This window comes from Embiotoca jacksoni, unplaced genomic scaffold (assembly GCF_022577435.1).
Source record: "Embiotoca jacksoni isolate LCO1_2020_lvr unplaced genomic scaffold, fEmbJac1.0.p SCAF_29, whole genome shotgun sequence".
Taxonomy (NCBI): Eukaryota; Metazoa; Chordata; class Actinopteri; family Embiotocidae; genus Embiotoca; species Embiotoca jacksoni.
The window spans coordinates 2,531,034-2,675,212 of NW_027185380.1; the positions used below are offsets into that span (position 1 = coordinate 2,531,034).

The 144,179-nt window shown below is 43.7% G+C and overlaps 2 protein-coding genes across 3 annotated transcripts in view; one reads left to right on the forward strand and one right to left on the reverse strand.

Moving 5' to 3' along the window:
• The first annotated feature begins 18,918 nt into the window (after positions 1-18,918).
• fut8b (fucosyltransferase 8b (alpha (1,6) fucosyltransferase)) lies at positions 18,919-101,976 on the forward strand. 2 transcript variants are annotated; one of them, XM_069161786.1, is made up of 10 exons: positions 18,919-19,102; positions 62,901-63,504; positions 71,534-71,652; positions 72,747-72,909; positions 77,502-77,616; positions 82,099-82,336; positions 89,834-90,080; positions 98,539-98,715; positions 98,813-98,963; positions 100,069-101,976. In XM_069161786.1, the coding sequence occupies exons 2-10, from the start codon at positions 63,302-63,304 to the stop codon at positions 100,405-100,407; spliced, it is 1,752 nt and encodes a 583-aa protein (XP_069017887.1). In that variant the 5' UTR covers positions 18,919-19,102; positions 62,901-63,301; the 3' UTR covers positions 100,408-101,976. The 2 variants fall into 2 exon arrangements, with proteins under 2 accessions (XP_069017887.1, XP_069017888.1); XM_069161787.1 differs by lacking the exon at positions 18,919-19,102 and adding an exon at positions 19,152-19,705.
• A 34,216-nt stretch (positions 101,977-136,192) lies between these two features.
• LOC138205507 (zinc finger protein 664-like) overlaps positions 136,193-144,179 on the reverse strand; it is a 21,700-nt gene continuing 13,713 nt past the window's right edge. Inside the window, exon 4 of the mRNA XM_069161524.1 lies at positions 136,193-136,954. Within this exon, the coding sequence (XP_069017625.1) occupies positions 136,193-136,954 (762 nt within the window). The remainder of the gene's footprint in view (positions 136,955-144,179) is intronic.

A 144,179-nucleotide genomic window follows, 5' to 3' on the forward strand; every position in this document is an offset into this window, starting at 1 on the left:
AACTCGCAATCAGGGATTTCTTGCAATGTAATCAGATGAAACCGAGCACAGCCCGGTAACCTATTTGTAGCTGAAAATATATTCAGATTTGCAAAGATACATCATTAAGTTAGAGTTTGTAGATCACATATACCCTGTTTTAAAGTTACTTCATGACCGCATTTTAACATGTTTACAATTATGAAATTTTAGTTGACAATTAATCAAACGAGGAAAGGAAAGGAAAGGAAAGGAAAGGAAAGGAAAGGAAAGGAAAGGAAAGGAAAGCAATGTAGATATAATGACGTCGGTTACTTTAATACAGATGAATTGCTAAGATTGTCATAATTATGCAAAATAATTGCATACTGCTCAAATCCTCCGTGATCAGGCGATTTTGTAATAACAATCTTAGGTCATACAGGATTGTGCTGTAACTTATTGAAGCACTTACTGTACATGAAGTAATGTTCCTGTATTGATTAATGTGTGGCACACTGCTGCAGTAGCAGTGGCTTGTTTTTCAGCACCCATTATTACTTGTGATTGTCTCTCAACATTTGTAATGTTGCTCTGAAAGCTTACCAAAACAAAATTACACATAGCTAATTGATGTATTTGGCCTGAAACATAGTGACACTTGATCCTGTTATTATCACACATCCATACTTTTACTGTATGATAATAATAAACTGTTTGTCGCTAATGAAGAGGGGGATGTTAGTGAGTGGATGTGAAGTACGTATTGGGCAATATGATAATGATCACACTAATGATGAAAATGATATGACAAATGAAATACTGACGAGTAAAGGCACCAGCACTAATGAAACTCAAATCAGAGAGAATAAAAACTCGTGGCAGACAAACACTAATGGAGGACATTTTGTGTCTAAATAATCCTGCAAGTAAGCGTGTGCATGTCAGGGCAGCAGCACTCAAAGAATGTTCCCTCATCATGAAACAAACAATGTGCGGAGCTGAAAAGCAACCATAGCAACCATTTATCTCCACGCAATATAAATGATGGCATAAGGGTCCACATTAATTACACAGCTTCAAATCATACTTGTATTTAGCTAATTTCCCAGTGAATTACTGTCCCGATTTATCTTACAAATCGCATTCCAATTTGTCTCTCCTTTTGGGGGATTTATTGGGGTTTTGAAGCAGGCCCTATTCCTCGCGGATATGGCTCTCCAAGAACACAGATGCCGTGTTGTTTGCCTCGCCGAGAGCCTCAAACCCCCCACAGATGTGCTCATTTCCCCAGGCAAGGAGAAATGACATGCCTCTGTGCAGAATTTGGACATATTCCCCACTAATGATATAGAAATACTCAGCTAGGCAAATCTGCTGGGGACAGATCCTGTCTCATTTGGCAAGAATTTTGTTTATACTGTATGTATACAGTTCTAGGTCTCAAACTGTGCCCTCATGTCACTTTCAACTACCAGTGGTAATGAGGTTGCAATCTGAGGAAAACACCCCACATTGTGTCGTCCATAGAATAAAGTTCCATGGGTATTAATAGATGTGCAAAGAGTGAGCACACATGATCAGGAGAGCACAGGAACTGTGTCAAATTCAAAGAATAACCAAGGCGAACTGTGTCTAATTCGCCTCTCCTGCCATTGATTGTGGTTTCTCCAATTGTCTGTTGTAATTATTTTTGTTGAAGCACCGCAGAGAGCCGCTGACCACAACCTTGCCCTGGGACATGCTGCCAGCAGAATAATAATAAAGCACTAGAAGAAAATTGAGGCCAGTCTCTCCAGTCTCAGGTCTTTCATTCGACATGAGTCAGACAGCAGAACGCGTTTGTATCATTCTGTGAAACCTAAATTAAATCTAAGTAGATGAGAGCAGGCCCCCAGTACTCTGAGGACTTTGTTTCTGTGTGAAAGGAGGAAGGAGCAGAATTTAATATGGCTGAAACTTGCATTTGTGTTGGCAGTGTTGATTGTCTGTATGAGAGGGGTTTAAAAGAAGCTAGGCTGAACCAAACCACTGGAATGAGTTCTGGGGATAAATTGAAGGATTAAGGGGGAAAAGGGAGAATGGGGCAATGGGAAAGAAGTTTGAGAAAAGAGAGAGAGTGTCCTCAGTACACAGAGAGAAAGATGAGTGAGAAATGAAGATGAAGTGAGGCAGAGAGAGAGAGAGAAAAAAAAGGGAAGCTGTCAAGAATGTGTTGAGACAGAGGATGAATGTTTGAGGCTATAGCTTTTAAAAACTCCAATAAAGCCAGCTGGCGCCCGGCCGTATTGGAAAATGGAAAAAGGAGGCTTTGAGTGGCGAGTCCAGGGGCCAGTGGAGCGAGGCGGGGTCCGGCGAGGCCGAGCAGCGGGGCAGCCTTCCTTTGTGAGCGAGAACTCATTTACAATGGTTAAGGCAGGGTGAGCTGCACTTAGCTGGCGCCAAAAAAGAACTGCAGCTTTCATCTGCGGTCTTCAATCCATCATGTGTTTGTAATGAAACACTACGTATTCACAATATGGCGTTATTCATCACGTTCCCGTGGCATGAATATAGGCACACTTTGAGCATGTGCCTTGTCCTTCCACCGCGTGACTTCCATACAGCAAAAAGCTTTGCCTTAAAACAGCATGGGGTGAAGTTGTAGAGGGAATGAGCCTGCTGGGCGATGATATGACTAAGAAGATCCTCCGCTTACAGTAAACACCAATCCGGTAATGACTGAAGAATCCTGCTGTGCCCTCCCTGCTTGCTCCTCTCCACCTTCAACATTAACATCTTTTCTCAAAGTCAGCCAAGGATATGAAATGCATCTCGTTTTGTGTGTCTGTTTTCAACACATTAGGTGAGGATGTAACGTCTACGCCAGTGGTTTCTTATCATTTTTGTTATGTGACCCGTTTGAAGTAATGGTTCAGCAGTTTGGAGGAATATGCATATTTGCTTTATTTCTGAGGGTGAAATGAACTTTGCTAAGCATAAAGGTTTTAAGTAGTGAACAGCTGGAGTCTGTCTGCAGTAAAACTAATTAAAATGCTCTGTCTTGTTTGTTTACCCTAAATGTAAAAGAAACGAGAGAAATGTAAAAACTAAAGTGTTGTTTTTACATTTTTCTATGTTTCCGGGAATTCAATGCTGGCAAAAGTTGGTCATGGAGCTCCACAGGGATCTGTACTAGGACTCATACTTTTACATTAGGAATGCTTCCTTTAGGCAACATTATTAGGAAGCACTGGATAAAGTTCCATTGTTGTGCAGACTGCACCTGAGCTATATTTACCTCTGAAGCCAGATGAAACAAATCAGTTCTTCAAACTTCAAGCATGTCTTGAAGAGATTAAGGCCTGGATGACCTGTTCTACTTACTAATTCAGACAAAACTGAAGTTACAGTATTTGGCACCCATCACCTTAGAAACTCACTGTCTAACCATGTAGTTAATCTGGATGGGATTGCTTTGGCCTCCACTACTGCAAAGATTTTGACTTATAGGTCTGTAACAGATTTTTCCCTTTGACTGCATCGTTGAAGAGATGTTTTAGTTGTGTCCATATCATGCTTGCATTATAGTTTTCAAAACAATTGCTGTTAATGATATTAATTACTTTATATATATATATATAAAGCGACGGTGGTTCAGCCTTGTGTCATTGCTGAATAAGTCTATTGTCATGAAATTTCCATTATTATGTTGCTTTATTGACTGTGAAAGGGAGTGGCGATAGCAGTTCGTGGAAGGTTTGCAGTGGAAATGGCTTTGGTAGATGTGTCTTCCTGAAAGTGATTAGACTTGTGAGTTTTTTGTTGTCTTCCCTCTGAACAATCCCTGCTGGCTCCAGAGCACCAAAAAGACAAACAGCCAATCACAGTGCTTGCAGTCTCTACATGGTGTCTCTGTATCTGCCGTAGCCCTTATGCATTGTGAGGTGCTTGAAGAGGACTGGATTACCTGCGGCATAGCCTCAGAATCTACACCTGTTGCTATAGTACCCATGAATTATGAAACTCTTGAACTTTCCCTTTAAAATAATGCAATGTGTCCTTGTGATTAAGTGGCAACCCACCATAATATCACCCAGTGGTTTGAGAACTGCCGTTTTGAAACCTCCAGTCTGCCACTTTGTCTGTCACCACAAGATGTTTTAGAGCCAGAGGTGAATATATTAGGATGAGCTGGGGAGAAACAAGGGTTGGATCTATCCCAGCTGACATATACCAAAAACATAACTGCACCCAAAGCATGTCGATCAAACCAGGCCGGCCCCCAAACAGAGCCCATAGCCCCCCACAAATTATTTTCAGAAGAATTTAACTAATGACATCATATTTCAGAGAGAAGTTGACTCTTTTTTTTGAATGAGACTTTTTTGGATCCAGCCCCTAGTGGCCCTCGGTGGTATTGCACTTTCAGACACTTCCACACTGGCTTCACTTTTCAGACCCAGAAACTACACTGGCTTTACTTTTATGTGCACTCTGTGTTTGTAATGTTGAAAGAGGTTTTTTTGTTGTTGTATTTTCTAGAGGCCTGAGGAGGTGAAGTTACCTGGTATTTGATAAGCAAAAAAGCAAAGATTCATGTGTGGAATATAAATAAAATTTTGTGTAACGTAACAAAAATGTATACTTTCCCATCTCATTAATCATCTTCCTACCCCTCAGATTTATTATCATTCCTTGGAGGGCTCCAATCACCTGTTGGAAAACATTGCTACAAAAGTCTCAGGTATCGGCTCATAAAACGCTTTACTACGATGAGAAGCCATTCCCTTCGGAGGAAAGCCAGTTTATTTCAGGGGCATGAACACAGGATTATACAGGCCAAAATTATTTCCTAAGGGTATAATACATTTTTGAATATATTTAGCAAACAAGTAAATGTGTATTCTTCCTATCCTACTTTTCTGATGCTTTGGAAGTGTGGAAAAGTTATTTTGTAAAAACAGAGGAGAGTAATTTCTCCGTCACAGGCGTCCAAATATTTCTTCCACGGTTTCTTGGCCTCCTCACTGTGCATCTGCAAAAACAGAGCACGACAGGCTTCATCGGAGGAACTACCGTCACTGGCAGTGCAGTGCAGACAAGAGTGAAAAGGTGCTACATCCACAGGGAGGGCGTGAGTCAGTGGATTTGGCCAGAATTAAGAGCCAGAGCCCATTGAGAGATGGGGCTAACCTCGCCGCTGCCCATAAATCCCTACTGCTCTCATTATTAAGTGAATTCATCTTGTCTGAGGTCAGGATGTTTAGGCCCCCAGATTGCCATCCGGCTTTATTGAACGGTCTCTCTCTTCTCAGTCAGAGGGAGGAGATGCCCTTGCCAAACAAGGCTGGCGCGATGACGTCCTCCATCGACATCTTTACAACTTCATCCTCCACTGAGTTTGCATACGCTTACACAACATACTCTCACATTGTGCTGAGTCACAGTGATTTGGTACCCGGGATCTGTTTTGTTATTGGGTTGCAAGTTTGTCTAAATGTGGATTATTTGCCTTGCATATCCATTTGTCATCTGAGGTTCTTTTCTTTTTGGCTCCGAAATCATAATAAAATGACAGTCGGCCAAGTTGCTTTGATCATTTTAATACAACTGTGGCGTTACATTTCCGTGAATGCGGCAAAATCAAAGGCCACACACCTCCCTGTCTTTGTGTTGGTGCATTTCTGTGGGAGGCTCGTCATTATTCTGCTTAGCATACTCTTTAACATAGCTATCAGTGGGAGAGGAGCCCTGTCTCCAATCCTGCGGGTTAGCAGACTGAAGCCAGCATGGCCACCGTTGCATCCATGCTTGTCACTCTGGTCGTGTTATCATTAAAGGAAGGCAGATAGCAGGGAGAAACGAAACACGTGGCCACTCTGCTGTCGATTTGGCAGCTGCCTTCCCCTCCCTCTCTCTCTCTCTCTGTCTCTGTTTCTGTCTGTCTGAAATTGAAAGGTTTGTTTTTCCTCAGCGTGTAGAGTTCGGTGTGTTTTAAAATGGCTGAATGGTGTGATAAGCTTGGGGGAGGATTTCTTGGTGAGTGGTTTAATCTTGGGTCCGTGTACACTACAGGAAGGAAATCAGCGTGGTTTTACTTAATTTTCTGTTTGTACAAGCTCAGCTAGCCATTTCGTTAACTTGTAAAAATACAGCAAGGTTTTTTTTTTTTTTTAAATGTTGTGGCCAAGGTTTCTGCCTGTCTCATCTAAAGTACAGACGCATGCAAAAGCGTGGGGTCTTAATAATGTTTTTCATACTGTGACAGCAGATGCTATCTTTAAATGTACCCTGTGGAGTTAACTTGGAGGGAAACACTGTTATACTGTTTATTTTCACTGTTTCTTTTATGTTGGTCGTTGACTGCTATGTTTCCTGGCATGTTGCCGCCACCAGCTGTTAATGAGTGGACCCGTATGAAAAATAAGGAAGTTGATCATGGAGACACATGGTGGTGATACTGTTGGAGATATTAGCTATACACATTGACTATATGTATATAGGCTACATGTAGCGGTAGACATGCTAATCACCAGTCTGTTCGTCCATTTTTAGTGTGGTAACATATTTCTGTTTTGTTCCCCAGAACTTGCATCCCATCTTCAAGATTTTAGATTTATGAATGTGTCTCGTTTCCACCACAGGAACTGTTTCAGGAACTTTTCCTTTATTTTGAACAGGAACTTCCAGCGTACTTTTCCTTTGTCGCTGTTTGGTAGAACTGCTGCAACTTAACTTACGTACAGCTTCATTTTTAGTTCCTTGCTTAGACTCTGTGTTGCTTAGGTTCCTGTGACTTCATAGTTCCTGGAACTATTTTGTCAGAAAGGGTTTTTGGCCTCTATTTTCTTTACAGCATTTTTTTTTATTATTTTTTTTATAAATGCAACATTTGTGTTCACAAAGAGAAGATGTTTGATAGTGTTTCATCTATTTACTTGTACTTTATGTTGAACTCTCTCCGTGACATTGGGTATGAAAACTTTTTCTGGGGAGGATGTTTGCTATCTCGAATCTTCATCAGATACTGAGAAGAAGGTTGAAAGTCAAAGTGTCTTTATCTCTCACTCTCCTTAAGTCTTGCACACCTTCTTTGTCAAATACAGAGCATTCAGAATCACATGAAAATAAATACCTACTCACTACTTTCTGCATGCTTTGGAATTCGTTCATACAGTCTGCACAGGCATATAGTAAACGCTGATATCTGCCACACACATAGTGCACACAATATAAACGATATCTCTCCAACCATTCACTGCCGCCACATCTCCCATTTACAGCAAGAGATCTCCCAGATAACCCACTATCTCACAAATTAGAATAGTCACTCAGCCAGCTCCTCTTCAGCACATTCCTTAACGGCAGCAGATTTGTGACAGTCTCAACCACCAAGATTCAATTTAAATCTCCACTTGACATGCTGAGTATGAGATGGTGCTTTAGAACAATATTTCTTGCAGAGGTGACAAGGATTTACCACCAAGGCAAGTCTCGCTGCTGAGTACAGTACCTGATTTGGGAATGCCCTTATGTGCAGAGCTTGACCTTGCGCACTTGTTTTACAATGTAGTGAAATGGGTGGCATTTTCAAACTGAGTGTAGCTACTGATGAGTTTCATATTGTGCAGGTTTACTCCCTCATTAAGTCTAAATGTCAGGCGCTGCCACAGATGGAGGAGCTGGAGTCATTTAACCTAGCTTGTGACAGTAAACACAGGTACTGCCATCAACCATGAAGTTGTACAGGTACAACAATTTGGAAGCAGATGTCAGCTTCACCGCCAATACATAGCTCTTAAAATCACATACTATAAACCTTGGAACCTCTCAATATAGGTGAAAGTAATGAAAGTTCTTGACCTCAAGGTGTCGTGGAGGAGTGTGCAACATAGTCATTTAATCTGCCGGGCAGCAGCAGCTATGTGACTCAACTGCTTTTATGGGAAATAAAGGTATGAGTCACACAACAGAGATGAAATTGGAAATGCTGGGAAGGGTGCATTGAAAATAAACAAATGCTGGGAACTTGCCACAAGTCAGTAGAGTTAATGAACCCTTGGGAATGAATGGTAAAATATCTGACAGGCTACACAGCAAGTGTATATAGAGGGTTGAAACTTTGGATTGCTTCCAATTAAGGCTACAGCTAACATGATCAATTAATATATTCTATTGACTGGTTTTTTTTATTTTTTTTATTAGGTATTCAGAAAATTGTCAGAAAACCTTTAAAATTTCTCATTACGATCTCCCTGAGACCCAGATGTCGCCTAATTGCTTGTTTTCTTCAACCACCATAACAAAAGCAAACAATGTAGTGAACAAAGAAAAGCAGCAAATCCTCATTTGAGAAGCTGGAACCAGACAATTTGTCAATAATTAGAATTGTTGTGATGTCATTTTCTGTTAACTGATCAATTAGTTTAGGTATTTCAGCATTATTCCAATGTAGTTTGACATTTTTAGTCAATTTCACCTCAACTAGCTTGTCACACAAACACTGTCAAATCAATACAGGGAATCTTTTTGTTTGGACTAGAAAATAGTCTTCTCACAAAGTTTAATACCACCTTTAATTTAAGAGTAATTAGTTGAATAATTTAAAAGAAGTCTTTAAAGAACCCATTGCAACTTTTAAAATGTGGTATATATAATAGAATCATCTGCATTGAGGGGAAACTTTCTGGATTTAACGCTACACCAAGATCATTTATATATTTAGACCCATCTTCACTAAACCCTTTACATTTGAGTATTTTCTGGAGAAGACCATGATCCACTGCATTACGCTTTTGATAAATGAATAGAAAGTGCAGCACATGATTTTGTTTTAATCATTTAGAGTAGTAATAATATGATTTGTGACTGAAATGACTGCAGTAATAATGCTTTGCTGTCATCTAAAAACTGACTGAGTCTATTATTATTATTGTCAGACAAGTGCTTTAGCTGTTTGTTTACAAGGGATTGAATACTTAAGCCGTAACGGACTGTCTGGAAATAGGGAGATATTTATTTGAGATTGAGGGATCTCCACCTCTTAATAAAGAAAGGGACAAATGCTGATTTCGGTTTAGGCTGAGATTAAAAATGGAAGCACAAAACTATTCAAAGGCAACTTAATGTGGTATGTACACTGTCTATCAGATTTACCATCTATTTTGCTTTAATTTACCTTGAAAAGATCAGGACGACTGGGTGGTGATGACAATTTTAAAAACTTCCCAAATTTAGTGGAATAATTAAGGTTCTCCTTTATTAAGTTAAGGTGGAACTCACTTTTTCTTTTCTTTTTTCATCAATTTAAGCATTTATTTCTTAATACCTTATAATGTATGAAGTCTGTGGCATCATTACTTGTTTTGGCCTTGGCCCATGCACAATCTGTTTCTCCACTAGATAATGAGATAGATTATTTATGAGTTACTACATATGTTTTAATTTTGAACTGTTGTTTGTTCAAAACAACCAATTTGAAGATGTCACATTGATGCACCTTTTTCTACATTTCATGGAAATAGTGATTGATGGTGTGACAATTTTAAATGTTGAGTCTACTTAATACTAATCTGCCTACATCTACCTCAGAAATCCCTCCATTTTAAGGTACCACACGTATATGCTGCTACCATGATCAGAAAAAGAACAATTTTCACATGATTTGAAAAACGATAATGATGCTGGTGATAGTGGTGACGGCGAGCAGTGAGATTGGAAGAAGATCGAGGCATGGTGAGAGCAGCAGAGTGGTGGAGACTGCAGTAGGAGCTGCTGTGTTGAAGCTCCTCTGCTGTGTTGAAGCTCCTCTGCTGTGAGGCAGCTTCAGTGACACCTGCTGGTGCAGTCACACGCAGGAGAGGGCCTCCTGTAATCACAGTGTTTGTCTAAAGGTGACCAACAGGAAGGTGTCACATTCTCAGTCAGTTTAATCACAGGGCATATTTACATATCCCAGGAGGTGGCCTTAATGAGGTGATGTGCATGACATTTAAGAGAAGCATAAACAGGGAACGTGAAGTGCACATAATAAAACAAAGATTTTACAAGAGTGTAATCCATACACAGAGTCCAGCACGATACATCAATTAAATAAAAATTAAAAAAAAATAGCAATATGAATAGATGCTGCTGTGGACTGCTGTGTTTGTCAAACTGCACGGGATTGTGAGTACACAACAGACATGATCTCACACCGCCATCTAGTGTTTCGAAGGGAGTAAAGCCATAAAAGTAAATGTCACTGAATATTTACTCTCCTAAAGGTTGCTCCAAAAGCAGTTTGTTGTACATAAGAGCTAATTCTGATATTTTATGTGACAGCTGTTTTATAGCGGTAATTAGAATAAATGGGGACTCAGACTTAATATGCAGTAATTTGCTTGGGTCTGTGTGGTGGCTGAGGAAGCATTAGGAAAGGCCTGATGGATTCGGACAGCCCAGGACTGGACTGGGGCCCCGCAGCATAACAGAGGTTGAAGATATTTCTCATGGCAGAAGTTAAAGTGCTTGTTTTATAGCAAAAGACCAATTTGAGAAGATGTACTTTTATCAAGATTGAGGAGTCTGGTTTGCAGTTGTACAATGCCATTAAAGGCCTTTATTTTTTTTCAGCACCTGCATTCACATACTGTATCGACACAGTAACTTTGGATTTACTACATCTGAAAAAACCTTTCCCAAAAGTTACACCATGTATGTATATCTCGATAATCGTATGATTCCTGAAAGGCTACGTCCTCAGGCTGAGACTCAGCAGTCTGCCAACATCAAGTCACACAGTTCAATGGAAGAGTGAAGGAGATTATCTGTGATAATCTAGAACAACAGTCCCTGAACGAAGGACAATTCACACCTCAGTTCATGTGGCTCCAGTGACTCTCAAATGACACGTAACGACTCTCATGTGACATCAACATGTGGACCGACGTCAGAGCATGAAATACATGGAACACCAATGTAAAAACGATAAATAAATAGCCTTCTAATAAACAACCTTTTCATCTCAGCGTGTCACTTAAATTGGTTGAAAACGTGATTCTACTGTACTAATTTATTGATTAATTCATGATTATTATTTTTTTTTTACATCTTTGATTGCTTTTTCCAAACTTGTGTTGACCTCAATAACAACTACTTTAAACTCCATCCCTCAACAAAACTAACACGGAGTCATTCACAACTGGCCTTTCTTTAATTGACATTGGGAACTGGACTTGTGTTTTATTGGAGCGGTAAAGTTGGACAATATTTGCCCTAATTGTATGTCTGTCTATACTCAAAGAGCAGGCAGAATATCAGTCAAATCAAACTGGTTCATGAAACGAGTTTTAAATCTGTTGTGTTTTATCAGAATTCAGTTGAATTTATGTCTCACCATTAACCAGCTTCTTTTAAAAATTCAAATTAACTGTGCTTTGGGAAATGCTTATGCGTTAGTAAACAAGATGTCCCATTTAACTTTAGGGCCCCGAGGATCACATGCTGCATTTAAAAGCATTTATACCATGAAATGTGGCATGAAAGTCTTGACATGCAGATAATGTACCTAGGGGTACCAAGTGCCTTTCAACGCACAAAGTAAATAAGATTAAGTGATACAATATAACTGTATGTGAATCAGTATCCCAGTAATTTGTGATGCTTGGGGAAAATGCATCTTTGAGACTCGGGGGAAGTCTGTTGTGTACACTGGAAAACACATTTAATTTAACAAGGTCCTCAGTCACGTTGTATGCATTCTCCTATTGAGATATCAATATTATGTATATTTATTTGTACGTCAAATTAGCTGGAGTAATTAAATGGATTAAATAAGCAGACCATGTACGGTCTACAAATTCAATTAATAAAACAATATTCCCACATAACAGTCCATTACACATTATAACCACGCAACCTAGACAGCACACAACAAAACCACATCATCACATAAAGTAACTACAATTAAAACTTATCAGAATCACTGTTAACCAAATGTATTCCTGCAATTGTCGTAGCGCCACTTCCCAACAACCTTCTAGCCATTACAAAAATCCAATCATTGCTAAAAATCAACGACTGAGGAGTCTGAATGCGATTGTGTCAAGCCAATGGTAGCATTATGCTACGTCACTTCACCCAGCGGTGAAAATGTTGTTTCTCGAATGTTCTAATGATTAACAACTAATCTTTACGTCATTAAAAGGCGATTTATGTATGTTGTAAGTGTCGTCTGTAATAAATTGAAATTATAGATCTTTTTTTTTTGTAATGGAGCAAGTTGGGGTACATTCGTTAGGCCTTAATCTCTCGGGGAGATTACTGTCCACATCCACACAATGTCTTCGTACTGCCTGTGTGCAAAGTACATATTATGTTGTGAAAATGCTCAACTGTTAAGTCAATTTTCTGCTAAACTTCTTCATGAGCAACAAAAATGCAATGAGAAATGTTTCTATCTTTAAACTGAACAGATAAATTCTGTAAGCCACGAATATAATCATATCGTTATGATCCAATTTCCCCATCAGGTATTACAATGCTGCGTAATACACAGGCAGAGCTTCACTTATAAGCACCTGAATGTCAATACTGAATTCAATTAGCTGCAGCTGAAAAGTGGTCGGAGGCTCCCACAGCACACACCAGTGAATCAATCAGCGTGCATCTGTGTGTGATTATTTCTGTTCAATTAGAATACAGGTTTTGTTTTATATTCAAATCCATCATTTGCCTCACCTGCATAAAACAGACTGTTGCATCGCTCATTTAACCAGCAATGAACATTAAAGAGGAAGCGTCTGTTTGTTCTTTGCCGGACGAGACTGCCCTCCAAAAGAAAAAAGTTAAGCCAGCTGTAGCGTTCGTAGAGGAATAACAACAGTCTAGTAGTGTCTTCTCATCAAATGACCTTCGACCTGAAATAACCACGACTTCTTAACACTGCATTACCGGGCAGTGGCACGTAATGTGTTAAAATGACGTGCTGGTACCATGGAAACAGTGCAGATGGAAAGTCAGTATGGGTCCTTTGTCGTAGAAGCTGCAGGAGTATAAGCCGGAGGAGCGACACAGTTCAGATGACGTCTATATTGTGTGATGTGATTTCTTTCCTTGGTAGGTGGGGGAGGGGCGGCGGAGGGGGGGGGGGGGGTGTGAAGGGTTCAATACAACAATACTGTCTTCATCGGGATTAACGTCATAGCTACCATCAATATGAGCTCCAGAATCACACTCTGCAACTTCTCAGTGTTCTGAACCCAAACAAGTGTTGGAAAAAAAAAAAAAAAATCTGTATTTTTTTTTTTTTTTTTTTCAGCTTCTTCCTCAGTTTATTGTTGTTGACTGTTTCTTCATTTGCTTCTTGTTTTTAATTGTAAATCCGTTTTTAACCAGCAGTGACAAAATGTCCGAAAGCATTCATCCTCTGGTGAATAATATTTTTTTCTTCTCACAAAGGACGGAGATATTCTTGATGCTGAAGCTTTGGACACTTCATCAGACTCCACTCTTGAGTCAACATCATTAACAGCAGGCTGGACTTTTTGCTATCCACACAATTAAACAAGTCATAATAATACTTCTGTCATAGATTAAAAAAATAATCTCTTCCATTCATGCCATCAACTTCAGAGGCTGACGGGGGTTTTATTGGTTCTGACCTCATTCCAAAATCCATTATAAGTTTTAATTTGCATCTGTCTTACAAGCAACTCAGCCGTCTTAGTATTCTCATTACTTTTAATTTCTACTTCAGCACATACAGTACAATATTGTTTTAAGGCCTCCGTCATCTGAAATATTTATTTCACTGTTTTATTTTACACTTATTAAGAGCTAATTTATCAGCAGGCTATTCAAATATAGCTCGGTTTGCCTGGCATATTTAGTTTATGTTGTTTTAACGAAGGCCAGACTAGTCCATCCTCCCTCTGTTGCTATTGTTCAGTTCAGATTGTAGATCTCACTATTTACAGTCAGAGCAACAGGGTAACGGTCACTAGCAGTTGTCAAGTATTATTATAGTAAATCTATTTTTTACATTTTTTTTTTAAGAAAAAAGAAAAGGCGCCCCAAGTCAAGTCTGTGCCTCATTTTCCTGAAGAGTAATAATTGTGTGACCTGTCTGAAAGTCCCTCGTGACATAAATGCATTGTAATTAGGACCATGAGCACCGATGGTGTGAAAGAGTTCAATTAATTAAAAAAAAAATTGAAATAATTAAAAAAATTAATTGAATTAATTTTAAGAATTGAATTAATTAATAATAATAATAAATAATTCTGGCAACAGGAAACGAGAAAAAATGTAAACATTGTACACTGCACGCGTGCGAGGGACCGCATATCCCCGCTTGCAGTTTAAATTTTCTGAATATAATTCATGGAGGCTAATAGTTTGTCATCATTGTGATCAAATTAAAAATGAATCAGATTCAATTCACAAAGGCTACGGTATCAAAAATACAATGTTTTCTGATATGTTGGATCAGACTTAATGTTATATTTTATTGCCACTACTGCAGGTGTACAAACTTAGATTAATCCCCAACTTCATGAATTGTTTTGATGTAAAAAGATCAAGTTCATGTTCCTTGAAGGGAGAAGGGTGATACCATCCCCCAAATGTTGCTAAACTGCAAAGCTCCCCGGAATAGACTGAATCAGGGACGTTGCCGTTCCACTCGGTATCCCGCCGAGTTGTCAATACCCTGGAAGTGTACTACGGGATGCCGTGTCAGGGTCACGTTTTGCTCGCCTGTGTGTAAAAGTAAGGTGCTTTAGGTTTTGCCACAAAAAAAACACGTAGCTATGTTTTGCAAAAAAAAACTTTTCGGGTTTGGAAAAGATTTCATAAAAGAAATTGACATTGCTTTCTGAGAGTCTACGGAGAGCCTGGTCTCCTGGGTGAATGTCCTGCTTCCCCACTTAGACTTCAAAACTCTTTGTACTTTGTCACATGTCACTCCTCCAGGTGAGGGAAAATGTGACACTGACATGGTATCCGCTAGTAGACTCCAGTGGTGTATTACACGCATTGGTGAGATACCGGTCTGTCAACATGTTATGAATGCGAGATCTTCACTTACTCATCATCCAGGAAACCCAGTAAATAAATGCCGTCATTCAAATTTGGTAAATGTCACTCATGCATAAAGTGCGCTGTTGCACAGAATGTATTTTGGAAATGCTTTCTAAGTATCATGGCAATGCTTTCCTTCCCGAGTGCTGCAAATTGATATGGTAGTCATATTTTAGTGGTACTCAAATGATCTTTTAATTAGTCTGTTCCATTTTGTTTTGGTTTTTGGAGAGAGAGCCATTTCATAGCTTAAAGACTATGTGACTTAATGTGGCAACTCAGTGTGGTCACACTGGTGAACAAGGATTTTGTCCCAATGCTAAAAAATGACCTGTTTCATCAAGATTTTTTTCAATTACAAGAGTATGTTTTGTTCCAGTATACTCACGTGGACATAAAGAGGATACATGTGTACATTTCAGAGGTGTCAATTAAAAATCATTCCTGGTCGAACAATTACAAAACCAGATTTGATTTCGGCATAAAAGTACTATAAGATCCACCTATATTAGAATATAGGACAAAAAAGGTTAGTCCCCCCTCCCCCAGTGTGCTCAGGATTTACCTACGTAAAGCAGCATCTGACACTTGGTGCTACCCCGGCATCCAAAATCTGCCCTCTTTGCCTTCCCACACCAGCGCTACCTTCAGGTGAATAGAGTTCACATGCTCGCTTTTAGAAACTCCGTCTCAATCTGAAAAGGTCAGTAGAGACAAAAAAAAAACAAAGGTCAGGAGGGATCGACCCGCCTCTGCACCACGAGGACAACACTGATGATGATATCAGCTGACTCCCAGTGTGTGTGGTCGGCAGAGTTTGTGTCCTGGTTTTGGTTTTTTTTTTTTTTTGGGGGGGGGGGGGGGGGGGGGGGGGGCTAAGGACTGTGTGTTACACAAGACAGGTCCCCATCACAACTGAAATATTTCAATTAAAGTATGAAGACTTGGTTTGATGTTAGGTGTGTGTGTGCTGTGATTGTAGCTGAAGTCTCCAGGAGATGAATGTAAGTCAATTGAATGTCTTGTGTGGTGGGAATGAATGCGTTTGTGTGTGCTGCTGATTTTAAGAGCTGCTTGACGAAAGGTCTTCTGAGTCTTTCCTTCCTGTTTAAGCAAATTTCTGCCAAGAAAATGCTACAGACAGTTTTATCTGCTCCCCTCCTGCGCTGTGGCCTTTGTACCACACGGTGGCGGTACTGCGTCAGCTTTACGGCTCAGGACCGCGATGGAAGATGGAAAATATGTGCAACAAATGTGGGTGGGAGAAGGCTGTTATTGTGATTCAGCTCCTTGCCACAGGAGAGAGACTTCTCAGACGGGAAAGCAACAACACATGAAAAAGCCTCGGGGGCGTTATGAGTTTGACTTAGTGGCTTAATTCTCAAGTGAGACTGAACAGGCGGTGGGGGGATAAAAACACCCATAGCTCACAGAGAGTGGTACAGTAAATTACATGTTTAAGGGCAACAAATTACTACCCAAGAGCCTGTTTACTGTTTCACAGCACCCGTCCACTCACATTCACAGGCCTCCTCCTCCGTTTGTTTTGACTTGGAAACACACTTGGCCTCAACTGGGGTCAAGTAATGAAGATAAAAATGGTGTTTATGCATAAGAAATAGCAACCGCCATGATAAAACACCTAGAAAAGGTGTGTGAGAGATGTGCCTGTGTTGTGTCAATTGCAAGTTAATGAACTTCTGCTGTGTACACTTGACCAGATAAAATAAAAAAATTATTCATTTTTAATTAAAAAAAAATATAATCTGAACCACTACAGCGAGTTACTGAATAAGCAGGCCTTCGACTGCTGAGTGTGATTATGTGCAACCTTTACGGCAGCGGTTTATAGCTGTGTGACTGATGACTTGTCCACTCCAGTATGTTATTAACAACTGTAAATTAATGAGGTTTGAATCAGCATTATGTCATTTTGTACTGCATATAAATAATCAACTTCTCCAAAAGCGGACATGTACAGAGTGATTAATTGTATTATGTTAAAAGACAAGAAAACTTGTATTCAGTTCTCATACTCATCCTTTAAGTCAGTGGTTCTCAACTCGTGGGTGGCGACCCACTTTTGGGTCTTTGGGTCTATTTAAGTGTGTCGCAGATGAGTGCATGAAAAAAAAAAGTTTAACTTTTTATACAATGCAGTTTCGATTCTTGAAAATGTATCAACATTGACAATTTAAAAGTATGTAATTTAAATGTAATGTAAAAAAAAAAAAAGTGTTTGAAAAGCAGTTATACTTTACTTAAACACCAGCTTGGCCAATATGTTATTTTTCAGTTTACTCAAACTGTTACTTAAACCAAATATAATCGATGTCCAGAGTTCTTACTTTTTCTTCTATAACCTATATCTTCTGCATCTTTATGTTATTCTCAGTAACGTGTTGGTTCAACAACACCATATGGAGACACACAAAAAAACGATTTTCTCACCTATTCAACTTGTATGTAACCTTGCACAGAGTTTTGGTTTATTTGCCCGGGTACTGAGAAATCTGGTTCTGAGATTTCAGCCATCACAAATCACATCCCAATTCTCAACAAATGTAAAATATGAACACCATACTTCGGAAAATCTATTTTAGCTGAACTTAGAAATAACGCAGCCCGATGAGAATCGCGAGGTCTCCTCCACCTGGTGGAAAAAAATTTGCTTCATCTGTTTGGAAATATTCCCAGCTGCATTTAGTTTATTGAGCAAGATATAAACAATATATATAAAACCTATTTTGGCATTTTATCAGTCCGATGAGAAGGAATTGAAGTAGGCTGGCAATGTTTATAGGAAATACAATATGCACAGAGTAATCACTTGAGTGATGGAGCTGGGGAGCTGGAGGTAACATGATCACTATTGATATGAGTGATACTGATCACATTACACTGTGTAGGACATGTGGCTCCATCCTGCACCGATCAGCCAGTCAGAAGGTCGAGCAGACTGTCACGCTTAGCGGGGGAGTAGTGGCCTCCATCACCCGGTGGCACCTGGTCTGTCAGCCACTGAGCCCGACTGCAGTACATCAACCTAACACTGGTGTGCGCACTGCAGCTTCCACTCCTCTCGAGTCATCATCAGGGTCTGCATCAACCACAGTCAAGTCAGCCCGCGAGAGCGTCACACAATCAGGAAATCAGACCGCATCGCCTTCAAAATAAATGAACCAACGATTAACCACTAAACAAAAAAACAAAAAAAGGAGAATAGAGACTAGATTCAGAATGTCAGACACGAGTAAGGGAATGTTTATTTGTAAAGCCACTTTTAACACAGAGACAAGTGTTTTGCATAATATTACTAGAAGAGGAAAAATGAAAAAAAAAAAAAAAATCAATTGAAGCAGAGGTTGAATACAAATTGTGTCGTAAAAATATCCCAAAATATAGCAAAAGACAACAACAAAAAAAGACTTATTTGGACAGGTTTAGGAGATTTATTATAAAAGGCATTGCTTAGGCTGACTTTCAGTCACAGAGCACAAAAGTTGATAGACAGAAAATTATTTTGTCATATTTAAAAGTAAATGTAACAAAAACTGCTGTAATTTATAATTCAAATTAAAAAGATCAGCCAAACTCAAGTTCATTTCCATCGGTGGGGTCAAATGCACGTCACAATGTCGAGATGAAGTTTAAAAAAATGAATTATACAGAATTGTATGTTAAAGTTATCAGGTATTTAACTTAAAAATTCAAACTGAAAGCCTTTTTGTGTGTGTGTGTGTGTTCTAATTAAGTATCAATTAACTATTAAAGTCTGACAACTGCCACAGTCAAACTACATCTTACGAACTAGCACCCTTTTACATTGTTACTGCATTATTTTGAAAATCTGAGACCGGATGTTAAATCCCCCCCCCCCCCCCCTCTCCGCTCTGTGTTGACACCGGCCATTCAGCAGATCCCCACAGAGCACCCTCGACTGCCGAATTCAGAGACCCGGGCTCCCTCAGTTCCTGTTTCCGCCGCAGCCTTTCCTACTCAGTTTTCTGGAGCAACACAATCTCGGGCTGCCGCTGCGTCACACTCGGCTCCCGCAGCCCCGGTCGGATGCCTCTGGGAGCCGGCGTATCACGTCAAGGTAGGCGCTACTAACCCAGCTTTTGCAACGGCGGAAATGTGGCAGCGGCAGAGGCAGCGCTCAGCCTCCCCCCCCTCCCTCCCTCCCCAGATTTCCCCGCTCCATCCCGGCCTGTTGACTGCGTCGCCGATGGTGACCAAATAGCGGTCGACCCGTAGGCAGGAATTTCTGGTCCCGTTATGTGCGCGCCGTTACGCGGGTATCTCAGCTCGCCGTCGGAGGTGCCGTTGCGCTGATGAGCGGGTACGTTAACGTGCCCGCGAACCGCACCGCGTCCTCCTTTTTTGTTGCGTTGCGCGGCTCGAGTGTTCAAAACAAACGGCGCATCCGCGCAACGTGCGGACCTGAAACCCGCCGCCGGACCGCATAATTTGGCCGCGGCGCGGAGCGGGAATGAACACGGGCGATAAATGTGGCAGCCTCGTTACAGGCGTCAGCGGTGCTAGGCGCGTGTAGCCTCAATGCTAGCCGTCTTGCCTGCGTGCGTTTGTTTCCCGTGCGCCGTGGCCGCGGACGAAGCTCGCGCCGTTAAATGAGAGTGAAATGCGTTTGACCTCCAGCCTCGCGCACACAACGTGGAAAATAAAGAACACGTGACATTGGGTAGGTGTTTGACAAGTGTGTGTGTGTGTGTGTGTGTGTGTGTGTCCTCCAGTGTCTGTTCCTTCGTTGTGTTTCATGTGTGGCGGGCAGACAAAGCAGCTGCCTATGTGTGTGTGTGTGTGTGCGTGCGTGTACAGCACTACTGTTAATATGTTGGCTTGCTGTGTAATAATCAGCCATGAGTTTGTTGCCAGCGTCTGGAGGTGTGGTTCATGTATACTAAGGCCTGTGGTATGTGATTATGTAAAAAAAAAAAGAAGAAAAAAAAAAAAGAAAGCTTCATCTTCATCACATCAGGACTGTCAGAGGGAGGGTGATCTCCTCTCACACACACACACACACACTTACACACTTACTTTACAATGCTGATGATAATATAGACTCCATCGCCCACATGCGCACAGGCAAAGTATGTGGTTTGGTGTTTGGTGTAGCTCGACTTATAAGGTCTGGCGTCGGCGCTGCTGAGGCCTGAGGTTCAACTCCCAGCAGGGGTACTCATTAGAAGACGTATGCCTTCACAGTGATGTGAAAGCACCACCAAACGGCTTGTAATGAATGTACAACTCGCCCTGCAAACTCTCCCAGCATATGGATGGGTGCAATATTGACATGAGCTCAGAGCTGGAGCTCAACTCGGGAACAGTATATATATATATATATATATATATATATACACCATGGTGCTCTTTTTAAGCTTCTTTTGACATGACGGATTCGTAGGGAAATAAGTACACCGTCTTATTACTTTCTCGTGAAATCGATCTGCGGTGTGGGTGAAGTATGGCTGTATTATTTCATATCTCTCAATGTCTGCAGCTGTTATTACAAGACATATTTCAACTCTGTGAAGCACGCTGTGATTTCTCTTTCTTTGACAGCACATTGTCTCGCAATAAATTATGAGCTCATGGTGTTTGTCCGGTGCCACAATTATCCCGGAGTTTCGATCCATTTACAGCCAATATCCATTGTTCTCTCATTTGAATTGTGGTTGCTGACAAGGGAGAAACTCAACAGCAATGGACAACTAATGCACCCTTAATGTTATCTAATAAAGTCAGCCTTGGTAACTGGGAGCAGACTGATTGAGTTAGTAGCCCTAATCCTTTCATGAATAAGTAAACAGCTGTATATATTGCGGTGGCAGCAGCCTATGTCGCGGCAGCGGCGCCCGTGTCCTGGGTTAACAGTGGCACGAGACCGTGCCGCCTCAGATGGGACATCTGTTTAAATTCAGGGGCCAATTATTTTACGTAAAGCCAAGTGACTCATGGTTTTGGCAAAGTTTTGCTTTGATCGAGGCTTTGCCATTTTTGGATTGAAAAGGCGCAGCCGTTGATGGACTCTTTCGTACGAGCCAAGCGCAAATAATTACTTAAGGGTAGCTCATTCGAGGCCGCGTAAATTTGGATGAAGCACTTAAATCAAATAGTGGTGATAACACTCAAAGTAACCTCTGGAATTTCTTTGGCAGGTTTGAAGTTTTTTCCGCAGAGTGCCACCCTCGACCGGGTTGTTTCCGCTCGTTGGCTTGATTGCGTTGGACAAATGTTGCATTTTACCGACTGCAACACATGATACCGCATCTATAATACAGGAGAACGTGCTTTCTAGGAGAGTACCCCCCCCCCCCTTCCCCCTCCCACACACACCTTTACTTCAGCTGATCTATTTTCACTCCTTCCCCTTCTTTCGTTTCCCTCCCTCCCTCCCTCCCTCCCTCTCTCTCTGCCCTTTGTGCCTCCACCTTTCCGTGCCTCATGCCACTGTCTGTCTTCATTTTTGACTAATGAGTTCATTAAACATATTAGTGTTGCTCTGCCAAAGAGGTTGGATGTGGTGCGGTAAGCGAAAAAGGGCAGCGGTGACTCATTCGGTAGTTATACCTGCAACATGTATGCGTTTTGTCACATGGCGAGCACCTTTTTTCTTCTTCTTCTCCTTCTTCTCGGTTTGGTTTAGTGCAGCAAGCCGCCGCCAAGTGGAGTTCTATTTAAAATAGCAGTTGGATTTGTTTTTCATTTCAATTCTGTCTGCGATACCATCCTGTCACCTGCACAGCAAGCGCCTCTGTTTGCATGAAAAGCCATTCTAATTTCAAGCATCACAGTGTTTTGGCTCAGTGTACAGTGTGTGTATAATACTTGATATTGGCTTCAGTGTGCTGTGTATACATCCCCTTTTTCCCCCCCATATTGTCCCAGATATATCCTTTTTTTTTTTTTTTTTTTTTTTTAAAAACAACAAAAAAAACCCGTCAGACGGATGAGAGGAGAAAGCTGAATAGAGCTGTGGAGGAAACAAACAACGCATTTTTGAAGACGTGTTCCCAGTTTTTGGGGCCTCGCGCTAAACAAATACAATGAACATCGAAGTGAGGAGGCTATGCAAGACATGGCAATGCTTGTAGCGAGCTGCAGTAACAATGTTACCAAAAGCGGAAAGCTCATCTGGAAGCATTGTTTTGTTGGTATTGTTAATCTCTATGCAGGGCATTTCAATTCCAGACAATGTACTGTAAATAGAGCCCGAGCCATTGAAAAGAAGCTTTTGCTTTTGTTTCTCTCGTTTGAAGAAGGGAACGACTGAATTGATTATGTATAGATACGTAGACGCGCACATTTTTAAGTCTTATTCCGAGACTCGGTCCGTCAGGGGCCGGAAAGATAAAGAACGGCCGGTTCATGAATGTGGTTTCAGTGAGCGGCCTCTAGATGACCAGTGCTGGCATTTGTCTGGCGTTTTTCCTGTGAGGCTGCTGTTTGGTGTTTGTTTTCTGTCTCCTCTCGCCCCCCAGGGCTTTAAAAAAAACAAAACAGTAAAGAGATGAGAAAACAATAATGAACAAATTGAATGATTAATGAGTTAGTGGAAAATATAATGCGTGTGAATGTAGGGACTGTACATCCAACCACTTGCATGTCACGTGGGCAGCAGTCTCTACTTCCCCCCCCCCTCCACCTGCAGGATGCAGCCTCTCTAAAAGGCAAAATCTGCAGGAAAAAGACCTTTCTGCATCACTCTCCTCCTGCTGTCATCCTGCCGGAGGGACATTATTATCTGTATTGTAAGACGGAGTGTCTGTCTAGTGATTGTATGAGCCAATCACGGGGCGAGTGTGGGGCAGGTTTCCATGGAGAAAAGCGGGCCGGCCCGTGATGCTGCCGAAGCTCAGCTTGAGCAGGCTAGCCAGATCCGGGCTGATAGCTTTCTCCGGCAGCGGCAAAAGAAAAGGCCCCAGAAGGCCTGCCCTGCTGTCTGCCTGTCTAAATGTCTCGCTGTTTGTCTACCTGTCTTACTCGGTTGAATGTCTGAAGACAGGGCGGAAGGAGGGAAGTTCTGAATAGGAATTCAGTCAGACGGGGCACAATAGGAGCTCGGCCCGGTAGCCGTGTGGCATCGGATTGGATTTGTGCAGGAACTGGACGCAGCTCACACAATGCCTCAGCCACAGCTGTCTTGGATGGGTTTAGAGGATGTTCTGAACTTTGTGGAGGGTGTAGCTCTGAGTGTGCCCTGTTCCCGTTACTGTCGCTGTGACCAGTCAGAGATCCTGACCTGGACTCCCCCCCCCCTCAAAGAGTGTGCTGCCCCAGCTCTGCTTGGCCCTGCGGGGAGGCCAGCCGGCCTGCAGCGCACTCGCATCAGAGAGGATGTGTATTTGTGTGCGCGCACTCACTTATGTGTGCTTGCTTTTTGCTGTATCTCGGGGAGTTATTGCTGCCCGCTGCCTGAGCCGGGAAGTGGGTCTTACGACATTTCTTCTCGGCTCATTGGAGCCGTCCAGAAATAGGCATGTACCGATCCACATGCAGCACTGAAATTCCCTCCTTCCCCTCTTTTCAGTAGGAGGCACTTAACTCCCCCTTGTTGCTCAGCCTCCTGTGTGCCTTTGCATTAATTTGTGTCTCTCTCTCTCTCTCTCTCTCTCTCTCTATATATATATATATATATATATATATATATATGTATATATACATGTATATGTTTTTATTCTCGTTTATATTTCCGTGAATGCTTAGCTCTAACAACAGAATGCATGTTTGTAGTGCCTTCTCTGCACGAGGAACTGAATCCATGTGACACACAGTGAGAATTTTTAGCTCCTCAGAAGTTACTCAGGGCTTCACTGTGGGACACAAACAGCCCACCCAACCACCCACCTACATAAAATCCCCCGATGCTCAGTGCCCATGGCCCATCAAACAGCCTTGTTAGCCCCTCTGAGTCCACAGCTCAGGCCGGGATCAGAGCGGACACGGAGGGCTGCAGGGAGTCAGTGATGCTGCTGAAAATTCTCAGCCTTCCTGACAAAGATGCTCTCTGGGTCTATGCACCCTGCAGCGTCCAACTTAAAACGGGATCTAAACTTACTCCGGTCTCTAAGGACTCTTTCTAGCATGGGAGCATCCTGAAGGCAGAGCCCACACCGGTGGCATCCACGGACGGATGGGGACAGAGATTTGGAGTGGAGGAGAGGCAGATGGGTTTTGGAGGGAAAATTAGGAGAGAAGAGAGAGGTAGTAATTGGGACAGCTGCGCAGCTTGAGGCACAAGCATTCAGATCACCCACATCACCCCACCTCCCACCCACCCACCCCCCCACCCCAAACCCCCCCCCCCCCCCCCCCCCCCCCCCCCCCACTCTCCCAACCCCAAAAAATATTTCAAAAAAGAGAGCCAACGAGCCAGATGCTGGACATTAGGATCACAGTGACAATGGCCCAAATTCATTCTGCGGCCAGAACACAGACTGCACAGGCCCACAAGGACACACACACACACACACACACACACACACACACACACACACACACACACACACACACACACACACACACACACACACACACACACACACACACACACACACACACACACACACACACACACACACACACACACACACACACACACACACACGCGAATAAAAAAGACTATGAGCTCATCTGACAGAATGGGTGCATTTTCCACACTCTGGTAAAAAAGGTTGTGTGACAGGCCCTCCTCAGCATGGGGGTTTGTGGATATTATTCTGTTTTCAACAGCAGGCCCAAATTCCCAGAAGCCACTTCACCTCTCCGCACGCACGCACGCACGCACGCACACACACACACACACACACACACACACACACACACACACACACACACACACACACACACACACACACACACACAAGGACTACTGAATATTCTCCATTTAGCCAGTGGTATCTGATCCAGCTCCGGCCATTAGTGTGTGGCCTACGTGCGACCTCCACGCAGGTCCACAGAGGGTCCAACCCCAGCCTCCTGGAAAGTGGGACATGGACTAAGATGAAAGGCGCGCATTATATTTTATGGGGTTATTTATGTCACTGGTGCCGGACCTGCTTCCTGGAGGGTTTGTTTGTCTTGGTGAGGGGAGTGTCTGTGGGTATTTGCTGTTACACTAGTGATCCTCAAGGGATAAATCCATCTGTGTGACCTCCATTGAGAGGCCAGAACGGAGGGTCAGATACTCTGCATAGCCACTCCAGCTGGAAGACATTCAGTGTTTCACTTAGCCCCCCGATTGTCTGTGCCAAGTTCACGGGAGGTAAGGTGGCTAATGTGCACGTGCCCATCTTCATATCTATCAAAGAGTACACGACAAGTGCGCGCGGCATTTATAGTGTGTGTTAGCGTCGGTTGTCGGCGCTGGGCGGCGTCTGAGAGGATTGCCTGGGATCGTGCGGGATTGGCCTGATTGGATTTCCGTTGTTGGAGTGCACAGCATGAGGCGTGGAAGGAAGCAGGGGAGCAATCAGACAGCAGATCACACTGTGAATGCAAAATCTGCATCCAGGCACTGCATACACAAGAATTCCTGGCAAACATGTACAGCTATATATGTGGGAGGACCCTAAAGGGCGCTCTAGTGCCTCCCAAACTGTCCAAATGAAGATTGTCATGTCAGAGGGTTCAAGTTTGGACAATGCCTATGAATATATTTCAGATTTCAACACCTCAGAATAAAAATAAAAATAGAGACGTGTTTGAACAGCCTAAATAATGACTCAGAGAAATCCATTGTTGACCAGGATGTAAAGTGGCCTAAAAAGTCCAGAATCCAGGTCCAGGGTCCAAAAAGCTCTGATATGGGTCTTTAACCCACAGCTGAATAAAACAGCTTGTTCCATTGAGCTTGTCGAGCCTTTTTTTTTTGCGGGGGTTGTTGAAAAGCACTCTGGGAAATATAGGAAATCACTAACTGAAGTCAAATTAGATGAGGAAAGCTGAAGGAAAGTGGTACAACAACATAGTAATTATAACAATGGCAGAATAGCTGCTGCATTGCATTGTTCATCACATATTGATGATTTTCACTTTCAGTGTTTCTGAGGGTGGAATTCTTTGTAGTTCCTTCCTCACAACTCGCTGCTTTATGGCTGAGGTGGATTTTAATCGAGGACATCAGCAAAGAATCACAAAGAAGGAGGAGAGTCTTAACTAAATACCATACATGACCAAATTCAATCTTTAAATGGAGCCTTTTAGATTTAGTTTCACAGATTTAAGTCGGGCTGCATCCAGGCACTGACCTCCCAATTCAATATCAATTGACAAAACCGCAAATCAATTAGTTTGGATTCTGTTTATGTTGGAAACTTTTCTTTTTCTTCTATATTTAACAAGTAAGAAACACTGTTGTTTCCTTTGATTTAAAACCGTGCAAAGTGAACATTTTGTTCTGATGTGTAAACACATTTCTGCAGGACTGAATAAAACATTACACTTCTATGGGACAGACCGAATACAGGAGGACTGCATGATTTATCATATTAAAAAAAAGCAATCTCGATTCATACCTTTTATTTAATCTCATTTCTAAAAGACAACACTTCTGCCGCGTTTGCGTTTGGGAACATTTTACTACTTTGTTCCCTTAACAAATGACAGCGTGGCGTCACGCCACGTGACGCTGAACAGCACAAACTGGCAGAAAGAAAAATAAACTCGGTGAGAAGAAAACACACAGAAAAGTACTCGTGTTTGATGAGAGAAGACAAGAGACCCACGTTGATTGTTTTGATGTTCAGGGTCAGATTCATGATTCATTTAAGGTCAAAACAAGCGTTAACACCTCGTCAACAAGCTCAGACGGTGGGTGTGCAGTCTTTTTCCCATTTGTTTCTCGCGTTAATGTGATCTCTCTCTGACGGTCTGACTCCGCTAATAATTTCAATTTCAATGCCTTTATTTGTCATTGCGCGGCCGTACAACGTAAATCAGTGCCCTCCTCTCCTCTCCCCTTCCCTTCCCCTCCTCCCCCACACACAGTGGTACATACTATACAATAGTGCATCAAAAAAGAAGACATCATCAACAAATACCACACACACACTAATACATTCAGATCTTCATTAAAAAAAAAAACGAGTGTGCGGATAAAATTGTAATAGAATCGTAATAAAAGTTTTAAATACACATAGCCCACTTCCAGTTGTAATCGTGTAAACTGTGGTGGTTCCACATAGACAATAAATATGTACGTCACAGTTTACATGATACAATATGGCTAATGTAACCACCTACAGTTTATAAGCACACTCGCCTCTGAAATATTTCCATGTTCATTCTGCAAACTGAAGCTCCGCAGAGATATCAAGGAGCAGATCGCTGCTTGATCCTCCCAGTGAGTTGGCATTCATTTATACCAGGACACACGAAGACAAAAGAGAGTCCCACAGAGCTGGATCTGCAAAACGGGCACAAAGCATCTCGTCAGCATGTTCTGACGTATATTGCTGTTGCCATGCATTTGCAGAGTAGATTTAAGGTTATATTAACTTAATAGATGTAACTTGAAACGTTTCCAGGAGCTGGAACACAGTGAGAATGTCTCCCGTCGGAGATGAGATGCTGATGTCCAATCTCTTGTTGCTTAATGGTATTTCTGGGTATTAAGGAGCTCGTGTGCCAGAAAAGTCTCATTCCCAATGTCTCAGTTATTGATTGAGTTATAAAACAAATTTATAATAGTCTTGTTGCAGGCTGTGCAATATAAATATAATGCATTTTTTTTGATACTGCAATATCAATACGAGTTTCCAGCCCATGTACAGTGCAGATGGCAGTTATTTAGTGGGTCGCAGGGGCAGTTTACACAAGTAATGTGCATGTCCTGGTGAAAAGTAACACGTACTACGTTCAGGACAACACAGTCATCACTGACTGCTGGAGGTTTTCCATCAAAAAGGGGCGAAATTGACTTTTCAGTTCCACATCACTCCTAAAATATATAATTGGAGAAGTGAAAAAGAGTCTTGTGTAAACAGTCGCCTTGATGTTGAGGGTAAATGGAGCTGTTCATTTGGTACACTGCTGTGCCTCAGTTCGACTCCTCTTCCCGTGTTATACCTTCATGTCCGCTGTCTGTCATGCCTGACAGGAAAGTTGCGTCACAAATGACGTCTGACAAAGAAACTTCTTACCGCGTTGCATCTGGTTTTGAGGGCACTGTGCAACCTTGCAATACCAGAGTGTACTTTCCTTCTAACCGGGTCTACTTTTTTTTATTGAGTACAACCGTAATCATTCTTTGAGATGATATAATCTCGTTCTGCATCGAGATGGTGACTCATACAGTTTGTCTGTAGTTCTGCGGTTTGAATGTGATTTTACCAGCGTGAAACTTGTGTTGAAGCAAATATTTACCTCTCATGCCCTCAGAGGGGAAAAAAAAAAGAAGAATAAAACACCCTCAAACAATTGATGTTTCTCGTTTGCCCCTCTCACCCTTCGGGTTTGTCCTTCTGCTGGTTCCTACATGCTTTCATTTCTGATTTCAGCTTTTTGTCGGAGAGGAGGTCACGGGGCTAAAAAACACTGCAGCTGTAACATCTTGCGGTGCTATTTTGGCCGAGAAAGACTTGTGAACCCTGCAGGACCTCTTGTCCAAGTTCAACACCTGTGCTAAGCTTCCAATCAGACATCTTAGCTTTACCACATCAGCACTCTTTTTTTTTGTTTTTTTCTTTCTTGCGTACCTCGTTGATGCCCCCCGCTTCAGCATTTGTAAGAGTGGCAGCGCTGGCATTCACGCGTGGCAAAGCCCGCTCGCTAAAGCAGCAGGAGACCACTTGCGTCTGACGTATACCTGTCATGTAGCCGCGGGGGTGTTGCCTCGCACGGCGCCGCCTCCCACTCTTCCTTTCTTTTAATGCTGTCGTTGCAACCACCGCAACCCCGCTGCTCCTTGTTGCCGGTGCCGTCAAATGCAGAGTGGACTTTTAAAGGGCCCGTCTGGCAGACCCGTTCCTCAGTTCCAGCTGCGGTCGGTGGACGGCGATAACAACATGCCAGTCAGACGTAAGAGCCCCTAATAGGACCCAATGACATGACACAGCAGTTTGAGGCCTTTTTATGCTTTAGGAGCTGCAGGACAGATGGGGAAAGAAAGGGGAAGTGACTGACCACATCCCCAAATAAAAAGATGAAGCGGCAGGGTTTTGTGACAGAGGGCTGCATAGACAGGATGGAGTTAGTCTGAACCAGTGGGATGTTTCCTGTCTGTCTACATCGGTGGCCCACAGCTGGCTTTGACGAGGATCGAGAAGACACTCGTGTGATGTCAGCCACACTGCCGGGTTTTCAAATATGCATCTGTAAAATAGCTGCGTGACAAGCTGCTCCAGAAACTGCAAACAGCCTCTCCTCGCCTGTTTTAACAACAACAACAAAAAAAAAAAAAACCTTTCTTTGATCTTGTGACAACAGCAAAGAATCAAAGTTGGCACATCAACTCGGTGAGGAGCTTTAAACACCCAGAAAGGGCTTTGCCTCCTGACTCTGATAAGTGGAGTAAATGAAGGATTATTATAGATGAGTCCAGTGTTATGGTTGTCCTCCGACTCTTGATGTTTAAACAAAAAACTAAAACAGTGCAACCGCTCGAACTGCTGTGCTGTCACATTAGAGGATGAATGAGGCGAGCCTGTATGGCATACTTATTCTTTGTGCACAGATTATAAAACGTGTTATTGAGAGTTATATCGGTAACCTGTAGTTATAGTCTGCATTTCAGAGCCGGTTATATGCGCTCGGGAGCTACCTGCCTCAACGAGTGTGGAAGTCTTTACAGCATGGAGAGGGTCAGACAGGGTCAAGGTCAAGCTGCAGAGGTCAAGCTTCTTCCGTAAACTCTATTTGAAAGCTGACCCAACCACTCCATTGAAATAACAAAACGCCGTTCGCACTCTCCCTTTCTTTCTCTTATTATTTTTGTCTCCCCCCCCCCCCCCCCCCCCCCCATCTCCTCTCCCGTTCATAGCAGCATCATCCGCCTCACTCGGTCTTTGCTCTCCTCTGGCAATTGGCGCCCTAATTGAGGCACTCTTGAGCCATGTTTATCACCGTGGCAACGTTGCCCTGCAGATAATCATTGTCTTGTGGATTAGCATAACAACAGAGATGAGGCTTTGCTTTAATTCCACAAACACTGGACCGAGCTCCTTTGTGTCGGCTCGCCTGCCGGGCTTGTCTTAACTGGGATTAGAAGCATTGGCCCCCACGTTGCGCTTGTGCCCCAGCCTTCGCACTTGCGTGAACCCTCTTTGTGCCCTTGAATGTTTTTTACCGGCAAAACCAGGTAATCACGATTTTTACCTCACCGTTGTATCAGGCACGCCGCGCCCTACCTGAATGTTAAACTGTGGCACTTTGTTCCAAAACTTAAAGCAATGAGGTGGTGCCCCGCAGGTTTCATCCTGCCTCTCTCTCTTAAAAGACTGAAGTAGACAAGGCTGTTTTTTTTTATTTTTAAGCTAAACAAAAATGCCCAACTATGTCCAAGCTTCTTGTACTGCATTCACCATACAAAATAATGCACCACAGGCCTGTCAATCAAACAGGGCGCGACCTCAAAAACAAGGCTTTTTGATGCTTATTTTCTCATTAATGAGGGCATTATTTTCAAATGGACTGCCAGAAAACTAATGACCAAAACCAAAATAACGCCTAGAGATATTTTATTGACTGAAAATATTATGGGACCAGTTGAATGGGAGTCTCTGGAGCTGGAGGTGTTTTGGAGCCAACCTCCAGTGGCACTCGGTGGTATTGCAGCTTAAGGAGCGTCCGCATCGGCCTAATTTTTCACATATGGAAGTTACGTCCACTTTTATAAACAGTTTGGACTCGTCAGAGTTGGGGAAAAAGATTATTGGCAAACAGCAAGATAGAATTCATGTTGCACTTGGTTGTACTTACAAAACCGTGGCAGAACTGCTTGTGTGAAGAATAAAAACCAGCTTGGCAGAGATTCTGGTTACCCTCTCACCTCTGGACACCCGACCAAATCACTGCGTGAAGCATGGTGCAGTTTGATGCTGCAAAAAGCACTGTGATCCTTTAATCTTTACTGGAAATCATAAACTAACAGACACTCAACTTGAAAACATGGGGAAAAAAATGCTCCACATTACTAAATGATATAATAACCATGTCGTATTAACAGCAACATTATACTGGCATGCAGAACTGCCTGGCTGGTTTTATGAGGAGTGAGTCACAATTGGTAGGAAGTGGGTGGTTGGTGGCGAGTGCAGGGAGAGGAGGCAGGCGTGGAACAGGAGCGTGATGCGCTGTCCTGTCCTGATGTGTCGTCGCAGAGCACGAGGGGCTCCCGCGGTAGACTGGGTGGAACCACTTGTCTGTTCCCGCTGGCAGAGGGGAGCTGGAGAGCACGGAGACGGAGGAGTGAAGGGGTGAGGAAAGGCGTAGAGGGGAGTGTACGTGTGTGTGTGTGTGTGTGTGTGTGTGTGTGTAGATGTGTGGGGGGGGGGGGGAGGCGTTGACCCCGTAAACACACGAGATTAAGAGGAATAATAAAAAGGGTTCTCGGCAGTGCTTCACTAATATGCGTGGTAATTTAAAGACACTCTGAAAAGAAATGTCAGTGATGTGTGGGTGGGCACATTTAATGTGTGTGGGTGGGTGTGTGTGTGTGTGTGAGAGAGAGAGAGAGAGAGAGAGAGAGAGAGAGAGAGCGAGCGATGCACACATCAACAATCTCCATGGAGGATTCCTGTGGTAAGAGCGTTCTCGGCTTCTCGAGCAAACAAGTGGTGGGGTGTGCAAAAGGAATTTCAGGCCCGCTTAAAAAAAGATGACCACACCATTGCAAAGGGAGCTCCTCTGAACGATTAGCAGAGTCTATATGCTCTCGCCACACAGACATACCCCCCCACACACACACACACACACACGCTTCTTTGTCCCATTTATTTTGTGGGACTGTGGTTTCACACTTCTTTTTTTTCTCCCGTGGCTGACATTATCTAAGTATGTTATCCTTTGCCAGGCTTTTTTCTGGACTGATTTTCTGTGTTTAAAGCCACCAACCCACCAGCCTGCAGTGTGTAATTCAGTTTAACTTGCACCGTCAGTATTTGGCAAGACTGCGGCGGTATAACATAGCCAGGAGCTCCGGATAACATTTCTCATGTTGTGGATCCTTGTGATCATTCTTTGACCCATGATTGAATCTAATTTTTCAAGCAAAACAACGCGATTGAATCGAAATGCCCGTCGACCCGCCGCCGTCCGCTCTTTACAAGTTTGTGTGGGTGGGGTGGGGTGGAGGGGGGGGGGGGGTGAGCGGTGAGAGGCAGGCTGCTGGAGCAGGTGACATCTGTGACCCGGCACAGCAGTTGTGGATGCCGGACACATGCTCCCTTCCTCAAAGACTATACTGGCACCCTTTCAGCCTCATTGGTCTCATGCCCAACACGCGCGCACACACAGACACACACACACACATACATACATACACGCATACACGTGGTTTAAATCTGAATGAGTTCACTGTAAATTAATTCATTGTGAAATAAAAGTGATTCGACATACCTTAAGGGTAAGGAAGGCTGCCTAAAACAATTTCCCCTACAGTCTTTTTTTTTTTGTGTGTGTCTGTTACAGTAGAGAATTTTTCTGTTTCATCCACGCGAGGCAGTTGACCTACACTCTACAAGCTGCTAACAATTACTCTGTGAGCGATGACAGACTGCCAAACATCAGGATCATCGGCTTACAGAAAGTGACTCCTCGCTATGCACAGCTGAGAGCTGATACTAGGTCAGTTTTTCTTTTTCGCACAAAAAAAAATTCAAACAGAAAACCCATCTCCGGAACGGCTGCTGCTCTATGTGCGCGCGCACACACACACACACACACACACACACACACACACACACACACACACACACACACACACAGCACATACTGCACATACTGCACATGTGCATACTTAAATTAGAACTTTCTCCAGCTTCACAAAGTGACAATCAGAAGATTGATCATGCATGCTGAGTTATTAACCCATTATATTTACCAAGCCATTAGCTGCCTGATAATTGAACTGTTAATTAAAACAAAGGGCCTCAGTTTCCCCCCTGTTGAGTCCCAAACTCTCCTCACGGAGACGACGGCCGTTGTATACAATGCAGAGCAGAATATTAACTCTCCATTTACATTTCCTAGAATTGTCTCGTATAGTCCATTTTCAGATATTCACAACAATCTGCACTCAGGTTTTTGTCATTAGAAGCACTCCAGTCTTGCAATGAGTCAAAAGATATTACTCTTTCATTTTCCTTTTTTTTTTTTTGCAGCTCTACCACTCCACGCCGCCCATCCCTTCTCCTCCTCACTTCTCCCCGGAGGAAGTGCGTTTCTCCTCCCAGTTTCTCTCGTTGCATTCTGATAAAGCAGACTCTCCCTCTGATGTTTCTTATCTCCTCATCTCCTGCAGTAAAGACCGTCTCTGTTTGTTTTATGCTTCCTGCCAGTTCCCCCCCCCCCCCCCCCCCCCCCTACTCCTCTCAGGTGACGCCCGTTGCCTCGTCCCAGTACACAATGGATCAAAACTGCCAGAATAACTAAATGGTGTGCTGACCTGCCTCCTGACCCCTACTGTTTATCAAATTCTATCATATACTGTAGCTAGACCCCCCCCCCTCCCCCTCCACTCGCTCCACCCTATGAGGGGTATAGATTTGTTGCTCCGTATCTCTGGCAGCGCAGTACTCCGCTTGCTTACTGCCGTTGACAGAGTGAGTGTCCAGTGCAGGCTACGCTTGGCTGCGTCGGGCTAATGCTGCTGGCCAGCACAGATCCAGCAAACTAACAACATATATTACATCGGAGGCAGGGAGAGTGGTTGTACGGGGGTGGTGGTGGTGGAGGGAGGGGGGTAGGTCAGTGTGTGCGTGTTGGTACGCATACTCGCGTGGTTTTAAACTTGATTTTGCGCACTGACCTACGCTGCAAGAGGCACTCGACTCGGACTGTGTCGGACCTGCTTCAACCAGGCTCAAGGCCGCCACGGTGGAGTAACATCACATTCGAAGTTGCCGGAAGTAGAAAGAGTCAAACGCAGCTCGGCGGACAGATTCTGCATGCAGCCTTGCATTGTTTGTGCGGTCTGTAGCAGGGATCAACGTAACGCTTGGAAACTGGAACATAGATGTTAAACCAACAAATTGATCGAGAGGAGAATCAAGGAACTGTTTTGAGAAGATGTTTTTCCTTTTTTCTGGTCGGTCGCCAGCTGAGTATTTAGACTTGGACTTCATTCATCCCACAGTGGGGAAATTTAGTAATTTGATAATGGTGGTGGAATTTCTCTATTTGCTGACATTTTATTGACTCAACAAATAATGGAAACGGTAATAGTTTGAAATCGCTAAAGAAGTGAGTTGCAGATTTCAATTAAATGTCTTTGGGGTTTTGGAATAAGCAATAAGAAGACTGATATCACCTGAAGCCCTGAGAGATGAGTTTTTTTCACCGTTTTAGAACATTTAAAACACACACAAAAATAATCCAAAGACTTTTTTTAAAGTGGCAACTGGACGTTTCACTTCTCATTCTCACTTTAGTGTTTTTGGGGGGTTTTGTTTGCAGTACCACTGGGAAGAGCTCAAGTCTAAATTCTCTTCTACAGCCACACAGTGAAGCAAAAACCTTGGCAAAAGGAACAGCTGAGTGAATCACTGTCTGAGCTGATGGTTGACCGTAAAAAGATACCCCCTTTGACAAGCTAAGAAAATAGTGTTTCATAATTTAACAGTTTGAAAAAGCTGGCTGCAGGATGTTGGAAAACAGATGAAAACACAGGACCTGTGAGGTCTCTCGGTATAAACTATACAATTTCAACTAGTTACAAGAAAGTCTAATGAATACACAGAAGTTACTTTATAAATACTGGAATCCTTAATTCATGCATTTGTTTTCTGGCCGTTACGCCAGAACTCATGAACAGAAGGGGAGATTGTGGAGCATCCGTATAGGAAGCATTGTCTACTGTCATGGCTTCAGTTTTGTGTTCTATCAGAATCAGTATTTTGGCCAAATTCCTTTAACCTTTTCGCTTAATACATTACGAGTCTGGGCAGACATGAATGTAAACTGCAACTTGACTGGCTGGCAAAGGCAGACAACTCTGTAAGAATCGCGCAAGGAGAAAAATGTGTCATCATCCACGGTTGTGTTATAACCCTCTCTTCCCATATTTCCTGTCTATGTCGACACAGACTGTCAAGTAAAGGCCAAATCTCAACAAAATTAAACTGCTGGTGTGAAGACTGAGTATCAAGGTGTGTTTTATCAGCCCCGGTACTAATGTTACGGGCCTAGTCAGTGCACTCATGATGGTTTATTTCAGTTTCCAGTGGTCTTCAGTAGAGGCCCGTCTGCAAAGGATTTGATTGGTCCAGCCGTCCTTCTTTCCTGTGGCCTCTAATGCCCATACATGGCTTTTTTTTTTTTTTTTCTCTCTAGCCTCAAATGCCTCCTTCTCTGTGCAAGAATCCACTGAAATTAATTTTACAGCAGGTTTACTATTGGCTTTAAAGCCTGTAAATTCTGCCAGAGAAGGGCCCTTTCTTTAGAATAAAGGTGGTGAAGGATTGGAGCCTGTATTTTGACCACTTAGCTATTTCCCTTTTCATTCCACGACCTTAAGTTTGTAAATATATGGTTTGCTTTTACTTTCTCGTCTCTGGATTTTCCTTTTCCTGTTAAGCTTAAAAAATAATTAAAAAATAAAAAAAACGAACAAATCCTTTTCTTTATTCATATTCGTCATTCATTCTCAGATTTTCTGTGGCATGCAAATGCGAAAAGGTTCGGGTCCTGTGATTAATATCAAAGGAACAATAGTTCTGCTGAGAGATGCTCCCGTCAATATGATCTGACGCTCACGATATCTCACTTTCTCTCCATCTGTCACTGTCCCCTCATGCTTCCTTTACTTCTCACCGGCTTTTCTTTCACATGGCCGCTCATACAAACACAGGCGGCTGACGGACATGTAGAGTCATATCAAATCACTCCTGATAACCGTTGTATTCCTCGCGCTCGATCCGTTTATGTCTCTCTTTCCGGGCAGAGAGACGTTGGCGTGACCTCGTGTGTGTGTGTGTGTGTGTGCGTGTGCGTGTGTGTGTGTGTGTGTGTTAGGAGGTGGCCGGCTGCGCTCCCCGTCAGGTGCTCGGCCCCCACCAGCCCTCCAGATGGCCAGGGTGTCGGCACCACACCTTTGGCTCACATGACCCTCCCTACATCCTGCCAGCCCCCAGCCACGCCCCCTACTCCCTTTTAACGAAGAGCACGGTAACAAATTAAGTGAAAGATGACTTACACAAATTCCTCGTTAGCTTTCATCTTCTTGTTGTGGTTGCAGTTTAGGGATTTCTGGCACTTTCTTCATCTGAGGGCATTAATGCTTTGTAGTGTAAAGAACAACTTGATTAAGAGTCTTAAGCCAGAAGACTCTTAAATCAAGTTGTTCTTTATACTACAACTATTTACAGTTTACTTCAGATTTCATTTAGCTGTGTGAATGGAAACATCTTGAATTACGTGAAATATGTGTGGAGTCTTTGGCTTTGTTCAGACCAATCTTGTTCTTTTTAACAAAAATCAGATCGTTCACTGTCCCCATTGTTCCCAGCATGTGAACAGATCGGATTTGTTGTGTCCAGACAAGCGTAGAAATCGGATTGGGAACACATTTAGACCACCTCCAAATGTGGTTGAGTGTTTTTTTTTTTTTTTTATGTTCAGACTATCAAAAATCAATCTGGATAAAACCTGGATATGACCAAAAAAAAATGGATTTGGGCTGTGAGTTTGAACATAGCCTTCGTCTGATGACCTATAAACGGAAGTGAACCGAGAGGCCCGCCTCTCAAAAACAAGGCGCTCTCCTTTACCCTGAAAGCGCTTTCACAAGCTGCCCATAGATTGAATTGTGCTGGATGTGTCGGAAACAAAAAACTGAAAAAAAAACCACCTCGTATTTAATTTAAAAAACAAAAACAAACAAAAAACACAGATCATTAAATTATTCAGTCAAAGTCTGCAGAGGATGCGCGCTCCTGTTTTGCACAATGCCCCGTTTCACATTCGCACAGCAACTCAAATTCACCGGGGGAGTCCTGGAGGAACACCACGTTTGGTTCCTGCTTGTGCTACAGTACAAAAGGAGCTTCGCCGCAGCAGATTGGACAGCGTGTGCTTCGCTCGCGGGCGGAGTGGTGGTGGTGGTGGGGGGGAGGTTTACCCTCAGCCTGAACACATCTGGTCTCATTTCTTTGACTTGTTGCAGCATTCCATTTTTGAACTTTGATTCGGGCCACTTGTTCATCTTTTAGTTCTGTTCCCACCCCATCGTGACTTTCAGCCAATGTTGCTACAAGGTGCAGCTGTTCAAAAGATGCATTGCCGCTCGTCTGTCTGTGCTCAGCAAGCACCCCTTTTCATTAACGTTCTTCATTTACTCCGTGCTGGTCTCTGTTAATACATTCCTCCTTTCACCCCCTCCCGGTGAATTCCTCTGTGCCGTATATATGAACTCCCATTTGTTGTCCCTATCACGATCATCTCTCCCGCTCTGGCTTTTTTTTTTTTTTTTTTTTTTACTCCCCTCTCCTTCAGTGTTCCTCCTCTCCGCCATGTGCTCGGTGTATCCTCCCTCCCTCCTCTGTCTTCCTCCTCTCCTTGCATTTCTGTCTCTCCCCCGCCTGCCTCCGTCCTTACTGCAGGGTTGAATCATCCCCATTTCTGCTTGCCTTGTCACGTTTGGCCCCCGCGCGCGTCTGTCCGGGCGTCATCACACGGTGATGGCGCGAGCCGCGCTGACATCTCGCCGCAGCGCTACGGGCTTCTGATGTCCGTGACGCTGGCGCTGACCTGTCCCTCACTCCAAATCACTGACTTCATCAAAATGGGACACATTTCTGCCCCGGGGGCTACTAATTGTCGAGTATGATATGAGCCATTTTCATCCATGCCATTTTTCAGATTAGAAGGGGAAAGGAGACGAGGGACTTTCATATCTTTGTCCTTTTTTTTTTTTTTTTTTTTTTTCTTTTCCAGTTGCCTTATCAAAGACGTACTGCAGATGGCTGCAGATTTTTAGGCCTTTTCATGTAGTTCCTATCCTGCCGTCTCCTCACTTGGTATTCCCTGGCCGTTGTCGTAGAGAGGGACCGCATCAGCACTATTCTCTTCCGAGCTTTCCCCTCACGAGGGAGCTACCACTTCCCCTACGCGCTCCGCTTCAAACGCCGCACCGCAGATCACACGGCCGCATGTGTTTCACATGCGCTTATACATACTTCGAACAGCAGACCCTCCATCCTTGATGCACACAAATGAAAGCCCCAGCATCCCCCTTTGGTGGAAAATTGAGTCATGGTCCTTCTGCTCGCGTAAACTGACAGGCAAGCCAAGCGAAAAATTGAATCAAAATGTCCCTATATTAGGGACTCTGTGGGCATGAGCAGTGGCACTGTGTGATTCTGTAACAAGCACATGCAAATCAAGTCAAACCAACCCCAGGCTCATTAAATAAAACATGGGAGTAAGGACAAAAGCCTCCTTCTACTGTAACCCAGCATATTAATAATGAGCGCTCCCTCCTAATGTGGAGTGGAAGGATGTTATGCAGGTTGACATTATGTGGCTGAGTGCTTCTTCTGTATGTGCCGTTGTTCTGCAGACTGTGTGTGTGTGTGTGTGCGTGCGTGCGCGCGTGCATTCGGGTTCAGCATTTGACTTTTGGTGTCTCGAGGCGACTCCTTGGCTGCATGTCGCTCTGTTACACACTTTCCAGTCAGAGATTGCGGCACAAAATTTTGTTGCACTCAAAAATGTGCTGCGGCGTTATAACTCAAATGTAACGCTTCAGTGTTTTGCTCTTTAGTTTCAGCACATGTTGAAATATGCACAAAAAAATAAAAATAAATTTAAAAAAAAATGATGTGAACTGAAGTCTTTTATTTTGGACATTTTTAAGGCCCTTGAAGTGATATTTTGGAGCATCAACCACAAAATGTGACTTTTAATGTTTTGTTGTAATTCCAGAGCAAAAACTTGAATGTCGCTGCCAAAATGGGAATTTCATCAATTGTTAGTGAAAGCATTAAAAGTATTCATCCTTGTATAATTCTGGATGGATTGTATTACGAAAGGGAAAAACCAGTCTAACTTTTTTTCTCACCAAACACACTGTATGACCCTTACTACCTGTTAGGGCCTGATACCGAACTTCTTCGGTAATATCTGCTTTTTAAAAAAAATGAATGCCTCGTCATTCGGTACCAAATTTCGATATGTTTTTGTTTTAAACTTTTGCTCCATTTAAGCCTGAGTAAATCTCATCAGTGTCAATGAGTCACAGCGTTTCCCAATCATAAGCTGTACTCGGGCGTCCTGCCCGCGCGCTAAAATTTCCAGAGGCTTTTCTGGGCGCTGCCGGGTAGCTAGCATCTGCTGAGGCGTTTGAGGGAGATCTGTTAATTGCAGCCACAGAAGACGACCTGGTTTAAACTGCATGGAAACTAAAAATTTGTTTCGTGACGTGTAATGTAATATTTCCTCAAATTGGTAATAAAACAAGTATCTTTTAGGAACCACTATCGGTATTGGACATTTTTGATACCCAGCCCTACTAACCGCCAATCTCATGTCCTGCAGTGATAAATAAGGCAGCATTATGCACTGAAGACTGCTGTCACTCAAAACAACTTGGTGGCTCACTGCTACCGAACAGGCACACAGATTTTTACTGTTACATTGGAGGAGGAAATCTACCAAAAGGTGCCTTGAACAGAAGTTGTGTGTACATTGAGTGTTTCTGACCAAAACCAAAAATGCATTTCTGTCCTCGTAAAACATTTGCACAGACTGCTTTTGTTGGCACATCACAGCCACCTGTGGAGCGTTTGAATCGTGTGAAACCATTGGCAGGAATGTGCTGCATTACACACGTGCACGAGACAAACAGACAGGGATCCTCATAAAGAAATAAACTGCATCTGGTACCCGAGCTGCTTTGTTTGGTCAGTATCGGTGCCAATACCCGTCTGGTGGATCCGGCTGGTGTGTTTCTAACGTAGTATTCTATGTTTTTCCTTAATTTAGGAACCAGATTTCGGTCTAAAATAATTCAATTGAAAGATGGTAAAAAAGTCTTAAATGTTAATGCTTCATTTTTAATAAAGCTTAAATTCTGAGCTCAATAATAAAAGAACCCTAATTATATAGTACAAGTATTCAGGGGGCTGTTCTCATTGAACTTTTACGGTGCTGTATTGAGGTGTATCGTGTGTGTATGAATGACATATGTGTATGTATTTGTTCGCTTTGGTCCTGAGTTTGATTTGGACTCTATCCGGGGGAGTTGTAACAAACACTTGAGGGAGGTGGGCAGGGAGGGGTTGGAGGGGGGAGGGCGGCAGTGAGAGTCTGGATTAGATGCCTCCGCTGATCTCGGTGATCCCCAGCCAACGGACCGGGCCGTGGAGGGAGAAAAGTAAAGTAGAGCCCATTTAGATCAGGCCGTGCTGATCCATCACCCGGAGTGATGGGTGAGAGATCTGCAAAGAGGACCGGGGCTGTGACAGACAATGTTCATTAATGCTCCAGCCGCTGCTGTAGAGCCCAATCAAGAGGCTCCACACACAAGCACCCTCAAAGACTGAAGCCCTCACACACACACACACACACACACGCGCGCACACGCACACACACGCACACACACAGCTATCCAAGCAATGAGACAGGCGGGCTAAGCGTGGGCACTGATGGCTTCACTGCCTCAATTGATGGGTGCTTAGAGGGGAGTGAAAAAGGAGAGCTGGAGATGCAGGGCCAGCGACACCGAGCGTGAGAGAGATGGAGCGACGGGTCCGCTCCGTCGATGACTCTCTGATAGCCCGAGCTTAGCGCCACTTCTGCTCAACATGCAAAGCCATTACATTAACTCGCACGCGGCCCAGCTGTTTCCATTAAAACGCTCCAGTCCCGAACATCTCTTTTTAACTGTCACCGGATACACTACAACCCTAATAAAGCTTTCTCACTTCCAGGTGCTGAATTATGCGGGTAAAGACCCGTGGTATATTTTATAGATATTCGGCTTTTAGCCAACGCTTGTATCCCGAGTGAGTCACAGGGAGGGCAACAACAGAATTAGTTTTTGCTCGTAAATTTCCAACATTAGAGCTCAGCAATATTTAATAAATATCGGTCTCTACAAGGACCTGGCATCGCTGCGTTGTGACAGAATGTGATGGTGAATCTGCAGAGTGACAGACTTGGCGAGGCTCACAGCAGTGTCTGTCACAGTAATGTGTCTGTTTGTACTGTCATTCAAATGTTTACTTCCCAAATACCCATCTGAAATGTAATCAGCTATGTGTGCGTTTGATTGTAAGCCTGTTTGGTGGTGTGATTAACTCAAACGTTGGACAAACAGGCAGAGTGCCTGCGAGCATTTTCCTTAGATAAAAAGGACAAATGCCATGTAGCCCTGATCTGTCCTTGACCGTGCTGGTGGGGAAGACGGAGAGAAAACAGCAGTGTACAAAGTAGGGACTCTTTTCACGGGGTGCTTTGAAAACTGTTTACTTAATGAAGATATTAAAACGGGAAGAAAGGACGATTTCAGTTTAGTCGTTTTTGATCATTTTCAGCATTCCCGTACTTTTCAAACATCCTCGTACGAGTCATTTTTATCTTTTAATAAGATGTCTGCTCGTTACTTGCCTTTGTTGCTTCTCACTGTCAGCATGTAGCAAGTGTCAGATTCTGCATAGATATCATTGTAACGCTGCTGTGGGTGGCTTTTTTGAGCCTTAATAATGCAGAATTCAAGTGTAACTTTTAGCAGCAGCCGTTGGTTTGTCTGTTGGCCACAGAAAACCACTCGGACTCAGAAACCACAAGTGTCTTTTGAAATAAAGACACGAGAAGAGGAACAGAGGGACTTCCTCTTGTGAGTTATTCCAGTCTTCTCAAATGTGCACGCAAATTCCTCTGAAAAATGGTTACATCTTGATGAGGTGGGCGACATGGCCTTAAAAATACACCACAATATTTCAGTGTATTTCTGCAATGATGATTTTCTTGACAGCATGTTGGAAAATACTGAAATATATTTTTTTGACTGTTGTCTATCTGATCTTTTAAAATCAAACCACTTCCACACTTCTGAAGTGGCTCTCCTTTTTGGAAATGAACTCCTCCACCGTAGTGCTGCTTTCAGCCATGCTTGTTGTCATACTGTTACGCTGGGTGGCGGTACGATGGCATAATGTCAACATGTTTATTGATCATATTCAACGTTGTAACGATATTATCATGAATGTTATATTATGGCAAAGCCTTTATGTTGACACCGTTTTACAAAAAAAACGCTTACTGAAGTTCTGAATATTGAAAACCTGAAATCCTCAAGTGTTTTCCTTTGACATTTGGAATTAAATGCCAGCGATGACTCGGTAAAAACTGATGAGAAATTGTCTTTAATTACGAGGCGTGCGCGGAGAAAAATTCAAAAAGTAATAGTGACAGAAAATCTCAAATGTGAGTGCATTACTGAAATTAGGCTGAACTTGTCTTTTTTTTTTTGGGAAGTGTGGTTTTCCCTGCAGAGGACTAATCTGTTTCACATAGCCAAATAGTTGGTTTCCTTCTTTTTAGTAAAAAAAACATTTCTTTAGCTAATCTAATCAGTGTAATTGACATCATTGATGTTAACATCCTTCATCAAGCCATGTTTGTTGCTCTGCCTGTCATTTACTCACCTTCTCTCACACGGCTCAGTAAAATGGATCGGTTAGGATTTCCTGCTCTCTGATTTACAGTTTCTGTGAAGAGTCTGCGTGTAATCACACGAGACGCTACGAAGCACAGGACGAGACCCATCAGTCTGTTCAAATGAGCTGATACATGTGTGTCCGCTGTATGTGTGCGAGTGGTTTTAAGTGACTGCTCGACATGTAACGAGCAAACGTGGCTGTTTGATCGAGAGCTGCCGTCGGACTGGGGAATGAAAACGGATCCGGGTTTTGCTTCATCGGGAGCGCGGTGTCGGGCGGGGTAATGTATTCCAGGAGGCTGAGCATGCTAACGAGTTCATTATTCCAGCTTGGTTTAGGAGTAATTACCATTTTGCATCCCAAGCCATTCAAGACTGGGTTGCTCTTGTCAAATTAAGGCAAGTGTGACTTCAGATAAATATTTGCATAAGCGTAAGTGCTGAAGGTGGGCCTGTGTGACAGCCAGAGATTGGTGTGGCCATCTTTGTTTGTTTTCGACATTGGCGGATGTTTATTCACATCCTCATAGATCCAGATCCTGTGGAGGAGGAAGGATGTCTGTGACGGGCGTCCAGGTTCAGGATGTGGCGATGGGAACATCACTACAGGTCAGGTCATGAACTCCTGTCACCCTTGCTTTCAGGCTAGTCTGCTTTCTAGCTCCAAACCAACAGTTTTACGGGCTTTTGCTCTGTCATTTTCATATATTTGCACGAGATTGAATATGGCATGATCCCAATAAGCAGCCATGCATAGAGGCTGCATCAGATAAGAAGACTCATTTAGGTCTCAGAAGAACATCATTAATTAGAAAAAAAAAAAGAACAGGCCCCTCTGTTGGTACACTTATTCCCTGACTTCCCTGAGTACACAGTCACGATGGCGGATGTGCAAATGTATCCACTGCGAGCGTCAGAACTCTCCTATGCTTCATTAAATCTTTTTACACAGGTTGTCCAATCAATTTTACTGAAAAGATGGATTCAAGGACATCCCAACAGGCGCGTCGAGATACAGATTGATTATCTAAAATGTCAGTGATTTACTTTCTCTAGCAAAATGTGAAGCGTCAACACAAACAGTTTATAGGTAAAACTAATGTTTTATTCCACATCAGCAAACAACACTTGAAAATTTCACTTCACTTCACTTCACTTCACTTCACTTCATCCTCATTTTGGTGCCCAAAAGATTTAGCTTGATAGTTGCACATTGCAGTTCCTAAACCAGAGTTTGATTTATTTTTTTAACCTAGTAAATAATTCCCTCAAATTGGTAATGTTTGTCATTTTGTTCTCTTTTGTTGTCTTCCACATGTCGCATTACTGTTGTACCCATGATTATACTAAATGACGCCTCTGTTATTAACACACACTGCAGCGGCAAAGAAACACGGATAGCGAATAGCATGAAATGAGTTCACAAATACATTTATAATACGACATAACGCACATTGTGTATGAGATCTAACACAAAAATTGGTAGGGGAAATGATACATTACCACAATGTTGGCGATGTGCATTGGGAGTCCCCACCCAATGGTGTTTTTCACACGGGGCCTTTGTTGTCTTGAATAAATAGACGTATTACTGGGAGTCTAGAGTTCAGCCCACACTGCTGGCTAGCCACAGGCACACGCTCAGTCTTCAAGAAGAAAAATATGTTCACTGCCCCGGCATTTGGACTGGAGCAACACGAGTAGGCTGAAATATGACTTTAACTTTCAACACTCAGAAATCCAGATGGTTAGGAAATGATTGTGACATAAACACAGAAGAGATTTTCCAAACTGAGATGTTACTCATTCCAGTTAAATGGTGTTTACTATTCTTAGAAACAACCACGTTTAGAAATCCGTTAGAAGAGGAAGGAAGTGCTTCAGTGTGCATCTGAAAATATAAAGATGTTTTCTGACTTGTGTTTCTTACGAGTCAATGGGAAAGAAAAAGAAAAAAACCTCCAAGTGTAAAAGCTCTGTCACTGTTGTAATCACATGCACAGCAGCTCATCTGTGATGTCATGTTTACACCCAGTGCACTGCGTTGATTTTTAGTGCTTATTATTAACACTGCTCCAATTAATTAATACATCTGCCCTGAAATACCCGTGGTGTGTGTGCAGCTGCTCGGCTCCGTAGTTGTGACAAAGGCTGGTGCATTTCATTTGATGCACAACCGGGATGTTGTAAACTCCTTCTTTTTCTTTTTTCTTTTTTTTTTTTTGCTCTCAGAAATGTGAAACTTGGAAAGAAATAATAATCTAGCAGATTTCTGCAGGGTGAATATTTAGTTGCTAGGCAACCGTTTTTTGGCATTTGACAGGAATCCTCAAGTAAAGGAGATGGTGAAAGAGGCGGTTGGGTTGGGTTGGGGGTGCGCTTGTGGCGAAACAGAAACATGAGTGGAGCAAAATAGGTTGTATGGACAAAATGGCAATTTCCCCCGAGCCTGAAGTGACTGTTGTTTTGACAAATTGGCCCACATGCAGGACAGTTGTTTACCAAACCAAGGCCATTTGAACAGCATGGACCACTATTATTGCAGCTATTTTCAAGAGCTCTTATTCAAAGCTCTGAAATTTCAGGCCATTTTCTTAGATTTCTAACTGTGATAACTGAGTTTTTAAGGTAATGTAAAGCTGCTGTGCATTTAACTACTTGAGATTGCTAAAATATAGGATTGTTTTTTTTCATCTTCCCACCATGTGGCTTCTTCACAAAACTCCCCCTGCAGCAACTGTAGCTGTCCATGTTCACCCTCTCTTATCGCTGCTGTTTTTCTTTGCTCCTTCAGCTTTCTTGGTTTTCTTGTTGCCATTTCCCGCCTCTCTCAGCCCTCTGGCAACCACTGAAAAAGTCCATGACATTGATGCAGAATTTTCTTAACATGGTTCCCGATCCGAGCCCATTTTCTTTGTCAGATCGGGAGTTCGGATATTTATAATCTCGGGGCACCAGCTAATGTTATTTGCAGAGCAAAATCAGTTTAGTGCGTGTTTTCCGTAATGGTTTTGACTGCGTGGCATTGCCAGCGGCCCTGTCTTGAATGGTGGAAGGATGGCTCTAATTTGGGCTAATGGGTGACTCAGCCGTCATCATCATGTGTCCCTCAGTAGGCTGCAGATGGCTGGTGAGGCATGGGTGCAGCAGAGCCACCGTTAGACACAACACACACACACACACACACACACACACACACACACACACACACACACACACAGATTGAACAACACGATGCATCAAATCAGTGGCACATGCAGCCAACTCTGACATTTGTAGAGACACATCCAACGAGAGGGGAAGGATGGAACGAGACTTGCTCAGCTATAGGTGAACAAAACGCAGAGGAAGAGGTTAATCAGCGGCCACGCTAATCGAATCATTTGTCTTCAGATTAGATTAAAGCACTGAACCTTCCCTTGGGCAATCGTCTGGGGAGATAGCTGCGGTTCTGCAGGTGTCAAATAACTGTGAAATGATAATGCGTGCAAAATGACTGCTCGCTTTTGCTCAAACTCACCTGCGCATGCTTGAAAACGGAGAGAATGCGAGCAAATTACAGCAGCGACTGGAACACAAGGTGGTTGCAGGTGTGGCCGGGATGGTGGCCCTGTGTGCTGGATGTGTGTTGTGTAATATGGGGGCAGGGTGGTGGGCATCCAAGAGCATGCTGGTCCCTGGTGGGGGTGACTGACGGAGGCCAGGCAGGAGTGCTGCAGTGCCTAGTTTACATTCCACAGAGTCAGCTAGGCTTCACCAACCCCTTCTCTGCTTACACTTTTACACACATATTGTGCGCGCGCACACACACACACGCGCGCTGATGTAGTTGCAGTATCTCAGAAACATGTGCAGTGTATTTGCTCTTCCTGTTGGCCCCCTCTCGTACAAAATTCTCGCGCTTCCTACAACAACCCTTCATCATATTTCGTCTCCCATTGACAGTGTAGGCAGATAACAAACCATCTCATCTGTACCACCTATCTCCCGGCCCCCGCCCATCCCCATGTAACCTTGGCAACAGCGTCACTTCATTGCGATGGAGTGTGGAGGAGGAAGGGCGGGTGATGGGAGGTTGCAGCATGGGGGAGTTGGTCCCAGGGGATCAGCCAGCCAGTTTACAACTGTACCTAGCAGCATAGGCTTGAACCAACGCCCCACCCCCACCCCAAGAGACCCATTACCGGGGGTCAGAGCTCTGGGCAGCTGCATTGCGCAGCTCTCCGTGTGCAACCTGTCAAAGATCAGTGTCGTGACCTGAGTACATATGTCGGGTGGGGTGGGGTGGGGTGGATGTCAGGATTGTGAGAAGGTAACTTCTGTCTGCTGTGGATCATCTGTGTATGAGCCGCTGAAGAAATGAGGCAGGTTACAGCTGTTTGCATTTCACCACATATTGTTGAACCCGTCCAAATGAACCAACGGCCCCTCGAGTAGATTGTGGTTTTACATTTAATTTGGCTGCTGCGATGCACTGAAATGGTATTTATGACTGGCATGTCTTTCAAACAAGGATTTAATGAAGCTTTGATGTGACTCCTCCTGTCCACGTGTTGAATTTTGTGGATTTATAATGAACTCTTTAGGTAAACAAAATACCTCTTACTGACTGTCTTTGTCTTGGTGTTTAGCGAAGACAGAAGTAGCTCATTTTTTGTGAGTGAATTGACTTCCTACTGTTTAGTAGTACATTTTGTATGGTTGCGAGTTTTTTCATTTCTTTGTTTTGCACCGATAACGGAATCCCAACATCAAAATGTTATTTAAGCAAACTAAACCCAATGCATCTCAGGCTGATAAACTTGGCTCTCCCTTTATCAGGCAGCTTATGTGATTTTAGGCAGCTGCAATTATTGTAATTTTACATTGAAATCTGTGCTGATTCAAAGTCATGAATCAAACCAAAGCAGTAAAAGTGGCTTAGTGATCATAATAAATTTCACTTACAATGTAAGATGCAGTGGGTGGATGTAATTACATCAACACTATTAAACTGTAATACAATGCTATGAAGCAGCCTTGCAAAGAACACAAAGTCTACTTTTGTGAAGCTTCTCCTTTCTTGTCCAAAACACTGACATCCAGTAGCATATTGCAGCACAATACTACAGTGTTTCTGTTATATATTTGAAACAAAATGAAAACATTGACAACAAAATGTAATCCTGTATAAACCCAGCACACACCACAGCTGTAGAAATTACCAGTGCTCTGAGACAGTCAACAAAAAAAAAATGCATTATACACAAAAGTAGCATACTGTCTATTACCCAAATGTTGCATTGGATTGCATTAGAATTTACAGACCTTATGGTATTTGGGGACAGCAACCAATATATTCAATATAGTGACATGTTTGAACCGGAGCCTGTACAAGACGCTGTGGAGATAATTGGCTGGACTGTATGTTTGTTACACAAAGCTGGAGGCGATCAGTCGGGAGTCTTCACAGTCCGGTCGATGTGTATGACCAAGTTAGGTAACGCCGCTCTCATTAGTTTATAATAGAGCGAGAGACGTTCGAGCCTGAGCAAGGATGAGATATTTAGCTGACTCAATGAAATGTCAACTTAAACGCTGCCAAAACACAGCCTACTTCAGTACGAATACACAACTGAAAATGGATGAAATCAGGTGTCAAACAACTGGTGGGCCGAGGATTTAAGAGCCATGAGTAAACATATCCCACGCCTCCACCTGAAACTGGCTGCCAGCGTTTGGGAAATGCTGCATATATAAGTTTGCTGGCTTTCAAATAAGCCCCCAGTGTGTGTGTGTGTGTGTGTGCGTGTGCGCGCGCGTGTCTGTATGACCTATGTTTTTATCAGCATGCACGGCCTGTATGGCTCTTGGAATCAAATCAAATCAAGTCAAACTCATTTCATTTCCCCTCCCCCGTCTGAGGAACTCCCCTGAAGTCCAGAACAAAAATAAAAGATGACATTAGGGAAGCGGGTAGACATCAAGCTGAGTGCATGTGGTAACGACGCAGAACACATGCATGCATACACGCACACACACACACACACACACACACACGCACGCGTCACTACAGAAAGATAATTCAAAGCAGTGGCATGTGACAGGTCGTGTACATAATGTTCCTTCCTCTCTGCCCATGCAGTCCCACAGTTGCCTAGTTGAAAGGACCTGTAACCCAGCGTGTACAACTTTTTTCCCCCCCCAGGAGACAGCCTATAATGAGAAAGCACCATTATGGGTCCAGCAGGAGCCTGCGCCTCTGTGCTGCTGCTGCTGCTGCTGCCGCCGCCGCCGCTGCCACCACAGTTACCCATGAGGTCTTCCTCTTTGTTAGTTAAGGGGAAGAGCAGCCGCAGACGTCCTCTCGCTCTCTGCTTGTTAGCCAGCAGTAATGACAAGGCTGTGGGGAGCCAGGCAACCAGGCCAAGACGCTGGCAGCCCGTTCCCCTCTGCTGGCCCTCGGCTCACCGACAGGAAGGGGAACAGAAGCAGACACCACAGAGGACACACTGGGAGGATCGGATCCGACAGACTGAGGAGGAAAGAAGGGAGCGCAGTGGGGGGGGGGGAGATTTCTACCTCCGGACAGACCCTGACCCAGACCAGACCATTACCGACACACAAACACACACACATACACACACACACACTCAGGCACACCAGCTAGCACCCTGCCTGTTCACAGACCTGGCATTATATCAATGCCAGTGGAGCGGCGCTAAGATCAATGCGCACTTTGTACAAAATGTGCCACGTAGGTTTATGTGATTCTCCGGGATCATGTATTCACAGGGATGTGATTAGAATTTCTGAGGTGAGCGGCTGTTTGAATCGGGTGGACCTGGTAATGGGCAGCATCTTAGCTGACGTTTTTTTTTTTCCAGCACAATCGAATAAAAACTAATTTTTTTTTATCTCAAGATACAAAATAGAATAAGAAAAACAAACTCCGTCTGTGGCGTTTCAGTACATGAAAGCAGTTCGAACGTCCGCTCACAGTCGAGTTGCTTCTATGATCTCGGGTTTAGTGGTTTCCAGATGGCCCATGTTTGGTTATGATAACGGATCTATACACAGTCATATCCTGTGTGCTGTGATAGAGGAGTGTTATCATGGTCGGTTTATTGTATTTGCGTTACACGTGATCGGATCAATAATTCAGAGGCAGACACCCGAGTCATCTGCATGACAAGGCAACACAGCAGCATCGGATGGAAAGCAGCGGGGATATTTCTTCCTGCGCGTGTCGCGTAGTAATAAATGTTTGGATGCAACATAGATTTCATTGGCCTCCGAGGGCCCGTAAACAAATGATCAGTTTGAGGGACAGAATGAGGAAGAGCCCAAACGCAGCTGACTGCCACGGTTTTGGTTTGCAGAGTTGAAACCGTCGACGGCGCCTGAGGCGGCGGACTAGCTGTTGAGGAAGGAGTTGGGTTTCTCGACTCGGCCAGTATCGATAAGTTATAGCGGGGAAGTAGTGAAGAGCCGGGGCGGGAGAGCCGTGCAGGCACAGGTACTTCTTTTAGTGGTTTTTACATCAGGTGAACTGCATCGCACCGCGAGTAGAGAAGACGGTAGTGTTTCCGTCTTCATTACTATCCTCGTTTTATTGGCTTGTGCCGCAGCTCAGGGTCACACTCGCCATCTCTTTTGGTGGATTGCGGGATCAAGTGAAACATTGTGTAAAGACTCATCTGCAGCAGTGGCGAGCAGGCACTCCCTCAGTGTATTGTTTTCCTGCCAAGTCCGCCTGTGTTCCCTCTCACCTGCTCAGGCCATCATCATCCTCCTTCCTCTTCCTCTTCCTCTTCCGTTTCTTCTCCCCGTGCCTTCGGGAGGACCCATCTTTCATGCGCGCCGTTGATCCGGCGTTGGCTCGGCCGGTCCTGCTCCGTGGATTCACCTGAACGGAGCCGAGCTGACTGCAGTGCCGTAGCACAATAGGCAGTGCATTATTGATTATGTTTGTGATCTAACCTTGGTGCTCAGGAGTATGCCTCCTCCTCCTCCTCCCCGTACCCATGCATAATTTCTAAAGCGAAAGAGTCGGGTTTTTAGTTGGTTTTTTTCACCCTCTTAAAAGAAAGTTGGGCGAACAGATTTCCAATAACTTTTGACTCGGCATTCAAGTTCAGCTCCTTCTGTTTACCCAGTTGGTGGATTTCAGCTCTGAGCCTGTCAGAGGTGAGCATTAGCACACTGAGAGAAATAGAAAGTTGGTACAAGAGAAAGAAAAAAAAAAAAAAAAGGGAGAGCTCTTTTATAAATAGATGTCATCAATCAGGGGAATGTCCTTCATTTGGCATGCGTCAGTCCTGGAGGGAGAAATGCATATTCAATCTTGAACAATGAGTGTCAGTCACAGCGCTCTCACCAGACACATGACAGCTGTGTGCAGTGGCTGATTGCACACTCAGAGAATAGGAGCTGCGAGCAAATAGAGGGGGTGAAAGCTCAATCACTGCACAAGGGAACTAAATAAGCAACAAGCCAGCACCCTCCCCAGAGAAAGATTGATGTACTTCCCCGTGTTTTCCAGACTGGAGTTAGCACCGATGTTTGGAGACAACCGACACCATGCACGTGCAACATTACGTACACGCGCCATTGAAATGATGTCTTATGTACGGCGTGGTTGACTCGTCCTAGACCGCCTTGAAGGACGGCGTCTCCGTCCCCGTGGGTCGTCTGATCCTGTGAGGGGGCGGGGGGGACGCGGCGTGTTGCCGGTGTCTTATTGAAAGAAGGATGCAGCTGCTCCCAGTTGGATCACATTGTTCCGCCAGCGAGTGAAGGAAGTGTTTAGTCTCTCTCTTCACTCTCCCCAAAGTCATGTTGTGTAAACTCCCGCTCCGGCTCCGCCGAGTACTAACAAGGCCTCGGTGGCGCCTGAACTGGCTCGAAGGAAGGACGGCGGAAAACACTTGTCTGCAGCAAACTCGTGAATTTATTCCTCTTATTTTTCCGGCGGGAGAGACGGCGTCGTAACAGGAGGGATTGTGTTTGTGGGTGTGATTGCATCAGCTCAGCGTTAGCGCCGCCTGCCAAGCCGGGTTTTGAGTTTTTTTTTTTTTTTTTTTTTTTTCCATGTGCTGTGTTTAGCCAACGTGATTTGAGCAACAGGTGCTGCTTAGCGGAGAGGAAAGAGGTGGCGGCGGCGGTTTCCTCCGGCTTCGTTAATGGGGGTCGCGAAAGACGGCGCGCTAGTATTTCCTTTTAATCGCATTTAGGAAACTTCATCCCCTAAAGGTGAGAAAGGGATTTCTTTTGTTTTAACATTTACTCTTGTATCTTTTTTTTTAAATTTTTTATTATTATTGTCCTCCGGAGGAATGCAAAGTTGAACCATTTAGGGCCGAGCACGACTGAACACACTAAATAAAGCCTCTGGTTATGAAAAGCCACCGAGAGAATGTTTGCACTGTAGCCTGTAATTGTCAGTTTCATTACACTAACAACCAATGGTATATCCAATTCAAGCAAGTCAAGGCTGAATGAAGTGAATGTGATTAGTGTGTCCAGTAAAGCAGAAACGCTTCAGCAGGATTGCTTTCCTACAACACCAGAGTAAACTCTTCTTGAACCAGTGAAAGGAAATCATGCCAGCAGCCGCTGCACTGCTACATCTCGGACAAAAAAAAAAAAAAAGAAAGAAAGAAAAAGAAACCGTTCCGCACATGGAAACTTACACAATCTGTACATTTAACTACAAAAGACTTACAAACGGGTCTCCCATCGAGTGGAAGGGGCGTCGGAGGGGAAGCCGACGGGCCGAGCGGACGCACACAACAACGGCAGACGTGGCGCCGGAGTGGAAGAGACGGAGGAGACGGAGGAGACGTCGGGCGAACGAATACGAGTACGGAGCCAAAGCACAAAACACCAGCTGACGGGGACGAGGAGGTCTGTCGATACGGCTCGGGTCGTGACGCGCAGGCTGCCGCGGCGGAGGGACGGAAAAAAGGCGAGACTCTTTAAAGAGGGGACGGAGGTCGACGTCCGGCAGGTCATGAGGCGCAGACATTAGATCGTCGCCTGTAATCGTCAACCAAACCGTTCAAGCCAAGCCTCCTGGATCCCCCCCCCCCCTCCCACATTACAACGTAATTTCTCTTCATTAAGTGAGGGTAAGAGTATTTTAACTTTCTCAAACAATCCCGACCCAAAGCAAAGCAATTAAACGGAAAATTCAGTGCGAGCGTAGCCAAGTCGGTTCTTGGCAGATCCCAGTGGGGCTTTTGGTTTAAATGTCAAGCTCTTAAGCAAAAATGTATAAAGATGAGGAAGTGGAAGTGGAGCTAAAAGGAAGCCTGCGACCAGAATAAAGCAGAAGGGGGAGTCGAGAGGAGGAGGAGGAGGAGGAGGGTCGCGAACACGCGAGGATGCAGTGAGGCGTGGACGAGCCACAAAAACACCCATCTCCACTTGTCAATTATTAATTTCGTAGCCGGCTTTAACATTTCTTCGTGCCGGTTGCCAGTCCGTCGCACGACCGATACAGACAGACTGAAAGCGTGCAGTTGTGGGCAATTTTGAGTTTTCACTTCATCACACTTGATTGTCTTTGGAGGAAACTGGAGCATCTGGAGGAAACTCCAGGAGAAAAAGCATACATGGAGGTTGAAGACGAGTCGGGGACTTCTTGCTCGCAGGCGACATCCTGACTGTCACTGAACTCCCAGACCGTTTTAAATGACTAATGGAATAAAATGCATTAATCTTGTCTGAGGCAAGACTTTCTTTTAAGTGGGTGACATTTCAAAATGTATGAAATGGCGCTTTGTTTTAAGAGGAAGGCTTTTGTTTGAACAGAAATGAAAGTTTTACAATCCACTCCCTTCCGCTGATTTTTTTTCTTTTTTTTTTTTTTTTTGCTCGTGTAGGTAGAAGACAGATTTTAAGGCCAAATAGAGGATAGATAAAAATGTCACTCGTTCCTGCCCACGTGCTTTCGCAGTGTGGGGATTTTAAGGTCACAGAGCAAAGCAGCTGAGGGTTGACGAGAATGATGCAGCAGAGAAAGAGGAATCTGGGGGAGAGGTGTGTTACTGCTGGTTATAGAACTTCTCTGTATTAGTCAGGACTTGGGCACTTCGGGGAACACTCTTTATCTCCCTCTCTGTCTTTGTGTCTACCGCGGCCATCTTTCTTCTGATTACCACCTCCCTGGCGCCCACTTTTCCTCCAACATTCTTCTTTTTTTTTATTTTTATTTTTTTTATTATTTCCCCCCCTCATCTGTCTTTCCTTCTGACTATTTTGTTTTTCGGTGTTCTTGCTGTCTGGGCAGTTCTTGTGCTGTTTACTTTTCCCTCTTCCTTGTTCTTAGCCTTCCTCAGCTGCTGCTGCTGCTGCTGAGGTCCCTTCTGCCAAAGCTCTACTCTCCCATCTTTTACTTTCCCCGGTCGTTGCTTTATCAGCCTCGGCCACGGAGAGGGCACTCTGACTTGTGGGGAGGGTGGTGGTGGTGGTGGTGGTGGTGGAGGGAGGGGGAGGGAGGAGGGGTGCGTTTGCCCTGAGCCACGGTATAATGGAAGTTAACCGCCGATAGTAAATTCTGTCGCAGAAGATGAGTGAGGTAGGAAATGTTTCCGGGGTGGGGCGCGCTGTTTATTGTGTTGGAAATGTAACTTATTGCACAAGAGACCGCCGAGCCCCCTGTCCTCGTCAATCTTGGCTTTTATTGGGAGATTGCGATGCAGGATCAGAACCATTTTTCTCAGCGTCGCCCTCTGTGGCTGGTGTCCCAGAACCGCTGGCTCCAGCCTCCAGACGCACTCTCTCCCTGTCTGTTCCCACTGCAGTGCCATTTCTCGCTTTCCCACCCGCCCTCTTAACCTGGGCTGTGGTTGCACGTCGGGCCGTCTCAGTGTGACTTCTGATAGTTGATCACAAAGGTTATGCACAGACTGCGAGCCCAGATCCGATGTATGGCATATCCAGACAGATTTTTGAAATGTAAAATACGTTGGTTTTTTTTTTTAAATCCAGATCCACGTATGGAGGTGGTTTGAAATGCGATTCCAATCAGATTTCTACACATGCCTGCGTCTCAGTCCGGACGCTCTGCTGGCTCAGATCGGGATTTCTTGCGTCACTTACAACACGACACGCGGTTAACATCATTTTCAGAGAGACGGTGAGCGGAGTCTGTGCAGGGTGCGATCACAAAGTGTAGATTCTGTCGCCGTGGAAATCAACAACGACAACAACAGCACTCCGCCGAAATAAACCGCCTGCTGCCACTTCCATGTTGGAAATCCGCATCACCAGCATAGCTGCACATACGTCGTTACCACAGCAACCCATGCAGATAGGTTGGTGACGTCTGGACACAAACAAATCAGATCTGTTCACTTGCAAATAACAGTGCAGACACACTGCGTGTCCTAAAATCCGATTTGCCTGCACGTTGAAGCTAAAGAGCCTGAAATGCCTGTTGTATCTCCTGAGTTTGATTATCTCGAAATGAGAAAGAGGGATGAGCGAACATAAGAGAGTGCCATCAGATCACTCTGACCGAAATACTTTCTTTTTAAAGCCTCTTTTATTTTTTTTTTTATTTTGTATCACTTTCGGAGTGGATTGCAGACAAATTATAAGACTTGTCATCACAATCTGAGCCCGACCACTTCCAAGCTTCGTTTCAAAGCTCTGATTGTAATCTGAGCGGAATCCATGCTCGGTGGATCCAGGCGTATCACATTATGCGTATATCCGCATATTCAGATGATAAAAATCACACAGTTTAGCACAGTGTAACAGTAACTGTTCTCCCTCTCTGTCCTCTTTATTACTCTTCCTCTTCCTCCCCTGTCTGGCCACTGATTTTCTTCTTCTTCGCCCGCGTCTCTCTTGTGTATTCAGCCACTCATTAGAGCACTTTAAAGTGACTGAATGAAGGTTGGCACCCTCTGTATGGGGTCACTACAGGCCCCGCCACGCTCCCCCACCGCCCCTACCTCATCCCTGGCCCCCGAGGCTGCGAAAGGTCAGCCGTCATTGGGACTCATTATGAGTAACGGAAACCGGAACCGACAGTGAGAGTGTGCGCATCCCAGCAGCAATATAGCTCAAGGTAGAGAGATAACGCAGACCTTGATCTAACACTTTCCCGTTGATCGCAAATAATGACGGTCAAGGTTCTTCGCTGCGTGCGCTCTGTTTATTAACACCGCTGTGCATAAAACACAGGATCAACATGCAATTTCCCCCCCAAATAAACACTCACTCAAACTCTCACACACAGACCGACACTTAACGTCCCGTCTGCCCCCTGCATGGCGTACGCACACGCACACACACACACACACGCACACACCCGCACACACACTTGCACCGTTGCAGAGACAGTTCATCACCCTCACTGACACGGTGAATTTACAATGCCGTCCTTGACCACGTCTGAGCCCCCGAGACCCACCTTCACTTGTCAGGAGACAGATTGGGTTGGCAGGTGGGGCCCCTGCCCGGGTCCTCGTTTTTATCTGGACATAAAAAGTAATAAAAACCGAAGAATGATTGGTGCATTTTACTGCTAATCATATGTCCCTCCGTCCCAATTAAAAACTTGTTTGCATAAACTGTCAGCACAAACAAGCTGCACCCCTCCTCCTACTGGGCCACTGAGGTGTGTGAAGTTGTGTGTGTGTGTGTGTGTGTGTGTGTGTATGTGTGTGTGTGTGGGGGGGGGGTCCCTATCTTTGTGTCACCGTGTGAGAGTGCGCGTGCACGTGTGTGGATGGGCGTGTGCGTGTATCCTGCTGTCAGCGAATTCTCCACAGAGATAACCTTGAAGGAGAGGCTGTGTGCTCGGCTCTGATACTGAATGCCAAGCTGCAGCGGGCTCAGCGGCTGCGTGGCTGGAACTTCCCTGAGACCTTTAGCCACTTCTGTGAGACTTAATCCCAGAGTTGCGATGAGGTGGGCTGCCTTCAGTGCTCGAGTGGAGGCACTGCTCAGATAGTTGGTTCTCCAAAATGAAAGTGTGTCTGACAACACGACCCTTCTTTGAAAAGAGGAGGCAAATATTTGATTTTTTTTTATTTATTTTTTTTACTCCCTGCTTCTTATTAAATTAGACCATTTCTCCATCAGAGTCTGAATGTTAACATTCACAGGCTGGTTATTGGCTGTTTTTTGTGTACTTTATGGGTGCAGCTGAATTAACACATTTAACACAATTTCGGAATATGCATCAGGTGAAAACAATATAAGGTTGAATAAAAGCTCTTCAAACTACGTTTTGACTTCAGGTTAAACAAAACTACTTGTCAATAAGACAATGCAAGACCCGGCTTAGTGGATCGTTTTTAAGTGGCGCAAATCTTTTTGCCAAAATTTGCAATCAATCAGTTTAAAGAGGACCTGTTATGCTTTACTCTTGTTTCCTGTCATAGAAATGATCTTACACTGTCCAATGTTCATATTAAATGCCGTCAAAGTTTTAAAACAAGGAGGTAAACGTATGTCAAAGTATTTCCTTTTTGAAAAAAGCTCAAATTTCAGACTGAATGATGAAGTTGTCACGAATGTCTGTGTTTGATATGTTTTTATTTTTTTTTAATTTGATCTCAGTCTAAAAAAAAAAACCACTTTTGAAAAATTGCAACAAATATTACACCAATATCAGTCAGCCACCATGTGTAAGTTCTCTGTTAATCATCTCTGGATACACTGAGGACGTGACCTCGGTGCATCCGGTGTTAGCTGTGAGCTGTATATATTAAAACTCATTGCATTTACATTGGGCGTCGTTGCCCTTTACTCTTCCGGCTCACCCTTGATCTGTTTTCTTTTAGTTCCCCCCCGCTTGACACCGGCCAGGCGCTCTCTCTCTCTCTCGCTCTCTCTCTCTCTCTCTCTCTCTCTCTCTCTCTCTCTCTCTCTCTCTCACACACTTTCTGCCTTTCAGCTTAAGTTAATGGACTCCTGCACATTCAGCTTAGAAATGTTGTGAAGTAAACAGAAGCTCATGAAATATTCACCACTCGTGTGTGTGTGTGTGTGTGTGTGTGTGTGCGGGTGGGGGTGTGTGTGCGTGCGTGTGTGTGTGTGTGTGTGTGTGTGCGCGCGCGCGCATGCAGGGGCAGTCAGCTGTTCCGACCCAGGTGACTCCCACACACCCACTCATGGGCGCACACACAGATCATATGAAACACCTGGGGGCACCCCAAAAAGCTCAGGGTGTCTCCGCTTCCTGGCTCCGGGCCAACAGAGAAGTGAGCGGGAGCGCTGGGAGTGGGAGCACTCCGCTGCTGAGTGAGTCAGACGTGCGCTGGTATTCATATATTGATGGAAAAAAAACATCACAGCGTCCCACTCAAAATTTAATGGCAATGTTTTTGTTGCAAATGGCAGGAAACCGGGGAGCGAACATTTAAGGTTACAATCCTTCTTCCTGCAACATTTGTGTTGTTTCCCCTGCTGCTGCTTCTATTTGGGAATGAATACATTAATATCTGTTTTTAAGTGCCCTTTCGTATCTCATTTCTTTTGATCCACCACTAATCGTCTTGTTCTGGTGCTTGTACACTTTAAAATAAAAATGTGTCAGCCCTGGTATGATCCGTCCCGTGGGAACAGGAGGTCTGAAAAGGTCACTGCACTGAGCCTCCAGACCAGCTGAGAAAATAACCAGAGAAGCTGCTAAGAGAGGCCATTTGTAGGAAACTGTAGGAAATGAGTGTAGCTTTATGGCGCTAAAGAAGGCTGTTTCTCAAGAACAGCTTGCTCAGCAACCCTCCCCGGATAAATAATGGTTAAAAATTGCCACCGGAGTTGGTGTTGATGTTTCTCCTGCTGCATTTCTGCAGTCCAAACACCTGCAAGATGTCCCCCTGCATTCTGCTCATAAGCTGATATTGAGAATCGGGTGTCTCAAACTGGTGATATGCCGGGACAGAAAATTCTAAACGGTATTGACTACTTTGGCAGTATCAGCACAAATTCATCTGCTGTTCAATCATAGGTCAGATTTAGCTTCATCTGTCAGGTAGATATTTTCTGCATCACAGCTTTGAATGTGTAAACAGCTTTTCCACTTTCATTTTTTGTCCCCATCGGCGTTCTTTCAGTGCTGCTCTGCGTTTGTTCCTGATCCTCTCCTACCTGTCTGTTTTCCAGACACGCATATCTCCACCACCGTGCTACATACCGTGACATGCACCACATCTCATCACATCCCCTTTAGGATTGCCCCTAGCAACACACACCAATACAATCTCCTGCACCCACACAGATGATACGTGACAGTAGAGCTATATATGGTGTAGGTGACGCTACCTTCCAGTTGTCCTCAAACTGGAGTGGTTGCGCCGGTGTAATAGGAGACGCTCTCGGCCGAGCCCCATGCATAATTCAGTAGTGGATCTCATCGCGGTGCTTATTGTCTGGGGACCGCAGGCCGGCTGATAGATGACCTCTGCTGTGGCCCTTAGTCACACCGAAGAATCGCCAGGAGGGCAGAAAGCAGGTCATCTGTGCTGACCCCGCAGGCTCCTGCATGTTGCTGCAGCACGGGGACAGCGCGACCGTCCACCCTGCAGTACCACATGCACCGCACCAGCGTTTTCCGTGAAGGGCGTCAGGGGAGAGGGATGATGTTGGAAACGCAAGGTCATGAGGAAGAATTGGGGCGGGGGGGGGATGGGAGAGTGTGGAGGAGGAAGAAATCGAAAAAAAAGAGAAAAGGCCAACTGTTCTGAAATCCCACTGTCAGCACATCTGTCACACAGTCCAACTTAGAATGATTGTGCCACAGTGGGGCGCTTTTATTTATTTATTTGACATTATTATAATTTCCATTATTTATATCCCTCCCTGTTGGACTCGATGGCAAATGTGAGGAGGTTTGAGAAACTGCAGAAGTGTTCCGCGCTTGGCTCAACTCGGCAATATTTCTGGTGGAATATTCCACTGGCAGATCTTCATCAGTAGAACAAATTGTAGTCGAGTATCATCGTAGAGTAACATTTTCTCTTTAATCAGGCCATATTTCTGCAGACACAAGACTCAATAGATGTCTTTTCATTCTTTTAATTATAAAACTCAGCTATCTGAAACTATATAATGTCCTTTGCCACTTCATCACAGCCAAGGCTAAACTGAAAGGCAGGATGAAAAGGAGCTATAAAACCAGTCTTCACTCATTCTCTGAAGCCATTGACTGGATTTGATAACTGTCATAATGTGCCGTTAGTAATGATGCCTCTAACTTTAAGACAGAATTAAGGAGTAATCCTGCAGGTTTTGTTCAGATGGAATGTGTCTCTTTAATTATGATCATTGGGGGGGGGGGGGGTTTCATGGCGAGCGGTTGATCCCAGGTTGTGTTACCTAACCTCCCAGTGATGTGACCAGATTATCTCGCGCTGTTCAACAACATAGACAAAGAGCATTATGTTGAATTTGCTTTTACTATTACCATTGCTAGACTGAGGAACAAGTTCAGCTAAAGTGTGAGAAGCAAATTTGGCTGTGATTTTCCAGAAATGAAAACTGCAGCGGATGTGTTTTTCATTGTGCTTGCTCTTTTATATAAATACTATATTCACACACTCTTATTTATAGAAACGACCATAGCGTCGTCTTTTCAGGCTGTGATTAGGCCACTATGGCGGTTTAGTGTTGCAATTTGATAAGGCCGGGGATGAGCACTGGGTGAGACATCCTGACTTTTAATGTTTTGTGTAAGTGATGCTTCAGAAAAGCTGAGTCCTACGATTCCCATAAACCAACCCAATCGTTTTTCATTACAAAGTCTCCAACTGTGAAGTGGCCTCGTGTGAAATTCAATGCCTCCAGTTTGTATTAATTGAATGTTCAAGGCCTAACTCAAGACCGCATGGTGACTTCTCCGACTTTAGAAAGCTCCCTCCAGAGCCACAGAAGACAATGCCTGGGTGTTCATTTCTAAAGATATCCCAGGGCTGATCGAGGCTTCTTTTTTTTTTTATTGATCAGTGTCTGCTATGTTGAGCAATTTTTGGCTTTGATGTTTTGTTTTACGTCAACTGTCGCAATGGTTGACATGAACAAAGAGTACAATTCGTGGCAAGATAAAGAAGTGTACTCTGACATAAAAAAAAAAACCCAAAAAACCTTAACATAGAATGCAGGCAATATTTTCCATAATGCGTCACATACCTATTACATCTTAAGCATATACATTGTATTGAGTTGTAATGAAGTTGAAGTTTTCACTGAGCAGCTCAGTTATTTAGGAAAATACAAGTATTGGCACAGGACTCGGTATCGGCAGATACTCAGTATTAAAGGACTCAAATCGAGGACAAAAAAACTTGAGACATCATTATTGGTTTCCACAAATTTCTAATATATCGATATAGTATTCCTAGCTGAGCTTAACTTTCATGTATAAGTCGAACATCTTGCTGGAAATTTTATCCCAAAATGTTCTTATATCCGATTTGGCAGCAGTCTTCCGTCCCATCCAGATGGTTTATATTTATCAGCTTTCGTGTGCTGCACACAAACCCTATTAGGGTTCGTCAAACACAGTGACAAGGGTTTATGCAGACTGGCTTTTAGTAAAGTCCTAGCCGTGCATTAGCCGGTGGAGTGCTATCCTCTTGCGCCTCTTATTTTCCATAATGAAACACAGCTCAGCACATCTTTGTGCTGCATGCATAAATAGGAGCCACCCTCGTGTCAGCCTGGGTTAGTCACAACAGGAGCACCAGCAAAGAAGGCATGTCTGCACATATTTCAATAATCCCACATCATTCAATGGGAAATGCGGGAGAATCATTTGCACCTCATTGTTTCAGTGATCTCAGCTGCTGCGTTTTGGGGCAGAGTGCAACAATGAAGCATGAACAGTCTCTATGGTATTACAACATGGCACCATTTATGTCCTACATATCAACTATGCTGCCACGGTAAACATGATGAGCTACTGTTAACCTACTTCTATGGTGCCGGGCGAACCCCGGCAGGAACATTTCCCTCTCTCTTGAAGGCACTCAGGAAGAAACACCAGAGACACTGTCAATCAACCCCATCCCACCAGCGCCACTGACAAAGTCTGAGATGCTTGGAATTATTCCAGCATGCTGTGGTGCACACTCCGAGATGATAGGACACACACGTACACCTACACACACACTTACACGCACACACACACACACGTACACTTACACGCACACACACACACACGCGTACACTTACACACGCACGCATCTGCCAGTCTTCATCGCATCACAGGCCGAGTCTCAGTTGTGTGGCAGGGCTTTGTTGGGGAGTTGACAGCGAAGGTTGCTTCATAAACCCGGCACGCGTCCATCACCATCTCCCCCGCTGCTTTAGGATGAAGGGAAGTGATGATCCAGGGATTTTTCGTTCCCTCTGCTCCATTAGCTCGCTGCATCACCTTGACAATGTTGCATTCTGTCACAGAGGGCTACCGGGACGACAGTGGGCATTTGCGATGTGGGGGGAAAAAATGCTCGGGGAGAAGTTTGTGGGATTTAGACGACTTGCAAAAAAAAAAAAAAAATCCATTAACTGTGGGTCTTAGTCGTGCAACAACTAAGAGTGGGAGGGGGGGGGGGTGAGTGGGTTGTGGTAGGCTGTGGGTGAGGATGCAGTGTTGGGTTTTGAGGAAATAAAGATGCGTTCTTGTTCGTATGGTGGCTTCTGAATGTGTGTGTCTGATGTACCAGCGGGCAAGACGTTGAAAGTGGAACATCCCCTGTCTTGCCTCCACAGCAATGCAGCGCAGCTCAGGGACTCAACATCGCCATGTGAATGCAAATTGCAGTGTCACGCTGATCAATCCTGCAGGCTGCTGAGACGGGGTTATGTCGGGACCAGTCAGCAGCATCTTGGCTGTCGGTCTGTCTGCCCTGTTCTGTGCTCTTTGTTTCTGCATGGCACTCTCTGTCTCATGCTCCGCTCTCCTCTTCAGGAGTATTTGTCTGTCAGGCTAACTTGGCGAATACTTCAGTGGTTTATCCTCGTCAGACCTAAAAGGTCAGAAAGTATTTGCAAATCAAAATGTTGTGCAACAGGCTCAACTAACTTTCCGTGTCTTTCTTTGTTTTCACAGGATGCAGCTTGAATAAAATAATCCTGTGGAACTGGAAGGACACCGAAAGCTGGTGTCGGATAAACTGGTCAACACGGAGCTGGGTGGAGGGGAGAAGACACCAGTCGGGTCGTCAGAAGACAGACTTCTGAGCGTACAAGACATGCTTCAGCGCGCGGGAAGGGCTGGTTGATCGCCGGAGAGAAACCCACGGGCCTTTCTGAGACCCTCCTGAGTCACAACCGCGCACACATCCCCGTCATCTGTCATTTGCCATCCCTGCAAAGATGCCAAGGTTGGCACTGTGGCGTTTGTGGTGACGGGGCACAGAGTGTGCGTGCGCATCCGGCAGGATAGGCCGGCGGGTCGGTGGGTGTACAGGCACACCAAAAGACGTTTTTTTGGGTGGGCGTGGTTGAACCATGCGGCCCTGGGCGGGTTCATGGCGTTGGATTACCCTGGTGCTGTTGGCCTGGGGCACACTCCTCTTCTACATCGGCGGGCACTTGGTGAGGGACAGCGAGCATCCGGAGCGGTCCAGCCGGGAGCTCTCCAAGATCCTGGCCAAGCTGGAGCGGCTCAAGCAGCAGAATGAAGACCTGCGGCGCATGGCCGAATCGCTCAGGTAACAGCCAACGGGATGTCTTATTCTTGTCCTTGGCTCTGGTAAGAAACCAGGAGCTTTCTGATGAGCGGCAAAGTCGAATGGTTTCCAGCTTTGGTTAGTATTTGCAGGTCAGTCGTTGCAAATTTGGTAAAATGCATATTTTTGTTAATACTGTTGTTTATCTGATAAAACGCAACTGAAAAAACAAATGTAATGCACCACTTTTGCTGCATTTTCAGTATACTTTTGATTTTGAAAAGGTTTTATGGTGCAACGCCTCATTCCCTGAAGTACGGCCTCTCGTTCCCCGGTGGTCCAATCAAAGTAACTTTCCGAAAGTGGCAATGAGATGATTGTTTCTTTAGTTCTCATGAAAATTGAGTCAGCGTCTGATTAAATTAGCATCTTATGTGTTATGTCCAGTTAAACGAATGCAGTTTCGGGGCTCTATCAGCTGATCAGTGTTCAGTTTCTGAAGCTGATCGGAGCTGCTGTGTGTGACAGACAGACGGATGCGCCAGATTTTGTTGTGTTATTTTGGAAGACAATAGCACATTGAACGAGCCCATTAACCACGCAGCAGCGTTCACACATTCGAGCGATGTGTAATAGAGAGACAGATGGTTCTGCTCTTATCTCCGCATGCTGACAGTGTCTCTCTTTTACACATAAACACGAGGCCTCTACGTGTGTGTGTGTGTGTGTGTGTGTGTGTGTGTGTGTGTGTGTGTGTGTGTGTGTGTGTGTGTGTGTGTGCGCGCGCGCGCTTGCTTGCGTGTGCAGGGTGATATGTTGCGGTGTGTTAACAGGGAACTCGAGCTTCAGATGTTGCCATTGCTGCTCCTCTGTGATATCCCGATTCACTTTGATGCGGGGCCCTCATCAGTGCACACAAACATAAAACCACGCACGCACACACACACACACACACTTTACTTCAGACAGCTGGTCCCTGATTAAATCCCTTGCTTTTGTAATTATTCAAAATTGGCTCAAAAACAAAGGTGGAATTCATGGCATAAAAAACAAGTTGCAGCTTTCAGTCGACCAGTGTCCAGATGGGTCCTCGACACACTGCACGCTTGTTGCTTGTTATTGAGTTGGGTTGCCGATGTGGGACCGAGGCCTCCACAGTTGTTTACTGGGGCAGAGCTACAGTGCTTTCTCAAGTCCCTCTAAGCTTCGGCTAAGTATCCGACACAGCAAGCCAAAAGCAAGCAACTGGCTTGCTGGGTTTAAGCTTTATGAGCTATCGACGGCGACAGGGGTTGGTTGGTTTGTCCTCTCTTCAATACTTGTGTGTGTGTGTGTGTGTGTGTGTGTGTGTGTGTGTGTGTGTGTGTGTGTGTGTGTGTATTTAACGGTCAGATACAGGCCCAAGAGAGAACTCCAGCACCTCATCCTGTCGTGTTTCTTATCCTTACATTAGAGTCCTAATAGACGCAAAGAGGCTGTTAGTGAGCTGCCCATCATTCCTGCCCCCCCCCACCTCCTTACCCCCGCCTCCCCTCACCACCACACACACACCTCTGTTCATCGCCTCCTCCTGTTCCCCGCTCCACTCCTTCTTCACCTTCCTCTCTCGTCCCTCCTCTTCTTCCTCACTCCACTACAGAACTGCTGACAGAGGCATGGCACGGAGCCAGACGCCAGGTTGTCACAGAATGACTGACTATGTAACAACTCACTAGCCCGCTGATCGACGAGCTCAACGCAATGCCTAACCCAATTCACCAGCTTACACGTTCTGCAGATTTGGAACTGGGACGCATGAAGCTCTAAACGTTGTACAAAGAGCAGAACTAGTTCTTCGCCAGTACCACATTAGTGCATTAATTTTTTATGAGTGAGCTTGGAGAGATTTAAACCCATGAAAGTGACGTTATTACACTTTGTCTTGAGTTCTTCCGCAGCAGAACCCCTCCGCATTGTAGACTGATTTATAGCTCAGACCAGAATTTAACTTAGTTTGTGTCATCACACTACAGCAGCACGAGATAGATGTGTTATGCATTGTCGGGCAGCGTGCTGCATTCATTATATACCTGAAGGGATCTTGTTTACATTGTCTTATTCACTTTATGATAGAGAGTGATAGTCATGCTGAAGCAGTTTGTGTGGGATATCGATTTTCTCGCTCGCAAATTAGCAGAATCGCTGAGAAGACGAAAATACTTGGTTATTCAACATGTTCAATGTACTTCTCCCGCCCACATTTTACCTGGTTTTGCTGAACTCTCCATATTTTTTTAGAGTGGCATTGTCTCGTGAAATTAATCAATCTATCAGTCAACGCTTGGATTCAAATTAGTATCACCTGCCTGGCCTACAGCTCCAGTCCAGTGATTCGGGTATTCAGGCCATTCCTGAGTGATTTGACAGACAGGCAGCGTGCCAGCCTACCAATCACCCAGGAGCATTAATGAGAGGTGAGCACGAGGTCAAGTTGCTCAGTCTGTCTGGCTCCGCCCTCTCTGCAGCTGTCAGTCACCTCGGGCACGAAGCCACTGCTCCTGTGGAGACAATGACACCCGCCAGCCTGATGGTGTGACATCGGAGGGAGCGAGGGGTGAGAGTGACAGCTGGGCAGAGCGATGAGGACCTGATCGATCCCTCGGGCATGCCAACAGAGGGATGGAGGAAAGGGAGGGGACGATGCAGAGGAGGCGAAGAGGATGGGAGCATGATGGATGGCGTGAGGACTGCACTAAGCAAAGAGCAGCAAGAAGGAAATGAAAAATGAGGACTGAGGGGATGAGAAGAGTTGCAGAGACCACAGTCATTGCCTTAATCTGCTTTATATGTTATTTCAGCCTACCTCAGTGCCAACAGGATGAGATGTTTGCTGTTGTACAATATCATCAAAAACTAGGTGATAAAAGGCAGTGCAGTACAATTCTCTTAGATTAAAGGTCCCGGATTGTATAAATACAAGTTTCTGTTTCATTTCTGATTGTGAAGCAGGTTTGGGTGATACACAAGTACTGTGAAAGAATTGAAATGCTCAGTCCACTGAGAAATGCACACAGCCCGTATTCAGCAACTGTGCCGTTTGGACTCCTGTAAATTTGTGATGTCACAAACTCATGTCATATGTCCAACCTCAACACGGCCCACTGTCCAATCTTTTATGTGAAAGAAACACAGGATGTTCAAAGAAAAGCTGTGGTTGGCCTGGCTGTGTGTCACTCAGAAAAGAATCGGCCAATCAGAAGAGAGGATCCTTGATATCAATACGCCTTAAAGACAGAGACACAAAACAGCCTGTTCTTGGTAAACAATACAGAGAAGCTTAAGGGAGATGTAAAAGTAGGTTGAGATGGTTTTTTTGGTACTTAAAATTACATAAATATCTTCTGATGGACATTTAGACTAAAAGACTGGAAAAGTGTAAATAACGGGCTTTAATGTATGCATAAAACTTATTTCATTTGACCCAGTGCCCGTAAACCCATGTAATATGTCCTGCCAGTTGAAACAGATGCAAAGAATTATTTGCATACATGACACCATGTGACCCAGATCTATCAGACCGAGAAGAAGTCAGGATTGAGGCCAAAAAAAAATGTCCATGCTCCAGTGGAATTGTCTTCTAATGGTTTTAGGCCGTTGCCCCATTACAGCTCATTGACTCACTTTCTGTGTCCTTGCGTGTTTCTCATTTTGCTTTTGCTGCAGTGAAAAAGCTACACATGGTGCTACTTCACATGGGTCCCTAGCTATTAGGTCAAAGGGCAATCAAAATGTAAACTGTAAAAACTGATGTGTGTAATTTGGTGCGATGGGGTCAGAGTCCTGACAGTGTGAGTGCTCATTGATCCTGTAATGTTTAAAGCCCATGCAGCGCGGCCCCGGCTAGCAGATGCTGCCGCCGCTTCCAGGCCTGAACTCCCATCGACCCGGCCGTCGCTCAAGCCCGGCGATAGCAGGTCTACTACCGCACACAGTAGCACTATTGTTGGAGCTGTCTGTGGTCGGGACATCTCTGTCAAGTAGGGCGGCTCAGTAGAGCCGGCTCGCTCTGGATGTGAGGCGTTGGAGCATGCGAGGCAGGAATGCAGCGTTCACAATCGGTTTACTTGGAAAGATGCCGTCGGAGTCAGTGGATGTAACACGGATGGACAGCAAAGGAAGGAGACGCAAGCATTAGGGGATTGGACACGGGGCATAAATATTTGTACAAACACAACAGATCACATACACACACACATATATAGATTATGACACTTTATCCTATCATCTCTGTAAACTAAGAACTTCTTACAGCTATTTCAAACCGATTCGGAGCAGGTTTTTGTGGTGAGACATGACTTTTCCACACATTTGTAGTGTTTACTGGGCGTTCACGGTCCTGCGGTTTATTAGCTTGACTTATTGGAGTCAAGTGGTTAAAGACGTTGAGTTCCCAGGGAAGGTTGGAGCGTGTCAGTCCAATCCGAGACACATCACGGTGTGGTAATGTACAGATGCACATACGCTTCACCCTTTGAACCCAGATGGAGGCAAATCGCATCCAAATTCCCACCACTTTTTTTTCCGGTTTTAATTGCGCACAAGTCTTTATTCTGTGAAACCACAGCTTGACCTTTCCAACGATGTCAGTGGCTTTGAAGTTGCATCAGATTAAGTCATCGTTACATTCTGCGTCCATCGCCACCTTCGCTGCTTGATTTGGGCCCGAAGTCTATAATGCAATTTTGGAATCACGGCTGACTTCATTGTCTCCAACACAGGGCGGATGTTACATCCCACTTGTATGAAAAAATAAAAACATAACGTATTTGTGGGCCGACCCAACAGTCGAGTTATTAGCAAGCATATCACAGGGGCGTATGCCCTCAGTTTGAGTAACTGGTTTGGGCCCCAAGGCCACCCGGAGTCATTCACTTGCTCTCCTCCCTCTCATTTTCTGTCAATTTATAATGTCACTATCCAAAAAGGGACAAAATGCGCCTGAAAATACTTTTTAAAAACGTAACACTTTTTTTTTTGCCTCTATCAGCACTGATACAAAAGTTGTGGTCAAAAGATCTGCAAGATGTAACTGAATAAAACAATGACATTTATTTTCTGTCAGGCACTAAGCACATATTTTATTTCAAATTACTAAGTGTCACACAAACATGGTTCAGATACTGTCAGATTCTAGAAAGTCTCTTCTACGCAATTATAAAAAGAGCTCTAGTAAGAGCAAATTACATGATGAAAGATTTGGATAGCCTAGACTGTCCTGAAAAAACAAAACAAGATCCAGCATGAATGGCTCGGCCCTATAATGATATGAGCTTCGAAATGAAAGTAGCAAAATTACCCTGAAAATAGCCCAGGGTTCAAAGGCTTCATGAAAAGGCCCATTGTGTCGATGTAGCCCTCTTTCATCTACACCTCTAAGAACACTTTACGTCTCCATCCACGGCTCTCCAGGTCAGCACGTAGCTCTTTTCTTTTGCAGTCAACCAGAATATATCGACTCTTACCACCAAATACGAGTGTGCCGCGGCGCCACCCGGGTCCCCGCCGTTCAAACTGCTCCGCCCGCCTCTGATCGCCCTGTGAACTCCACGGTTGCCGGGTGCAGGGGCGGGAGCCGGCGGAGCGACAGCTGGGGCGGCATTTCAGAGGAAACTGGGTTACGCGCTGAACCTCACCTGCTTTCCGGCTCGGCGCTCCGTGCCGGTGGGGCTCATCAACCCCCGCTCTCACAGCTTGTCTTTCATTCCACTGCGCCCCCCCACCACCACCACCGTCGCAACCCCGCCTCCCCCGACTCAAGAGCTTTTCTCATCTGTTACCTCTCCTGTATCGTTTGATTAAGATGCCGTTGAATCCAACTGCCTTGTCTAGTCGTTGCTTCAGGTCCTCTAGAGATACCGTCAGGGATCAGTTGTGTTTGCGTGTTTGCTTCCTTCCTGTGTGCGCGTGTGTCTGTGGATTTTTGATACCGCTGAGTGTTTGGATATGTTTTACATCTACATATCTTGGTCGGGGGTGCTTGTGTTACGCCTGCACTAGCGCCGTAACAGTTGTACTAGCAGTTTATGTCGCTAGCTAGCACATCTCCACTCATTAGCCTGGGCTCATCTGGCCTTTTCCTTCTGCCTCGTTCAAGGAGGTTCTCATGTCACTCACCATAACAGCACTTAAAACGCCTGGGAAATGATGTCACACCGTAAACAGTCTTTACTTCCTGTACAGTGGTGCAACCGGCAGGTTAAAGACGTGGCCTTTTTGGGACAGATTTTTGAATACATTTTGTCTGCGAGAAGAGATAGCAGAGCTGATACGTGGAGAGGAAAAGCACCCGGGCCTGATTTCAAAAGATCTGTGTCAGGTAGCTGTAATGTCACACACCATAGAGTCCACGAAGAAAAGAAGCATGAATTTAAGACAAACACGACCAGGATATGCCACAAAGGTGTACAAAGGTTTAGCATTGTCCGTCACAGCGTTACATAATGCAGACGTTCCTCTTCTCTCTCCTCGGTTTTCATGGCTCAGAAGCACAATGCTCAGTGAAGTGGGAGGCTTCTCAGGGACCGGAGCTCGAACACAGAAGGGTGGAGCTGTGCAGCAAGAGGGGCTGGTGCAACTGTAAAAGTCTCATCTTTATGTCTGCCAGTGACTGATGTTCCTCACTCAGGGAGCAAATTGAGTTTACATGCCTTGATGACTCATTAACATGGCCTTTGCAGCACTTTACCAATGCCCCTGTGAATTCGGACACATTCAAATTTGTAATACTTTTATGTAGAGGAACTGATTCTGTATAATGTTAACGACAGTTTTCTTTTCCCCCCTCGGCTGATTTAAACTCGGTGCTCTGAGCATGTCAAAGTGCTCATTGCTGTTTTCATTACATGCATGCTGTAGTTATTCATGGTTCACTCACACAGAGCTATGGAAATGCAAATTTGTATCTTTGCATTTATAAGTGAGAGATAACTGATGAAACCCTGAATATATACAGTTGTGACACAAACCAGTTAACATGTACGCACTTGAGATTTGGTCATTACATTAGAATGAATGGACTTGGAACGCAGCCCAAGCATCATTTCAACTGTAATGAACAACTGGGCTTTGCGAGACGTTCAGCTGTTAAATTCTCTGGATGGACGCTCTTCTTGGATGGATGGTGGAGGAGAAGATGGGTTGGATCCAACAAACATGGAGAGTGATTCAGTATTCTGTACATAAACTTGAGCACAGAATAAATAAACCAGGACGGCGCTCCGGTAGGCTGCACTGTGCTGGATTAGCAAATGAAATGGAATTTTCAGTGGCGAAAGCCACAAGACGCCCACCGCCACAGCTTTCCACAGGAACGTGTCAGTCGAGGCATAAAAAGTCGAGACGCAGTGGACATAAACGTTCTCACCGCTTTGTCAAAGTCCTGAACATCATTAGTTACTTTTAAAACTGGGTGTTTAAGACGGCATGATTCTGCACCTGCAGTATTTATGCACAGATTATAGACAAAGATCAAATCTGAATATTTGCCGAACAGAAATTACTTTTATCCAGATTGCAAATCAGGAGCAAACTACAAACACCCATGTGGGTGGTGTGTGCAGTGCAACCAATGAGGTGTAGGAAAGGTTGGATCCAATAACTCAAATTAGCTTTTAACTAAGCAGTTTAATCCATTTTTAAAGTAGTTTTAAAGATTTTTTTTTTTTTTTAATGTTTGGAAAATAAAAAATTCCCTTCTGCTCAGATGCTTTACTCTTTAATACTGCTCTAGATGTAATATTTTTAGTTTTACTGTTATTCACTCTAAATAAGCAAGTGGAAGACACCAGCTTCGACTCTGGAAAATCTGACGGACATGATTTTTTTTTATTATTATCATTTTATAAGATATTAATGGCTTACTCGATAATGCAAATAGTTTCACAAAATATAGTTCTGCAGATTTTTTTGGTTTACAAGCACAAAGTTTCACAGTTTCAAGAGAGTATATCTGCAAAGTAAGATTTCTTTTGCCCTCTGTGATGTCCTCGTGCTCCCAGGCTTACTCATCACATCCTCTTCTCGTGTCCCCCAGGATACCGGAGGGTCAGGCAGAAGCGGGGTCCTTGGCAGCGGGGAGGCTGCGCTCTCTGGAGGACCAACTAACCAGAGCCAAACAGAAGATCCACAGCTTCCAGAAACTCACTGGAGATGGTAAGCAGTGCAGGGCCACCTATCAGGTTGCAGGGAAGGATTTGGCACAGAGCTGAGCAATATTAAAGAATTGATTTTGAAGGTGCGTAGGCTGACTCTATATATGGTATAAAACCAGTCAGCGACTCTTGTGAGCCTTTCGCCTGCAGCGCGTATCTCAGTGTAGTCCGGTGTTAAACCTGCTGGAGCTCAGCAGCAACGATGGCACGGTGTCACCGTCGGATGGGCAGAGTTATGTGTGTATTTGCCACTCTAAGCAGCGGTCAGAGGGGCAGGGAAGGTGTCAGGTGAGCGGGGAAATGTGTGAATGAAGTGGAAGCAGTGTGAATGCCCCACTGGCAGAATGAGAGAGTGAGAGGAGAGGAAAGAGACGGAGAGAAAATAAAAAAGGACACGCGAACGTGGAGGGCAGCGCAGGGTCATCCTTTCCATCTTGCTGCAGGGGAAGAAAAAGCTAAAAATACCCTCCAGCCTTTTTTCCACAAGGGAGGGGGCAAGGAGAGAAGAGAGAATGTGTGAGATAGGAAGGTTAAAAACAAAACAAAAAACGTTTCCCTCGCCACCACCGCCTCCTTCTCCTGCTTGAGGCTGTCCTTCTCTTCCCTTCCCTCCATGTGTTTTTTTTTCTGCGTGTCTCCACGGAAACCAGAGCAGGCAGCTGTGTTGTCCATGTGGGTTACTCCACATTGTTTGGCTCAGGTGGGGTATAGAGTTCCTTCCTGTGTCAGAAAAAACCTTAGAGAGAGCCATGATGCACAAAAACAGCGATCAACTGTTTCTTAATGAGGTCAAAGTAACACTCAGGGACAGAGTATGAAAGAAGAACATTTTATCAATGTTTCAAAACTTCGCTGCGTGCTAGTAGGTTATTTATGCTCGCGTTATGTAACGCTCAGACAATCTTGAAGACCTCCTGGCATCATCTCCTTCCTTGTTTCCTCTGGCTGTATTCCCACGGAGCGGCTTTGAAGTTAACGTCATCGATTCATTGTTTGAGATCATACCTGTGCCTCAAATGTCACACCGGCTGAGTATCTGTGTTGTGTTTTGTTGTGAGCTGTTGGGAGTTTTGACTCGCTCTCTCTTACCTGCAGGCCCCGGGCCCACTCAGGAGGAGCTGCGGAGGAGGGTGGAGAACGGCGTTAAGGAGTTCTGGTACTTTGTTCGCAGCGAGGTGAAGAAATTGGCCACTGTTGAGCCCAGCGAGAGACAGAAGTACGCTGACACACTCCTGCAGGACCTGGGACACCAGGAGAGGTGGGCACACGTACTGTAGTCACTTCTTCTTAAAAACACAAACAGCGAAATCAAGTAAAAACCAAGCCAGCTGTTGTTATTGTGGCAGCGAATGGCACCGTTGAACGTCATGTATTGTTATGTTGCTGCATGAATTGATTTCCTATTTATATACCTTTTAATATAAATCTGCCCTGTGAAGCAGTCTGACAGCATCTGATCATCCACAATCCATCCATCCTTTAGCTATACCCATTTTTCCTCTTTGTAGCTTGAGCAGGACTCAGTTCGATTCCACCTTAGACGGGTTACCAGTGAAGCACAGCACTAGCTTCTGAACAATTTGTTTTATTTTCTATTTATCTTTGAGCGTGAAGTGTTGAAAGTGATGTTCTACCTCACAAATAACTGATATCCAGGTCATTAGACCACAGAGGATCAAGCTGTCAAGTTCCCAACGTCGGCATCAAATGCTTGGTTAGTGTCCTGATAAATTAGTTGCTAAATTAATCCAAAGTGTTTGTAGTTTTCAAAAATAATTCATCGATGTAAAAGCGAGGGTATAACATCAACATTTTCAAACATTGCCTCCTCCTATAAGGTGGCTTTCCTTGCAGCTCTTCATTCTTTTAACTATCATTTTAAGGTAAAAAAAAAAAAAAAAAAGGACACAGCAAATTTGTTATGTGTCAGAACAAAAACAGACAACTGACCGAAAATAAATCCACAATTATGATAATTGATTATTAATTTAAATAATTTTTAAAGCAAAACTCCCAAGTATTCTCTGTTTTCCCTGAAATTTAGGCTCTTTTTAATCATCTATTAGACCAAACTATTAATTCGATTTTCAAAAACATAATCAACAGATTCATTATAACAAAAAAAAGAATCAACAGAATATAAATGATGTTTGTGATGTTTATCTCCTTTGTAAGAAAAATCTCAGACTCCTGGTAGTACCAGGGTTAGAAAGCACCACTCGCAGTGGTTGCTGAGAAACTGAGGACCAAGATCACAGACGCAACTTCTCTCATGTGGACGGAAGCTTTCCACACGGCCCAAAGAAGAAAAGCCCCGTGTCACTGAGCCAAGTGGTTCTTTTGTAATCTTACGCAAGTGGCCTGCAGGACCCATTGTTTTAGTCATCGCTAAAGACCCCCCCCCCCCCCCCACACACACACACACACACACACACACACATGCACACGCACACACACACGGACATGCATGCACACATTCACATCTAGTCACAGATTTTCACATGCATTCGCTTTCCATTTCAGATTTTCTTTGTATGTGCTGCAGGCAGAGGCCGAGTGAGCCGGCACAGATAGGGACAGAGGTGGAAAGAGCAATGAAATGTTTGACTTCAATAAATGCACGGCTCCCTCATTTAAATTCTGCGCAGGAAAAAGGGGGGGGGGGGGGGGGTAAGGTCCTTGTCTTGAAGATTTCCCGAGTAAAATAAAAATGAAGCACATTAAAAAAAAAAGTATGCAAGTGCTTCCCTGCTCTCCCTGAGAACATGATCACCGAAAAGCTTTCAGTTTCACAAAGTTTTTTATAGGTAGCTGAAATGAAGTGGCGGCTCACAGAGATTAGCAGCAGTTCAAAGGTCAAACTGCAACAGGAAGTGAAACAAATGAACACCTGTGCATCTACAGAGGAGTGTGTCACAGCTTCAGGACTGATTCTACAGATATACACTGAATCAAGATGTATTTTAACACTCAGTGTAAATTGAACCTAAAAAAAACTAATAAAAAAAAGCAGAGGTTTAGAATTAAAATGTTACTTTAAGTGCTCTGAAAAAAAAAGGAGAAATTTCAAACATCTGCTGATGAAGATCATGTGATTTGGCCAAAAGCTCCAGAAGCAGAAATGAACGGAAAAAAAATATTCTCAATCTGATTTACTTAGCAGCCTGAATAAAGCAAATAAAGAAAGAAATATTAAATTGTGTGCAGATAATGGTAATTGTTATGATTACTGTTGAGATAATTAGTACATGTTAAGAAAATTGAGGGATTTGTAAATTGTAGTGTGATATATGTGTAGCCTGAACTTTTATCACTATGCTCTTAGAAGATAAAAGTTTGCAACTGAAATTCAACGAATAAGCTGAAACGAGGGATTTAAAAATATTTAGAAGAAGAAACAACCTCGTACTGAAAATAATAGTCTGTCAAACTGTATAGTATGTAACGTAGCTCCGCCATGCAACGGGATAGTGTGTCTGGTGATGTTGTCTTCAGCAGGAAAACAACACGGACGAGCTGAACATTGCTTACCAAGTGTCTCATGTTATGACATAGAGCAGAGCACTGCGGAGCTTCAGGACAGTACTTCTTGTCTGTCCTTCCTTTTGCCCGTCCTTTGTCTCACCTGACCGCGTGATTCATGCTGTAACCCGAACCTGAAACCTTATAATTGCTCTCCTATCGGTGCAGCATCAGAGAAGCTGCGCAGCTGCAGCCTCAACATCTGCAGGATGAGCCAATCAGAGGCACCGGGGAAGCCCACAAGTCTTCACATACTGTATGCTAAAGACCACACACATTTATACACACACACACACACACACACACAATACATATGCAGGACTTCATGCTTGTGTGGTGTTCCCCCATCTTGCTGCCAGATCCCTGCGGGCTTGTCTGTTGATTCCTCCTTGTTAAGTTTTGCGGGCGGCCGGGTTTGCTTTTCCTTCCCGCAGCGGGGCGGTGATGGCTCCCCTATGCGCTGCTACAGGAGAGTTTGACATCCATTCACACTGTGGGTCCGGCTTCAGAATGGGACAGTGAGTAATGATACTGTCTTAGTTGGCTTAGAAAGGCACTCATCACCAAGCTGCACTGTTGAAACGGGACATGGTGCGTTCATCTGCTCTGTGTGTGTGTGTGTGTGTGTGTGTGTGTGTGTGTGTGTGTGTGTGTGTGTGTGTGTGTGTGTGTGTGTGTGTGTGTGTGTGTGTGTCTTTGCGTGCACTCCTGAATATATGTATAAGAACCCTGTCACACTGGATGTGACTGATTTGGGTCAAAGAAGTGAGCAATAAATTAGGCTTGCATAAGTTTGTGTGTGTCTGTCTGTGTGTGTGTGTGTGTGTGTGTGTGTGTGTGTGTGTGATGTGTTCACGTCTGCCCTCAGCTGAGTGTATCAGAGCTCTCGGGCATGTTTGTAAGTGGTTGGTCGCAATATTAGGCAGTGTGTGACACGTACATAAATTCGCTGTCAGTGGCGTGCAGACGGCAGACTTAATCCAAAAACCAGGAAGACGCCGTTGTTGTCAGTCAGCATCACAGAAACTAAAACTATTAAACTATAAATATACGAAAACAAATGTCGAGCCTCGGCACTGTTAACATACTGTATTACGTCAACAAATGCTGTCCGGTGGATCTTTCATAGGTGAGGGGTGGGGCTTCACAAGATTCATACATTTACAGCAACATAACAGTTACTTAACGCAATAATAACTTTGGTTGAGGACCATGTCTGTGCAGGAAATCAGAGGCAGAGTCTAAAGTCACCATTCACATTTGGTAACACCTTCATATGGAATTGAATATGTACTTCTGTGTTCTGATATGATTTTGATGCTTTATGATACTATGAACGGTAAATGGGCTGCGCTTGTATGGTGTTTTATAGCTTTAGCAGTCTCAAAGGGCTTTACAGCGTGCATATCATTCTACCACTCCCACACACGTTGAATGGTAGGACATTTTCTAAAGATCCAACAAACTGTTAAAATCAGCCAGGTCGAGGTTCTTCATCATTTTAATGCATAAATCCTGTCAAGTTGATTTCACCATAACTCAGTTCTGCTCATTGATTTGCGGTGGTCTCAGCTGTGTCGCACAACTAGAGATTGGAGGTTGAACATTTTGGACCAGATCTGAAACAGACCCATGAAAAATCTTCCCCAAAATTGTCAAACCATTTTTAAATTGACTTCAATGGATTAAAATGCAGCCTCTGAAATGTGTTTCTTCCTGTTTGTCTGTGTGACAACATGTGTCAGAAGAGCTGTGGACTGTTTTTCACATATTGTAGGTGACAAGTTAAAATGCAAATTATTCATTATTGCTGCGTCCTTCTCACACACGATGTAAAACTAAACACTTAACATGCAAAGTGTGACTGGGTTGTTGACATGTTAAAGACATGTTTTATTATATTTGAGAACGTACACATATTACCAAGTAGTGCCGACCTAATATACCGTGTGTTAATGGCATTTAAAAGCTCAACAGTTGTGCCAGATGTTGACATTGTTAATGAGAGCGAAAGAGTGTCTGTTCTAAAACTGTGGTGGTATGTTTGACAACAGTCTCTAAGACAGATTCCTTGCAAAGGATGTTAAGTACCAGCCGCTCAGAAATGTACTTTTTCTGTTTGAACATGAACTGCTCTGACTGTTTAACAGTGAAGGCAAAGCAAATGAATTGGTGAGCTCTTTGTCTGCTTATTGGAAATGTCCACATCTGGAGAAGCTGGTGGGTTTTTTGGGGGGTTTTTTTGTGCCACACAGACTGTATTCAGTGTTTATTGTCAGACGATTATTTAAATGTTAAAGTGAAATTTGTGTGCATATGTGTCTGCAGGTCCATCATGACAGACTTGTACTACCTCAGCCAGGCGGACGGAGTTGGTGAATGGAGAATGAAGGAAGCTAAAGACCTGTCGGATCTGGTCCAGAACAGAATCACCTACCTACAGGTATCTACAGTAGAGAAACACCTGCTGTTCAGCCAAACTGGCCGGCGCTCTCTCTCCCTCTCGCACACACACACACACACACACACACACACGTAGAAACAGCTACATTCATGCGAATGTTTCCCTTTCTGGAATAATCACACGTATGCGTTTTTGAGGACATCGTTCACACTTGATTGTTTCATTTGCAGCATCCGTAACTGTCAGCGTCAGTCTGCATGAGCAGCAGGTGAGGGGTGTGATAGCAGACGCTTTCAGCAGTCGCATCTGACGAGCAGGATTCTTGTTGTTTGTCAGCGCTTTTTTTTTTCTTCACACGCATGCAGCAAAACACAGAAACACACAGACATGGAGATGCAAAATGACAGATTGGCAGACACGCACATGCACAAATGTCCACGCAGTACAAAGGCAGACGCGCGCGCGCGCACGCACGCACGCACGCACGCACACACACACACACACACTTTGAGGCCGAGATAGCTGCACTTGTACTTACAGCTCCACACACACACACACACACACACACACATTGAGACCCGCCCCAGCCGTCCCGCTCCTCTACTCCCAGCTCTGGTGCTGCCGGGTTCTCGGGTGGGGCGGTGCGGTGCGGCACCGGGCCCTGCAGCATTAATGAGCCGGTGTGTTTGATGAAGAGGACCCAGTCAGTCTGGCTGGGCGGAGACAGCACCACTAACAGCTGCTGTCACCACCGCTGAGGGATCACACCGCTCTACCAGCTGCCATCACTAATTCATCACACACACAGTCGTGCACAGATGGATTCACCCGCACCTACACAAGCAAGTGGTGCATGCACACAGACACACACAGACACACACAAGCTCAGCCACAAGATTGATGCACATGCTCGTACGCAAAGGGATCGTGCGTGTGCTTGCGCTTGCGCGTGCGCGTGCGTGCGTGTGTGTGTGTGTGTGTGTGTGTGTGCGTGCATGTGTGTGTGTGTTGCTGTCTCACTCACACATCTATATGTACACACACTGACAGACTCCTCCCTCCTGTCCTGCTGTCTGTGCCACCCGCACCAGGCTCTCCCTTCATTCCTGGTTTAACTAACTCCATCTCTGCGTCTGCTCCATCTGTCCACTCACCACATTCAGTACCCACGGCTGGCTCCTTCAGATGGAGCTCTGCTGGACGAGCTTTTCATCTATTTTTGCACTAGGAGCCTGAGTATGGAGGCATTAATTGGTAATGAACAAGTGTTGTTTTTTTGTTTTTTTTTATCATGGGTGCTTTTGCACTACGTTTCTCAGAGTTCACTTATCACTCAGCAAAGGAGTTCAGTATTTTAAATTTATAATACTTAAAACTGTTCTCGAACATATTTTTCAATTAACAATGGCTCATTTATCTTCATGATCACCCTCCTCAGCTATGCAGAGCTTTATAGTATCTTTGAGTTTGTTATTTTACTTTTAAATGATGCTGTGTTTATGACTAAATCCCATCAACGTCAGTGAACCACAATATTTACCATCCGCAGCCTCGGCTTGGGCGGCTCGTCCACATAGATGAAATCACTCTGTTTCAATTTGTTTCAGTCTTTTTAAACCAATGTTTGGTCAGATACTTGTCTGAGTTGCACCTACCGAAAACATTTGACACGTTAAGGGTATTAGTGCTGTTATTGAACAGTGTTGAACACTACCCAGCCCTATTCATTGGTATTATTGTTGGCCACAGCAGGCGGAAAAACCACTGTACACTTCCTGCACCAAACAGACGATAGCCAAATTATCAACAAGCTGATGAACATAGTGGAGCATTCAGTTACTGATGGTAGTGGCAAGTTAGTTTGAGTGAAAACATTTCTTTACATCACGTTGGTAATTCTGAAGAATAAAAAGACAGTCAAACTTGTGATATGATAACGACACTATGATTAAATGCCGTCTTATGCAGTATTTAAAACGTGCACATGGCACCAGTGTTTGACTTCCCGACTCATTCAGTGTTTACATCCTAGTTTGTGCATAGGCACAGTACACAGTGTTAACCCAATGCAGGTAAAAAAATAAATAAAAAAAAAAGATATGACTCCTCCACTAGTAACAATAAAAACTACTCAACTGCAAAACATTGGATTACGATTGTTGTGGAAAAATTGCCAGCAGTAAAAAAAAAAAAAAAAACTGGAGGTTTTGATGTAATAAAACCTTTCAATGAAATGCTAAAAGCTATTGTCTTCATTGCATTTTCTTATAATAAAGGTAAAGCTGTCTTCAGTCACAGTTGATTAAGGCACTTATTATTAAATGTGTCAGCCTGTGCGCTACAGGTGACTTTAATGCGCTGGATAGACTGTCTCACCATATTACTGTAAATCTGCTGCCAACAGAGAGTCGCAAAACAGACTTTTAAACTGTACTGAAGTCTCACTTTGAACATCTTGAAGTGAATGAATGTGGGCAGCACAGTGGATAATTACCTGAGCTTGCCATACTATTGCCTCAGATTCGATTGTTCTCGGCCAAAGTCCCTAAATAAACAATATCACTGTAGTTTCTCTGAACTGAATCACTGCCACTCGGCCCCACGTTTCACACTCCAAAAGAACACCGTTTAAACAGGCACTTAACCTGCAGTACAAAGCGGCACTCAGAGGCTGCCGTTGTGCACGCATCTGCCGTCATTATCCTTGAACCGCGTCTGTCGGCGCTTCAGAGTCACTCCGGCTACACCATTACCCGACCGGGGATCCGTCGGTGGCCTCCGCACCTCGCGCCATACAACAATCTCATACATTCACGTTGACTCGGCTGCCAAGCTTTTCACGCAGAGAACAAGCTTTACAGAGGTCCTTCCTGTCAGGACACCCCTGTAGATTATTAGTACAGTACGTTAGCTTGCACCTATGGGGCTTGTAGCGAAGTGGCAGCCTGTAATTCCAAGGGAATACCGGCGTGGCTTTTTCTGTCAGTTAGCTCGATGGCCGCTGTACTATGTGAAATATGTGTTCATGTTATTGAACAGCAGCGGTGGTAATCACTTTTCTGCACGTAAAGAATCCTCCCCTCTTTCCCTTCTTTATTTTCTAATTTCCTGCCCTCGCTCCTTTTTTCATTGCCTCCTCTGTCCTCTTTTGCATTTCATCTCCACTGTTTTTTGTTTTGTTTTGTTTTTTTGAATCCTCCGCTTCCCTCTCCTTTCCTCCTCCTTCCTCCCCTTCCTCTTCCTCTCCTGCTAGTGTGTGATAGGCAGCGTTACCCAGTGGGTGCCGGGCGGCCTGATTACTGTGAACCGTCCACAGCTGCAGCGGTCTAATGAGGAAAACACTCCCATCAGCCAGTAATTGCTGTTTAGGAAGCCGGTTGGCACGAGCGTCGCAGAGTCGCTCAGACCGGCTGCCGAGCGAATCGCAGCCCGCCCGGCAGCTCATCGACAGCACAGCATGTGTCACTCTGTTGGTTTCTATTCTTTCTTTTTTACACAGAAAAAAGAATATTTTTTTTGGTCTTGTCAAAGCACCTCTCATTTGGTATTCTTCCCCTCAGACTTTGTATGATATGGAAGTTAATTTCTGAGATGAGGAATGACAGTGAGGTTGAGGGGAAGACAGGGAATTAGAGAGAGAGTCTAGGAAAAGGAAAGGGATAAAAAAAAAAGAAGAAAAAAAAAAAAGGAGTATGATGAAAGAAAGAGTGGTACAAAATAGTGAAGGGAGAGAATGAAGGGAAAGAGAAAATATATTTAGAATGAGCATAAGAAAAAGACAAAGGAAATGGGACAGCAAGCTTAAAAGTGAAAAGTAAAAGAATGAGCTCCAAAAGCGATTAAGGAGGAAGAGATATTAAAGAATAAGGCTGGCATTTTTCTTATTGTCAACAAATCAGAGGAAAAGACAAACAATGGGTTCGTTCATCTTTCAATACTTTCTATCCAGTGGCATTCAGCCCTTTTTTTTTAAAAAAAAGGCTCAGTAAGTTCTTAAAACAGCACTCAAAGTCTTTACAAATATTACTCACACAGGAGCCGACTGTGTATTTGCTGAGCTCTATATTTTGCTGCATGTAATATGAGCCAGTAAATAGGTATTGGATTCAAATAACCTTCAGTGCACATTTTGATTGTATTGAGGACACATATCACCGAGCACAATAAGTTTGACTCATTTTAATGTTGTGTTTGGTCAACAATAGTGGAAAAAGAAAAAGTCATACCAGGCATTCTCTTTGACTGAACAGATAATACTGTAAAATATTTAATTTAGAAGAACATGAAAGAAATTTGCATGAGCAGAAAAAGAGAATAAGAAAATGAAAATGAAAAGGTGTAACAGAGGAAAAAAAACAGCAACCAGGTAACATGAAATTAGAGTGAAGTGGTTTATGAGACAGGCAAATGAAACGAAGAAAACAATGTGTGTTATTACCAGTCGCAGAGCAGGTCTTTGAGAAATACAAGGTGAGGTTCAAGCAATGAAAAAAATTTCTCTTTTCCTCCCTCTCCTGCTAGAACCCCCCAGACTGCAGTAAGGCGAGGAAGCTGGTGTGTAACATTAATAAGGGCTGCGGTTACGGCTGCCAGCTCCACCACGTCGTCTACTGCTTCATGATCGCCTATGGCACCCAGCGCACACTCATCCTGGAGTCTCACAACTGGCGCTACGCCCCCGGCGGCTGGGAGACCGTCTTTCTGCCCGTCAGCAACACCTGCACCGACCGCTCCGGGGCCACCACCGGACACTGGTCAGGTGGGTACGGAGACACACACACACACACACACACACACACACACACACACACACACATACATGAACAGCACCGCTACAAACTACACCCGGTTATAGCCTCAGCACTAGGAGCAACATTTGTGATTGGTTGGTTAATGATAAGAAATCACAGCCCTTGGGCCATCCCAGCCAACAACAGGGTCTGCCAGGCCTCTCTGTTGAGCTGCCACGTTGAAAACAAAGTGTGAATTCCTTGGTTGAACAGGACTATTCATTTCCTGGTAAAGCACTTCGGCAGCGAGTGTCGCAGCAGCAGGTTACTGTTCATAGACTTCATAGCCCAAAAAAAAAATCCTCTGACTAGGTTTCTGTAAACAGCTCTTTCCTCTGACCGGCAGTAAGTTTACAGTATCCTTGTACTGTCGGGCACGAGACCGCAGGCATGTTTTGATTCGTCATTTCGTGCGCACTTAGTGTATGCTTCATCGCGGATTGAGCAGAAATGAATTTCAGCGATCACAGCAAATGTATGAAACCTCAGCTCAGGAAGACTGCAGTCGCAGCCCCGGGCTTTTGCGTAGACTTGCCTTATATTTTCACATTAAAAGCATGTCCTGTGCAACGTACACATTTCCCTGCCAAAAATCCATCGTGACATCAATATTTGATGCAGTGTTGAATGTGAAAATAGTGCTTCTCTAAACACGAGTAAAAATCTACTTTAACTAGTGCCATCTGGAATGGTTCTGCATTTGTTTTAAACAATCAGTTTTAGCCTTAAATACCTTCTTTCTTTTTTTTTAAGAAGAACATTTGAAGTACCTTTGAGTTGAGGTCTCAAATGAGTATAAATATATTATGCTGGTTTTGGGCATTTTTTTTTTAGCTTTCAAACTGAAGTTCGGTGTATATTTAACGCTCTAACTATTCGGTGTAGCAACATAACTAAATCAGCACCAACTTAAAGTATGTGCCAAAGGGCTGTTGTTAGCTCAATTCAATTTATTTAAAATTAATTATATTTATTTGAAAGTGTAAAATCAGCATAACATGGTCCCAAAACACTTAACAATTGCAAAGAACAATTAAAGAAGCACAGCAGCAGTAAAAAAAAAAAAAAAAGCAGCAAAAAGAACAACATAACAAGGAGACGTTTCAGGGTCACCTGAGCCAGGCCTAACGATATGCTTTTTTTTTTTTTTTTAAAGTAAAGTTTTAAGCAGTAGAGACGGTTTCTGCCTCCTGAACCCAAACTAGGAGCTGTTTCCACAGGAGAGCCTGAAAGCCAAACGCTCCATTTCTACTTTTGGAAACTCGAGGAATCACAGTTATGCTTGCGTTCTGAGAGCGAAGTGTTGTACTATGAGGTCTTAAAGATATGACGGAGATTTGTCATTAAGGGCCTGGAAGGATGGGCCTGTGGGAGGGGAACAGGGCTGTTGTTTGAGCTATGTGGGGCCTCAGCTGAAGGCGACTGCGTTATAGGTGTGGAAAGGAAGGTTGTAACTGTTGTCTTCCAGTTTAAAGTTTCAGGGGTTTGTCATTCATCAAACCGCTCAACTCCAGACCTGAAATAATCCAATCAGCTGTTAGATCGATTGCCATTGGAGTTAATAAAGATATTCATCTATTGAATTAGCTGCTGTGACAACTCAATTTCCCCGCTGTGGGATTAATAAAGTCTAATCTTCCTTAAAGTCCTCGCCTATCCTGTGAAATAGCTCAGCATCGACAAGTGTTTCATGGTCAGTCGTAGTCTCCAGACAATGCACCCTAACGGCTTTGGTGCTTTCATTACCACAATGAGGTTCACATTTGTGGTTTTGAGTGAAAAGTGACATCAGGTATTGAACAAATTGCCATGAATGTGTGTACAACATTCATGCCCCCCTCAGGATGACTTGATGGTCCCCTGAAATTTTGTCTAGCGCCATCATCTGGTCAAAATCTTAGTTTGTTAAACAGTTTATGACTAAAAAAAAAACCTCCTAAACTAATGTCATTCCCGTCAGCTCCAGCGTTGCATTATTTTCAGTGCATGTCTGTAGACCCGTTGTCTTATTATTTATGTGTGATATTAGGATTCAGCACCAGTTATAGGCTCTCTATAGTGAACACCATGTTCAAGCAGAAGTTAGTTCAGACATACAGCTGGCGCAGGAACACGGGAGACAAAAGATTGATGTACTTGTTGGGAGGAAATGGATCTCCTACGAATGCAAAGGCAGCGGAGACATTCATGAAGGAATTGAGCAGTTGTATGAATTGAAATTGTGATTTTAACATGATTAATGGCTCGTCCAACAGTACGTTTGTTTCCCTCTGCTAAGCTGACAAAACCGAAGCATTTGTAAATGGAGATCAGTTCTGATTTGGAGGTTTCACCATTAGACCGTGCCGGCCTCCCTCTCTATCACTTTCTCTCTCATTGCTTGCTGGTTTTCATTCGCTGCGTCCTTTCAGCTCTTCATTTTTTCCCTCTCCTATCGCTTCATTTGGCTTGTGCTCTCCTGGGCTCTCCCTTCTTATCGCCTGTTCTCCCACCGCCCTGGCTCTCTTATTCTCCTGCCTTTCATGTGTCCTTTTACGCTATCTAATGTATTTCTCTGGTGTCTGTCTTTACAAACAGCCTCCTATGGATCCATATATGCCATATGGCTGCTCACACCCAACAGGCAGCTCACCGCAAACGCCTTCTCCCCTTCCTTGGGTCTTTTAGCACTCTGACTTTTGTGTCCTTATAAAAACCAGCAATTTGCAGAGGCAGTAGTTTCTAAAGATGAAGCCGGCCAACTAGCTGGGCATAGCTAATGTAAGCCTGTTGGGTACTTGGCTATGCCCGTGGTCATGCCTGTTTTGTTAACAGTGCAAGTGGGTACATTCCTTGGGGCACTGGACCACAAAGGGATGCTAAAGCCTTGGATTAATAAGTAGATATGCATTGAATATCTTGCTAATTAAGTAGAAGGTTTGTTCAGTACAATTACAGTGTTTTTAATGTGGTGAATACTGATCTCTTGAAACCCTGCAGTGGTGCCAAAACAAGCCCCTGAACTGCTTGGATGGTTGGAAGCTCTGCAACTAGACATGTTGTAGTTTTCTAATTTTGTTGCTCCTAAACTCTTACAATCACGTCTGCGCTGTACATTGTGTTTCCCCTATCATTGTCTTGGAAGGGTCTAGCCCCGCCAACGGGATCCCCCGCCCCCCTTGAAAGAAACAAAATACGAACATACTCATAGCACTGCAGTTATGTCCAGTAACTACTCTTTGTTTAGTTCTTATGCACCCGTTTCATTTCAGCTCTCTGTGAGATCCACTCATGCATCTTTCTGTCACTGAAAGTCACGCTGAAAGGCAGACCAGAATATCAGTTTTTAAATACACCCTACCAGTATCTACTGGAAAGTAGCGAGGATGCTAATGTTAGCACCTCTGCCCTCCCAAGACTGTCTGCCTATGGGGAAGACTGTTGTATCATTTGCTGGTAAATGCCACCAAATCTTTGCGGTGACCTTCATATAGAACTGCGATTGGTTCCTACATTGCTCTTTGTATTGTTTGTGTTTATGCGGCACTCTTCTGGTATTTTTGTACTTCGCAGCCTTACCAAATTCCAATTTCCTCACATATCTTTACATGGTTAGCCCACTTTTTGCGAAGTGTTTCCCCCGAGGATGTGAGACACTTATAGTCGGAGAGAGGATGCATAGTATATGTGCCTATGACAGGGTATTTCTGTCAGGAAAACATATTGCTTGGGGGGGAACATCAAAGATCTCCTAAGTCATTATGGGACCTGCTGATTTTCTTCCCGCAAATGGGAAAAACAAAACATTACAGGAAAATCCACATTGAAATGATCACAACATGCTGGGTAGCCATTTATGGTTTGCTCTGCGGCTGAGGTAAAACTGTGAGTGTCTAAAAAAGAGACTAAATAAAATGATTCAGAGGAGAAAACAAGTTGTTGGAAAAACAAAAGGAAAAATATTCATGAAATTATGTGATTAAAGAAAGTTGGTCTCACTCTAAAGCTTGTTGTTCTCCTAGTATTTTTTTTTGTATTTTTTCATTCTTGATATTGGTCCCGATAAACAGAGACTATTGATAGAGACTCTCTCCGTCTCTCTCGGTGCTGGATACTCGATACCAGTGCTGATACAGATCCCGACTTGAAGCACAAAAAAAATACTTTTCAGGCCTTTTATTGAGGGACAGAGAAATAATTTTCGACAAGACTCTATTAACTTGACAAAAGAAGCCAAAGGTCTAAACTACATGGTCTAAACATAAAACCTGGTCATATCAGACCACAATTCACTGCATGAATATTACTGCATGATAGTTTCCAGTTGCAAAATCCTGCTGGGCGTGACCTCGGGTAATTATAAATCTAACCAATGAGCATTGACCACCATACGTTATATGTTGCGCGCCGTAACTCAGCGAAGCTGTAAACAACCGAGATCCTCCCCCAATGTGAGCCGAGTGCAACTCCATGTTGGCAAATTTAACATTACAGGATTTTTTTTTTAAAGTAAATTTAAGGAGCTTTGTTCTTGTTCTGGCCTCAGTTCCTAAATATTTGCGTTGCCACAACTGTTCGTATCGCTTCTTCTAGCCCTACCACCTCCGCCATTGTTGGAACTACAATTAGAAACAAACACTTTGACTTCAACGTCATTGCTACGCCCACTGATCCCTGATTGGTTCGCCCTTCAGAGTGGCTAAACAAACCTTACAGGGTTTCCAGACTAAAATCACAGCAAACACTGAAGATGTAAGCGAAGCCACGCTCATTAACACAAGCTGCTGTGCGAAAACTTTGCCCGAATAAAACACTGCTAAACATTAAGACGTTGGAAAGTATGATCACAAATCTAAAACCATATTTAAGGCACGTGTTTCAAACTTCCTGGGGATTCTCTGTGCTCTGGACACATTTCTGTCAGTGATCTCAGTAATAAGTTTCAACAGCCAGCACTACTGCCTGTTTAGTCCACTTGTGCATGTTTCCTCTCTACCACAACGTTTATGTTCAATGGACAGCATGAGAGAGCTCGGCACCATCACGCAGGGACTAACAGACCAAATTATGAACACACAGTCTTCTTTGTGGAACAATGGTTCGTTGATCAAAGGGCTAATTTGCCAAAGAGACTCCTTTGAGGTTCTTTGTAGAGATATTACTGCCTTATATGTGAGTGTAAGAGCAGAAGGAGAAACATAATGTTCCCTGCCATGTAAAGAGGGGAACAAGAGATCTCCAAGTTCATAAACCCTGTGTCTCAAATGTATTATGAAGGTAGAGGCTCGGTATTTTGTGTCTCCTGTTTCACAGCCATGTTAATCTTATGAAATATTCATTAAGCTCGGTATACATCATGGGCTTAAAATACAGTGTAGGAATTCTGTGTCAGTGCAGACCTTTTTGCTTGAAGTGATGATGCACACAGGAGATGTATGCAGAGGAGACGTATTTGGAGTTGAGATGAAATTTAGAATGGCTTTGTGATCTAATTAAGTAGCTGTGGGAGGAAGACGTACTGCATATCTGTACATTTGTGCCAAGAAGTGCAGGCCTCAAAATATGCCCATTCCCCCTTATGTGAATCCTGCCAATGCTGTTATATAAGCAAAGACAGGCCTGGGAATATTTTTTCTGTTCAATATTTAATGCTTCTACCAATTTATATTCAGTTCATGTTCCAGCATACACACACACAAATTTAAGCTTCTGTTTCTATCCTTGTTTTTAACATGTTTTTTTTGTGTAGCCTCTTCTGTGAAAGGCCGTTTTTAATGACTCATTATGCCATCTGTTTGGAAGTGTGTTATGGAGGCTGCTTGCCGCTGCATGTAGCAGTTACAAAAGACACTGTAGTTTGACAGAACGCAGGCCTCAAACTTGTTTTTACATAAATAAAAGGAGTTTTCACACACACACACACACACACACACACACACACACACACACACACACACACACACACACACACACACCCATGAAAAAAAACAACCTCTGCTCAGGGTTTAAGACTGAGAGAGAGTGAAGGTTGTGTCTGCCAGGCATATCCCTTCTGGTGAGATGAGATTAGCTGGGGCTCTTTGTGTGTGTTTGTTTGTGTGAATGCATATTTCTTTTTATTGTTATTATATTTGGATTTATGATTATCAAACCACCTTTTTTCCAGAACATCCTTTACATGTGCAGATTAATTTCTATGTGTTTCCACGGACAACGTTATGAGTGGGTGCATGCACGTTTGTATGCTTGTGTGTGTGTTTACCACTTTTTTTTTTTTACCACGCATGCAGGTGTGCGTCGTGCACACGTACGTGTCTCTGTATACAGACAGTTGGCCTGGAAGTGCAGGGAGGTCTGGCAGTGCACAGGGCCTTTCTGCTGCCCAAACAGGTGACCTTCATAATCAGCCCCGCTCAACCCTCTGCCCAGGGCTTCTGCCAAGCAGGACTCAGCCCCCCCCCCCCAGCCAGAACACCAGCCACCCCGTCCCTTCCCCGCTCCCCATCCCCTCCAATCCAGGTCCCTGCCTCAGCCTGTGGCCCTCTGCAGCCTTGATAGAAAGGAGCTTACCTTGGCCTTAAAGCAAGGGCAGGCAAAGAGCAGCTGTTAGTCACAAAAGCTGGACTCACTGTGGGTTTGGATTGATGCTGGAAATAGAACAGGGATTAATATAATAGCCCTGGAGAGGGTACTGAGATATGCTATTGCATCACAGTATGCTTTTTATTTTTTTTTTATTTTGGCAAAAATACTGTAATTAGACCTCATTTTAGATCTGAAGAGGGAAAAGTGAAAAGAAAACCTGGTTTTGTCTCTAAACCTAATATACTGTTTTGAAAGTTTCCTTCCCTAAAACAAAGTTTAAACCCGTCAAGTCATTTCTACGAAGCCCAAAATCACAAATTTGCCTCAATTTTGCCTCTACAGTTTCTACAACATACCACACCCTTTATCCTTCAGTTCCTGGTTAGAATAAGGAAAAACTCCCTAATGAAAGTTTTAGAAGTGACAAAAAAGGAAAAGAGCTTAAGTTAAAAAAAATAAAAAATAAACATTTTCTTTAACAACCAGACCACCCTCCGGATCGTAAAAAAAAATGTGTTTAGCTTGAGTCGTGCTGAAACTTTTTGTCTGTCCACAGGAAGAAAAAAGGCACACTCGCATGTGATGATCCCTGAATCGCTGAAGCCATTTATCAACCACAAATGCCAAACATTTACGCTTCCAGCTTCTAAAACTGATTCTTTGATGCTTTTCTGTTTTCAGTGTATATGTTTGGGTTGTCGGCTGGACAAAACAAGCAATTTGAAGTCCCTATTTTTGACTCGGGAAAACTGTGATGAGCATTTTTCAGAGGTTTCTCACATCTCGTAGACTAAACCTGATAAATAGGAAAAACATAATTTGGTGATAGTGTATAGAATCCTTTGTTACATCCCTAAACTTGAGTGTCTAATTTCCTTCCTGCATTTCTTTGATCCATGTAGGAGAAGCCCATGATAAGGACGTCCAAGTCGTGGAGTTGCCCATAGTGGACAGTCTCCACCCTCGGCCCCCCTACCTGCCCCTGGCGATCCCCGAGGACCTGGCCCCACGCCTGCACCGTCTGCACGGTGACCCGTCCGTCTGGTGGGTGTCCCAGTTTGTCAAGTACCTGGTTCGCCCTCAGGCATGGCTAGAAAAGGAGATCCAGCAGACCACCGCCAAGCTGGGCTTCAAACACCCCATCATCGGGTAAGGATGCTCCGCTTTCTCGCCTCTCCACGTGTGTGACACATGCTCATTTTGTGCTTATAAACCCTTCGGTTATAGTGACTGCGATTGTATAGCATTCCTCCAAAATATCATTTTTCAGAGTGCTTCACAATCGAAGCGAACAGAAAAGAATAATTCAAAGACCCAGCCAAGCACAAACAGCGCTTTAGGCGAGGTTAATACGAGGTTAACACAATAGTGTTAAAAGAAACTTAATTTGAGAGTAGTATTTTGTTTGGTTTATTCTCTACCTTTATTTATCTTTGCAAGGCTTTTTCTTTTTCACCACTGCAGTGCTTACACTCATACAGCTCATATTCAGGCAAATCAACTTGTTTAAGAAATTCTATCACTCTGCCCTCATCACTGTTGTGTTTTGGTGGAGTTATATGTCTGATTCTGCCTGTTTTTTGTTGTCCCCATCAGTGACCCCATCCCAAATACTCATCTGATATTTTTGCCTTTTTGTATAAAGCTAACGCTATGATAAAAGAATAACTGTTCAGAAGTAGTAAATCCAAACCAGACCATTGAAAGAGAAGCTTACGGTACCTGTATGGCCGAAGTAAAAATAAATGTCCTGGCAGCTTTTATTTTTTTTTTTATCTTCAATGGTTTTTGTTGATTAAAGGATTCTTTTTTTTTCTTTTTTTTTCTTTTTTTTTTTTGGTTAACAAAAGCAATGAAAAGGCCAAAACCAACAATAAATGAATCCTACTTTAGAAAAAAAGTATTATCTGTGCAGTCAAAATGTGATGCACATACACTGTGCACAGTACACAGTGCTTACACTGTAGCTCCACAAGAGCTCCACCTGGATATCGGATGGCATGTCCCTTAGTTACAAGGAACACAGCCGCTCTAGTTTATTGTGAGTCGACCTCACTGCTCAGTGCTGGTGCTATAAAAACTCGGTAGTATTAATCCGCAGCTAAAAATAGGACCCAACAAATGCACTTTTCCTCCTGTTCGAGTAAGATATGCTAAAACCCTTGGCAACAAAATGTTTTGGGAAATTACTTAGCCTTTTTAGAAAAACAAAACTATGTCACCGAGATGTCTTTTTTTTTATTTTTATTTTTTTTATAAGAATTACATCTTCAGTGAGGATAAACAGGCTGAGTGCCACAAACGGGAAAGAAGTGAAAAGTGCTGCACAAGTTGACTGAACAGTTTTAATAAGATATGTTGAAAATTAGAAAAATGTCAAACAGTTCCAGCCTTTTCCTTTAAAGGTCCCCGTTTTTCCAGTATTACAGCACGGTGTGCACCTTCCCATATTATTCACCTCACTGTTCAAATATTACTCGTCTTGAAGCTGAAACATAAATAGCGCAGATCAGATAAAGCCAGCCATCGCAAATATGCCGTCCCAGGATCTGATTTCAGTCTTTGATATCACCTCCGCTTTTATTCTGAGTACCTAGCGTTGTGTCATCTCCACAGATTCTTGAATGTCTGTTTGAAACTGCCTCATTGTCCGCTGCGGCGTAATTGAAAAGTATTCACCGGTGTGAGGTGATCAGTTCCCCCCGAGGGCCGTGCCTCGTGGGAACGCACGCAGCCGACAGTACTGCGAGTCACTTTCGATAGCAGCTTTTTAAGAAGCATGTTGGAGCTGTTTAGCTTTTTATTTACTTGTTTACTTTTCGCTGTATCCCCGTCAGGCGCTCAGTCAACCAACATGCATGTGTTGTCTGCCAGCCTCTCGTTGCTCATGAATAATTTCTCCCAGCAGCACTTGGAAACTGGATCAAATAAGACTTTGCAAATAATTCTCCGCAGTTGTTTTAACCTACTTGGTCTAGTAGGTGGGAGGAGCCTACCATATTAGGATAATACACATAATAGCTGGTGGGCTGTCAATCATGGGAAAGTATGTGAAATGACTTTCAGGCACTTTGCTGAGATTATCTAAAGTTTCTGCGCCGTCCCACGAGGCTGACTCCACCCGCCTCGTAGGGGAAGTAGTTTAAAACGAACGCTAAGAGTTATTTCTTAATAGTTCTGTGAAGTCAGAGCCTGGTTTAGTTCTGTCATCCTCTTCATAACTCTCTCATCCATATGTTCACAGTCTCTGTGCCAGCTTTTTGCCTTTCGTAACTTCTCTTTTCTTCCCCTTCTTCTTTACATTTCGCTGCGAGCGATCGTCGCCGGCCTCCCTTCGCTTTTTCTGTCCTGATCCGCTCAGTTCTCGCTCCCTCTTGTTCCGCTCTCTCTTTCTCTCCCTGTCTGTCTCTCCCTTTTCTCAGATCCTCTTTGGTTTTTACCTCTTTGCCTTTCATCACACCGGTAGCTACCGTCTCCTTCTCCCAAGCCCTCTTTGACTCTCCGCCCTCCCCCCCCTCTTTCTTTTGGGGGCAATTTCTTTTTTATTTTTTTTTATTTTCTGTCTCTCTTTCCAACCTGTTCAATCTCCCCGTCCTCTCACATCCCCTCATTTGTGATCGTTCCTCCGTCTTCATTTGTTCACGCTGGTCCAAGATTTTTCTATTTTTTTTTTGATATTTCACACTCAAGTCACCCTCATGTTCCCCAGGCATACACTCAGACCCACGATTCTCTCGCTCATAGTTTTCCACACATCTCTATCACTATTCTTTATGTTTCCCACTCTACCCTCCACCCCACTCCACACGCGCACGCACACGCACGCACTTTATATCCCATTCTTTTCTCCCTCCACATCACTGGGGAAAGGGTTATTGAAATGAAGCGCTGGGAAGAACAAAGTTTTTATCCCTTTTTTTTTTTTTTCCACTTCCCTTCTCAGCTCTTGATACATTCACTCCACTCGGCTCTGCTCCGCTGTTGCAACAAAGTGCCTGTGTGCTTCTATCAGCACTGTGGGGGAAGGCGATATAAGTGTGTGTGTGTGTGTGTGTGTGTGAGTGAGTGAGTGAGTGAGTGTGTGTGGAGAAGGATGGTGGTGGTGGTGGTGGGGGTGGGGGGATGAATATGAGTTGTGAAAGTGTGGTTGAAAGAGATCCATAGTGTTGGTGCGAGGAAAAGGCGAAGAGGGCGGCGGTGGGAAAGGCAGGAGCTGACGGAGAGAGCACCGAGGGGGAAAGAAAGGCAGCCTGTCCCCAGAGCGCCCAACAACTGCCAGCCGACCCCCACATGCCTCCGTCACCACCGCTGCTCCTCTTACCCGCTACTCCCTTTGGACACGAGTTTGCCGGAAGGCTGGGAGCCACGGACTAAAAGCAGCCATCAGCATAACTCTATCCTGACACGATTTAATGCTGCCTAATGATGGCAAGGAATAATCAGAGAGAAAGAGAAAGTAGAGCCACCGCTTCCATTGCAGATACAGCAGCATTATCACCATGGCATCGTGGTTACCAAGACAATTTACTATATATATCCCTTATAATGCCAGGCGTATTCGATGTGGCTAGACCTTACAATAACATGACGAAGAAAATCTCTCTCACCTCTCTCAGCTGTGCAAAACACGGGTAAAAATATATTTTAAAAGAAAGTGAAAGAAAATCAATGACGCAAACATCTATATAAGAATATGACTTTGAAGATGTGCACTGGAAACTTGTTTTCTCCCTTACAGAGACTCTGGTGCATCAGCAGCAGCACATTTTCACAATTTATAAGAGCTTCCTGTTCGCTACTTGATGGATGTTATTCATGAAGTGGACTCTTAATGCTAAATCCATGCTTCAGTGGTAAGAATTTAAGCTTGCATCAATTTAAACGGAGTTTTTGGCCTCTTTGCAGAGATGGAAACAACCTTTAAACACAAACACTGACAGTTGATATTGCAAACGTGTTGGCCGACAGTAGCTAATGTAAACCCAAGCAAAGATTAGCTTTCATTTCAAGTTGTATTCCTGGCCACACTAATGAGGTAGCTGACCTCTGTGTCTAAAATTGGCAGCGATGAGAGTGTTGAGAAAGAGTGAAGCAAACAGGAGAAGCGCTGGACCGTAAAAAAAACAAACAAAAAAAATCCTTAAAGGCGCTAAAACGCTTCATGGAGTTGAGAGGAACGACAGTCACATGATCATATTCTGTGTGTTCCTGACTGCGATTGCCCACTTTCACATATATATATATATATATACATGCCTTATGACACATCGTTAATGTAAAATTTAGTACAACTTTATATTGAAAATGTTCACACAATCACGTCAGTACTCTACTTTCACTAAGTTTGATTTATTTATGATATAGCTCACGCAGCTGGAGAACAAATGTGCCACAATCTATTATATCACACGTCAGTCACACGTGCAGTTTTATATCTGCAGTATTAAAGGAAAACGGTTGAACGTATGAGTGGAGAAACAGAAATTTAGATGCCTCCTTATAGGAGAGGAGGGCTCGCTGTTCGATGTGGAGCACGTGCTACGACCATCCCTGTCAGCCAATACCAGTCCATTTGAACATCTTTGGGAGATTTTTGGAGCGATGGGATCTCACTGTCTTACCGCCATTGTCAAAACACCAAACATGAGAGTATCTTTTAGACGTGTTAGAGCTGCGATTTAGGGTCGGGCGATGTCTGCCAAACTGGCACATGAAACGTCTACGAGGAGCCGTCGCATCCAACTTTCTTTTTTTTTTTACATTTTAGGTGTCGGATTCTCTTTCAGCTCCCGAGCACGCCGGTAAATTATCAACACATCTTAACGATTGACGATTCAAACAGTGTCTTGTTGGTTGAAAAGCTCCGAGACGCCTCCATGCTCCTCGGAACAAACTGCATCTCGCTCCCGTCGCCAATCAGGAAAATGTGTCTACGCAAAACTCGGAAACTCTGCTTTGCTGGAAGGACTGACTTTATTTTTGGCACAAAATGTGGATCATAATATAGATGTAGCGCGACATTCGCAGATTACAAAGTCCACCCGGCTTTGTGCCGATCAGCACGGTTCCCTGCCTGTCTGCCCCCCAAAAATACCCCAAAACCCAACTAATTCACAGAAGTTGAATAATGCTGCATTCGGGGGCGGTCAGAAAATATGTTTATTAGTATGGTAGAGGGAGAGTTGTCCATCTACCCAGTCCTGCAGTGGTTCCCAAACTGTGGTACTCATACCACTGGTGGTACTCAAGAGTTTTGCTGGAAGGCCGAACAGTTACATTCCAGCTAAAAAAAAATTAAAAAAAAAATTTTAATTTCACTTTATTACCGATAACAGTTGTTCCATACATGCACATCTCATTACAATGATGTCAAAATTCTTCATTAATCGTTTAAATATTCTGGAAATAAAAGCTGCCGGGTCGGAGGACGCTACATCTGACATAGCACAATGCTAACGTCAGCTTCGGGCAGTCAGAAGCGCTTCGTACCCGCTGTGGGAAGCGGTACATAGTTGTACACGGTCAGAAAAGTTTGGGAACCTCCGTGTTAGAGATGCTTGTACGATCTACACTGAACCCATTGAAGCTCCCCTGGAGGCTCGTCATAGCTCCCGCCGCTTATTAAGACACCCTACGTCGGCTTTTTCTTCGATTTGTCATCACCTATAATCATGAGGAGTCTTAAGAGATCGATCTCAATAGCAACTTTGACGTGGTTTTGATGACAAAGTGCACGTTGCGATTACGACACGTTCTTCTAAAGATTAAAATGCTGACGGAAGCTACGAGTCACGGGTTGCTGTTCGTCCTCTTCTTTCCAGGCGGCCGACGGGGCGACCAGAACACCGAGGTCGCTCCCAGACAAATCACTTATTCAGTCTATATGCCGTCGTCACAATCTGCCTGACTCAGCACCGGCTGTGTCGAGCGTGGGCGTGTTTGATACCTTAATGTATTCTGCAACGCCCACCGTGAGAACGGCCCTGCCTTGCCAATACTGCGTGAAATGGGTAGAAATGAATTGAGTTATTGTGCCGGCGGTGTGGGAGAGTGCGGGCGGGACGTGAGGACGAGACGGCTTGAGAGCCGAGTCGTACCTCGGCGCGGCCTCTTCTGCTCCGACGAGAGAGAGAGAAGAGAGGCGATAAATTTAAAAAAAAAAAAAAAAGGTTCTCGGGGGACAAAACACGGCAGACATGAAAGCAGCAGAGGAGAGAGGGACCCTGACAAAGGATGGAGAAGCCTGATGTCAAGACCTTTGTTCGATCAGACGCAGAGACCGAGCGAAATACTCCCGACACCCACGTCACCCACTCTTGTCAGCCTCCTGTTCTCACCTCCATTCTTTGGGGGGGGGGGTTATTTGCCATGTAAATAAAGGCGGGCATCCCCATGTAGTCGCTGATTGATCTCTGGCCGGCGGTAGAAATTAAGAGCGGCCCCATCTTATTCTCTTTCTCTGAACCTCTGCCTCTTTTATGTTCCGCTTTTCCTACTTTCTGCCTCGTTCTCACAAAGGAGTCGGGAGGCAACCTCGAGGTTAGAGACGCTGTTTCAACCCCCCCACCCCCACCCACCCACCACCACCACCACATAGTGGCCGACAGATCCTGAACGGGGGAAGGAAAAAGACTAATGTTCTTCACGTAGGTGCCTCCAAAAAGCTCCTGATCCTGGATGTTCCCGTGGAATTGCTCCTTGGCCAGCGGTAGACAGCCGGTTGTACTGGGCAGCTTCCATGGTGGAACTCTATGAATGTGGAGAAATGTGGGGGGGAAAGTACATATTCACAAAAAAGTGAAGGTTAAATTTTTTTTTTTTTTTCTTCTCCTCTCAAATTTGGAAAAATGTAATTTGCTCCTTTCGGCCAGAAGTCACAATGCAGACGTAGCTGGGTAGTTTTGTAATTGAATAGTTCTTGATGGGAAAAAAAAATTGCGTTTTGGGCATCCATCAGTTCGAGGAATGCGTCTGTGTCAGAAGAGGAGTTCCCCTTCCCGCTCGCCCTTTGTTCTGTCTTCAAGCTGTGCTCTTTTTCTCAAATGTGCGGCCGGTGACAGCTCTCTCTCTCTTTGTCCTTCTTCACTGGAAGCAATGACAAGGACAGCGAACAAAACACAGTTGGATTGGTTATTTCTCTTCCTGCCTCCGTTTCTTAAACGTCCTCTCTCGCTGTCACCGTTTGCCTTTTTCTTTTTCTTTTTTTTTTTTTTTTCTTCTTTATCTTCTTTCCCATCATTTTTGGTTTGTGTTTACGCCACACAATGGAAATATTCCCCAAATATGCCATTAAAGTTCAAGTTTCTTTTTGGAGACGAAATTCTGCTGTGAACAACATGTGAATTTACCATTACTTTGATAATGGTGGTAAAACTGGGCTCTTTTATCTTCACTGCGTGTGCGTTTTAGAAGTGAGACCCTCCCTTTTGTTATTTAATAATCAGCATTTAATAATTTTCCCTTACCTTTTGTTCATCCATTTTTTTCTTTTATTACTTAATATAATAGCCAACAAAATGTGTCTTCTTATTACATAGAAAGTGTTGTATTTTGTTTCAAATGCGCCACTTTTTACATAATAACTCACTTTGTAATTCAAATTAGAATAGGTGTATTTCTGAATAAAAAGAATAATTTTCCATGGTTCAGCATTAAAGCACTTTATACTTGAAAACACAAGTGGATCTGAATGTTTTTGGTTTTGCAGAGCTTCATTGTGTTAAACAGGAAGTTGGCGTATCAAGTGTCTCTTAATTTTGAGAAAAAACGAGCGCTGCGGTATCCGTTTTTTTTTTTTATTATAACCGCACCAAGGTATAAATAGGACGATGGTAAATGAAGTGAATGGTGATGTCTTGGAAGTTTGAATTATACATGTCGCAGCTGTGAAGTTGCAACAAATGATCATTTTCATTATTAATGAAATAGCCGATTCTTTTCTCAATATTTCACATATAGTAATTGTTTGGTCTTTAAAATGTCAGCCAGTTAAATATCCTTTTTTTGTCTGACCAACAACAGGTCAAATTTAACATGATAGAAAAGTAAAGTATTCAGAAAATACTCACATCAGACACTTGTGAATTTTTACATTTCGGTTTAAAAATTTACCTGAACAGTTTTTTAGTTGTACGAATTGTTACAGATTCAATCTTTCCATCAGCATTTTCTAAATCTTGATATTATCTTTCAGTTTGAAGGACCGTGGTTCCTCCAGCCATCCAAACACATGAACTGTGCATTAAATTATAGAAGGTGTTTCACCACCATAACTGTAAGAAATGCCCTTAAGCAAGGCACCTCACCCCCACACTGCTTCCTGGCTGCCAACTGCTGCACACGTGTGTGTGTGTGTGTGTGTGTGTGTGTGTGTGTGTGTGTGTATATATATATGTGTGTGTGTGTGTGTGTGTGTATTCACTACTCAAAAATGGGTCAAATGCAGAGGTCAAATTCCTGTTTGTAAAATACTGGCAAAAAGTGAAGCTTCTTCATATTTTTCTTTGGTATTGCTTTCTTTTCGAACACCGATTTTAAATCGAATTTTAGTTGTGAGATACACACCGAGTCTGTAACCCTTCCCGTGTCTCCGTCCGTCTGTCTGCAGAGTCCATGTGAGGCGGACAGATAAAGTGGGGACGGAGGCGGCCTTCCACCCGATAGAGGAGTACATGCTGCACGTGGAGGAACAGTTCCAACATTTGGCCAGACGTGTCCACATCGACAAGAAGCGGGTTTACCTGGCCACCGACGACCCCTCCCTGCTGCAAGAAGCTAAGACCAAGTCAGTGTGTGTGTGTGTGTGTGTATGTGTGTGTGTGTGTGTTTTGCTGCATCGGTACGTGACCGTATTCGAGCTGCTGTGTTCACGTCCCTTTCAGGTATCCAGACTACGAGTTCATCAGCGATAACTCCATCTCGTGGTCGGCAGGCCTCCACAACCGCTACACTGAGAACTCGCTGAGAGGAGTCATCCTGGACATCCACTTCCTGTCGCAGACCGACTTCCTCGTCTGCACCTTCTCTTCGCAGGTCAGTTCATCCAGGAGAGATCGTGAAGCGGTGTTTTTTTGTTGTTGTTGTTGTTTGTTTGTTTTATTACATAAAACTGATAAAAATTCCTTTCTTCTCAATTTTTTTTCCATAATGTGCAACAGTTAGAAATAGATGATTGTTTTTACAAACAAAAAGAACAAGATCCTGTGTTTCGGGGCTCTCAGCCACGTCAGCCTCTGTTAGGTCATATAAAAAAAACATCCAACCATCTCCATGTCAACTCTACTGACAAAGATCTCGTAATGTGGCTGAAAAGTGGCATTTGTGCCAAACATATTATGACAAGTACAAATTTTAAGATCAAAATTCAACCTTTGAGCTCAAAACAGTTTGTGTTAATAATAATTAGAGGGAGAGGAAGAAGATTCAGGTCAATAAATGAACTCCAGCAAGAAAGGAGAAATACAAATTTTTGATAGCGCACATACAAAAACTGGGAAAAAAAAGATTGACAAATGAAAAACAAAAAGATAAAAATAGAAATACCTTGATTATACATTAAAAACACTGCTATAGAAAACAACATCACATCAAACTAAAAAAAAAAAGAAAAAAAAAAAGCCATTTATGTCAAAGCTGTAGAAAGATAATTGTCGGTTCATGTTTCCGGTTTGTCACGAGGCAAACCAGAAGCGCTTTAACAATCGCTGTCGTATGATTGTGAACGTCTGTGTCCCATTTTCTCTCACATGTTTCAAAGTAAAGGAACAATTAGCCTGCTTCTTACAGCTTTGACGTTACAGTGGCATTTTTCATCCGCCGTTCTGATCATCTCGGCTTCTCAAGTGCTGTTTTATAGTTACAACGCCGAAGTGGTTAGGCTTCCTGCCAGCCCTGAAAATAATATGCGAGCTTCGTAATTCCTATTCACATTCTGGGCTTATTAGTCCACTTCAAGGATCTAACCGGGATGAGTCGCTTAGCACATTTTATCCCTCTTTTAGCTGGACTGAAATGAAAGGTGTGTGTGTGTGTGAGAGAGTGAGGAGTCCTTTTGTTCCACTTCATGCTTTTCGAACAGATCTTCTTCATTTATAGATCTCACTATGAAAATAACCACCCCCCTTGCTCGTTTTCTCAGGTCTGCCGCGTGGCCTACGAGATCATGCAGACCCTGCATCCGGACGCCTCGTCCTTCTTCTACTCCCTGGACGACATCTACTACTTCGGAGGTCAAAACGCCCACAATCAGATCGCCATCTACCCGCACCAGCCGCGCAACAGCGAGGACATTCCACTGGAGCCCGGCGACGTGATCGGCGTGGCCGGCAACCACTGGGACGGATACTCCAAAGGCATCAACCGCAAACTGGGCCGCACCGGCCTCTACCCTTCCTACAAGGTCAAAGAGAAAATCGAGACCGTGAAGTATCCCATGTACCCCGAGGCAGATAAACTGCTCAACTCTCAAAAGAAGTAAAAAAAAAAAAAAAAGAAGAAGAAAGAAGAAAAAAAATAGAGGAGATAAATAAAAAAAATAAAAAATTTAAAATAGGAGAGAAGGAGTGAGGAGAAACACGCGGCCTCCGATTCCAGGGAAGGAGGCTGCTTTTGTACAGAGGAGAGAGGCGCGCTCGGCGCGCTGAGCTGAGAAGAAAAGAAAAAGCCTGTACCCAGGGGTGATAGGAATGAAAATGCACTCTGTGTGTTTATGTGTGAGTGTGTGTGCGTGCGTGAACGCGTGTGTGTGTGCGTGCGTGTGTGTGTGTGTGTGTGTGTGTGTGTGTGTTTAAATGCCTGTGCATATGTCAGGTCATGGAAGACTTGCACCCTACCACTACTCCCCCGCCTGACGCTCCTGACGTCGGGTCTGTAGAGATGTAGATGTGAACATCGATTTTAAATAAGAAAACAATTAAAATCTACACAACTGACCGAGCTCGCTCTACCGAGACGACACTGGGACTACTGTAAGACTGGCACACACACCCCCGCCCCGGAGTGAGCGCCCAATCAGTGACTGAGAAAAAGAAAATGATAAACTGGAAAAAAAAAAAAAAAAAGTGTTTTGATTTTTATTTAATTCTTTTCAGTGGTTTTGTTCTAATCTTGCCTTTTTATTTTCCTTTTCTCCGTTTTTTTTTTTTTTTGTTTACTGAATGTACTGTACCTTCTTGCCATGCTCACCGCTGCCCCTCCTCCCTCCCTCCCTCCTCTTCACTGTGCTTCCTCCACCTCGTCTCTTCATGTGCAATTAATTTTACGAAAACCACGTTGTGCTTTTACCAAGTGTTTCTAATGGTCTTAATTTTGTATGTATGGGGCTTGTGCATTGTATACTGTACAGTGTGTGTGTGTGTGTGTGCGTGCGTGCGTGTGTGCGTGTGTGCGCGTGTGTGTGTGTGTGTGTGCGTGCGCGTGCGAGCGAGAGGATGGATACATGTGTGATCAAGCGTGCCTGTGTGTGCTGTTTTAAGTCTAAGGGGCCATGTCATGACCAGGTGCCTGGTTACTGGCGGTTGGTTTTTAATTTTTCTCGCTTCCCCTCCCCCCCCCCCCTCCTCAACACGACCCGAATAGTGTTTGTGTGGCCGGCCGGAGCCTGGCGGTGACAGCGGGGGGGGGGGGACTGTCCTCAGCCCCGCAGCACTTGGAAACAATGGTGAACTCCCAAGTCGCTGCGCCGGTGACCTCCGGTGACCTCTGGTGAACAATGGTAAGATTATGTGGAGTCTGGTGAACTCATGGTGCACACGCCCCACGCACACGCGCAGACACAAGAGCCGTCCCGAGGCTCACCGAAAGAAGCACTCCACTGAGATAATGTCCTTTTCAGCATCTTTGCTGTCTCTTCTGTCCAGCCGTTTGTTTCGATCTTTTTTTTTTTTTTTTCTTTCTTTTTTTTTTTTTACTTTTGCTGTTTTCGAATAAATGAGGAAAATATGCCTATGTTTAAAAATAGTAACACTATGTCATATCAAACTCCCAATCATGAAGGCTTTTTTTTTTTTTTTTTTTTTTTTTTTTTTTCATAACTTATGTTCTTGGGCATTGTCTTTGATAACCACAGATCGAATAAACTTGAGAAACCAACATGGCACATTTATTCCCCCCCTCATCCCCACCCCGCTCCGGTATGATTCTGTTCACCATCTGCTTCACTTCGTCTCTTTAACGGGCGACACCTGCTCATTCAATCAGGCTAAACAGGCTTCAACTACTTTACACACATTAAAAATGCAGAATCAAGGCTTTTTTCTTTTCAGTTTTTTTTTTGTTTTTTTTTTTTAGATTTGAAGAGTTCATTTCCTGAAGGGCATCTATCTATTTTTGAAGAGTAGAAGTCATTACCTGAAGTTCATCTTTTTGATATCTCTGTTTAAAAGAAGCACCCTGCCTCTAAAACCCGATATCACTTTGGTATCCAATGATTATAGCTGCCTCTTATCTTCAAAAAAAAAAAGCAGCGGCGGTTTGTTTTATAAATCATTCCGGGAGAAAGTGAATTCATTTTCTCAGCAGAAACTCTTAAATCTGTCATTGATTTACATTTCAAACTGACGACCGAGATCAGTACTTTCAACAGAGACGTTACCGGCCTTCATTTAGATATTGATTTCGACAGCTACATGACATTTCTGCCCCACATACCAGACATTTCTCCCCGCGGAGCCACAGTTCAGGTACAGGCATATCAGTCGACTTCCTGCCCGTGTCTCGCGTCCTATTTCCTACTTCCTGGACGTCTTAATCGTTTATGATCTTGTTCTCCGTGTCTTATTTATGGGCTGTCTTGTTACTTTCTTACTCAGGGGGCTCTGGGAGTTTCATTACCGATCCCACTTTAATTTCGATGCTGATCTGCATGCTTCATTGGACACCCATAAGGAAAGCCACAGCAGCAGTAGAGGAGATGAGCTTTTTGGTGCGAGTGAGGGAGAATAATAGTTTTATTGGGGTTTTTTGTTTTTTGTTTTTTTTTTCTCTCGTGCTTGACAACAATCCGCAACCAATTTAGCCCACGCTGACAAAGCGTTCACAATGCACATACAGCGCGCAGCAGTTCATTGAACATCTCTTTTTACTGGAAAAGAGTCCCTCGTGGGCTTTGTAAACGCACACGCTAACTGGAGGGCACTTTAATTAAAATACACTCGTTGCTGTCACAGTGGCCTGTAACAGTCGTTTAAGAGAGACGTTAGTTCAGTTAATTATTCTGTTAATTGGCCGCCGCTCCTGATAGAGAGCAGTCAGGGTTTTTTTAGGGTGTTTTTTTTTATAGCAGGCTGCTTTCTCTCTCTGCATTTGGTGGTCTTAATTGTTGAGAGCATTTGTGGGCCTCCCACGTAAAAGTTGGGACCTACAAGGGAAACCGTCCCGTCCGAGTGCCTCATCCGTTTACCAACGCGTGCCGACAGGGTAAATTGTCCCTCCGCATTGCTTTACAGGACGGGTCCAAATTTTGTTCAAGTCTTGTCTTTTGTCCCAGAGCCACGGACGAACAGAATGAGTGACTTGTCGTTTCCTTCGCTACGGGTCACGAAGAGATTCTCTCTTCAGGCGTCTACGGCGTAAGAGATAAACAACAAAACCCACAGTCCTTTCTTTCCTCCCTGACGGTGTTTCCTGGCTGAGCTGCGGTGCAGGAGGATAATAACAGCTCTGTGAGTCTGTATTTAGGCACAGAAGTGATTTGATTTAAATGCTAAACATCAGCGTGCCCACGTGCAGATGTTTAGCAGGTAATGTGTCAGTTTAGCCTGCTAACATGGGGGACATTTTTCTCATTAGCATTAAGCACGAGCTGAGGCTGATGGGAATGTCACAGATCTTTCAGGGGGTCGGTGATGAAATAAGGTGTCGGGCGCGAAGACATTTTTGCACGATGGGAAATGAAAAGTCAGGGGTCGCCAAAGTCCTAATTTATCCGCCAGAGACCTTGAATATGTGATTCAATTTCAGAGCAACTTATCCAGGATTTGTCAGGATGTTTCGGACTGAACCAGAATTGCCTGCGGCGACGTAAGAAGAGGATCGCCCAAGACGGCAGGAGTCACGTGTGCTTGTGCAAAATCTTCCGGCAATCCATGAGATAGTTGTGGAGATGTTTTGCTTTGGACCAAAGTGGTGGACGGACTAGCGTGGGCATGAAGGAGGCCATGCAGCCAGGAGATAACCATATATGACTTATACATGACCTCTTGCACCGCAGTCATCTGGGGAGGGGATCACTTCACAGATATAGACGCTTAATAAAAATGGACGCAGTCTCCTGGTCTAAAAAGTGACGCCAATGAGGAGGTGACTTAAACTGCAATGCCACCAACGGCCACTTGGCTCCAAATATATGACTCTCAGTCGGCTTCTCTCGTCAAATAGTGATTTTTTTTGATTTTTTTTTTTTTTTCCACAAGTCATAATGGTGTCATTCATTAAATTCATTCATTTAAATGATAAATTCATTCATAAAAATAATTGCATCATTACTTTGGGGGGGCGTGTCTGTTTGATTGACAGGTCTGTGTTGCCCTCAGTTTTCCTGTATAGGTGGGCGGGGCATAGCGTCCTCAGGTTGCCAAACAAGCAACATGGTCACATGACTAAACAGGGATGAAAGGCGTCTGGGACTGTGGGGGGAAAAAAAAAAAAAAAAAGTGCTCGGTCAGCTTCCTGGTAAGAACTGGACTGATTAAAGGGATGTAAGTCACTGGAGAACACTAGAACCAGGAGGTGGCAGTAGAGCAACACTATGGAAGCAAGCTGCCTTTAAAAACCAAAGAAGAAGAAGGCGGCAACATGGCCGCCGCCCCCGAGAAATCTCTACTCCTACTGTCAGGATCCAGAAAAGTGACAAACAGCCTCGTCGTCATCCATATAAACCAAGACGGGGACGAGATGGAGGTCAGGATGTTGCGTAAAGGTAACACTATTTGTACAAAACATCTTTACACGTTCATGTTCTGTCACCATTTCTTGCAGTTAACATTGAACAGCCAGCGAACGAGGTCAGCTCGACCAACCCAGTCGGGCTGCTGCTCATTTCTTTCTTTTTTTTTTTTTTACCTCATCAGTGCGTGCAGCAAGGCCGCGCTTTCCCGCTGGAATATTTGGAGTTCAGCGGGTATTTAGGTGTAGTTGCCCACTTCCCAGTTGCCCACGAGCAAACCGCCCCTCCATGTGGCCCTTCTTCACGGCAAACATTGTTGTCTCGTCGTTGTTGTTGTTGTTGGGAAGGCGCCGGTGCGTCAACGGTGACTTTTGCGCAGGTTTGCTCCGCTGTCACCGTTTTAATCGAGACACTTTGATGGAACTCAAAATTTGCCGGGCCGCGGAAAAAAAGGTCTGCCGGCTTCGCGTGAAACTTCTCCGGAGGAACCGGGACTGTCGGTTATCTCTTCAACGCTGCGGGCACCTTCGCAGACGACGCAGCGAGGAACCGTCAAACCCTTCGGTTCGCGCGGGAATGTTGTTTCAAAAACCATTTTGAGAAAAAAAAAAAATGGGAACCCGACGCGGCCGCGTAGCGCCGATGGAGTTCACACCATAGAGAGATAAGTTATTATTCTATAGAGATAAGTGGGTACGCCGTCGCCTGCCCGAATCCTAATCTTGTAAAGGGCAGCTGAACTAATTCCGACCGACTCACGGAGAAGGAGGGAGAGAGAGGGGGAATGGAGATGATTATTGTCGTCCTGGCCGGCTCCAATCAGAACTCCGTCGGCGCAGCGGTAACAAGCGAAGTCTGCCCCGCGGTACCCGGCCCACATCAAAGCTGAGGGGAGGAACTCCAACAAGAAACTGTCAGGTTTTCTCAAGGCAAAGAAGATTGTAGGTGTCAATCTTCCTCCTCCTCCTCCTCCTCCTCCTCACCACCGCCTTAAATCAACCCGGCAATCGGGTTGCCGTTTTTTTGGGGAGGGGGGATTTCATAAACTCTGCGTTTTTAATCCCACCTGTTATCTCGGCTCGCCGTGAGCCTCGTTCTGTAAATCCGATCCTCGGCACGGAGCGGCGCCGACTCGGGCGCGTGAGGAAACGCGTCGTCGCTCGGAGGAACGGAGGCATTTTGTTTTGGCACGCGCACTCGCGCTCAACCGTGATCCCAGCTGCAGATCCAGTAGATCAGGGGTTCCCATGGAAACCCCACTCGCTCTGAAGGCGGGCGGGTGTCTGTGACGGAAAGATCCTGGCGATGAGTCCGGGCAGAACGTTGACCGCGTCGGTCCGAGATACCACTTTTTTTTTTTTTTTTTTTTAAATCGGGAGAGACTCGCACGAGAGACGGACACGGGGAGCGATTCAACAAACTTATTTTACACGGTGCGCAAAACACGTGGAAGCTGAAAAGTTTGAGAGATGCGTGACCCCCCCCCCCCATCCCGACATCACATTAAGAGGGTCATTATGTCATCAGGTGTGCAAGAATATTCCCCCCCACCCCCCACCCCCCGATGGCGTCCAGACGCCGGTGGCGGAGAAGGAAGGAAGATCTGGATGGAGGACGTCTGACGAGCTGCCTGGATGCTGGAGGTGAGTGGGAGGTGGTTGTCTTTTGAGTCACTTCTTAAAACGTATTTATTAGAAACTCCTGCGTGTTTGTGACCGTTTTTAGGTTGTTCGTCCGTCCTGTTCTCGCGAACGCGATACCTCGGGAAGGAATTCCTCCAAATCGGGCGCAAACTTTCACTCGGACTCGAGGATGACCTGACGACATCATGGTGGACAAAGGTCAAAGGTCGCTGTGATCTCACAAATGGCATTTGTTGCCATAACTCAAGAATTCAGACACTAATTGTGAGAAAATATAACTCGGGTCTAAAAGGATAAAGTCATGATATCGTGTATAAAAAAAAAAAAAAAAAAAAAATTAAAACAAAAGTCGAAGGTCAACTTCACTGTGACATCGTAATGTTCGGCAAAAACTTTCCTCTCCATTATTCAACACCATAACTCAGGAACAGAAGAGGAGCTTCGGACCATATTTCACATTTTGTGGAATATAAATTGGAGACACTAATCTTGGGTGTCCACCTTGAAACTCCTCATAGTTTCGATCTTCCGTGCCGTCGGTGTGAAGACGCGCGAAGCATCAACCCTTTAGGATTCCTGACTTCTTTGCAGCTACATCCACATTTGAAGTGTTGTCTGCTGTCATGGCGACAACTTTGTCTTCTCTGAGTTTATTGGTCGAGCTTGTGAACACATAAATATATAAATATATATATGTGTGTGTAACACTAGATTTTAAAAGAGCTATACAAATTAGACTTATCATTATTATCAAATATTTACCAGCAGCAAAAAACAGGGTTGTGATCTGATGTCGGAACGAGCTGATGAGCTGAGTTGTGAGCGGGTAGACGGAGAATGTAAATCAACAGTGTAAGCATAAAGACTCTGTTCCCGATTGAACTTTCACTTGTGTACTCTGCCATGCATTGCGCCGACATTATTTTTAGAACAAGGCTGAACAGATGAGGGTCTAATCTATCAATATATATATATATATATATATATATATATACAGTCTATTACATTTTCGTATTCCCAGTAATGGCAGTCTATAAAAGTTCTACGTGTTTGTCACCCTGCGAGCCGAACAGTAGGCGCTACAAGATTTAAAGTACCTGCCGCCGTTAACGTTCAGATCGTGTCGAGAGCAGCGTGCCGATTTTAAGTCCAAAAAAAAAAATGTCGGCAGAGCGCTCTTAGCGACGAGCTGTTGACGGTTTCCCGAAGAACGCAGCTGGTCCGAGAGCTCGGTGATTTCACCGATAATTGAGCTGCAGTCACTCGACTCTGTGGAACTTCCTTTTGTTGTGAAACAGACAAAGCCCTTTGTGTTACCAGCATGATGAAGACCGAGTGTGTTATTAGCAGTGATGTCATAATAATGGCATATTAATGCGCGATAATGAAGGCAGTGAATATGTCATTGTGATGATAAGCAATGGTGTTTTAAAGGATAATTGTGGTTCATGACAGAGTCACTCATTACCCCTATTTTTAATAACAACAATCCACAGCTCAAGTGAACTGACGAGACCTGAGACGCCTGTGATCGGGTGAGAAAATAGGAATTCAGCTTTTAAACAAACCCACGGGTTATTCAAACCGATTTAGTTGACAAAAAAATGGTGGCAAACTATAAAATGATGAACCAGACAGTCATGTTTTAAAGTTTAAAGGCGGTCTTCGACCATTAATTTAAGCATAATAACTGTTGTAGTACTGTACGTGAACACTATTAAAATGTGCTATAATCAATCACTGCCTCTAACCAGTTTTACCAATAGATACAATGGTTTAGATCAGAGGGATGTTATGTATCCCAAAGGTTAAAGGTCAACTTTAATGTTTACATTATAGTACCACAAGTCAACAAAACGATAGGCCAATAAAAACTGAATTACATAACTTTATATTGTTATTAAGCCTTTTTCTTTTTTTGTTTTTGCAATAGTTAACTTTACACTAGCGGAGTCTGTCTGTGCAGTACGTTTCATCATCGCGCCTTGCAGCCCATTTGGTATCTCACCAAAGCGTGTAATGCAAGACCTTCAGTCCACTAGAGGACACCGTGTCAGTGTCACGCTTTGCCCGGCCGTGACGTAAAAAGCATAAGCAGTTTGACCAAGGTCGAAGAAGGAGGTCATGTGACGGGGGTCAATTTAAAAAAAAAAAAAAAAGTACAAAAGTCCATGCAAGGTGGTTGGCTAGAAAGATCAAATCCTGGACTTTCATCCAGGAGACCCGTGTTGTAGTGCGTGAGACTAACCCCAACCACATGGTGTTTGTTTTGTTTTGTTTTTTACCGCAACTTAATCACATGATTTTGTTTGCCTTAAACAAACGACGTGTTTTTTCACTCTTAGGTGATGCAAAACGTGACGCCTGTAATGTCCTTCAACAACAATATTTAAACTTTTAATTACAGGTACAATTTCAAAGTAAACAGTCATCACCTCCTTTCTCGTGTTTCTTTCTTTGTGTAACTTTCTAATCTGCATTAAGGCTTATTTGTGCGTCACGTGGACAAAATGAGAGAAATCGGGCTTGGACCGAAAATGGCACAACACAACAGCGCGACTCGTAAAACAAACTAATGAGGGACCCCGTCTAACTTTATCTCCCTGTGATAACGCTCTCTGTAATTAACCACCACTGCCTCTGTGCCTGATTTACATAGTCTGGTCAAACGCTCGCTCGTTCACAGCTCGTCTGAACGTCACCCGTTTGGAGTGCCGTGTAGTCCTCTCCGATGTCACTGACTACTTTAGGGACTGCAGTGTTATCGTACCAAATCTAAATCGTGGCCAAAGCTGCAAAACACGGCCCCGGTTGTGAGACGGCGTATGTCTTTAAAAAAAAAAAAGCCGTCTTTCACGCTACAATTCTGCCCAGATGGTGATGTCACATCTTACAGTAAACTAATGGGCAGTGTGTCAATTGGACGTCTGCTCTACTGTAAAGCACAGAGAAATAACGTTCCCGCGGTAACGTGTCCGCCATCCCTCTGTGCGTCTGTGTTGAAGCCCACTGCAGCCGCAGCGGAGAGGAAGAGTCCGAAGCTCCCCCTCCCTCTCCCCCCTCCCACTCCCCCGCTGCTGCCTGCAGGGTTCAGCCCGCTGTGATGACCATTAGCGTCTGGCTGAGGCTGCAGGAGATAACAGGTGATTTAAGGCCCTGTACCCCAACACAGCCAGAGAGGAATGGCCGGCTGCTGCTTATCTCCCCCTCCGCCATACTCCACACACTTTTACATTAGGCGCCCCTATTCAAAGCCATCTGTCTTCCCCGTCAGCGTTTGATAAAACCTCCTGCGTGCTTCGCGAAGGGGGGAGAGGGGGGGGGGGGGGAGAGACCGAGGAGAGACACGTCGCCACTCCGCCCGCGTGCTTGTACGCGCAACGATTCGGGAGGATCCACGGCGGAAGTTGATAACGCCGTCATCGGCCGAACACTTTACCCACGCTGACTCGGAGCCCGCGGCGACGCAGCGGGACTCGACAACAACAGCTGAGCAAAGCGCACGAGAGATACTGTAGCTGGTTGTGAAGAGAGAGACCCGAGTGTTTAACATCACCCCTGGACTAATTGTAAATCAATCGTGTTGGCGAGATGAATGCGGTGGGGATAATAACCGCCCCCGGGCGGCGGTGCATCAACCATTCATGGACAGGGCCGTACACTAATCACAGCAGGTGCACCGATGAGGGCTGGTAAAGATGTTGTCATGCCTCGACGCAGACAAACGGCATTGTGTGTCGGTGACGGCTTTCTGACACTGAACGGCGAGGCGACAGTGACACAAATATCACTCCCACTGATCGCTCTGAAGTGCTTTGGCACGTCCATTGACTGGTGACTCAATCTTCGTGCCACAACATATTGGGCGGCCTCCAGCGGGACGCGGGATTACTTCATCCTTCTTGGATGCGCATATGAGAGGCGATATCTGCTATCTTCAGGGCACGGGCGGGAAAAATGCCTGCTATCTTGAGGAAAACGCGCTGAAGATCCGGAGGAGATCCGATGTAAAGACGGCGGAATTCAGATGTGGAGCAGGACTCGTGTAATTGCCTTGTGTTTTGCTGATTTTTTTTTTTTTTTTTTACCCCGTAGTGGCTAAGTGGGCAGTGGCTGTCTTCTTTTGCTCCCTGCTCTGTAATTATGGTGTCATTGTGCGACAGCAGAATAGCCTCGGCAGCAGCTAAAGGACAGAAAGTTCTCTTGTCTCTGGACAAACTAAGAGAGTAGATTCTGTTCTTCCTCTGTCCTTCGGCCTTTCCTTCCCCTCTCTCGGTCCTCCATCTCCCACTCGCTTTTTTTTTTTTTTTTTTTTTTTTTTTTAGCCTCTGTCCCTTCAAAACCTGCTGACCAAGCACGAGTCCAGAATTACAATTAACTGCGTTGCACAGGGTTAATACCTTTTTGCTCCATCTTATGGCCCAAGTCTTGAGTGCATGTTGCTGCTGGTGGAACTGCATGAAGTGCACATACCCACTTTTCGCTTCCACATACACTATTTTTTTTTTTTTTTTTTCTTACCTCGCATACACGAAACGTTCTACATTCACATGTCACATTAAAAGCTTGCAAGGTAAAGGCGGTACGTGTTCATGTTTTCTAGGTTTACGGACGAAATGGCAGCTCCTGGAGCTGCGGTGAGGAATATGCTGTCATTTCTGATGGGAGTTAAAGACCTGCACCCCCAGATGAGCAGGCTGAATGGATGCCGAGGTGGCTGCAGATTTAGAGTCTACCACCAGGCTCAACTAATGCTGGATCATCTACACAATATTTTTGCCTGATAAAAGGGTTATCGTGTCAGATTAGGCTTTTATAAAGTCACGCACGTCTGCCATGGCAAATGACAAAGTGCACGTTTGGAGGTGCCAGGAACCAACTTTTAGAAACAAGAATGTAAATGAGCACCAGCGTGAATTAGTTGGAGTTTTTCTTTAAATATTTTGATTCACTTTCGGACGCTTGGTAGGCCTTGGAGTGCCGTGTCATTAAATCCCACGCAGGACTGAACCGATATCCTTCAAAATTCTCCCAGTCTGTCAGCACGGTAACATTTACTAATTAGCTCGAAACACAACGTACAGCTCTGGGTAATGGGAATGTCATTAGTTTTGCAGTTATGTGGCCATGAATCAGAGTATTGAACGCATCAACATTTCATGATGTCGCTGAGGGAAATTCAGAAAGTTATTGAAAGTCCGTCAGACGGGCGGAAGAGTATTTACACCAAACGTCACCGTGATTCATCCTGTAGTTTCTGAGGTATTTCGGTGCGGATCAAAGTGGCCGATCGACCAGCTGACACCGCCGTCCTCGGAGTAATGCCGCCGGCACGGCTGAAAAAGCTTCAGACGGTGCGGCCGTCGTGCAGGCCGCCGTGTGCATCCCTGCCCGCGCTCATTTCAGCTGCCTCTCTTCACATCTGCTGCACATTTGTCTCCGTCTCAAACGCATAATGCAGAAAAGCAAGAATCTAATTGCACAGCATGGTGGAAATTGAAGCTCTTAAAAGAAAAAAAAAATAGAATTCTTCCATTAACCCCGGGGACATGATGGACTGTGCTTGTGGCGTTTCAGTAGAAATGTATCTGCTTTTGCCAGTTGGCCCCCAACCAGCAAAAGACTTATTCATAAATTTCTCCAGCTATGATAAATTCACTGCCAGGCTTCTTCTTTTTTTTTTATAGACCCCCCCAGAAATATTAACTGGACTGAATTCCAAAAAAGGTTTCACTGTCAGCTTGATTGTGCATAGTTTAATCATATGTTAATTCAGGCACATGTATCTGACATCACCCCACAATGATCCAGTTAATATTAGAGGAAACAGGTGTAAAAGGAGCCTTGGATGAAAGGTATTACCTATAAGCCTCATTATGAATAAGCCCCAAATGTTCCCATCCATGTTAGTCATCGGAGTAATTCTACTGAGGATATTTTCGCCACCATTTACTTTTGTCTCTCTTTTTAAAAGGGATTAAAGGATAGTGCTTTTAGCTATTTTCAGGATGTAACTCTTTTATTTTGGCGGATAACTAAAAACCAGTTTTGTTTAATCTTGCAAAGCACAATGTTCCGTCTTGTCTCCAGCCTCACCATCCCTCTAAAGTTGGTCTGTCAGGAACGCTGGGCTGTAAGACATGAGCATGTAGTTCAGGCTTTTGAAGCTCGCCCCGGTGAAGGTTTTATAATTCCAAGAGGAGTTTTTTTTTTTTTTTTTCCTTCTTCTTCTTCTTCTTCTCCGCGTGCATATGGGTGAAGTCATGGAGTCTGGAGCTTCGATTAGACATGCTGTTAGATTACTGCCTCGAGCTCCGGTCTCCCTGTGATGATGGCCTCGCCCTTGACCCGACTCTCCGTTGTGATCTTAGCCACTGTCGTCTTGGGTGTAGTAAAAGCTGCTGGCTGCAGTCTGTGTGTGTGTGTGTGTGTGTGTGTGTGTGTGTGTAGATGTGTGAGGACAAACACGTCTATTGGGAAGCATGCAGGTGCACGTTAACACATGGCTGAGCTCTTGTACACATTTGTGGAGGTTTTTTTCTGTTTTTGATGACCTGGAAAACTCATTATGCCCCTTTGATTGCTGTCTCCCCCCCCCCCCCTCCCACACACACACACACACACACACACACGTACACACACACACACGTACACACACACACACACACACACACACACCTGATCCCTCCAACTAGTCTATTGTTAGCCCTGCAGATTGTGCATTGGCTTGTATTTCAATATGGCCTTGGTGACGGTTTCCAAAATCAATGGGTGCTTTTGCTCCCTTTTGTAGACGCCACTGAAAGGACATACAGCATATAACTTTGTTTTATTCTCAGTTTGGTGTAATTTTACTCTCGACACACATCACAGCTGGTGTCAAATTGTATTTCAGCCAGAGTGTTTTCTCACAAATGAAAATGCTCAAATGAAAACCTTGTTTCGATTAATCAAACATTAAGCAATATCACATTGTTAACTGCAGTTTCGGTTTGAATTAAGAGCCCAGACAGTAAATTAACCCAACTCTCGCACATGGCGGTGTTCTTCTTCTCATGCCCCCATTCAGAGCAGGGAGACTTCGCCTGTCGCCCTCTCTCAGCGTGAGAGCGGCTTGAAATTATGAGCGAGTATTTATTAGGATGCCTGAGCACGCTGCTCATCAGCTGCACAGTGGGGGTTATTTCATCCCCAAGTTTTGTGGAAAATTCAGGTTATTCATATCATCCAAGATGTTTGCCAATTTACTTAACACCCGTAACGTATCCGCAATACCCCGAAGCAAACAAGCTGCCTGGCTGATCATGGGTTACTCACCGAGAGGCTGATTCCACCGCTGTCAGTCTCCATGCAACATGACATAACTCTAATGTCACCCAGCCGGGGGAGCGTACGGCGGAGGTTCAGTAATGCTTCTGGGTTTATTAAACTGCATGCAGCTAACCCCGTTTCACTCGAAGCTCTTCAAAGGGTTGTTTCACCTAAATTACAGCAGCGTCTTTTCTTACCTCGAGTTGTGTTTTCTTTGTTCTGATATCGGTCTCTGCGTTTGAGTGCACTGCGGGAGTGCTGATCCCGGTAGTGAAAAGTCCGAGTCTCAAGCAAAAAAAAATTGCCATGCATCGGAACAGATTTGTTTTTATGTTGAGATATTTGAGAAATATAAAATGAACCATCTGCCAATTTTCTCAGCATTTAACAGCAAAGGTTTTGCTTTGAGGTGGCAAATTGAGTATTTAGCATCATTATTCCACTATTTTTTTTACCACGATTCCAGCTCGGGCATCACGAAAGAGCGTTTATTACACCTGTCAGTCCACTAGATACGGTGTCAATGCCTCATTTAAGCATGAAATTCCACGCATGAATGAGCAGACTCAAAGGAGGAGGTCATGTGACACAGTACGAGTAAGAAAGAACAGGTAAGGAAGAGGTTGAAGGAGGCTGAACTGAACAAACATGAGACTTTTACCCAGGAAACCTGTCATTTAAGTAACTGTAGTAAGTAACATAACATAATGTATTAACTTACCGGCATGTGAGCTGTCACATTTGTCTAAAATTTTATTATATTCACATTTGTTACATTTTAAAAACATCTTCACCGTTCCTGTTGATAAATACTTGAACGAACCATTTGCGTGTTACGTTTAAGGGTTTAAAAGTCTCCATTAGTGTGTAAAATTGTTCCTCTTCAAAAGCAGAACAATATACAGTATAAAGGCTCCACTTTGCCTTCTGCAGATCAACATAAATATACCGTAACCCTGCTGCAGATTATGATGGGGACGTACTGCGTCTGATGGTTCAACCTGAATAATGAGATGGAAAGCAGTAGTGTGCTGGGCTGTGTCTTCAGATTGTCATAGGATTAATTTAGTTGAGCTTTTATTCATCCCGGCAATGTTTTTGCTGAGCAGGCATGTTCTTTTGCATACTTGCTCTTTTTTTTTTTTTTTTGCTCTGCTCTACTTTATCGTCCGACTCCTATATAGCAGATAAATTTCCACCAGGGAGCTGCCCAGCGCAACCACGGAGCTCCACTGTCAGCTGCTGTTCTTCACAGAGACAATTTGGCATCAAATTTGTCGCTCAAAAGCACCTCGGGAGCAGTAAGGTGGAGCCTTATTTGTTCTCCAGCAGGTCTGAGAGAGCCAGCAATTATTTGTCTCGCCTGTGGAGTGGGACAGGACAGAGGAACTTTCAACCTCCCTCTAGATTAATAATGCAGTGACCACGATTCAGACGGCTAACCCACGCCCCACGGAGCCTCACGGTATGTTGGTACCTCCGTGCAAAGGCGTTACCCGCCGTCTCCTGTGGGCCGACAAGCCGGCTAAGAGTTCACAGCGCAGAACAAAAAAAAAAAATCCCAGTCTTTCCTTCCCGAAGGGGTTTTGTGCACCGTCTCCCGTGCGCCGCTGCTGCAGAGAGCGGCTGCCACACAAGGGTGTCATGATCAATATTCCTGAGAGTGCCTGCCAAGGCTCCTCTGAGATGAGGTAAAGACAGATCTTATCTACTGTGTCTGTGCGTGTGTGTGTGCGCGCGTGTGTGTGTGTGTGTGTGTGTGTGTGTGTGTGTGTGTGTGTGCGTGTGTGTGTGTGTGCGTGTGTGTGCGTGTGTGTTGTGCGTGTGTAAGAAAGAAGAAGAAGAGGGGGTTGTGAGACACCGCGAGTGAGCAAGAGAAAGACAGATGGAGCCAGAGTTAGATGGAGAGAGTTCGACACCGACTGAACAGCCAGGCTCCATCGGAGATAAATGTAGGGGGATGCACGCTGAATAATTTATACACGCCAAAAATAAAATCAAAAAAACCTTGTTCTTGCTCCTTACAGATGGATGAGTTCCCTGGTATCCCGGGAGACCTGCAGACAAAGTAGCGAGGGTGGCAGACTGTGCTGGGACAAAGCAGCACGCAGGTCTTACCTTTTATCCAGCTGACATTAGTGCCACATGATTCATTGCTGGCTAATGAACGTTCATCTTTCAACATGGAGTACATTCAGATTAATTTGGCCTAACTGGTATGGATTTGTAATTAAATAGCACAGAGGTGATATTGCATGAAGCGCAATTTACTCTTTGTGCTCACACAGCCTGCAAAATCTGAATCTGAAAATATAAAATGACACCGGTATATTATTTTTTTTTCCAATGGTAGCGCTGTAACCACAAAGTAGCTTTAAATGTCAAGACAGTACTTTGTATTTAAAGTAGGTAAGAATCCGTTAAGAATAAGCCCACAGTACATTGCCGCTTATTGTATTTTTAGCACGGAGACTATGAAAAAAAATCCAACTGATATACTGCACAGTATAAACCACACAAATGAGATATTTTAGTGGAATAAAAATGTATGTTGTGTACATGTTTGCAAAGTAGATTAATGTATTTAAACGTCAGATGAATCTTCTACTTTCTGCGCTTCATTCGACAGATTTGCAGTCTTTGAAAAAGGAGTGCTCCGTGTAATATAGATATCAAGTGCACTCAAAGCACGAGGAGGCCCTCGGGCAACTGCAGGTCACCCGACACATATCGGCAAGGTGCAAATGGCATCTCTTGACCAACAGGAAGCTCGATGGTCTCATGAGTTTAAGACCACTAGTTGTGACCTTTTAGGCGTGCCAATAAGAAATTGTTCAGAGTGTTGTGATTTCTCCCCACACATCCAGGGAGATATTGGTTTGACCTAACAGAGACATTAAAAAAAAAAAAAAAAAAAAAAAAAAAAAAAAAAAATTTAAAAGTCCTGACAGTTCTCTCTAATGTCATAAATTGGAGGTTGTTGTGTTTTGATATTTGGAATATATGAGACGTTCAAAGTGTGTTCGATTTCAGCACTGAAATGTTGTTAAATGTTAAGAAAAGATCTTTTTTTTGTTGTTGTTGAAATGAAATATTTTATGTAACATTACATATATCATGTTAGTTACTTTCCATAAATGTTACAAGTAACTTGTTATTTAAAAAAAAACCCATCCATGTTGACTTTTGCTTTCTCACAGACTTGTACACTGATGTCCTGTGGGACAGTCCTGTGGGACAGTCCTGTGGGACGTTCCTGTGTTTGCTGCATCCAACCTCCTCCCCGATTGACTTTCTTCCTTTTCTACTCCGTCAAAGCCGTCAGAGATACGCCCAAGGTACGTTCCCTTGGGCGTATCTCTGACGGCTTTGACAAAATGGCAGCATCTGACACCCTGGGAATGAGAACGGGCTGGTACATAATACTAAAAATGGATGGTGATGGATCAATTATGCATTTACAAGTATGAATACAAAATGTCTGCCTGATCCTCATTCTTTATTCACAGCTCTATTTGCAGTTACATGCAGTTTCAAAGTCTTAGTCAGCATCTTTGGAAAGACACTTTATTTGCTTTCTTCCTGTAAAAGAGCAAATAAAAAGTCAGACTGTGCCTTTAACAAACGCGGGGCATCCTGACTCTAAAAGCAAAAGTAGACCAGATGGATGGAGATCCAGAGTCCAAGTTTTCTGGGGTCAAAGAAAGTTGAGAGTGAAACATCGCTGCTGGCGGAGAAAACTTCCCGAAAGTACCGACTCCAGGGATTGTCCCCTAACAACATAGAAGTCAGGATGTCTCATTGCACCTTTTGGTGTTCTGTCCAAACTCTCGGGTCACCGAAACGCGGCCGGCACCGCGGGCAGTTTGTTGTGCTTAAGATATCGCTCACAACCAACACTTCCTCTTACACAGTGGGATTTTCCAGACAATCTGATGAATCATATTTCATTGCAAATTTTTGACCTGCAGAGCTGGACAAGCAGTGGTGTCTGTTCTCAAATCTTACACCTGATCTAAAGCGAATGGGCTCCCTCTTCCCTCCGCCTCGCTGCGCCCGCCTGACATTAATCGGTAACAAAACCATATTTCTTCTGAGGTTTATGAGATTTATGTTGTAAAAATGTAAGCATTCACATTTACTATTTCATTTTCTATATTTCTTCTGTCACCCGTATCCCCACATTTGAAAGAAACTGCCTTTTATAATCTACAATTTAACATTCAGCTCAGGCAGGAGTTTGATTTGATGCATCGTAAAGAGTCTGCGATGATCTGTGAAGATGCATTTTTCATTAGACATGCTTAGATCATATCAGTTTGTCGTTAACCGATAACGTGAGATTGTTTCCATATTGCAGCATCAGGTTGTTCGTAATTTCCTCCAAAATGCACAGTTGGCATCTTTTTTCACTGTCATGGTCTGTGATTCAAAGCTTTGGAGAAATAAAAGTCATTGTGTTGTTTGTAATTTGGATGCTTTTAAATGCACTGCTCCAAAAAAAATAAAAGGAACACTTAAACAACATAATGTAACTCCAAGTCAATCACACTTCTGGGAAATCAACCTGTCCAGTTAGGAAGCAACACTGATTGTGAATCAATTTTACCTGCTGTTGTGCAAATGGAACAGACAACAGGTGGAAATGAGGCAATTATCAAGACAACCCATATAAAGGAACGGTTCTGCAGGTGGTGACCACAGACCATTTCTCTGTCCTCATCCTTTCTGGATGATTCTTGGTCACTTTTGCATCTTGCCAGTGCCCTCACCACTAGAGGTAGCATGAGGCGGTGTCTACAACCCACAGAAGCTGCTCAGGTAGTGCAGCTCATCCAGGATGGCACATCAACGCACGCTGTGGCAAGAAGGTTTGCTGTGTCTGTCAGCACAGTGTCAAGAGCACGGAGGAGATACCGGGAGACAGGCCGGTCCACCAGGAGACGTGGAGGGGTCCGTAGGAGGACAACAACCCAGCAGCAGGACCGCTATCTGCTCCTTTGTGCGAGGAGGAACAGGAGGAGCGCTGCCAGAGCCCTACAAAATGACCTCCAGCAGGCCACTAATGTTTCTTCAGACTCCATGAGGGTGGTATGAGGGCCCGACGTCCACAAGTGGGGTCTGTGCTTGCAGCCCAACACCGTGCAGGGCGATCGGCATTTGCCAGAGAACACCAAGATTGGCAGCTTCTCCATTGGCGCCCTGCGCTCTTCACGGATGAGAGCAGGTTCACACTGAGCACATGTGACAGACGTGACGGAGTCTGGAGACGCCGTGGAGAAGGTTCTGCTGCCTGCAACATCCTCCAGCGTGATCGGTTCGGCGGTGGGTCAGCGACGGTCTGGGGAGGCATTTCTTTGCATGTGCTAGCCAGAGGTACCCTGACTGCCATTAGGTACCGGGATGAGATCCTCAGACCCGTTGGAAGACCAGATGCTGGTGCAGTGGGCCCTGGGTTCCTTCTGATGCAGGACAATGCTCGGCCTCATGTGGCTGGAGTGTGTCAGCAGTTCCTGCACGATGAAGGCATCGATGCTACGGACCGGCCCGCCCGTTCCCCAGACCTGAATCCAATCCAGCACATCTGGGACATCGTGTCTCGTTCCGTCCACCGACGCCACGTCCACCACAGACTGTCTAGGAGTCGACTGGTGCTTTGATCCAGGTCTGGGAGGAGATCCCTCAGGAGAACATCCATGGTCTCATCAGGAGCATGCCCAGGCGTTGTAGGGAGTTCTCAACACATTCCACTATGTAATGAATAAAGATTTTCAACTGGAATATTTCATTCATTGAGATCTAGGATGTGTTGTTTAAGTGTTCCCTTTTATTTTTTTGAGCAGTGTATATATTTCAAGTCTAGATAGGAAATATGGACACGTGTTCCCTGGTAAGGCAGCATATATCAGAGAACTCTTTTTTATTAAATGAGAAATTCTTAAATTCAGGCTTTGCTCAGAATTACTGTATATCAAGTTCAATATTTATAAGCCAAAGCAATATTGGAGTAAAACAAATTTTGCTTGCATAATTTATTATTTGCCACAAGGCATTATTTAGTTCCAAATGAAGTGTACCCTTTAATCCCATCAATTATATTTGATTATTTTCCAGCGCACATTAAAAAAAAATCCACTTTGACAGGATGATATATACATCAGTAACTTTATCCACCACACGTGATCTCTGCTACACAGTCAACACGCATGCAGATAAAAAAGAAAGAAAGCAGACCATATAATGTAACAATCAAAGCTAAAGTACCTGAAATATAGAACAAGACCAGCAGTCTCTTTCTAGTGGTCTCATGAGGGTGCAATGCTCATCACTCATCCCGGAATAAAATTGTTGGGTGGATGGAAAATTGGATTTTGTTTTTCACCATTAGTTGAGCAGAAAAAAAAAAAAGAAAAAAAAAATCATTTTAGCATTAGAGTGCCGCTAGAGGAAATGTTGCATTAATTAAAGGGTTTCTGCTCTGTTTTAGTACATCTCAGGCTCTCAGACAGCTCAACAATGCCACGTTTAGCTCAATTATCTTCGCTCTGAGCTGTACTTTGTCAGCGTCAGCTGCATTTAGGCTCAGCTGTGCTCTTATTTGAATGCACAGAAGGCATTTTTACATGTCTGTACAAAGTTTTATCGAAATTCATCCAATGCTGTTGTCGACCAAACTCTGGACCCAAAGACTGTATGGGTTCGGGTTTGGGCCTCGTGATTAAAACACAGTTTAACAGATTGTCCATATCTTCGGGCCTATGCACAGAATTTACATTTGGTTTTAAGTTTGTGGGAAATCTGATTTGAAAAGCACATTTGATAGTACAGCTGTGTGCTGAAAAGAAAGTGAGATAAGGCAAGCTTATTTATATAGCACAATTTGTACACACTGGAAATTCAAAGTGATTTACAAATGAGCAGATTTAAATTTAAGTCAATGTTATATTTATGTTGTATTTATGAAGGGCCCGATTTAACAATGTACCTGATACTTGATACATTTTTGTGTAAACATTTTTTAGGAACAGAAAGAAGTCACAGGAAGGCAATTTCAGGTGGAGGGCAATGAATGGGTTGTTGTGGGGGAGAACCAAAGTGCCATCGCGCCACAGTTCAGGTCGTTTGCACCGAATGTTTTCCCTCAGAAACCTCAGAACATCGCAGTAAAACTCCGTGTTGACGGTCTGACTGTGAAAGATGACTTCACGGTGCTCAACCCTGCAAATGTCAAAGAAAACACACCCGTTTGCTCCGAAAGTGATAACATTTTTTCGGTCTTTCGGACCGCGACGTTCTGCCCCTTTGAAACGCCATCTCCACTCAAAACACGTCACCCGAGTCACTGCTTCATTGCCGTCAATTTTATGAGTCATTTCAAGGGTCTCTGTTGCTTATTTATCAAGTCTGACACAACATTTTTGTGTTCTTTGCTCAAGCCAGTGAAATCACCGCTGCACTCAGACCAGCAGTCACCAAAAAAAACGTGTGTAACGCAGGCGATTCTGATCAAGCAGCGTAAATATACTTCCTGGTGGGTTATAGCTTCTCTCTGGTTCGTGCAGTACGCGGCGTGGCACTGCAGTGGCACACAACAAGCGCACTCTCTGAGCTTTTTGATAACCCCTTGTAGAAACCATTAAATCATATAAGTCATCTCAGGGCAATGTGAGGTCAAAACCTTACGATGTTATAGAGAGAAACCCAACAAATCCCCTTCGAGCAGTAAGCGTTCGGTGTTATTAACAGCAAGAAACCTGTGACGGAACCAGAATCGGAGGCGGGCGGCCGTCGGCCCCCACCGGTTGGGCGAGACGAGGAGGGGACTATTGTTTTATTGAGCCATGAACAAATTGATCTTTTGCGTGTGACTGACTTGGTAAACATTTAATAAACCATATTTACAGAGCAGAGTTTATGTCCATATCTCTGTTCTGCAGATTCATTATATTTCACTGCATGTTTCTGCTGCCTGAAGATAGGTTGCAATTTTGATGCGCGAGCGTCGGCCCAGGCAGAATTACAATAAGTGATGAATTGATAAAATGGTAAATATTGAACATTTGTTACTCTTGTTAATGGGATGGTAAAATTGCGTAACTTCGGCTGAATCCACAAATCCGGTAGCCCCATAAGAGCAGTGACATTGCTTCAAACATTTAATATTGCACAGATGTAGGAACTCAGACAAGCCGAAGGGTACGCATTAGCCTTTACTTCTTCAACTTTATTTTCCACTCGCATCACTCTCTGCGAAGTCATTCGATGCACTTTGACACATTGGGTCAGAGTTCAAACTGAATGACCTTTTGCCCAGTGTTTTACCTGATGACAGCTGAGCTGAAATGCCTTAAGCTCCTTCCATTAATGACCACGACAGGCTGGCCTCAAGAGGGTCAACAGAGCAAAGACCAAAAATAAACAGAAAGCAAACATGTCTGCATGATTCAGTTCTACATCATGAAAATCTTCCTTCGATCTAAACTGCAGTGTAGATGCCTTTTGTCAAATGCAGGTAACAGACAGGGAAACGCAAATAACACTCTCAGATCGTCGTGCCTCCCAGTTTACTGTGGAATCTAAGCCACATATTAAATTTGTTTCCATTTTAATTTTGATCTGGCACATTCACCAGAGAGGTCACAGAGAAATAACATGCAAGCCATTCTTCTTCACAAAAAACACAACAACATTGCATTGCTGGAGGTGGTGGAAAATTAAAATAAACTGAACGACATGACAACCAATAAAAAAAACAGTGAATGCTTCCATTTTCCATCTTGTAGAGGTGTGAAGAAGTTCCCTGTAGGCGACCAGACAAACCCGATTATCGAATAAATCATGTAAACCTGGATTATTAAGGAAAATCAGATTACTGCGAATGAAAAATGTGAACGCTTGAATCGAGCTATTATCTAAGGGAGGTCATGCACAGTAATCAGGTGCAGTTTTCACTCATCATGTGCTTGGTTTGTCCTTTTCACAGTATCCATATCACATTTGACTACGTTTTTCCCTTTAGCCTCCAAGGGTCACTGAGCCAGTTAAATTTTCAGATTTTTAATATTGGATTTTTGCTCCTAAGGGAGAATGCATAGTGATGATTTATGACAGGGTCTACGTGCTGCCTCTGCTGGCACTAAAACCAGAGCAGTGTCATTGTCTCAGTGAAGCTCTAAATGTATCTTGACAGCGCTGTGGGACTATAGGTACCGTTGCGTCAGATATTTCAGGGACTGCTCCAGAGAAGTGTGTTCTTTAGCCGTCTGTAACGTATTGCATCGGCGATAACGTCTCTCTTTTTGGCAAATCACGCAAGAATTTGTCTAAGTCCTCTGTCTCGTGCTGAATTCAATAATGTCCCCTCGCCCCTCCTCTGTCTTCCTGAGACCTGCTGAGCGTGGTGTACACGTGTATTCTGCTGACAAATGGGAATCCAATTATTTGATCTGACACTAAAGTGCTGACTTCACAGAGAGGCTGGCTGTCTGCTGGATCCATGGCCTGGGGAAATTCAGGGGTCTGTCTGCTGAGGCCGTGTGCATGTGTGTACCTGTATTAATCATGTTGTGGCGACAAGAAGCTATTCACACCGCGTCATGTTGTGGAGCACACAGCTGTCGCCGCAAGGTTAACTCGTACATTTTACTACACTGTTAAAACTTATAAACTGAGCAATATTCAACCTATTCTGGTTGTGTGACTGATTATGCAAAGGTGGAAGTAGCGTCTTTTTGATGCACTGCTACAAAATCTCCCAAAGTGGAGGTCAGGTTGGATCGTGTCTCCAATCCAGCAGTGAAATTCTTTTGAATCTAAAATTCAAATATTTTTCTGTTAGAGGTAGAAGGAATTTTAGCTGTCAAAATGTTTCTCGTTATTGTTTTTGTAGCGGTCAGATGGGTCTTTGGGGAATGTGGTCATAAATTACTCGTTTTGTCTTTTAGGTAAGATGACTTAGTTTTATTTAGTTTCCCCTAAAATAAAAACATGTTTTTCTTATTTTTCCACAGATCTCACAATAAGACCAGAGCCAACAATCTGTGAGGCCATCTCTTTGTAGTTTTTGTCTTTGTTGTGTTTTTGGCCCCCGGCACCAACCCCGTCGGTCAATACTTTTCAAAACGGGTCATATATTAAGTCATTTCCAAAAACAGCTGAGCATCGCAGTTTGGCTTTTTTTAGAACGTTTTAAACACGCATAGCAATTTGTGGCAGGTATGATCTTGTGGCTTTGAGCAAAGGTAACCTTGCCAAAATATGTAGGCGCAGGTCATACTAGTTTAGATGTTAACCAGGTAGAGCAGGGCTGGTGGGTGTGCGTATTGAGGGAAGTATGTTCTGGGATGCCAGGACTGCTGCGTATCCTTCCTGAAGTGTCGTGGCCTTAACGCCATGAAACACAAGTGAGATACTGCACACCCCTCGCCCTGTTGCTGAGGTGTTGTATAGGTGGTTCCTTACTTTAGTGTTTGAGCATAAAGCACAGAGTTAGTATAGGATCCTGTGAATTAGTGAGATGTTTGGAAGATAGTAATATTGAGTCAGTTGACTCTCCCAGTATTATTACTGATTAATTTAGCACTTTGTTTGTACAGTAAAACACACTTAACACCCATTAAAAATGCATTTGTTGGCGACTATTTGCACTCGTAGATTATTTGATGTTGGGTTCCTGCAGTGTAGAACAATATATGGAGGACTCGGTGCTCATGTTCAACACAATCAAAGGAAATGTAATTGCGTGGCGTTGTGTTCTGTGGTACAGAGGAATAGGATATATCCGAATGTGGGCACACAGACACACTTGTTAGAAGGATATATTCATTGTTAGTTTTGATTGTTTTGTTGCAGACAGTGAAAATATACAGAATGTCACCAGACATATCGTTAAAGACGTTGGCTTCGAGCTAAGGTTAGAGTGATGGTTAGTATGAGGAATGCCATGTCAGAGGTTAGGGAGGTCTTGATAGGACACGAATGTAAGTCATTATAATGTTCTTGCAAAGATGTTTTTGTACAGACATGCATCATTTCTGTAAATATAAAGATCTTACTGTCCAGAGTGTAGCATAAAATGAGATCTTTAAAATGTTTGAGAAATTTAGACCTTCAGTTTGGAAGTTTTTTTTTTATTGTAAAACAAGGTTTGTTTGTTCGCGACTGTTTGTAGACTTGATTTGATTTTTGGTTTCAACTGAGAGAAAACGGGTGAGCATCCTCTCATGTACAGTACATGTGAACAGTATGTGTTCCTGTGTAATGCACTGCATTTATATAGGGGTCACAAACAGCACCCATGATGGGACATTTAAAATTCATACACCACTAGAGTGTATTATCACACCTGCTCACATACTGGTGCTGTAATTGCTCTGAGAACTACATTTTACAGCCACTGTCTCTTCAATATTGATTTTTTTTTTTTTTAGGTTTGATTTAATGCACTGCACCACTCCTCTTGCAGTATACCGTATAGGTTATGGTTTTACCAGCTAACTGGTTCAATGGCATGTAAACACAAGTGGTTGTGTATTACATTTAGGCTGAAGTAAAGTGCTTTTGGTTATGAAAGAAAAAATGAAAAGTTATTTTCCAGAATAGGTATTATTAATATTAATCTGCAGAGGATGATATGAAGCACATTATCTGCCATTGCTCAGGCTGCTTTAATCTGCCTGTCTTTCCAATTCTTGTGTTTTTAACTCAACTTATATCATCAGCATTTCCCCGTTCAGGCTCTTAAATAATTTTTTTTCTCTAATTTCTCTCCTGTTCCTTTTGTGTGGTGAAAGTATTTGACTTTGTCTGACCATATCTCATTCAGAGATAAGGCGAGTACAAGAGAGCAACCTTAAATCCACAGGCAGGACCTTCCTGGCAAGTCTGACGTCTGTGAAAACTGAAGATGATTAAGTATTTTTTTTTTCTTTTCTTTTTTTTTTCTTCAGTCTCTTTAAACTTCAAAACCACCTGAGGAAAAACTTCAGAAACTGGTGGATTAGTGCCTGGCACAAAACAAGAAGATGACAACAAAATGTGTCAGTGGCAGGAATGGAAGTGAGTTAGTAATGGAAAAATCAATTCAAACGCTGGAAAAAAACACCATTAAGAGGGAGAAGAGACGGTATCAACCCCCCATTTTTGCAGCTTTCAGTGTGATAACATTCTGGACAGGCTTCCAGCAGCATGACTCTACATGCAATTTATAAACTCAAGAAAAATAATCTTTATTGTTCAGTTACTCTTTGAGGAACTAATTATGAACTCCCTGTAGCTTGTCATGCTTTACATGATGGTAAAAACAACCAACCAAAAAACCCACAAATACAGTTGTATTACTTTATATAGGCTACATGTTTTGTGGATCTCTGCCAAGGAGGTTGTGCGCTTGTTTCTCTTCACGGTTGTTGGGCATCATCGGTTCTATGCAGCCTTTTGAGAACCTGTCTGTTATTATTGTCTCTATAAATAAACTTAACTGACATTATTAGGCACAGTAAGTCAAACATAACTGAATTTAACTGGTTCGGCTACCTTCAGAGGTGGCAATCTTGTTCCAGTTTTCACCCCCCCCCCCCCCCCCCCCCCCCCTGTTGTCTTCACTTGATGTAGCTTGGCACCATAAAGCCCTTTTTATCAGGATTTTTTTTTTTTTTTTTTGAGCATGCCAGGGAAAGAAATCGGGGATAAATTGTTTTTGTTTTTTGACCTTATTGTTGGTGCTAGCCACTACACAGCAACTCTTTGGCATTGCGTTATTACTTTAAAGTAGACATTTGGAGATAAGTCTCAACTTCCATTAATGCAGTATACAGGATTTTGTTTTCCCCAGAAATGGATGACGTGTTGCCGGTCTGACCTATAAGCACAGGGAGGACAGCCCGGGAGAATCAGCCCATACCTCAGTGATCATTTTTAAGACAGGACTTATTTGAATCTTATAGACATAGACAACCAAAGAAATCTAGCTTTGTCAAGTGTTTTTTAACTTCGAAATTACTCTCATACAAAAGTCGAGCTTTTCCACTGGAGACATATTTTTCTTACTTCTGAATTAACAGAAACAATTTGAGTCACTCTAGCTTACACTTTTGAGCCTATCGACTGATTCTTGTTGTATCCATTTATTTTGGTATTGAGGCCAGTACAGGATCTACATTTTTTTTTTTTTTTATGAAAGTACTTTCAAAGCTGACATACATATTTAGATTTTTGGTGGTTTATGCCTTTAATGTTAGTTAGGCACAGGCCTAGATGCTGAGACACATCTGACTACTCCTTTGGCATGTGTCTAGTGCCTTTGGCTCTGCTACATCATTATGTGGACCTGCGTGTGGAAATGATGGTCTGCTTTTGTTGTGTGTGTGAGTCTCACTCGCTGGCAGTTTTGCTCCAGAACACTAAGTTGGTGACCTCTGACTACAAAAGTCATTGTGTGGTACGTGCCTCATGGGCCGGTTTAATGGATTTATTTGTTATCCTCTACAGACAGTAGACTTCACATCCAATAAGCACGTGACTGTAAGGATTATGACTTCAGCTCATAGTGGGTTCCCTTTACACCCCCCCCCCCTTTATGATTGTATAATTTGCACTATGATCATAGGGTGCAGGGACAGACCACCTAAATGGTTGTTTAGGTTGGGGTTAGTTGTTGAAACAGGAAGCCCTTGCTTTGTCAGTGTTTGTGCGTCCATGCAAAGTGCGCCAATATACACATTGTGAAATGCTCCTTATACTGTCACTCACACGAGACCCACACAAAGAGCTGCAAGACCGCAACAGGAAATAATCCCCCCAAAATGTCACATCTTTCTAGCTGAGACAGCAGTTAAATGCAGGAAAGATTGGAAAGAGTGAAGTCTGTATTTTGAAAAAAATAAAAGAAGAAATGAAACAAAATGTAATGCACTGCAATCATTTAGTAATGTAACCTAAGCACCAGACCTTGTGTGATACATTGTATTAAATGAAAACAACTATGATTTGCCCTCAATAATTTAAGAACCATAAAGTCCTCCAGAGTTGTGTTCTTTCTTGCGGTGAAAAGTGAGAAATGTGTCTGCCTGCACGGATCTGTAAGCTGGAGAGTTGTCAGAGCTGATATTGAAAAGCTGGAGTCTTTCCACAACAGATCCCCGAGAAACGTTTGCCGTGTGTTCAGGCTCAACAAAATATCCAACCAGGAGCTGTGCGCTCAAAGCCACAATATCCACTGAACAGTGTGCTGGCTAGGGTGCTGTGAGCGTAGAGCAGAACGAGAAAACAGCCTTCAGATGAATGCCATCAAGTAAAGTAAAATGTAAAACAAAACATGGAGCCAAAAAACAGTAACTACGTACATTGCTTGGTACATTTAGGTCCAGTTTTGAGTTATTTTACTTGGGTATTAAAATTATCCTGTGACTTTACACTTCTCACCATTGTCCTATGTTCAAACAAAAAAAATTGCAATTATATTTTTTTACAAATAATTTTTTTTACACTATGTAACAGCTATACAAACTTAAGACTTTAACTGCATGACATCACGTTTTGTAACAAAGTTCCTAAAAAATTGTGAGAATTGGACAGAACAAAATTCCAAACGCAGAAATGTCTCGTGAGAAATTACCTGCATGGTTCTACTGACAGTAGTGTATTCTAATAGGACCCCGTCTCTTATGGTATAAAGCTGATTAAGAAAATGGGTTTTCAGGGCCTTTAAGCTTTGCTCCACCTGGACCAGCTGCAAAATTAATCTGCCGTTTAACGTTAAGGCATCAATTATTTAACACTTTGAAAGGAGACCTTCTTCATGAGGACTGCTTTAAGTACAACACATAAACAAATATTTCCGTACTATAAACTGTGTAAACTACGCATGGGTTTTACTTGCAGTGGGGTATTCCAAGTCCTACTTTTACGTAAGTTAATGATTTGAATGCCCCTCAGCATGCAGGTATGCCAATTTCCCCATGTGGAGGTGGCAGAGAAGGCAATCGGCTCCAGGTGCATTTGCAAAAGACGGGAGTGAGCTGTTAACTCCTATATCAGGAGTTGAAAGGCTGCAGTTGTTCACTCCTCGGGTATACACACCGGTATTTACACTCAGCTGCCTTCCATCTATCGTGTGTGACGGGTGCTCAGGCACTGGCTTATGATGACGACATCGTTGTGAGGCCTGAGAAGGTTGACGGCACACGACGGCCAATCAATTGCTCATCTGTGCCCATTACATGCACAGAAACACGGGCACACACCTCTTCATTGTCTTCATCGCCCAGTCACCTGAAGTACACCGCACTCACATTTTTTTATCACTCTAATCTCCTCCTCCTCTTGCTTATCCTTTCACGTTTTACCAGGCTCCCAGGTGGTTGCTGGATTAGGCTCATGATGCTGCTTTATGGCACATAAATCAGGATAAATATTAGAATGAAATCTGTAGGTTCTTAAGTAATTTCACATCAGAGTGATTTATAATAGAGCTGTTGATTGAGACAGATACCTGGAGGTTGGCAGTAGAGGGTGCCCTCCTGTGTAATTCAAGTGGAAAGAGGCAATTGTTTCTCCAATGCAAATTGGCAGAAAAAGTTTCTTTCAGTGTTCCCTCACATAGCAACATGAGTCTCCAGAATAATTTAACAATATTTTGTAATTTTTTGTAATTTTTTTTTTTTTTATCTTATTTATTTTTTTCCCTGGGAAGTCATGTTTTTATTCCATTTGTTTGTTATGGCAAATTGCTCCAAATACTATGGTAACCATTAGCCTCAGCAGCTGTTGCTATGGTGAAGATATGTCCTGGAGGCATGAATGGGAGCTTGAGCAAACTCAGAATGCTTCACTGTTGCAACTGGAAACAAAACAGCAAGGCATAGTTGATAAATGTATCCAACACTGACGCATGGCCTGATAGTGAACTCATTTTTCCTCTTAAGTTCAGCTCTCGATTAGCAGCACAACAATATTGAGGGAAATTGATAGGATATTTAATAACAAATAATTTTTTTTTTTGGGGGGGGGTTGTTGTTCGTGTTGTTTTTAAGTTTTTATATGTACAACGTTGAGTTTGTCTGACATCACTGACGACTGGCAGTCATCACGACGGATTTGGGGTGACGTATTTTGCGTCTGTAAGTGTCTGAACACTAGAGTTAACAGCTCAGCACAGAGGAAGCAACCCCCCCCCCCCCCCCCACCCGTCCCCCCACAAAGAAAGACACACAGTGAGAGACTCGCTAACACTATCAACCCTCTCCTTTGACAAAGCTGGTGAGAAGAAGGTTTTAAGCTGTCATCTTTGAGAGGAGGGCCATTCTTTGCTCGGCACGCCTAACATCAAACTTATCTTCGTCCGGTGACAAAGCCAGCCGTTGATTGGCGATCTGTGGATGCACAGTCTACTCGTTTTACTGGAGCCTGGTAGTTACAGGTTCTCCTTTTCCCCTATTTGTTTTTATTTAAAGGCAGTTGTCCAAACAACTTTCAGGTGCATAAACACCACCTTCTGGCAAAAGTAATGCATTACTACCAAGGGCTGGTAAAAACAAAGGAGACGAGACGATAGATGCCTAAACAATTCATTTTTTTCAATTCTTATTTTTTAATGACACGATCCATTTTTAACCTTATCCCATCTGATTAAAGTTTCTCTATGAGGAAGGGCATGACACCATATTGCTATTTTATTTCTGGTAGTATTTACAGTGTGTGTATACATGCATGCTTGTGTGGGTGCACTCTTTTCTGTCAGTTGAAGCAGCTCAACGCATCAGAGGACCTCCCTGTTATTATCTTTTATGGCATGAGAACAAATCCAGGATGAAGTTGGCTCTAACCCCAGTTTACATTAACCAAACATACAGCGAAAGACAAACTGTTTGGCCAGACTTTGATCCTTCCTTATGATGCGTTTAACACTTTCCGAACAGATAATAAATACAGCGGCTGGAGCTACAGATCACATTTTATATTCCAGACTCAAATATCCTAGATGCCGGCATGGAGAACATTGTTTGCTGTCAAACCTGACTTAAGTTATGGCTAAGGGGGAGAATAAAAAGCCCTCATAAATTTCTAAATGAACAGCTAGGGCGCCCATCAGAGATGACCGAGGAGGTTTCCTGCGCTTTGGTGGGTTTCATCCCAAGTAATGAAAATTAGGTCCCTCAACACAGAAATTACTCCAAAGATGAGACAACCCTTTATCTCCTGCTTTCATCCGACAAGGATTATTGATTCATGAATGTAAATGATCATTCAGGGTTTGATATGCCCTTGAAGGTAGTCTCTCTCTCTCTCTCTCTCTCTCTCTCGCTTGCTCGCTCTCGCTCTCCCTTTCCCTCTCCCTCTCTCTCTTTTTTTCCTTTGAACCTTTTACCAAGTCCAAGTTAGCTGCAGTTGGTTAAAACTATGTGTGATGTTGGGGTTTTGGGGGTGGTATTTTTTGAAAATATCCTGCAATATTCATACCCGGCTGTATTATTTTTGCTTCTTTTTTTTTTTTTTCAACCTCAGTAGAAATTTCATATTGGCTTAAGCTGACACTGGGAGCTTGTACCTCCACTGCAGCTCTGCAATGTTGATAGACATCAATGAATGGGATTTATTTTTTGTGCAGCCGTGGACTAATCTCCTAATAATGAGGTCCATCTGCGGCAGTGACAATAAGTACAGCACCTTCACTTTAATACTCAATCTTGGCTGACACAGACGGCATCACACTGCCAGACTAATCCACTGTCCGATGTCACGGCATCCTAAATCTAATTTACCATTCCATTTGGGGCTCAGATGTTGCTGTTGCCACTACACCTGTTGATTGCTAACGCTGTTCTCCTCATGCTCCCCGCCTGACCGTACACACTCACACGTACGCACACCCCTGCCGCCCACGCTCCCTAAAATGGTTTCTCCCACATAGTTTCCATAGCAACAGTCCAGTTTTAGTGTTCAGTTGTTTTTCCACAGACAGAGAATGGCTAATTTTTTCAGAATGAGGGTCTTTGATGATAAAGAAACCTAGGTTGCAAGATTTACATAATGAATGGATGCCACGCTAGATCAGTCACCACCTAGAGCTGATGATTGCTTTTTGATGAATTTCTTTCCTCCATGTCGTTTGGTACCTCAGCGGCAGAAGCCCATTGTGTCCAAAAAAAGAGCAACGCACATTCATCTATTTAGGTCAGTCTCTGTGACTTTGTCCCAACGAAGCCTTAAACTGGTGGTCAAATCGCTCTTATCCTGAGGGCAAATGTCAGCGTCACTTGAAGCCCTACACCAGGGTCAAGAGAAAATGACCCCATAAGTTTCTGTTTCAATGTGAAGTTGTGCTTTTAAGATCACATTTACAGACTTTCGTTCCTTGGGGTGTTCCTTGGCATGACTTCATGCTAACCTTTTCTCAGGCCTTGAAGTCCCTCTCACATTTCTTTATTTTTTTTTTTTTTCATTTACCCCCTGCCAGGCACAAAGAGTGTATTTTAAGTGCATTCATGTGTACGTTCACGTTATGTTTGTGTGCATAGGCCGGGTGATGTCAAGGGAGTGGGAGAATCTAATCACATCCTGACAGATGTGTATGGTATTGATTTGTGGCTGTTTCGTGAGCACTGCTCCAGGCCCTTTGGGAGGGACATAAACCCCTCTATCAAAGCGACCTCCCCTTGAGGTTTTTGCGCCACGCTAACGCACTGCATCGCATTGGTTTGTGTCAAAATGTGTGTGTGTGTGTGTGTGTGTGTGTGTGTGTGTGTGTGTGTGTGCGTGCGTGCGTGCGTGCGTGCGTGCGTGTGTGCGTGCGCGTGTTCTGGGAGGGTACAGAGGTGAACCCAAGGTACTCGTTAAATCACTCCAGCTCTCGCAGGGGAAATGTGTACTTCTCTACAGATGGAAATGGTCAATTCCTCCCCCAGAGAAAGCAAACCTTATAAATATATAAAAAAAAAAATTGGCATGAGGTTCACATTTCAGGCCACATAATATTGCAGCAGTAGTTGGGGTGTGCTAAAAGAACAACAAATAGCGAGGGAGTAGGTTTCCTCACAGCCAAGCATCCTGAGGATTTTTGGCCTGGTGAGTGTTCTCGTTGATAAAAGGTTTTTCCTTTCCTCCAGTCAGACGGGTGAAATTACATGACCTCTAACGTGAACTGGTGCCAACGTGATCCGACCCCGCTCAGTGGCACTGTCTCCTCTGCCTTTGTATTTTCCAGCTCGCCACCTATTCTTACCCAGACACACACACACACACACACACGTACGCGCACGCGCACACACACACTTCTTTGTAACTCTCAAGTAGTGCCAGCCTTAGCAGCCAGGAGGGCCAAATGGATTGGAGAAAGGGACTGTGTTTACTGCCATGGCTAATATCCTCGTTAACTCTAATCTGTGGGGGGGGGGAGCGAAGGATGGAGGCTGTTCAAAAGAGAAGGGAGGTATGGGTGGAGAGTGAAGGGCAGTTTGGAGAAAGAGTAAAAAGGAGAGCCAGACAGACTGAATGACCGGTGGACTTATCTGAGCGCTTGATAGCTTCCCCGATGGACTGTGATTGGCTCATTAACCCCTCCTCCACAAGCTGGCTATACTGCACGCTCCCCTCGAATGTATTCAGCACACATATGCACACACTGCTGCTAGATTCCCACATACATGCAAACAAATATGCTCATTAACAAGCCAATGAAGTGGGCAAGCATTCACATATAATCTATTTCTTCATTAGATACACACAGCCAATGGATCATTACCCTAAGTATGTCCGTTGTCAAGCCTGAACCTTGAGCAACAACAATCTCTGAGTGGTGCAGTGCCATGCAAAGTTCAGATTTCCATGCTGCATGCCTCAAAAAGACAGTAGCCTCTGGGTTTAGTTCTGTGGTCAGAAACAAAGGTAGGAGTTGTCTGTGGGAAAGAGATTAAAAAAAAACCAATTTAGACTTTTGGACTGTGAAGATGCATCTCGTTCTAAATGATCTCCGAATTTGACTGTTTAGTTTTTTTTTTTTTAATTGTTAATATCTGTAAAATAACTCTATTAATCTGATAAGTTACATTTTAAAGGATGCGTCACATTCAGGGATGTAAAATGTCTTATAAATGCAAGGCTTTATTGGCTAAACTGTTCATTTTGACAAATAACAGCAGGGCTTCAAATCACCCTATTATGGTGCAAGTGTTGTCAAGTGCAACTGTGCGATTTAGATTCTGTTCAAAGGTTGTTGGTTTTTTTTCCACTTCATGAGATGTCTAATACCCCCTCAGCTGTTTTCTAATCTCACTGATAGATGGCATCAACCAAAATGCTTTATACTTGAAAACTACTTGAAATACAGATGGAACTGCATACAGCCAAGCTTATAATTTCCTAATGCTCTGCAGTCCTCCAACTTATGCTAAAAGTCATGCTGTGCGTAAGTATGGAAGCAAAATTCAGCAAGGTTGGGAACACTTTGGCTGTCAACTTGTCTGGCCCTACGTTGTCAGCCATTTCTCAAACATGGCCAAACATTTCGTTTTCGTTGTCTCCCTTCCGTGATCGCATCTTTCATGTCAAAGCGGAAAGCTATTTTTCTTTCAGCTATGAATCATTCCTGCAGATCTGTGTCACAGTTTTCAAATAATGAATTGAAGTGCTGGACAGAAAGTGTCGACATGCATCTGTGCCCAATCATAACATCGACATGACTGCATCCACTGTACACACTCCAAACAGCTCAAACTTGACTGTACGTTCGCTGGTAAAATAACTGTGCACACATCAGTGACACATCACCGCCACAGTCTCCTTATTTGTGCACTGAGTCACCATGTTGTTATTGTTGTTATTATTTCTGGGTGGCAGAGGTGAAATGACCAAGAGGTTGTTAACACTGAACTCTGGTTGTGTTTTATGGCCACATTGCTGTCAGATTTATATCATTCTGCACTTCAGGTTGTTTGTGATAAAGCCCAAGGACAAAGGTGGAAATGTAACTGTCAAGGTTGTAAAGCACTCAGCATTGTGCTTTTTTTTCTCACATGATCTGAAGGGCTGAAGGGTGGGGAGTTGGAGTGGATTTTATATTTGACTACCTACTGTTAACACTATCAGTTTTGTAATGAATGGAGTATTTCTTCTCTGATAGCAAAGATCAATCAAAGCCTGTCTTACTTTGCTGGTTGGGGGGCAGCGAGGGAGGGGGGGGCAACTCTGGGTTGGACTGCTAGGGTTAGTCTGGAGTTAAGGTTTTTACATTGATTGTCAAACTTTGGGCTTTTATTTCTATTTTTTTTTTTTTGCACCGCTGTGTGTTTTGTGTGAAGCTCCGCCCCGCCCTTCATGAAACAGAGCAAACAGGAGGAACAGGACAGAAATTAGCACAACCTTCAGTGACAGAAAAAAACAAGAGCGACTTTCACATTGAGCTGAAATGAAACACTTGTACAGGAACTAAGTCAATAAATAGTATTTACTGGACTTTTTCTTTTTCAATGGGAGCGCGAGGACCTGTTGGGGGTGCAACCCGCTCCCCCAAAACAATGGGAGGGGAAACACTGGTGTCATAAGTAGTGTGTTTTTGGGCGGATCAAACAGATTGACAGGCCTGTGATGCCATCAGGTTTCCACTATAGGTGGGTGGCTGTAGGTCAGATCCACAGCTTGCTCTCCCCCAGCTCCTATAATACGATTACTTCTGGCTCCAAAGTAGCCATATGGCGGAGGCCAAAATACTGAACTTGAGGCTTTTGAACAGCAGTTCACAAACGAATAAGTGACGTCACAGTTGGTGGCCGCTTGGCTTCGATGCGAGAGGCCTACCGCAGGTTTGAGCATTTCAAAGGTTCAACTCACAAACACTGAGAAAAGTTAACACTAAATTTCTCTTCCATTTACAGATTTCTACTGTAAATGGCCTGTAAGCCATATAATATTTGATAGCCAGAAATAAAATGATTTGTTAATTACTTGCTCTACAGTGCAAACAAAAAGGTAAACAAAGCTCTAAAGAAAAGAGGGAAAGGATGAAGGAGAAAGGAGAAAGAGGAAGCAATTCCAGCGCCAAGCCCAATAGATTTGTATTATTGAATGTTATTGTGTGATTGAAGTACATTAGAACATAATACTTCACTCATATGATCAGGTTAGACCACTTTGTTCAAGTTATTCAATTCAATGTGCGTGTGTGTGTGTGTCCGCATGCACGCTGTATCAAATTGGGGCCACTTGACATCAAATTCCTGGCTGTGCACTGCTTTTGAGATACTCACACTCTACATTTGGAAGGCTGTACCATGCTTTTAGATTCGCAAGGTAACACGATGTTGTAGAATGCATCAGTTTTAACTCACTCTTCTTTTAATAATGATAATAAAACAACATAACACAACTTAGTTACGTGCATGAGATAGTTTCATGACAATGTTTACAAAGTGTCCGTTTTATACAGTTTAAATTTAAGTGTGGATACGCTGATGAACATTCAAATTCCTTGATGTTGTGAAGCTCTTCCCACACTGGTCACAGGAGTAGGGCTTTACTCCAGTGTGGATACGCTGATGGCGTTTTAAATGCCCTGACTGCTTGAAGCTCTTCCCACACTGGTCACAGAAGTAGGGCTTTACTCCAGTGTGGATACGCTGATGAATCTCCAAACTCCATGATGTCATGAAACTCTTCCCACACTGGGTACAGGAGTAAGGCTTTTCTCCAGTGTGGATACGCTGATGACCTTTCAAACTCCCTGACTGCTTGAAGCTCTTCCCACACTGGGTACAGGAGTAAGGCTTTTCTCCAGTGTGGATACGCTCATGAATCTCCAAATTCCTTGATGTCGTGAAGCTCTTCCCACACTGGTCACAGAAGTAGGGCTTTACTCCAGTGTGGATACGCTGATGATGTTTTAAATGTCCTGACTGCTTGAAGCTCTTCCCACACTGGGTACAGGAGTAAGGCTTTTCTCCAGTGTGGATACGCTCATGAATCTCCAAATTCCTTGATGTCGTGAAGCTCTTCCCACACTGGGTACAGGAGTAGGGCTTTTCTCCAGTGTGGATCCACTGATGAGCCTTGAAATTCCCTGACTGCTTGAAGCTCTTCCCACACTGGTCACAGTGGTGTGGTTTCTCTACAGAGCTGGTAGGCTGATCCAGCTGTCCTTCACTGAACCCACCCTCATCCTCATCATGAGGTCTGCCTGGCGTTTTGCAGTTGTGATTCTATAGCCGAATAAACACACTGAATAGTCTATTTGATTTTGGGTAAATATTCAAACCAATGTTGCTTTTATGTTAGCAGAGTGTTTTTACTTTTCCATTACTGTTCAACAGTGACCTACACCCCGACAATGTCATTTATAGTAGACACAAATACAAAAGTGGTTTCTTGGGGCCGTTTTTTCTTTTTCTAAGTTAAAGGAAGGGATATGCCAATTTCAGAGTTGTGATTTCAGAAGTTCATCTTTCAACCAGAAAAGGCTTTTTCTAATCAAAATTTAAGAATTTACTTTAAAAAAAAAAAAATAATAATAATAATAATAATTAAAATCAAATGCCAGCAAGAGTTTATGTGTTCAGGGAAATAATGTGTAATGTGTCACTCCTATTTAATATGGGAATATGTTTGTATAACTTAATAAAAAAATAGGTTGCAGCTGACAAGCTTGTGCTCAAGTTCGAAAGTTATACAACGCAGGTAACTATGACAACAACCATTAAACTACATGTAAATTAAACAAAATTTGACCCCTTCCAAAATCTCAATCCACAAACCTTGAAGCCAAAAAATAAATGACCAATAACATCACTAGGGTTGCATAATCAAGTATTTTCATCTCACTGCCAATTAGTATTATTTCTTAAAAAGAAACTAACACAAACTACATTTTGGATTGTTTTCATTTGGTAGGTGTGTCAGATGTTTCCTAACAGCCAGTTTAAATATTATTACTACCAGTTAAGGAGTGGCAAAGAGGCCAAATGAGCAAAATTTCAAATTGTACACACAGTGGCAACAAGTTAAAGTTACTTACCTCTGCCAATGGACTCATTTCCTGCTGGTTTTACTCTTCTCGACTCTTCTCCTTTCGTGAATCCCCGCTGACATGATCAAGCAAAGACAATAAGTCGTGTATAAGTCAATAAATAACAAGAAGCATGAACCCTTGGCTATTTTTAGCTTTGCTCCCTTCACTTTTAAGCTCATATCTTAGTCATTATAGGGGCTTAGCCATTCATGATATATGCTGTTTTGTTCCCAAAACATTGTAGGCCATCAATATCCTTCATCATTTGATTTAATAATATTTAGAGATTATTTATATATATATATATATATATAAGACTGTATGTCAAGGAAAAAAGTGGCTGATGAAATTGAGTAGAAAGAAATGTGTGCTTAGTCCCTGACTGAAAATACATTTCACCTAATGTTCTTCTCAGCTTAATTCTGAGACAGACAGACCTCTACTAACAGAGACAGACAGAGAGACAGACTGACAGACAGACAGAGAGACAGACTGAGACAGACAAAGAGACAGACTGAGAGACAGACAGAGAGAGAGACAGACTGACAGACAGACTGAGAGACAGACTGAGAGACAGAGAGACAGACAGAGACAGACAGAGAGACAGACTGACAGACAGACTGAGAGACAGACTGAGAGACAGACAGACAGACAGAGAGACAGACTGACAGACAGACTGAGAGACAGACAGACAGACAGAGAGACAGACTGACAGACAGACAGAGAGACAGACAGAGAGACAGACTGAGAGACAGACTGAGAGACAGACTGATGTCTTGTGATGTTCAACACGGCTACAAAACACACGTGACTGAAATCAGCTGATTACAACTGCAGAACACGCAGACACCACTGATAGCTGCTGTTAGCTCATAGCAACAGTAGATAAGCGTCGCTGACGTGAGCAGGATGTTACTGTTAACAAAGGTTGTTTTTTTTTCTTACCGTTGTGTTAATGATGTTAAACTGATGACCTGTGTCTGTCTGTCTGTCTGTCTGTCTGTCCTGACGCGTTAACATACAGGTTGGAAAGATGCACTGGTGGTTTCTATGGAAACCGAAGCTGAACCCGGAAGCTTCAATTGAGCTGCTTTTATTTTGTACCACGTGACTGTGAAAACAGAATCCGTCCCACCAGTCTGAGGTTTTTAGCTGCACACACACCAGGGAGCACTAATGTACAGCGGCTTTTACTTCTTAATGTTGACACATCATTGTTTTGTGTTTTTTTATTTCTTATGAGCATTTTAATGTTAGCAAATTAGCCGATAAATCAATGGCTGTGGATTCACGTGTCATCCTGCCACGGACTCCATTTAGTCTTCATTTGTTTCATATTCACTTGTTATTTTTTTATTTTTTTTTTATCTTGTGTACGGGGGCATTCGATTTCATGTGTCTCACTGATTTCTATTTAATGAACATCATTGATTTGCCCTCATCAAATCTTCATTAATTACCATGAAAATGACTGTCTCAGTGTGTGTTCATCATGGTTACTCCACTGGAAAGCAGATGCAGCCTGCACACTTTTTGCTCGACTAAGCAAATGGATAAAGAATATTTAAATAAACCTTGTAGCACATCTTTTATTAGTCATTCGCAGTATGTTTCTTTCTGACCTCAGTACCGCCTAAGGGTTTAAGATATAAGTATGTGCTGCACATGCATACATACATACATACATACATGTATGCCAGGGAATATGTCTTATGTGACGGTGTGTGTGTGTGTGTTTGTGTTTGTGTGTGTGTGTGTGTGTGTGTGTGTGTGTGTGTGTGTGTGTGTGTGTGTGTGTGTGTGTGTGTGTGTGTGTGTGTGTGTGTGTGGCTGCGTGCATGCAATAGTTAAAAATCTGGCACACCACAATCACTTCCTCACTGTCAACAGTGTTTCTTGTGCAGCTCTTCTGGGGTGAGAGGGAGAGCAGAATGTATATTAAGCTCCATCTATCATGCGCTGCATGCACCAGCACCTGGAGGATGGGCCAGGCATCAGCGCCTGGACGCTGAGTCAATATTAATCTGTCTATATGAAAGACTGGATTATCACTGGGGTCGATTGCCCGGGCCTCATGTAAGAGAAGCGTATAATGGGTGGGAGAGCGAAATGGACGGGTTTGGAGGTATAGGCAAGGAGAGAGATAGAAAATTTCCACTCGCCTCTGCACGGGAAACCTTGTCGTGGGTCTTGCAAGTGAAGCGCCCTAAAATTGATTTGAATCAAGAAGAAGGAGTGATGGCAGAGGGCAGAATTACAGGAAGGGGAGGGGCAATAGGACGAGGGAGCCAAGGACACTGAAAAGGTGGCTGTCATGGCATGAGCCCATCTGCTGGGTGTTTGTATGTGTGTACATTACCCTTGTACTGAGCATGTGCGCGAGCGCACGCACGCGCGCGTGTGTGTGTGTGTGTGTGTGTGTGTGTTGCGGTGAAAGTTTGCGTGGAGAAGGTTGAGGAGGACAAAGCATAATGTTGGCCTCAGGGCAGGAGGAAAACATGCAGTCATTTAGTTGCAATCTCTGATGGAAAACGTGGAGGTTAAACAAACTTTTTGCATGATTTTTAAAACTCAGTGTATCAATAAGAAAAAACTCCAAACAGTTCTGGTGCGTCTATTTTTTTTTTTATGTCTCTGAACAACCCATGAGTGCCATAATAATTATGATAGAAACCTGCCTTCCTAGTGGAAATGTTTTATGTTTAATTATTTTGTTTAATATGTTTTGATTTTGTGGCTGGCAAATCTACTGTTTACATTTTCATTGTTTTTTGTTTAGTTTTTTTTTATTATTAGCTGTTTTCACCTAAAAAAAAAAATTAAAAAAAAAAAAATAATAAAAAATCTAAAACCTCACTGTTTGTGTACAACCTGCCCGACACTGATGGAGTTTGCGACTAGCTGATTAATATAGTGGAACATTCAGTAGTTAAAGATTTTCATCAGGAGTTGGTGATGAGCAAAGTAGAGCCAAAAGGAAAGTGGATATTGGGCTTCGATTCAACGAGAGGCCAGAGACATAACTCCCAACGAATGGTAACTTTGCTTGCTATCTGCTGGAAATGTTTACCATAACTACTTAAAAGTTTATTATATGACAATATTGTGTCCACATCTCTTTTCTGCTTTTGTATATTGGAAAAAAAAAACATTAGTTTTTGCAGATTGAAACACTTTTCTTGTCACAGTCCAGTAACATCTGACGTCCCACCTATTTTATAGCATCACGTGAGATGCACTTCACATTACATAAGTAACACTACAGAATTTCAAACATAGTGACATATTCACATGTGAAATATTCCAAAAAACAGAGGAACCTGTGAGGTTTTGGTTCTTTAAGAAATCTCTTCAATAATTTTTTTATTTATGTCTTTCCACAGCCATTTTCCAACATTTTTAACATGCGCACCACTCTGTACAGTTCCATACATGCCTTTGAGGTGGAGCTTTTGGACTCGCCTTTGTGGATCGGGTATAAACATTTATAACTGTACATGGTCGAGCAACATTTGTTATAAACTAGAGTGTTTTCAGCATACTCTGGCCTTTAGTGTGGACAGAAACAGAGTGAACTCCCAGTGTTCAATATTCTGTAGTTTGAGAGCCGCTAATAGTGTTTGTGTGCACATCTGTTGTGTCCCAGTGTGCAATGCAGGCTCTGAAGAGCAGTAAAACCTTTAGCAGCACAGCCCAGATTGCAGCCTCCTCCCAGGCCTTAATGCCTTCTTATCTCCTTCCCCACTGTGTTCAGTTTGGACTCTTTGTCCTCCTTGACCCACTGTTGAACTATCCCTCTGTTTTCCTCGTCCTGCAGCACCCTCTCTTCACGCGCACACACTCCACCCTACAGGCTGTTGTTCCCCTGTCCCATGCCTGCTCCTCCTCCCCTCTTCACACCTCTTCTGGGCCAGAGATCCAGCTCCACCTCCTCGATGGCCCTCACTGCACTGCGACACTGCACAGTTCCCATCCTTTGCCCGCTGCCCGCCTGCTAATCGGGATTGGTGGGGAGGAACGAATCGCTGTGAGACATGGCCTTCCTCTGGAGCCTACAGAACTAGGCCAAGGTCACTCACATCACTCTTACGCTACCGCTGCCCACAAACAGAGGGAGAAAGAGAGAGCGAGGGACGCAGGGGTTAAAGGAAAGAGAGATAAGACTGCTGCCGAGCCAGGCTTCACACTCAAATGAGGTCTCGTGAATTGAAGAGGACACAAGTCAATAGCAACGCAGGAGTTCCTTTTATTTTTCAAATTAGTGATTAGACGGAAAGCATCGGAATATTATCATAATATAAAATGCCTATTTACCGCTTTTGATGAAATATTCAAGCATGTCACTATGTTTGAGTGTGAGCATATAGGTAACCCATTTTCTGCTCTCTCCTTGATCAAAACTCATCAATAATTCACTCATGGCCCATTAGTTTTGTGAAAAATGCCAGAGAGCAATTTAAACTCGTCAGGAATTGATTTCGTATTCATTGTGTGCAGAAACATATGGCACAAGAACCGCTCTCATTAAGAAATTTTAGAGAAGCTTCACCGGGCAGAATAGTTTAAGAATGCACACTTAAAGCAAACAGCTCGCAGTTAACCTTGAGATAATATTTACATCAATTCCAATCCGGTGCCACATCAGATTGTTGGGAGCGAGCACTACTCACTCCCAACAATCGTTCTTTTTTTACACATTTACAATACACATCTCCTCAGATCTCAGTCAGGAATTGTTATGGTGTAGTACCATTCAGTGGCCCATTTCCCCTCAGAGCTGACAATGTGTTTTATGAAATAAGTTGAGAGATGGATATTGAAGTGAGGGGCCTCTCACAAAAGCTCACAGTGTTTTCATCAACAAGGCTGTTCTTTTTCCAGCCCATTGCCTTAGCTGTAATTTTCCCTGTCTTTGCCCCCCCTCTCGCAACATTATTTTAGACAATGTTTCAGAAATCACAGCCGGTTTCCCAGCCAGTGTTCACACATTTGTCATTACATGTCAGCAGGGCCTGGGGATTTTGCAGCATCACTTGGCAAAAAAGCAATTGTGAGCTTCAACCCGCAGCTCTGTCGTGGAAGCTGACACACACCTGGAATGAAAAGGTCTCATGGGTAAAGACACTTTAGATGTTATTAGGCTGCGTCCTTGGTTGTAGAGTCCAGCTATTTTACATGTGCTGCCTGTAAGTATTTGTTTTTTGCATGCTTTTTATCCGCTAAGCCCTCTCAAGGCCTGAGCATCTCCTTTTCTTCCTCAACTAAAGCTCAAATCTTAACACACTGTTGCTCTCTGTCCTTCAAAGCCCAGCTTCCTGGTCCTGTAATCTTCCTCTGGTAGTACACACTAGATTGTCACAATGATTTCTGATTAGTTGGAAGCATATACGGTGTTACATAATGAAGAACCACTGGATAGAAACCAAGGTAGTGAAATCTCTTACAGCATGTGTGAGTTTAAAGGACATTTCAGTTTCATACGTCTTGTCCCTTATTTTGAAATGTTTTCTCCTTTCTGGTTGTTATAATATCTTGTTTTTCAGAGTAGTTGCTGAAATATGGGGACAAAACGAGTGGTCATAACCCCTGAATCAGGTGATAAACTGGTACAAGTAAATGCACCCAAAATGTAATAATTACTGTTGGAAGAAATTCTCAAATGTGGCAATACTACAATGTGTGTTTGTAAGAGACCAAACTGGCAGGCAAGAGGTCACAGGTAGTTTATTAAAGAAATGGTTTTATTTACCCCCCCAAAAAATCCCAGAAACAATGTACAAAATGTTTAAGTCAAGGTCTGGGCCCACAAAAGAGGTCAACTGAACAGACCTAACAAACAGCGCACAATGGGTAACATATACGTATACTGGCTGATCAAACCATTTAGTAACACGCAAACAACACACCACCAACTGGACAACAAATAACAAACAACAGGATCTCAAAAGGTTAATTTATTTCAATATTATCCAAATGAAAAAGTACCAAAACCTACTCCACTCTAAAGAAACAATATATCGAAATGAAGAAACTGTTTTCTCCATTGATTTCTGCTTTACCTTCCATGAACCTAAGGCTATCCCTAACCCTAACCAGTCATGTCTTATAATACTCAAACCTGACCCCAACTCCAATCCACCACTGCTAGTAATCCGTTAGTTAACAACTGTGGAAGCTCTCGACTACAGTAAGTGTGGTCAAAGTTGAACAAGGAACTGTTTGGATACTATTTCATATACTTTTGTGCTTTCCTCCAAATAAGCAAGTATATTTTGATAAAAATCCCTTTTCTTTTTCATTCATCCATTTCAGTTTGTCCCGTGGCATTCTGTCAAAAACACTCTTGTGGCTCATTTGCAGCCAGTCATGATGCAGCTTTCCTGCCGCGTGCCAAACTTCACAGGAATTTTGCTACATTT

Excerpts from the sequence above, each read along its gene's own strand:
- fut8b (XM_069161786.1), top strand. The coding sequence starts at position 63,302 with ATGCGGCCCTGGGCGGGTTCATGGCGTTGGATTACCCTGGTGCTGTTG. Across the intron at positions 71,653-72,746 it reads CCAGAAACTCACTGGAGATG|GCCCCGGGCCCACTCAGGAG; the intron begins GTAAGCAGTGCA and ends TCTTACCTGCAG. Across the intron at positions 98,964-100,068 it reads TCTGCACCTTCTCTTCGCAG|GTCTGCCGCGTGGCCTACGA; the intron begins GTCAGTTCATCC and ends TCGTTTTCTCAG.